This window comes from Chiloscyllium plagiosum, unplaced genomic scaffold (assembly GCF_037043375.1).
Source record: "Chiloscyllium plagiosum isolate Xiang-an unplaced genomic scaffold, Cpla_swu_hap1 HiC_scaffold_20, whole genome shotgun sequence".
NCBI classification, from domain to species: Eukaryota; Metazoa; Chordata; class Chondrichthyes; order Orectolobiformes; family Hemiscylliidae; genus Chiloscyllium; species Chiloscyllium plagiosum.
Window position 1 is genome coordinate 28,531,228 of NW_028270158.1, and position 108,783 is coordinate 28,640,010.

The 108,783-nt window shown below is 40.6% G+C and overlaps 3 protein-coding genes across 17 annotated transcripts; 1 reads left to right on the forward strand and 2 right to left on the reverse strand.

The window, feature by feature from the left end:
- Positions 1-3,998: 3,998 nt before the first annotated feature.
- Positions 3,999-60,287, reverse strand: LOC122560743 (hexosaminidase D-like). Of its 6 annotated transcripts, none has more exons than XM_087997747.1 (15): positions 56,528-56,762; positions 54,547-54,649; positions 47,715-47,817; positions 43,503-43,740; positions 38,249-38,358; positions 37,222-37,309; positions 35,099-35,263; positions 32,001-32,184; positions 29,900-29,971; positions 29,457-29,661; positions 27,756-27,838; positions 19,696-19,774; positions 17,916-18,017; positions 16,409-16,498; positions 3,999-4,371 (listed from the first exon to the last, which is right to left on the reverse strand). In XM_087997747.1, exons 1-15 carry the CDS (start codon positions 56,555-56,557, stop codon positions 4,215-4,217), a joined length of 1,809 nt encoding a protein of 602 aa, XP_087853873.1. In that variant the 5' UTR covers positions 56,558-56,762; the 3' UTR covers positions 3,999-4,214. The 6 variants fall into 6 exon arrangements, with proteins under 6 accessions (XP_087853873.1, XP_087853874.1, XP_087853872.1 ...); XM_087997748.1 differs by lacking the exons at positions 3,999-4,371; positions 54,547-54,649; positions 56,528-56,762 and adding exons at positions 7,475-12,621; positions 57,645-57,725; positions 60,149-60,287; XM_087997746.1 differs by lacking the exon at positions 3,999-4,371 and adding an exon at positions 7,475-12,621 and having other exon boundaries at positions 56,528-56,757.
- On the forward strand, positions 6,809-86,887 carry mlst8 (MTOR associated protein, LST8 homolog (S. cerevisiae)). Of its 10 annotated transcripts, none has more exons than XM_087997753.1 (10): positions 6,809-6,827; positions 63,550-63,723; positions 66,688-66,750; positions 67,851-67,909; positions 68,437-68,599; positions 76,859-76,934; positions 79,250-79,402; positions 80,093-80,217; positions 82,757-82,920; positions 85,329-86,887. In XM_087997753.1, the coding sequence occupies exons 2-10, from the start codon at positions 63,572-63,574 to the stop codon at positions 85,445-85,447; spliced, it is 1,074 nt and encodes a 357-aa protein (XP_087853879.1). In that variant the 5' UTR covers positions 6,809-6,827; positions 63,550-63,571; the 3' UTR covers positions 85,448-86,887. The 10 variants fall into 10 exon arrangements, with proteins under 10 accessions (XP_087853879.1, XP_087853875.1, XP_087853880.1 ...); XM_087997749.1 differs by lacking the exon at positions 6,809-6,827 and adding an exon at positions 61,365-61,439; XM_087997754.1 differs by lacking the exon at positions 6,809-6,827 and adding an exon at positions 61,365-61,439 and having other exon boundaries at positions 63,550-63,720.
- bricd5 (BRICHOS domain containing 5) lies at positions 86,881-105,180 on the reverse strand. Its single transcript, XM_043711764.2, has 6 exons — positions 104,996-105,180; positions 104,329-104,469; positions 102,338-102,475; positions 97,944-98,051; positions 87,881-88,025; positions 86,881-87,440 (listed from the first exon to the last, which is right to left on the reverse strand). The coding sequence occupies exons 1-6, from the start codon at positions 105,044-105,046 to the stop codon at positions 87,346-87,348; spliced, it is 678 nt and encodes a 225-aa protein (XP_043567699.2). The 5' UTR covers positions 105,047-105,180; the 3' UTR covers positions 86,881-87,345.
- Between the last annotated feature and the right edge of the window lie 3,603 nt (positions 105,181-108,783).

Below are 108,783 nucleotides of genomic sequence, written 5' to 3' on the forward strand. Positions count from 1 at the left end.
TAGTGAGCCTTATCAAAGGAGAAGTTTTTTCTTTTTTTAAAAAAAAAGGTGTTTTATAATTGAATTTTTAGGTATTTGGACTATAACCTTTCTCCATGTTATTGAAGTTTGACTGATATTTCTATGTTTTTGCCTTTTTAAGTATTTCTTCATCCTATTCTCTTCACCAGCCTCCAACTTTATTTCATTGGTCGAGTGAGGTTATGAATTTAGTGCACAAATGAAAAGTGTTTGAGAAGAGCCAACACAATCGGGTGAAACAATTATATTTTTTTAAAAAGATTTTTATTAAAAAGAAGAAAAATGTTTTTCCTCTTGAATATTACAACAAATACAAAACCAAACAATTCAAACCAATATTAAAAAAAACTGCTAATTACATAAATAAATACCAACTAATAACTAAGCTAAAAAGGAAAATCTTAATAATAATAATAATAATAATAATAACTGCAACACAGCTCAGTAAAACAAAGCAATAGCCCTCGATCATCAAGTGCATATGTTTATACTTATTCATATGTTCGTAGTTCCTCCCCTCGGGGTACCAAACCCATGACTTAGAATTGCCATGGCTATATAAAGGCTCTTATTAGGATGGCGGACAAATCTGTACCCAGATAATCCAAAAAGGGCCGCGACGTTTTATAGAAATTCTCAGTTTTATGGTGTACCATACACGTCAGAAAGTCCAAGGGGATATGCTCCATGACTAGCTTACGCCAGCCCAACAGCCCTGGGGGATTGTCCAACACCCACCCTAATAGAATGTTCTTTCTGGCATAAAAAGTGAGGATGCTGAAAAGCTTTTTTTTTGTGTGCATCTAATGAAAGAGAATTAACAAAGCCAAGAAGAAGAGATACTGGGTCCACCTCCGTCCCCAAGACCTTCTCTATTTTGCCTACCACAGCACTCCAGTAAGTCCGCAGTCTGTACTCAAAGAAAATGAGTAAGCATGCCCATGCTCACTTTATATTTAGGACACATTGAAAATGTTCCCACTTTAAATTTAGCAAGGTGGTCTGGGGCCAGGTGGATCCTGTGGAGAATATTCAATTGCCAGGTAGGATCCTGTTTCAAATCTAGATCCTTCTTGTATTTTCCCAGATATCCTCCCATATTTCAGAAGAGATCTCAACGTCCAACTCCCTCTCCTATATCCTACAGAGCTGTTCGGTCTCGTCTGAGGAACCCTCTCCCAGTAGATGATAAGCTTTGCTCACAGATAATGTACCCTCAGCACTCAACACTCTCTTCTCCATGCCAGACCTATAAGCATCGGTTAGAAGTGTGGTCTGTTTTTGTGTGAAGTTTCTAATTTGAAAGAAACGAAAGAGGTCCCTATTGGGCAGTTCATATTTCTGAGTCAACTGGTCAAAAGACATCAGTATGTCCCCTTCAAGTAAATCACCCAGACAAGACACACCCCTAGCTGCCCATAGTTTAAACCCAGAGTCCATCTTCCCTGGCATACTAACTATGGGTGTCAAAAATGATGTTTTGGCAATATTGCCCTCACCCTGACACATTGCCCTTCACGGCTTGACAGTATTGATGACTGTTGGGCTATGGCAATATTCCTTAACTGTTCTCATTTTTTCTAAGCACTGCAGGCTAACAGGGGGGCATCTTGCGTGAGATGCTTCGATGTCCAACCAATGTGAGTGAGGGTCCCCCTCCGATCCCAATCATTCACGTAAGATAACAACAAGCTTAATTGATAAGTTTTTGATATCGGGGAGGGCTACTCCTCCCAGTCTGTTAGGTAACTGCAATTTAGTCAATTTAGTTAGGGGCTGCTTACTATACCAGACAAAAGAACTAAAATCGGCCGTTCAGTCTTCTAAATATTTCATATAAAGCAGAGGAACACTTGCATTGAATACAACAGATGGGGCAGAATGTTCATTTTAATGAGGGCTATCCAACTTAACCAAGAGATCGGAAGTGCCTCCCATCTATGAAGGTCCTGCTTGATTCTGTCGAATAAATGGACAAAATTGGCTTTAAATGGCTGATCAAAAATGGGAGTAGTAAATATGCCTAGGTAGAGAAAGCCGTCCTGCGATCATCTAAAGGGGAACCAAGATCAGGATCAGGCACTCTCAGGAGACCACCCATGGGCATGGCCTCTGACTTCGCAACATTAATCTTATAAACCGAGAAGCCACCAAATAGGTTAATGGATTGTATCAGATGTGGCACTGAAACTGCTGGGTTTGATAAGAACATCATCCGCATATGGCGTGATCTTACATAACTTCGTCCCTACTTCTGGAGTGGTTATATTGGGATCCCTGCATATTGCCTCCACCAGCGGTTCAATCGCCAATGTGAAAAGTAATGGTGACAAGGGATAGCCTAGTCTACTGCCCCTACAAATATAAATTACTTGCCCGTGCACCAATGGTGAGGACCGCAGCAAGAGGATCACTATACAAAACTTGCACCCACCCGATGAAAGTCTCTCCCAGGCCAAACCGCTTCAAAGTATGAAAAAAAATGGCCACTCGACCCTGTCAAATACCTTTTCTGCATCTAAGGAGATCACTTATCCCTGTATCGATTGCTGTTGACATACTTGGATCATGTTAGGTAATTCCTCACATTATCTGATGATATGCGACCTTTTATGAGCCCTGTCTGGTCCTCCTTCATGATGGAGGGCAGTACAGTTTCTAGCCTTAATGCCAGAGTCTTGGATAGAATTTTGAAGTCAACATTCAGGAGTGAAATGGGTCTATAGGAATCAGAATCCTCCGGGGCCTTCCCTTTTTTAAGAATGAGAGAGATGTTCGCCTCTCTTAGATATGGTGGGTGAAGGCCACGACTATGTGAGTCATTAAACATACTAAGTATCAGCCCTAACAACATACTTACTTATAAATTCTTTATAGAACTCACTGGGGAGCCTGTCCGGACCCGGTGCCTGCCCATTCTGGAGCTGCCTCACAGCTTCCTGCACCTCTTGTTCTGACAACAGGGCATTGAGGAGAGACTGTTGTTCAGGGTCACTCCTGGAAGGTCTAAATGCTTAAAAAAAGACTCCATGCTAACCCGTCCATTCTCACAGCTTTCAGAATGGTATAATTCAGAGTAAAATTTCCGGAATGCTGCATTAATCCTTTTAGAGTCGTGGGTCAAATTTCCAGTCTCCTCTCTGATCGAGGTAATGGCTTGTGGGATGGGGGGGTTGGGGCACTCCTTTTCCTAGCAAGGTACAAAAAAGACTTACCTGGCTTATCCCCATGCTCAAACAGTCTTTGACTTGCTCACTCTTGGCTGTCCATGTGAGCATAGAGTTCAGCGTAGACTGGAGCACCATGATCCTCTACAGCTTAACCAGCCTGTCAAACTATGCCTTTTCAGCTACTTTCAGATGCATCTCGAGCAAGCATTGCTGCCCACCCATCTGTCACTTCTTATTGGCTGAATAGGAGATAATCAACCTCCTAGCATAGGCTTTAGCTATTTCCCAAAGAATGGATGGGCTACTGGCCCAGCCTGAATTAATATCTAAGAAAGCCCTGAACTCCGTCAAAAAGAATTCAGTAAACTTGCTATCCTTAAGGATGAAGGGGTCCAGTTGCCAGTGCCTCGAGTCGACCACAGTATTCTCACTTTTAATCATTCAATACACTGGGGTGTGATCAGAAGTAGTGATATTGCCAATTGTACATGACGCTACCAAGCCCAGATGTGCTGCGGGTGGTCAGAAAAAGATCAATCCTGATATGGCATTTATGTGGGTTTGAGAAGAACATGAAATTCCTGCCAGTAGATTACAGGTGCCTCCAAACATCTACCAAGCCCAATTCAGCACACAAATCCCTTAATTGTTTAGATCGCAAAGAAGATATCGGCAGGCCTTTGGGCAATTTGTCTACCATAAGGTCTATGAGACAATTGAAGTCCCCTCCTATGATGATATGTTGAGATGCCAGATTAATCAGTCGAGCAAGTGCGTCTGTCAAGAATTTAAGGGGGTGCACCAGGGGACAGTAAATATTTAAGATCCCGTGTTCTTCCCCATGTATCAAAGCTTTAAGGATTACAAATCTCCCGTGTGTTTCTTTAATGCACTCTTTTAACTTAAATGGGAGATTCTTTCTAACTAAAATGGCCATCTCTCTACACCTCATATTGAAAAATGAAAAATAAACCCATTCTGTTGCAACTTCAAATGCTCTGCATCATCCAAGTGTGCTTCTTGTTATACAGCAACATCCATTCTCTCCCTTTCAAGGCTGGAAAGATGAGTGACTCCCCTTAATATTCCAGGTGCACCGCTGAAACACATCCTTAGCCATAACCTTCCACAGGACCATCTAGACTCCAGAGAGGAGGAACCGAAACTACAGATTGCTGAGCTTTAATGCAAAAGAATCCACAAAACACAAAAATTACACAGACTAAAATAACTAGATCCAACAGATCTACAAAACTTATAAAAACTATATACAGCAAAAACAGAAAAACAAAAAATCTCGAAAGACACTGATCAGAGGAATTTACTCTCCATTCGAAGGGGAGAGGTGCAGTTAGTAAATTTGCAGATGACACCAAAATTGGAGGTATAGTGGACAGCGAAGAAGGTTACCTAAGACTGCATGAAGATCTTGGCCAGATGGGCCAGTGGGCTGAGAAGTGGCAGATGGCGTTTAATTCAGTTAAATGTGAGGTCCTGCATTTTGGGAAAGCAAATCTTAGCAGGACTTATACACTTAATGGTAAGGTCCTAGGGAGTGTTGCTGAACAAAATACCTCTTTTATCTTAAATGGGAGATTCTTTCTAACTAAAATGGCCATCTCTCTACACCTCATATTGAAAAATGAAAAATAAACCCATTCTGTTGCAACTTCAAATGCTCTGCATCATCGACAAACATGACCCTGGAGAAGGAGAAAGTGAGGACTGCAGATGCTGGCATCATAGCTCCTTGAAAGTGGAGTCACAGGTAGATAGGATAGTGAAGAAGGCTTTCCTTTATTGGTCAGAGTATTGAGTACAGGAGTTGGGAGGTCATGTTGCGGCTGTACAGGACATTGGTTAGGCCACTGTTGGAAAGTTGTGTGCAATTCTGGTATCGGAAGGATGTTGTGACACTTGAGAGGGTTCAGAAAAGATTTACAAGGATGTTGCCAGGGTTGGAGGATTTGAGCTATAGGGATAGGCTGAACTGGCTGGGGCGGTTTTCCCCGGAGCGTCGGAGGCCGAGGGGTGACCTTATAGAGATTTACAAAATTATGAGGGGCATGGATATGGTAAATATGCAAAGTCTTTTCCCTGGGGTTGGGAAGTCCAGAACTAGAGGGCATAGTTTTAGGGTGAGAGGGGAAAGATATAAAAGAGACCTGGGGCAACGTTTTCACACAGAAGGTGGTACGCGTATGGAATGAGCTGACAGAGGAAGTGGTGCAGGCTGGTACAATTGCAACATTTAAGAGGCATTTGGATGGATATAGGAATAGGAAGGGTTTGGAGGGATATGACCGGGTGCTGTCAGGTGGGACTAGATTGTGTTGGGACATCTGGTCGGCATGGACGGGTTGGACCGAAGGGTCTGTTTCCATGTTGTACATCTCTATGACATCCTACAACCCTACTAACCATCACAACCGTGCTCTCAACCCCTACCAGCTAGGGTCACACCACATACACCGACCACCTAGTAGAGGAAAAAAACACCTGAGAGCAATGTTAGTACTATAAACAAGTAAACTAAAAAAGCCTCACTCATCCCTTAACATAACTTGGAAATTAAAAATAAATACTCTATTCATCCTGGACGTCATTTTACGCAACTTATTACAGAGAGGATACTCCACCAAGTTGTCTTTAAAAAAGAGCAAACCTGAACAGTTCTGTCCTTTATGTCTATTTGGCCGTTCAACTTAAGTCAACATGTCCACAAAGTTCTTTGTTTTCCCTGGCAAGTCGAACAAATGTATGGATCCATTATGATTGATCCAAAGCACCGCTGAATATCTTAAAGAATATTGGATCCCAGGTTCCCTCAATCTCCTCTTGACTCCATTGTGGGATTTCCTTTTCTGGACCACTGCTGTCGAGAAGGTGTGACAAACATGACCCTGGAGAAGGAGAAAGTGAGGACTGCAGATGCTGGGATCAGAGCTTAAAAATGTGTTGCTGGAAAAGTGCAGCAGGTCAGGCAGCATCAAAGGAGCAGGAGAATCGACGTTTCGGGCATAAGCCCTTCTTCAGGACCCTGGAGAAGCCATGTACCAACACTGTCGGGTCTCTCCCCTGAGTTCTAGTGGCTTCCATGACCTTTTACTTGTCTTTATAATTATTGACCCTTAACAGAACACAGGTGGACACAGATCAGCACCTGGTTTTTGTGCCACGATCAGGTGGGCTCTTTCAATTGTTATCCATCACTTCTCAGCCTCCAAACCAAGGAACTTTGGGAACCATTTCTCCAAGAACTCCACCGGCCACTCACCTTCCATCCCCTCTGGTATGTCAACAATGTGCAGGTTCTTTCTTCTGCCCCTGTTTTTGAGATCGAGATCCAACAGATCCAAGACCTGTGTTTCCAGGGCTTCAATGTGGCTCTTGGAAGAGTCAGTCTCTGCCTCTACCACTGCAGCCTGGTGCTCAAGCTCATCGGTCCTTTTTCCCAGGTCTTGTAGCATAGCCAACTTCTCTTCAATTTTTTCCTAGATCTGCCTCCCCAAGATCTCATGAGATTTGGCTAGGTCTTCAACCAGGATCTGGTGAGGAAGCAAGCCTGCTAATTCAGTGGGTTGGACCGGGTGAGCTTCCTCCTTTCTTTGGCATTCTGCAGCTGCAGGGACAAAGGTAAGTAAGAATTTTCGGGTTTCCAGCTCCTTTACTGTGATCCTAAACACAGTTAAGTGTCTTGGAATGGGTTCGGGCTCTGTTGGCCAGTGTTACAGCACGGAGCCCAGCAAACATGATCCTACCAGGACACTGCTATCTTGGATCGCCCACAATTATATTTCTTATATACATAGTTCCTCAGGGACCTACAACTGGATATGTAAATTGAATTCTTGTCTTATCTATCTCTGCTTTAGAAAACATGCTGTTCAGTTGTATTCTGTTGCTGAATGTGGACATGTTTGGATCTCCTTATATGGGATTATAAATCATTACAGCATGAAGCTTCATGCCACTATTGTTCCAAGTCACTCACGGTGACATCTCCCATATCAGACTCCAGTGCAATTGACTTAGAAGTGCATTCACTGTCATTAAGCAGACATAAAGCCACTGTGCCTCAGGGAAAGTCTTGCAATCAGCACAAATTACCAATTTATCTGTTTCTGTAACATTGTAGGTCAAAGGTGAAATGCATTGGCCTTTTCATAAAGAGAGTTCCTTAGGAATGAGCTAAACATTACAATGTAAGTAATCTCCCACATGAAAGAAAACCTAATTGACGACCTAATTTCAAGCAGTCTATTACAGAAGCTATTACACAATTCAGTTTTGTGAAATTATTTATTGAGAACAAGAATTACAGCAAAAAGATTAAAATCACAGCAGCATTACAGGTCATAAATTACAAGAAGATACATGAACGAATCATGCACTGAAAACACAGGATCACATCAGTATAACTGAAAACAGAGGATACTCCATGTGCTATAGAAAAAAAGTAAATATTTTTATCAAGTAAGGTATAATTACATGTATTGGTGGATTGATGTAAAATGCAAACTCTTTCCTGCACAGTACCAGAAGCATTCATTAACAGACCTATTAATTTCAAAATCATATCAAGTAAACTAACCAAGCTATGTGCATATTCAAAGCAATCACCTTCCTCTTTTTTGTGTTTAGTGTCAGAATTCATACCATTTAACTTTGTTTGACTTTCTATCTCCATTTCTGGAGATAGTTGCAAACATTCAAGTTTTATACAAACAAACCATGCTGGCTAAAGCTACAGCTATTTGGTGTTAACAGAAAAAGAAAATACTTCTAATAATAAACCTCCAGACATAATCTCAGCATCTCACACATTTTATGGTCAGTTAAGTACCAATGGAAATGTTATTACTCTCATACTATTGTAAATAACTTAGCTAATTTGATCACAGTAAGATCCCTCAAGCAGCAATATGATAATGACTGGATATTCCATTTTTGTGATAATTGATGGATACACTTTGACCAGAACACCAGAAAGAACTCCTTTGCCATTCTCTTAAATAGTTTTTTTTAGATTAGATTAGATTAGATTACAGTGTAGAAACAGGCCCTTCGGCCCAACAAGTCCACACCGACCCGCCAAAGCGAAACCCACCCATACCCCTACATTTACCCTTTACCTAACACTGCGGGCCATTTAGTATGGCCAATTCACCTGACCCTGCACATCTTTGTGATGTGGGAGGAAACCGGAGCACCCGGAGGAAACCCACGCAGACACGGGGAGAAAGTGCAAACTCCACACAGTCAGTCGCCTGAGGCGGGAATTGAACCCGGGTCTCTGGCGCTGTGAGGCAGCAGTGCTAACCACTGTGCCACCGTGCCGCCCACATGTGTCATGTATATTTTCACATTGGATCTTAGTTTAACGTTTCATGGAAAAAAATTATGCCCTTAATGGCGTAGTGCTACCTGAGTATCAGGCTGGATTATATATGGAATAGGTCTTGAATCCATAGCTACCTGACTGAGGTGAGAGTACTGACGCTGAGTCATACCTGAAACCAGGTGTGACGAGTCACTCAAGTTACTTCTTAATTGACGATGGGCTGAGGTAATATTTTTGTTCACATTTGTTAGTCTGTTTGTAACTTATATTTCTCAAAAACATATGGATGGATTTCAGTGAAAATTTCTGCATAGCCAAAGTATATCTTGAGAAAGAATGTATTAATTTTTGGCAATGTTGCAGATCCAGAACCTGTAACTTTTTTAAGGATTTTTAACATTGCAAAATAGGGCAATTTGACATTCCCAACCATACTATAGCTTGGTTAATTTTGAAACATCGTGAATTTATTTCAGCTGATATAATGGAATTTCTCATCTATCAAAATGTAAACACAACTTTGAGTGGGTTTTAGCATAATGGATTAATCTGACACTTTCTTTTGAAAAGAAAGCTTTTAATAAAAAAATATCAGTTTTGTAGTTACAGGGTTGCAAGCAGGTAGGGAAAGGCCTCAGGAAAAGCTGTGTAATTGTAATAAGTTTGAATTAACACACCAAGCCAGAGGTATGTGCTCTATTTGTCTGATCCACGTATGTTGGTGTGAGGAACTGATTTGAAATTATGATGCACTATTAGAAGAAGGTGCCTACATTGGCTTATTATTAATAGAGGATGTTTAAATGGAGATATTAATTTTCATTGTGCCATTAATACAATTTAGCTAGTGTTAGTGGAAGTGTAAAATAAAAGACTAAATGATTCCCCACTGGGAAATTAGATCATTTCAAATGTAGCCTACCGAGAGCCATTCTTGTGTATCAGTGATTGCATTACACAGGAGAGGTTTCAACCCATCATGTTGAAATTAGTTCCAGTGCACCATCGTTTCCCCATTGCCCTGCAATTTTCTTCCCTTTCAAGTATAATTCCTATTCCTTTTCACTAAAATTCCATCCAGATACCATTCACCTATTGTACTTTTTGCTACCTTCTCCCCAGCAGCCCCCTCCCAATCTCTCCACTCTGGAATCTCTCTGCCTCCAATCCTGATGAAGGGCTTTTGTCCGAAGCATCGATTTTCCTGCTCCTCGGATGCTGCCTGACCTGCTGTGCTTTTCCAGCACCACTCTAATCTCTACTCTGGTTTCCAGCATTTGTAGTCCTTGTTTTTACCCAGTACTCATCCAAAACGTAATCTGAAATAACTCCACGAAGGCCAATATCCTGTCACCAAGTCACCCTTTATGTCCAAGTGCACAGGAGATGAAACTGACCCTGCTAGGAACCGGCTCTGAGCTAGCCGAATCAATGTCATATATTATGAACATGCAAATGATACGAAGATTGGTGGAGTTGTGGATAGCGAGGAGGGCTCTTGTCGGCTGCAAAGGGACTTGGATATGATGCAGAGCTGGCTGAGGAGTGGCAGATGGAGTTCAACCCTGCCAAGTGTGAGGTTGTCCATTTTGGAAAGATAAATAAGAATGCGGAATACAGGGTTAACGGTAGGGTTCTTAGTGAGGTGGAGGAACAGAGGGATCTTGGGGTCTATGTTCATAGGTCTTTTAAAGTTGCCACTCAGGTGGATAGAGCTTGTAAGAAGGCCTATGGTGTATTAGCGTTCATTAGCAGAGGGATTGAATTCAAGAGTCGTGAAGTGATGTTGCAACTGTACAGGACTTTGGTTAGGCCACATTTGGAGTACGTGTGCAGTTCTGGTCGCCTCACTTTAGGAAAGATGTGGAAGCTTTGGAGAGGGTGCAGAGAAGATTTACCAGGATGGTGCCTGGAATGGAGAATGGGTCGTACGAGGATAGGTTGAGAGTGCTAGGCCTTTTCTCATTGGAACGGCGAAGGATGAGGGGTGACTTGATAGAGGTTTATAAGATGATCAGAGGAATAGATAGAGTAGACAGTCAGAAACTTTTTCCCCGGGTATAACATAGTGTTACAAGGGGACATAAATTTAAGGTGAAGGGTGGAAGGTATAGGGGAGATGTCAGGGGTGGGTTCTTTACCCAGAGAGTGGTGGGGGCATGGAATGCGCTGCCTGTGGGAGTGGTAGAGTCAGAATCTTTGGTGACCTTTAAGTGGCAATTGGATAGGTACATGGATGGGTGCTTAAGCTGGGACAAATGTTCGGCACAACATCGTGGGCCGAAGGGCCTGTTCTGTGCTGTATTGTTCTATGTTCTATGTTCTAAATAAAGGGTGACTTGGTCATGGGATATCAGCCTCCGTGGAGTTATTTCATATTCCATTGGCAATATTCAGAGTTGATTTTCAACCATTGCCTACTTTATATTAGGTGGCCATTTAGCTTATAGTACCTGAGCTATCCAATTAGTCTCACTTTCTTTCCCGTAAACTTTTACAAATTTATTTTTCCAAGAATGAATCCACTTTATTTTTAAAAGTTTATTGAATATGTTTCCACCTCATCTCACTTTTTTTGTCTACTTGATTGTTTCTGCTCTTTGCAGCCCACGGTGATTTTTAAGGGCAAGAGCTTTTAAAGCAATTTTTTTAAAAAAGTGACTAGTAGTGTGGCCTGAAACTACAACTTCATAAGTTGTGAGTTGGAATTTGGGTGAAGTGTAGAAGAGTCAAAACAACATATGTTTCCACCAACATCTTACAAAGTGCCATGAGTATTCAGTGCAAATGGCAGTACCAATTCTACAAGGTCACTTACGTATATTTGAAAGAAACAGTCTCTTGAAACCTGGACTCTTGACCTGCTTGTTCTAATCAAACTTTGCCTACATTCCCGAAATAAGAATCCTTTGTATTGTTCATTATTTGCATCTGTTCTTTTGCAGATGATCCCTCTCTGACAACAGCTACCAAGCTACATTAATATTCTAGAGAACAGCTCAATTTATTTTGTTTTGAACTTTAGCCTCAGTTTAATGGAATATCCTTCTCAGACCATATTACCTATTCTTCATTCTTGTATATTAAATTAATTAACTAAATGTAAATAAGCAACCTATTCTCAAATAGTGATTTACCCCAGACAAAAGCAGCAATTGGAGAACTCAATTAAAATCAACAGATCTCTCACTGTACATTTGCTAAAAAAAATCAACGTAGATTGATTTATTACAATCCCTTGTGTCAAATGGAATGAAGAGATTGATGTGAAAATTAAATAACTTTATTAAAAAAAACTAAATCAAAGTTCATCTAATATGTTGGTAAATCCCCTGCAAACAAATCAACTTCCCTATTGTGTAGTCTTTAAAAGTCCAAGTCCTCTTGCATTGCTCATACATCCTCAGAAAGGATGACAACAAACATGTCTCCGCACAACAGGATTACCGATTCATTTTGAATTCTCTAAACAAGTACAGTACCTTAACTAGAGTGAGTTACTTGCTTCTGCAATTCTGAAGTCACCTGCTGAGCTTGCAGCAGTGGTTGGTCATAATGATACTTGGTAATCATTTTTTGCCACAAGGTTTGAGGGTGAGATTGAATAGACAGAGTGAGATACAGGTATATAGCTTCCTGCAGTTGTAAACATTTAAATTCTGGAGTATGCACACAATCAGATCCAGATTGGTAAAAGCAAGAAGCCATATAGAATCAACAGCTCAGATTCTTTCCAAAGTTGAAATAAAATGCAATGAAATAGGACCTTGTTCCTGTGCTTTGTTGAGTTTTGATCCTAGATCTCTTGTTAAAATATGTCATTCTGAATATAGTTTAGATTGATGGCTTCCAGTTTTTGCACCAATGGCAGTGCATTCCTGAATTTGTTTTTTGTTGATTTTCTAATTTTGTTTTGGCGCAGCCATTAGTGCCATAATTTCCTTATAGTCCTTCACAAGTTCTCTAAGCGGGTCCATGTACAGGTTTACATTCACTTCCATCCATTCCTCCACCGTGTCGGGAAAGTAAATGTTTTCCATCTGTGCACGAAAGTTTCCCAAGTACTCTTCCCACTTTTTGTGAACTCTGAACACATATTATAGTTGAATTAACAATGTTGCATAATAAAAAAATCATTCTACAAGCACCAGCAGACCCTGTATTAATATAGATTTCCCTAGCAAACTGAGGGTTATCGGATTGTAGTGATAAATTATGATCCAGCAAATTGAACAAGTATACTTGATACAGATGAATCCTCAAAAAAATACAAAAACTGCCAACAATGACCCAATAACCCTTGGAACGCCATGCATTTCAGTCACACTAACCAAAATATTCTGACAACAAGATAATATAAGACTGCACTTAGAAAATAATTGATTCGTTACAACACAGAAGAAGACCATTTGACCTCTTGTGTCTGTGCCAGCTCCATACAGAAGCAATTCATTTAGTCTCACTGTCCATCTTTTACCTATAACACTGGAAATTTTTGTCTTTAGATAATTATCCAAATCTCTTGAAAGCCATGGTTCAATCTGCCTCCATTGACTCCTCTCTAAGGCTGTGCATTCTAAATCCAGAGGACTCACTGCATAAAGAGGTGTTTCATCACAATATTATTTCTTCTTTGCCTATCACCCTAAATTGTTACTGTTTCCCCCATCTGCTTTGTGCAGACCCCTTATGATTTTCAACACCCCTATCAAATTTATTCTTAATCTTGCCTTATAGAGGGACAATAGCCCAACGGACCGCAAAGGAATATAGGTAGATTAAGTGAGTGGGTGAAGGTTAGACCAATGGAGTATAATTGGGCAAAATGTGAACCTGTCCTCTTTGGCAAGAAGAATCAAAGAGTATCATATTTTCAAATAGAGAGAAAATGTAGAACTTTGTAGGACAGAGGGATCTGGGTGTTCTGGTACATGAATCACAGATGCAGCTTATGATAAGGAAGACAAATATAATGTTGTTCATTACAAATGGCACAGAATATAAAGCAGGAATGTTTTGCTGAAGTTACACAGGCGAGATCACATCTGGAGTATTGTGTACAATTTTGGTCCTAATATTTTAAAAGGGATGTACATGTATTAGAAATACTTCAGAGATGGTTCATGCAACTGACAACTAGAATGGGTTGGGGCTTATCTTGTGAGGAAAGGTGAGAGATAGGCTGGGCCTGTATCCATTGGAGTTTAGATAATAAGTGGTCATCTTAATATGAACAAGCTCCTGAAAAGACTTGGATGCTGAAAGAATGTTTTCCTAGAACTAGGGGATAAAGATTAGAAGTAACATGTCTTTAATTTAAAATGGAGGTAAGCATTTTTTTCTCCCAAGTCATGAGCCTTTGGTATTCTCTACCAATAGACACAGTGTCATTAAATATTTTAAAAGTGGAGGTGAACAGATTCTTCACTAAGAAGACATGAAGAAAGACTGGATTGTACTCACTGGAATTTAGAAGAATGAGGGGGAATCTCATAGAAACATATCAAATCCTGATGGGACTAACAAACCAGATGCAGAAAGAATATTTCTAATGTTGGAGAAGTCCAGCAGTAAAGCTCACAGTCTAAGAATAAGGGGTAAGCCATTCAGGACAGAGATGATGAATAATTTCTTCACTCAAGTGTTGTGAACCTGTAGAATTCTCTATCACAGATAGCCGTTGGGGCTAGTTTGTTAGATTCAAGAGGCAGGTGGATGTGGCCCTTGTGGCCAAAGAGATTAAGCAGTATGGAGAGAAAGTGAGAGTGGTATATTGAAATTGCATGGTCAGCCATGATAATATTGAACATTAATGCAGGCTCGAAAGACCAAGTGGCCTACTCCTGCACCTATTTTCGATGTCTCTATTTAAGAGAATTGATGGTAATTGAGGATAAGCAGGAATGTGGAGTTGAGACCACCATGAGATCAGTCAGCAGCTGAAGGGCTCAAACTTCATGCACTTCATGAGCCAGAACACTCAAATCCCTTCATGCCTCAATTCTGCAATCTCTTTCCAGTTAGGTTACATGTTGCTTTTCTAATATTGTTGCCAAAGTGGACAAATTCACATTTTCCTTTATCATACTCCACCTGCCAAATTTATTCCCACTCACCTAACCTCTCTGTATCCCTTTTGCAGAATTCACATAGCTTCTTCATAATTTATGTTCTTACCTATCTTAGTGTAATAAGCAATTTGGAACCAAATATTGGTTATTTCATCCAAATAATTTACAGGCAATTTCCAGGTTGCAAACAGATTCTGTTCTTCCATCAGTTTGCAAGTCAATTTGTGTTCAAGTCAGAACACAATAGAGGAAATATATAAAATAGCCATTGTAATGTTCATATATCTGTTCTTTAAAATGAATATTAATATATGCCTGTGTGGGATCTTGTTTATGAATATGAGTGTTTGTAAACTGGGGACCACCTATATATAAATTGTGAATAGTTGAGGGCCCAGCACAGATCACTATGGTAGTCCACTAGTAATAGCTTGCCAACCCAAAAGTAACCTATTTATGCCCGTTGTACATTTCCTACTGACTAATTAGTCCTCTATTCTCACTACTATCTTACCCCATATATCAAGCACTCTTATTTTGCACAGTAACCTCAGAGCCTATCCATACACAAATTAAGCCAATCTCTTGCATTAACACAGATTGCCCTAACAAACATAATACACTTTGTCTTTTAATCAATAGAGATTACCCTGGCACAGAATACTCTGTTAGTTACTCCTCCCTAGTTCTAGTTAAAAAGACATCTGACTTTTAAGGCCAGGATGAGGAGAATTGTTTTCTCTGCAGGTTGGTAGTTTGTGAAATTTCCTTCCTCAGAAAACAGTGCAGGTTAAATCATTAAATTTATCCAGGTTGAGTTAGATTTTTGATAGACAAGGGAGTCAAGGGTTATTAGGGGCACACATTAAAATGGAGTTGAGACCTTAACCAGATTAACCATGATCTTACTGAATGGTGGAGGCTACTCCTGCTGTCAAGTGCAATGTCCCTATGTCCTTTGTATAAAGCGAATTATCCCATTTTCATACCATCTTATGACCACCTAGGGATATACTCATCATCTGCATTGCCAAATTCAAATTTTAACATTATGTGCTGTTGTCTGTATGACCAGCGGAAGTAGTTTCATTTTAAATTGTGGCATGGTGAGTCAGTGGTTAGTACTACTGCCTCACAGCACCAGGGACCCAGGTTCGATTCCAGCCTTGGCCAACTGTGTAGAGTTTGCACATTCTTCTCATGTCTGCATGGGTTTCCTCTGGGTGCTCTAGTTTCCACCCACAGTCCAAAGATGTATAGGTTATGGATGCTTAGACTAGTTGGATTAGCTATGAGAAATGCAGGGCTACAGGGATAGGATTGGGTATGAGTATGAGTGGGATGGTCTTTGGAGGGGTGGTGTGGCCTCGTTGGGGTGAATGGCCTTCTTCACATTGTAGGGATTCTTTGATTCTTCTAAGAACAGCATCTTTCTGTGGTTGTAGTGGTCTGGTCACCATAATTGATGCAGCTTTTTTTGCTCTAACATTTAATACAGTTTATATTCAACAGCTGTAGTGATGGGTAATCCTATCATCTGGATTACCAGTCCAGTAAGACATTCCTGATGAAGAGTTTACACTCGAAATGTCAACCCTGCTGCTCCTTGGATGCTGCCTGACCGACTGTGCTTTTCCAACACCACATTTTTGAACTCTGATCTCCAGCATCTGCAGTCCTCACTTTCTCCCAGTTAAATAACCACCAAGTTAATATTCCTTAGCCTGAAAAACTGTCTAGTTCCAGGAGACATCAGGACAAACCAAGGATTAAGGAAGTTATTAATCTCAAGTTGAACTCACCTGTGTAACTCACTGTCAAAACGCTCCATGTTCCGAGGATTTGCAAACTGGTGCTTCCTGTTATAGCGATTGAACCAGCCTTTGATTTCTCTGTTTAGATGGAGTATACATTCAAATAAATACATTGTCAATATTTACTGAGGACAGAAAAATGTAGTCTCAATATGTCACTGGAGATTAGGACACCCTAGAATGTAATTATGAACATCTGGGTAAAGTTTTGACCTCACTTTCAGAGTAGATTGAGAGTTGCATGAAAATATGGGAGTGGTAGAAGATCAAAACACCTCCACAATTACTGCATTCCAAAAGTTAATATGTAGATGTAATTGCCTGGTAACACAGAAGTTAAATTTTGTTAATAAGAGACATGAAGCTTTTCATTTTGTATTCATCTTGACTGAAATGCATTGCTGAATAAAAGACACATTTCGTCAAAAGCTTTTTGTCTTGCACTCATCAGAACAATTAATGATGATGTACTGTTAACTGCTGGGCTATGTTCAAATTTTAAACCAGGTAGGTTGACACTGATTGCCCTGAGAAATTAACCAATTAGTGTCAACCTACCTGGTTTAAACTTTAAACAAAGTTTGGAAGTTTATTGTTGGTAATCAATGACAATGTCTCTACTAATCAAAAGGTCCATATGCCAACCAGTCAGCACTCTCCTCATACAGTATAATTTTTTTTCCCTTAAATTGGTATTCTTGCAATTTGTCCTCATCAGGACAAGACAAGAAACTTTAACAAATTTGTCTTTTTTCAGCAATACTCAAGTTCTGTACTACTAAACAATTTCGATTTTAAAGTTGGTTTTCTTGTGCTTCAGTCCTGAATAGTGTAAGAACAAAAGGCTTTGACTTTATGTCTCTCCTTAGCAATATATTACAGAAAGAGACAGAGATGGCAACAAAGGGAGGCAAATAAAGAAGGGGAGAAGTGCAAATTCGAAACCAAAGAACATTTGTGATCAATAGGTAATAAGCATCAAACCTTTTAAATCAAAAAAGAGCTTGTTGCAGTAGGGAAATTCAGCATATTATGAGGGAAATTAGGATGATTAATTTCACTTGAGCTATTTAAAAATAGAGAGTTAGAACAGAGTATGTAAAAATAACTATTTCCATTGATTAAAGGATCTTGAATTAAGATAAAATGCCAGATGAAATGGGGAAAATAGTATTTCAAAAAATAGAAAAAGTTGTGAGGTTATTCATGATCAATATCATTCAGGTGGGTAGTTCAAGAAATAGGCAACAAAACAAATATATGGGATTAAAACTACTGTTCTTGTGGAGGTTAAGTTCCAAAGCAATATATTACCACAAAGATCTAATGAAACTGAGCTAATCAGTATTTGTGCAAACTACATGGATGGTAGAAGCAAATTGTAAAATTAGAGTGAAGTGAAAGAACAGGAAGTTTGGATTAATAAGAACTTCCGCAATCACAACAGACCAGTTAACTCCCATAATGAAATTGTCTCTGCATCTGTACACCTCACCTGTTATTTTCAAGAACAGAAATTACTTCAGATTTCAGATTTTGAGTAATCCAACGAACCATTTGATAAATCTCAGCTCCTGCAAATGTGCCTTCACCTTCACTATAAAAGGAATGTAGTCATCATGGAGTTAAAAATACCAGAGCAATTCAAAGTGTTTCAATAGCATTCTTAAAAACAATAAAGGTAAACAATAATACAACCATCGGGTTGCTTTCTCATTAAAGAAATGGCAGTGGTGGTCTGACCTCAGTGTCATCATGCCTCAGGCAAGAGGAAAAGTTGAAATGGAAAGTCCTCGCTGGTAATCGCAGTGGGAATTGAACCAACGCTTTTGGCTTCACTGTGCCTTGTAAACTAGCCATCCATCCAGCCAGCTGAGCTGATTTGTCCAAGCTGTCAACCAGGAAGACTCACTGGCAGAGGGAAATCTAACAGGACTTTTAAAAAATTCATTCACTGGATGAGGGCTAGGCCAGCATTTATTGCCCATCCCCCAATTTCCCAGAGGGCAGTTAAAATTCAACCATATTGTTATGGGTCTGGAATCATATGTAGGTCAGACCAGGTAAGGAAGGTAGTTTCCTTCCCTGAAGAACATTAATGAACCAGATGGATTTTTACAACAATTGACAATGATTTCATGGTCATCATTAGTGTCTAAGAGTCTGAGAGATGTACAGCATGGAAATAGACCCTTTGGTCTATTATGTCCATGCCGACCAGACATGCCAACCCAATTTAGTCCCACCTGCCAGCACCCAGCCCATATCCCTCCAAACCTAATTCCAGATTTTTATTGAATTCAAATTCCACCATTTGCCATGGCAGGATTTGAACCTGGGTCCCCAGAACATTATCCTGGGTCTCTGTATTAACAACCCAGCAATAATACCACCAATCCATTGTCTGCTTTGGGTGATAGTGACATTGTTATTGATATTAATTATTTATTGATTTTATTATCAAGCTATTTGGGTGTCACTGTCTCAGCCAGTATTTATTGCTCATCCCTAGTTGCCCTTGGAATTCCAAATCTAATGGTTTTTTATTGGATAGTTTATTATGTTTTTTCCACCATCTGTCGTGGTGGGATTCACACCCAGGTCCACAGATCCTTACCTGGGTCTCTGGATTTCTAATCCAGTCACAATACCACTAGGCCATCGCCTCCTCACAGGGAAGAACTTGTACATGATGGAGAATTTTGAAGTTGTTCTTGAGATGAGGAACCAATGCTTTTAACATGGACAATCTAGTTAAGCAGGTCTAGTGGTATAGAATGCAGACAGTGGTGCTCAGGTTCACTTGGAGTGGATGTGGTTGATCCTGAAGGCATGGATGAGAGTTTTAGTCATAATGGGAAGAAGTAGGATTGGAGACAGAAAACAGAAATAAGCCAGTGGTGATGCTTGGAAATGGGACTTGGTCAGTTATCAATGTTGAGTGCAGTATTTAAATACCAGTTTTCTTTTAAGTTTCGAATTAAGCTCAGGATTAAGCATAAGGTGTATTGTTGGACTGTACTGGAAGTGGCCACCCAATAGTGAAGAGGGTTAAATCAAGAGTTTTGGTAAAATGGAGAAAGGTAGCATCAGTATTGTCAGTGTTGACACCCAAAGTTCTGATTCATCCAGGATGCTAATCTAAAACAATTGTCTTCCATATGCCTAACTTTAATTGCCACATACCCTCCATTGCCTTATGTCACAAGCTTTCTGTAATTGCCAGAGCTCACCTCCCTTCAGGTACACCCTAAAAACATTTTTTTTAAAATTACCTTGAATTATTTTCTGGGTTAATATTTTTAAATCCCAAAAGCTGCTGTGATTTGGTTTTCGCCTTCTCTGTGAAAGAACCTGAGGAAGTGAATAGAAAAAAAACAGAGAAATATTTCGCTGAAAGGGCTCAATTTCATTTCAAGAAACACATTCAAGTGTAGAGGGAACTTTGCATCTAGCCTTTTTAAAAAATTCACTCATGGGATAAAGGTTTTACTAGCTTGGCCAGCATTTATTGCCCAGAGCGCAGTTAAGAGTCAACCGCATTGCTGTGAGTCTAGAATCACATGTGGGCCCAACCAGGTAAGGGTGGCACTCTCCTTCCCTAAAAGATACTAGTGAACAAGATGGGTTTTTACTACAATAGACAATGGTTGCATGGTCTTAATTCCAGATTTTTATTGAATTAAAATTCTACCACCTATAAGACCATAAGGCATAGCAGCAGAAATTAGGCCATTCAGCCCATTGAGTCTGCACCATCATTCAATCATGACTGATAGGTTTCTCAACCCCATTCTCCCGCTTTCTCCTCCTAACCCTTCATCTCCCTGATACTCAAGAACCTATCTATATCAGTCTTAAGTATACTCAATGACCTGGCCTCCACAGTCTTTTGTGGCAATGAATTCCATAGATTCACCACTCTTTGGCTGAAGAAGTTTCTCCTTATCACCGTTCTAGAAGGTCTTCCCATTTTTCTAAAGCTGTGCCCTCGGGTCCTAGTCTCTCCTAACATCTTTCCAACATCTACTCTGTCCAGACCATTCAGTATTCAGTATGTTTCAATTAGATCCCCCCTTATCCTTCTACACTCCAAGTATAAACCCAATCCTCAAATGTTCCTCATATGTTAAGCTTTTCATTCCTGGGACCATTCACCTGAACCTCCTCCAAATACACTCCAAATGAAAAGTTGTGGGCCCAACATTGAGCTTTGTGGAACACCTCTAGTCACTGGCTGCCATCCTGAGAAGGATTCTTTTACCCCCACTCTCTGCTTTCTGCCAGACAGCCAAACATCTTGCCTCTAACACCAAAGGCCCTTATCTTAGTCAGTAGCCTTCTGTGCGGCACCTTGTCAAAAGTCTTCTTGAAGTAAAGGAAGATCACATCCATTGACTCTCCTTTCTCATTAATTAACCTGCTCATTACTTCCTCAAAGAATTCTAGAAGATTTGTCAAGCATGATCTCCCCTTGATGAAACCATGCTAACTTTGCTCTACCATACACTTCCAAGTATTCAGAGATGTCATCCATCACAATGGATTCTAGGATCTTACCCACGACCAAGGTTAAGCTAATCGGTCTGTAATTTTCTGTCATTTGCCTTAATCCCTTTTTAAACAGAAGTGTCACGTTAGTGATTTTCCAGTCGTCTGGAATCCTCACTGATTCTAGTGATTCCTGAAAGATCACTACTAACGCCTCCACTATCTCTTCAGTTATCTCACTTAAAACTCTAGGGTGTAGTCCATCTGGTCCAGGTGATTTATTCAGGCCATTCAGTTTTTCTAGCACCTTATCGCCTTAGTGGGTGGCGTGGTGGCACAGTGGTTAGCACTGCTGCCTCACAGCGCCAGAGACCCGGGTTCAATTCCCGCCTCAGGCGACTGACTGTGTGGAGTTTGCACATTCTCCCACTGCGTGGGTTTCCTCCGGGTGCTCCGGTTTCCTCCCATAGTCCAAAGATGTGCAAGTTAGGTGAATTGGCCATGCTAAATTGCCCGTAGTGTTAGGTAAGGGGTAAATGTAGGGGTATGGGTGGGTTGCGCTTCGGCGGGTCGATGTGGACTTGTTGGGCCGAAGGGCCTGTTTCCACACTGTAATGTAATGTAATCTAATCTTATCCTTAGTGATGACCACCATACTGAGCTCTGCCCCTTCACTCTCTTGAATTTTTGGGATATTGCTCATGTCCTCCACTATGATGACTGACATGAAGTAATTATTCAGTTCCTCAGCCATTTCCTTGTACCCACTACTATCTCTCCAATGTCATTTTCCAACTGCCCAATGTCCACTTTTGCCTCTCTTTTGCCCTTTTTTCATCTAAAGAAACTCATACAGTATTCCTTTATATTACTGGCTCGTTTACCCACATATTTAATGTTCTCCTTCCTTTTGTTTTGTTGCCCTTTGTTGGTCTTTGTAAGCTTCCCAATCCTCTAGTTTCCCACTGCCCACATTATATGCTTTATCTTTGCTTTTATGCTATCCCTGACTTCTCTAGTCAGCCTTGGTTGTCTCATCCTCCCTGTACCATGCTTTTCTTTCACCAGGATGAATCTCTGCTGTGTCTCCTAAATTACTCCCAGAAACTCCTGCCATTGATGTCCACTGTCTTTCCTGCTAGGCTCCTCTCCCAGTCAATCCTACCCAGCTCCTTCTTCATGCTTCTGTAGTTGCCTTTCTTCAACTGTAATACCATTGCCTCTGATTCTATTTTCTCCCTCTCAAATTGCAGAGTAAATTCGATCATATTATGATCACTGCCTCCTAAGAGTGCTTCCACCTTAAGTTCCCTTATCAAGTCTGCCTCATTGCACAACACTAAATCCAGTATTGTCTGTTCCCTGGTGGGCTACATGACAAGCTGCTCAGTCTTGTAGGTATCCCACAAATTCCTTTTTTTGCAATGCACTACTAACCTGATTTTCCTAGTCCACCAACATTTTGAAATTCCCCATGGTCACTGTAACATTGTCGTTGCTGCATATATTTTCTATCTCATGGCGTATCTTGCTCCCCAGTTCCTGACTATTGTTTGGAGGTCTGTACATTACTGCAACTATGTTTTGTTTTACCTTTGTGGTTCCTCAATTCTACCCACACAGATTCTACACCATCTGATCCTACTTCACTTGATTTAACTTCATTTCTTACTAATAAGGCAACCCCACCCTCTCTGCCCACCTGCCTATCTTTTCAATAGGATGCACATCCTTGAATATTCAGCTCCCAATCCTGATCCCCTTGCAGCCACGTCTCCATGATAACTACCACGTTATACCTGCCAATTTCGATCTGCATCACAAGCTCATTTACCTTATTCCTTATACTGCATGTTTTGAGATATGACACCTTCAGTCCTGTATTAACTGTCCCTCTTCTCATTGTCATTTGTTTGTTCAGCGTGCTTGAAGTTTAATTGTTAAGCCTTTCCATACACTCTGTCCTATTTGTATCTGCGCTGGAGATTTTAATAACCTCTCCTGAGTTCTGCACTGTTACTTCCTTTTTTAATTAGGGTTTTCTAATTTCACTATAACTGAATTCCACCCCCTCCAATTTAGTTAAAAGCCCTGTCTACAACCCTAGTTATGCAATTCGCTAGGACTCTGGTCCCAGCACGGTTTAGATGAAGATCATCCCATCAGAACAGGTCCCTTCTTCCCTAGTACTGGTGCCATAGTCCTATGAATTCAAGCCCATTTCTCCCACACCAATTTTTGAGCCATGCATTAACCCTATGCCACTTAGCTCATGGCTCAGGTAGTTATCTAGACTACCTTTTTGGTTGTGCTTCCTAAAAAATTTTTTTATTGAAAAAATAAAATTTTAAAGATTTTTTTTCCAAAATTACAAAAATAATACAAACAAGAGTATTCCACTTTACAATATGATAACAGCACCAATATAAATTTTAATAAATAATAAAAAAGGAAAAAACCCAACTAACTACTAATCTATTCTACAAACAACTAAAACATAAAATAGGATATCAAACATTACTAACAATAAACAACAAAGTAATTAAATAACTAGATACATGCTCAAAATAGATATACATCAAGTCATAATAGAACCCGTATTTATACGGGATTCCTCCTCCCGGGGAGCCCTGAACCAGCCAGAACCATTACCACAGCTAAACAAAAGCCCTGGACAATATGGCTGAAATATCTGTGTCGATATAGTTCAAAAAAGGGCTGCCATGTTTTATAAAATAATTCAGTTTTTCTGCTGCACCATATTCGTGAGGAAGTCAAGGGGGATATATTCCATGATTATCCTTTGCCAGTCTGAAAGTCCTGGGGGGCCTTCTGATATCCAATTCACTAAAATATTTTTCCTTGCACAAAAGAAGAGGATAGAAAATTATTTCCTCCCGTATACTTCCAGGGAGGGAAAATTTGGAGAGCCCAAAAGTAGGGACATTGGATCTGATTAATCTCTGTACCCAAAATCTCTGTCAAGGCATTTGTTACTCTATCCCAAGACCTACAGATCTTATGGCACGTCCATAGACAATGTGTGAGAGTGCCAACTTCTATTTTACATTTAGGACACATTGGGCATGCCTCTGCCTTGAATTTTGTGAGTCATTCAGGTGCCATGTGAGCCCTGTGAAGTATCTTTAATTGAATAGCCTGAGTTCTATTACAGATAGAGATCTTCCTGGCATTTTCCCAGACTTCCTCCCACATTTCTAGAGATTTCCAACCCTAATTCTTGATTATATAGTCGTTCCATGTCCTTTGAGACCTTTCTGTATAGTGAGTGATAAAGAGTACTGACCGAGGGCGGCCCCATCGGTCATAGCACTCTCCTTTCCCTGTCCCGATTTGTAAGGATTGACTATCAGTGTGGTTTTCTTTTGTATAAAGTCTTGTATTTGAAAATACCGAAAGAGGTCCTTGTTAGGCAGTCCAAACTTCTGGTGCAGCTGCTCAAAGGACATCATAACCTCCCAAGCAGGAGATACCTCTGGACTCCCAAGTTTTAAATGTAGCATCTGTCAACCCAGGCTGAAATCCTGGTGCTCCCACTGTACGGTATAAGGGGAGGTTTTTTGCAGATTACCCTCATCTTGTCGCATTGTCCTCCAGGCTTTAATTGTATTTAGTACAATAGGATTTTTACAATACTCCATAATACCTCTCATCTTGTCCATAAATAATAGATTGATGAGGGGACATTTTGCTTGGGAAGTCTCAATATCTAACCAGATTGATTGTGGGTCACTAGAGACCCAATCAGCTACATAAGATAATAAGGATCTCAATTGGTGCATCCTGAAATCTGGAAAGTCCAGTCCTCCCCTTGTGGGTGTTGCAGTTTTTCTAATTTGATAAGGGGCCTCCAATGATTCCAGATAAAGGAGCCGAGCCAGCTGTAAAGCTTACACATGCCTGTCTCGGCAGCATCAAGGGAAGCATTCTCATCGGATATAGAATACAAGGTAGGATATTCATCTTAACTAAGGCCACTCTGCCAGGATATTGGCAATCTCCCCAGCGGTGAAGGTCCTCCCTTATTTTCTCAAGTGTACGTAATTGGCTTTATATAGCTGACCAAATACTGGAGTGATAAAAATATCTAAGTACAGAAAACCTTCTGGTGACCACCAAAAGGGAAAGCAAGATCTGTCTGGTAAATTAGATATATTGCAAGGCCTCCCACCGGCATGGCCTCTTGATTTCATAAAATTGAATTTGTAACCTGATGACAGCCCCTGCCAACGCTAAAGCTATCCGAACTTAAACCATTGGTGATCACCGCTGCTTTGGGATCATTACATAATACTGAAACCCATTTGGTAAAGACCTCTCCAACACTGAACTTTCCAACGCATAAAAAAGATATGGCGCTCAAATACCTTCTCTGCGTCTAGGGAGCCAACTAAACCCGGTATTGTTGCCTGTTGACAGACTTGTATCATATTTAAGACCCTTCTAATGTTATTAGTTGACCTGTGACCCTTTATAAACCCCTTGTGGTCCTCTTTTATAATGGATGGTAAAACCCTCTCCAGTCTTAATGCTAACATTTTTGAAAGAATTTTAAAATCCAAATTTAACAAAGATATGGGTCTATATGAAGAGCAATCTTTTGGGGCCTTTCCCTTCTTAAGAATGAGAGAAATATTTGCTTCTCTCAACGAAGGCGGGAGGCAGCCCTGACTGTGTGAGTAATTGTACATATTTATGAGTGGCCCGGCCAGTTCCCCTATAAATTCTTTATAGAACTCAACCTGGAATCCATCTGGCCCAGGTGCTTTGCCACTCTGAAGCTGCCTAACCACATCCAGTACTTCCTTGTCGAGGGGGCATTCAAGATCAACACCTGCTCTGAGGTTAGGCCCGGAAGGGCCACACTTTTAAAGAAGGACTCCATCTTCCCAGTTCTATCCTCACATTCCTGCGACTTATACAATTCAGAATAGAACTTTCTAAACGCTGTTTTGATCTTTTTACGATCACAATTCAGGGTACCAACACTTTCTCTAATAGACGTAATGGCTTGGGGAGTCTTTTTCTTTTTGGCAAGATATGCTAGATATCTGCCAGGCTTGTTGTCATATTCAAATAATCTCTGCTTTGTGAATAATATTTCCCTCTCTGCTGTTTGGGTAAGTGCGGTATTCAAGGCTGCCCTATGGGCTGTGATCCTTTGTAGCTTAGTAATGGAGGGCCTATCAACATACACAATTTCAGCTGCCTTCAAGCGAGTCTCCCTTTTGACTTTTCCGGGTCGCAGAATATGAGATGACCAAGCCTCGAGCATATGCCTTAGTGGTCTCCCTCATCATCGAAGGGTTCCTAGCCGTACCTGAATTAATAGCCCAGAAGGCTCTGAATTCCTGCGAAAAATACTATATAAATTTGCTATCCTTCAATAAGAAAGGATTCATACGGTAATGTTGGGGGTTTTGCTTTTTAATTTAGCTTCTAGCTGTTCATACTCCCTTAGCTGAACCTTTGCCCTAATTTTATCTATTTCATTGGTACCGACATGGACCACGACCACTGGATCTTTACCCTTCTGCTACAAGTTCCTCTGCACCCCAGATGAGATATCCCAAACCTGAGCACCAGGCAGGCTACACAATCTTTGGGACACTTGATCCTGGTCACAGAGAACAATGTCTATGCATCTAACTATAATATCCCAATTACAACAACATTTCTCTTCTCTCCCCCCAACTTGAATGGCTCCCTGCACCACGGTGCTGTGGTCAATTGGCTCATCCTCCCTGAAGTCCCCATTCCTGTCCACACAGAGAAAAACTCTTGAACCTGTTGGACAAGGACTGTGGCTCCTCCACTTCCTACGTTGGGATTCAAACCTGGGTCCCCAGTACGTTACCTGAGTGTGTAGATTAACAGTCCACTAGGTCATCGCTAGCCCTCGCCTTTGCTGTACCTTCACTGCAAATGTTTGATGGGACAGTTAAAAGGACTTTAAATCTACATATAACCTTTGGTGTATGTGTTCTAGGTGTATTTATTGTGGATTCTTGGTGTAATTCTCCAGTTCCAACAGTCTTTATATTAATGTGCATTAAAGATAGAAAAAAGACAAAGTGAGCTTCCAGTTAGACTGGCTTGTGTTAAGTACATTGTGGGGTTCTTGCTTCAACAGCAGCATCAAACTTCTCATGTCAGAGACTTCAGGTTTCAGATAGTGCACCAAAATACACAACAAACAGCTGTGTTTCTCTATAGCAGAACATTAAGTTATACAAGTGAATATTACACTATAGTATTACTATTATAATAGCACAGATATGAGAACATAATCTGTATTAGTTCAGGGCAATGCAGAAAGGGAGAAAGTACTAGGCAAAATATTTACAGTACAGTGGCTGTGAAGGAGAACACTTATTACAGTACACCTGACAGGAGGAGCCTGTGGAAGATATACATCAAATCAGCATGTTACATCAAGTGGTGCTGAACATGAGAACCAAATACTGTTGAGTGTTAGAAATCTAAGCAAAAACAAAAGTACTAGAAATACTCTAGGTCTAGCTACATCAGTGGGGAGAAAAACCTTGAATGTTTCAGGTCAATAACCTTTCATTAGAATTGACAGAAATTAATATAACAAGTCTTAAACATTTGGAGTCAGTGAGAGGGAGGAAAGGGTTAGAGAAAGAACAAAAAAAGATTTTTTGAGCAATGAAATGACAAAACGTTTGATGGTGCAAGGCAAAAACAGAGTGGTGAAGCAATAAGTAAAACAAAAAGAGGAAATAAAAAGTATCCAAAGAAAATGTGAATGGCAACCAAAACAAAATAACTGCAACTTATTTTACTAAAAGAAACTCACCATGTGTCACAGTTTGCATGCAGACCACCAGGGATGGGATTGCAACTGGCAGCAGCTCACAAAGAGTTGAGAAATGATCGTACCTGAAGAATGGATATAGAAACAGCATAAAATTGTCTGATATGTCTTTCTAATTGACATCATTTTAAAAGAAATTTTGAACAAGATCATAATCTTCTGAAACCATCACAATGTCCACTATCTCTCATATCCAGAAAGGGCTTCCTATTAACTGACGAAGCACCTAAAGTAAGGGTTGGGATGACTCAGGATTGTATAAACAATTACAATTTCTAATCATTGGTTTGGTGGACTTGATGGTACATTCAACACTAGAGCCTTTCTGATCCCATTCCTACTGAACTGACCTAAAGCCACAGAGTTGCACATTAATTCCTTCAAGATTGTCCACCCCAGCAATAAATGCTGCCTTACAAATTTCTCAGTGTTCATAAATCTGCAAGTTCTTGAGGAAATACTGAAATCTCTGTCAAGAAACCATTACACAGTATTTAAAATTAAAACAAGTTGACATGAAAAGCCTCTGCCAATCAAACTAAACTTGCAAATCAATTAGCACTTTTTTTTAAATGTAATGAAATTGGAGTTTGTTCCCAAAATCAATGGTAGCTCTCCTGGGGCCCATATAGCAGAGATGGGCACCAAGACATCAGTCAGTCATTTTCTGCCAGTATATGTCTGCACATGTGCTAATGACCAGTTCAGACATATCAGTGAGAATATGGTCAGAGTTACTGGAGAACATGAAATAAAAATTGTCCCACTATGATTCTGTTTCACAACACCTATAGCTACTTCGATCATCTGCTAATGTTGAAAATTGAAGCTTTTAAAACTGTGACTTGTTAAAATAATTCTTTGACTCTGCTTGAAGCAGCAATTTATTTTTAATGCATTAAACTTTAACAAAATAGAAGCTTTGCAGTTCAATTTTCCATTGACCCACTAGTCAAAATAACCTTATGACCTGGCTGCTTTAATGCTTTCATGTATTTGGAATACATAAGAACCCCGCAAGTAAAAAATTCAACTTGTCCTCTGTACCTCCAGGACCATCAGATATTGTGAGATTGTGACTGAATGCTAGTATGGTTTCTTGGGATTCCATGGTCTGAACAAGAATGAAATTGTGAATTGCAACCAAACTATTTGTCAATGATGCTACTATAATTGTCAAACTAAAAATAAAAGACAATTATCGGAAAACCATGAATTATTCTGTATTAGTAAAGCATTATTTTAAATCGATATGTTCCTTTCATCAAATGAAAACGAATAAAAATTTAATACCCATTTGCACATGTGAGGGACATCTCATGATTTTGAATTATTGTACCTGCTGGAAATACAGGGATGATTAATTAATTTTGGTTGCCCTTTCCTGTGAACATTTGGGCAGTACCATCTTTGAGAGGCAGTTGACATTTTGTTGTGCTGCAGTGATGTAGTATTTCAGTGGTGTGTTTCTACACATATTGGTTGTTTCACCATCACTGGTAGCATTTAAGATAAATTGTTGTGATTGGTTGAAATTTTGGCATTCTTGTCTTTGTCCTGATGAGTGCAAGATGAAAAACTTTAACAACGTGAATTTCTTTCAAGTACTGTTCTACCCAAGTGACTGTTTCTATTTTCAATTTTGACATTGTTGAGAATAAATAAGTGCAGGAAGTGTCTTACCTTTGCCAGCCTGTTAATGCCAAGCCTTGAAAGCGGAGAGTTGAGAACTTTGAGATGGATTTCATCACCTGCAGCCATCGGAGGTGATTTTCCAGATGGAACTTAATGGGGGTCCAATTCTGGCTAACACCCGTTGCCCCTTTGAAGGCACTTGCAAACCAGACATTCTTGAATCCACTGTCCATGTACTTGGTAAGGAATGTCTCTAAATACCAAATGGTTATTTTAATACAAAAGAATACAACCAAAACCCTGATATTCATCTTAAAATGATGATTAACTACAAATACAGGTCAATGGGTTTAGTGTAGTTTGAGGCTTGTTGGTCAGCATAGACATGGTGGGCCAAAGGGCCTTTTCTATGCTGTATGATTCTATGATTCCATAAAGAAACAGTCAAAAGAGGGAAGATAATGATAGCACTGAGGATTGTTTCTACTTACCTACTTGGTCAATTCTAAAGTCTGGATGATAGAACCACACCATCGGGGTAATGTGTTCGGTTATACCAGATTCTGGGAAGAGATCATTCAAGTACGTTACATGTATAAAATATATATCTGCATGTATAATATATACATGGTATAATAAAAACATACATTTATGTAACACCTTTGATGGCTTTCGGATGTCCCAAAGGTCTTTCTGCCGATTAAGTACTTATGGTGTGGTCACTGCTGTATGAAATTCAGCAACCAACAGGCACGCACCAAGGTTCCACAAACAGCAATAATAACCAGGTGTTCTGTTTTAGTGAGACTGGTTTAGGAATAAATGTTAGCCAGAGCACCAAGAAGAACTTCTCTGATCTTCTTCAAAATGTGCTATGACATTTTTAAGCCAAGCACAAAAAAAGGGACTTGGAGCAGAATCTTGCGACCTCCCCCATCCCCACCACTACCATGAGTGACCATCCCAGCTGCCAACTGTACCCTTACGTGATCAATTAATGTCCACTTTAAAAAAAAAAGGACTCATCCCACTAGCACTACTATTAACTGCATAGTTGGCAGGAGCTTGCCATATTTCATGCATTTGCTCATTAGCCACTTGAAATGAGGCCCCTCATTTAAAGGCACTCACTGCCTGATGAAAAGGACCTGGCAACAAGAGTGGGACCATCTGAATGCCTCTCTCCTGTCCCTTCTGCTAATTCCCCTAAACCTCGACCTGTGAACTGCCAAGCACCAAACCTGTGAACCACCTCCCACCATCACTCACTTGTGGCATGTATTGTGGGCTTTGGGTGATTTTGACCTCTGATTTCAGTGAAAACTTCACCGATAGCCTGTTAATTGCCTAACTGGCATGTACACCAGTGGGCCATTCCAAAACAAAAATGAAGTGAAGTGATGGGGAAGTGGTTTTCATTGGTTTTCAAGCTGATGACCAAGACCCCCACTGTTAGTACAAAATTCTGTTCATGGTTTTAAGTGAGTATCATCTGAAAAGTCGTTCCTCCCATTACAGCACTCTGCGAACTGTCAGCCTAGACTTTGTGCTCAAGTCTTCAGACTGGAAATTAAACTTACAAACTAATGTCTTAGGAAGCGAGAGTGTTCCCTGTAAGCCAAAGCTAATATAGGTAATGTGTTAATACATTAATTACAAGTGTCATGGCTAGACTTCAGGAATGGCATCAAAAGACATGAGATGATATGAAAACATCAAAACACAGGTAGATTCACTTCCACATTTTTATATTGCTTACAAACCAAAATGATTAGAGTCTTGATTTATTTATAAATTGGGGCTCATGACATTTTTAATATACAAAGTATTTGCTAAATTCATAGCAACAGCAGGGGGAATTAGAAACAATTCCAAGACACCCAGAATGGTTTTCCAACAATGATTAATGTCCAATCTCTAAAACATTGAGTGGGACCAAACATACCATAGTGTCGCTTTTTGTAAGGGAATGTTGGTTACCACAGATGGATTCCAGCTATGGAAGAGATCTATTTTCAACAGAAATATTATGAAGCTGCTGGTTGTAGAAATCACTCAATACTGGCCTTCCAGAATATTTTCATCATGGCCCTGTAGAGGGGTACCAACTCTTCTGGGGTTTCTTCGAGGAGAGCAATTCGAATCAAGCCACGTTAGCGATGTCATCCCAAAACTGACTAATCACTACCTTGTGTCCTATTCAAATATTTATCCCTCAAATAGTATCACAAAAAATAATTGTATTTGCTGTTCTGTGGAAATTTGATACTACATTTCCTACATTGTAGCAGTGATTGCACTTCAAAAACTTGTAAGTAGCTTAAAGCACTTTGGGGTGTCTGGAGATCCTGAAATAAACTGAATGGAAGCATTGTATTTATATAGAATGCACCTAATTCTCACCCTAATGTAGCATTAAGCAAGAGGGATATCTTTTCAAATTCCATTTTATCTTTAGAGCTTCTTTCAGTACAAAGAAGAGACTGCAGATCTTTGAATTTGCCACCAAACTTGCATGACATGTCATAGAATAAACAAATCATAAAATCTTATTACTTACCTTTCTAAAACAAAAAAATTAAAAAGACTCACCAATGATCCTTTCTTTACTAATCTTTCGCATCATGTCATCCCACATGATGAGCTTAATTCCAGGATATCTTTTGACCACGAAACTCCCAACTTGCTTTATGTGGTCCAAATACATCTTTCCAATGTCTCCTCGTTGTTCGTTGATCCACTGTTTGGATTCAGTACCTTCTCCAAGATTAAAAACCTCAAAAAAAAAAGTAAATTCTTTATAAAATCCCTGTAATTTCAGCCCTCCAACCCTCCAAGGTATTCATACTCCTTTAATTAGAATCCTGGAATTAACTGCTTCACAATGGTGAGTCTGCCTTTAGTTGTCTAGGCCTTAGATTCTGGCACAGCCCCCCTATCTATACCCTTCTGCCTCTCTCCCTTGGTTTTAAAAGTTAAACATACTGCATAAATACAAGTTTGGTATAAACTACATAATAACACATGCTATTCAAGTACTCTAGTATCTAACCACAGTGTTCATACAGCAAATGGTAAACTAACCCCAACCCCCACCATAGGGGATTCTCAATAGAATTCATTGCAACTGTCTAAATCTGAGGGAAAGAGAAGATTTTATTAGTTAATAGCAATAAAAACAATTATGAATTTCTGCTTCATTGTTGAATTTTCAACATTATAGAAATTCTCCAAATAATGCAACTGCTTCTACTGGATAAAAAGCTTTAATGTGATAGATGCCAGTTCGCAAAACCATTTTCATGTATCTTCCAATCTTATAGTTCAGTCAACCATATAGACTTCACTTGGACAGCACGTTGAATTTCTTTGAAAGCAATTTTTCCAAGAGACCTGGGAGAACAAAACCCCTGCTAAAGGAACTGCAAGCCTTGCACTAATAAGTGTTCACTTGTCAAGAAACTGAATCTATCTCCATTGTCAGAGTTAAACTAAGCAAAAACAGATTCATTAGTCCTCTGACTGATTACTAAGCACAGCATTAGAAATGAAAAATGGAGATAGCATGACTGCTGTAAATATCCCATTCATCACAAAGTGATTCCTCCATCATGTAAGATAATGATTGATGTGATGGCCAACACAGTCTGATACCTCAGCAATTCTGCTCCAAGTCAACAGTCTCTGCCACATTTGCTGCAGAGGAAGACAATCGGTTGAGAATGTGCACGATTCACAGCCCTTGGTTTTCTTTTGGCCTGCTAAGATTTTCATTTCTGCTTGCCTCTTCTGTTGACCTTCCAAACAATCAGCCTCCAGAGATCCTAACTGTCAGCAAATCTCTCCTAGTTGTCAGTGTGAATATCTGCCATCTTGATATTGTCTCTCCAGGTATATTTAGAAGAGGTCATGACCAAGTGGTCCATATCAAAGGTCTTCATGTCTGCAACTGTCATCCGTCTGATGAATGAGGCCAAGTCAACACTGATATAATTGACTTAATAAGGGGTGAATGCAGACAGGATCTGCATGCTCCAGAATTGGTGATCATGTCCTGCCAAGAGAAATTTGTCAGCATTTCTTTTGCTTAGCATGTTGTTTTGGTCTCACTGACTGAAGACACAGGCTTGATAGATTCACATTTTGATGTTTTCACTCAGGTTGCTGTTGTTCCACACTGTTATGATCTTGGACAGATTACCTTCAACTTGGTGACCTGTGTGTATTCATTTCAGCTTCAAGTGACATTGCTGGTGATTTGGAGCCTAGACATGTAAAGCATTACATTGTCAGTGCTAATAGATAATGACTACATACTGGACTATAACATTTGTCTTCCTGACGTTGATTTAAACAAAGTTCATAGGCATGATAGAGTCCGCCATGTGCTGCTGAAGCAGCTCTTTCTATAGGATGCTAGTACAGGTATCATTAGCACAGAGCAGCTCACTGATGAGAACTTCATACATCTTTGCCTTGCAACCCAGAGAAGTAACATTGAACAGTTTCCTTCAGGTCTGGTATATGATGCTCTGACAGCAGCAAAGAGAGGAATTTGCCAAAAAAAGTCAGTGCTAGAACACATTGCAGATCTCAAAGGGTTTCAATGTTACCCAATCATAACAGACTTTATCTGTCATATGGTCAAGTGGGGATTACATTAAGCAAATTTAGCAGGCAGCTTGTTTTCTCCAGCAGCTGAAATGGACCACCTCTCTTCACAGTGAGATCAATGAGGCCAATATGTAGTAATCTTATATTTTTGCTGCATTTCTCTTTCTACTGCCAGAGTGGAAAAATAATGTCAATTGTAGACCGTGCAGTTTTGAAACCACACTGGGATTGGAGGTTGATACATCCAGCTAGTATCTGCAGAATGAGTAGCACTTTTCCAATTCTCCCCCAGTCAATTTCACTCTCTGCTATAATTCATTTCTCACTATTATTATACTTAGTTGCTCCAATTACATAATATACAAGATCAATAACCTACAATGCAACATCATGAAAATTCCCACTGAGCAGCAAGTTGGGCAACATCCACCCTCCACCTTACAAAACACCAACTCTTCTGGAGCACAGCTACTCCTATTCCACGATCCTATTGCACTCTCTCCGTGTTGACCAACTATACACCATCTTGCTATTCCCCACTCACCCCCAATACATTTAATTTTATTTTAAGTTCTTACACCACCCATCTCCCAGCTTTGAGAAGCTCCATCTAAAGGCCATTACTATATATTAATGTGAATTGTTGCATGAGGCTTGATGTGTAAACTGCACAAGTACAAAGATTATAAGGGCAGCATGATGGCTGAGTGGTTAGCACTGCTGCCTCACAGTGCAGGGACCCAGGTTTGATTCCACACTCAGGTGACTATCTGTGTGGAGTTTGCACATTCTCCATGTTTGCATGGATTTTCTCCAGGTGCTCCTGTTTCCTCCCACAATCCAAAGATCTGCAGGCTAGGTGGATTAGCCATAGGATACACAGGTTTATAGGGATAGGTGGGTTTGAGTGGGATGCTCTTTGAAAGGTCATTGTGGACGCGATGGGCTGAATGGCCTTCTTCCATACTGTAGGGGTTCTATGAAATACTACAAACAATAAACTGTATGATGGGTTATCACCACAATATTGCTATCCTATACCCTACAATTAATGAGCATCTCTGCATATTACTTACCTCATCAGCTCCTATGTGGATATAGCCAGATTTGCTGTGTTTATCGAGTACTTGAGACAGCATCTCCTTCACCAGATTCAAAGATCCAGCCAAATGGGGATTCAGGCTATTGGGATATTTCTTTACCTCTCTGAGGTTCCAATATTTATCATGCTTGAGAACAAACTGTCAAGAAAACAATCTACAATTAAACAATAAAACAACTCACCAGTTTTCAGTTATTAGGACAAGGGTGAATAAAGAGAGAAAGTGAGGACTGCAGATGCTGGAGGATCAGAGTAGAAAAATGTGACAATGGAAAAGCATCAGGAACTCCTAATGAAAGGCTAATGCCTGAAACGTCGACTCTCCTGCTCCTTGGATGGTGCCTGACCTGTGCTTTTCCAACGCTACAGGTTTTGACGATGTTGAATAAAGTCATTACTTGATCCTATTCAAGAAATCTCAATAATGATTTGAGACCTGGAAACTAACAGCAGTTTAAAAGTCAACAGTTAACCAAGTTCATGAGTGATAGACCATCATTAATTTCCTTAACTAAAAAATTTGTTGGCAAGTGCTTAAGATTCTATTGCACAAAGCAGCAAATGGGCTTCCCCTCAACATTCTAAGATTCTTTCAGGCAAGATTGAGGTTTGTAAATTTCATGTCTTATTAGAATGAAAGATAAATCACAGGAATAACCTAATTTTCAAAAGGAACATTCATGAGGAACATTCAGAACCTATTTAATGCCCTGAGCCCCTTTATGTCTGTGTTTCATATCGATGGATCTAAAGGGAGCAACTCAGCACAGAGCTTTCCCTCATGATTAGAAATGATCTGAAATCAACACTAATCCCAATTACAACCCTCAATTTACTGACAGTTCACTTTGTCCAAGTGTTAAATCACATTTGGTTGTATAATTTGCATTGTTCAATTCATTGATCGTTCATTTTTAAAAATAGAAAATAACTTTACAATAGATGTTTTATTAAATATTTGTATGTCACTTGTTTTCTGCCTAGTGCAAGCTAAATGCAGCACTGAGACAGATAGGCCAGACATCTAAGGTACAGTATGGAGTCTGTACCCTCATGAAGGGCGGTTGCAGAAGATCTAATATTTGAAAAGAAAAGAGTTGCTATGTTAAATACCAGACCTGCGTCCCAGGCACTCACCTTCCAATTCCCCAATGTCTGTCTGCTATCTCCAAAAGAGAAACAAAGAGCACTTGCCAGGATGGAGGACAAAGTTGATCACTTAATCTGCGCCCCAACTATCACTTTAAACATTCACTCCCTCAACCACCGTTACACAATGGCAGCAATATGTACCACCTATAAGAGGCACTGCAGCAAATCAACAAAGCTCCTTTTGACAACAACTTACAAAGCTGCAATCTCTACCATCTGGAAGAACAAAGCCAGTAACTGCAAGTTCCTAATGCCATATAACATCCTGATTTGGAAATACAATCACTATCACTGTGTCAAAATCTTGGAACTTTCTTTCGGTGTACCTACACCACATGAACTTTAGTGATTCACGAAGATGTCTCACCACATCTCCTCATCGGCAATTGGGTATTGGCAATAAACATTGGCTTTGCTGGCAAAGATCATATCGTGATTGAATTTTTTTAAAAGTACCGCACTGCCATATAGTTAAAAATCTAAAATGTCTTCCCATATTCAACTGCTTGACAACAGTCCACTGATATTGTCAGAAATTCAACCAGGCTCCTCATGTTGGATCCTAGAGACTAATTAATGGAACCACATCCATAAGCATGGAAGAGCAACTTCAATATCACAATAAATTCCATGTCTGTCATTCAGTAAATGGGTTTAAAACAGCAAAAAAAATGTAGAATTAAAAATAGGAAAAAACTGAAAAGGTTCAGCAGTTTTGTGAATAAGTACGTTCTTGACTTTGGTTGAAACCAAATCCAAGCAGCATTTTCAGGAAGGGTCTCACTGGAAACATTGATTTGTTTTAATTATCAGAACGCCTCAGACCTGTCTGATACCTGCAGCAGACTTTGTTACTGGTGTTACAAACCTAGTTACAAGGAAACCCATTCAATAGTAAAATTACCTGTCCACTCAGTCCCTCCCACACTCAGCCATTGACCTTACCTCCATGTGCCCAAAGGTTTGAATTAGGGGAATAATCTCCAGATTATTGCTCTCAGCTAACTGTTGGATCTTGTCAATGTCAGCAGAACTGTACAAAGAAAATAAATGGAATTAATGCAAGTGTATAACAACGACACTCTTTACAGAGACACTCCAGAGGTAAAAGAATACTGAATTCCACATAGATCGCTGTTAAGTCTTCATTAGTGTATAAATAAACTATTCAAATCCTTCCATTAGATTTCAGCCTGCAATTCTCTCCCACATATCTAACATTCTTTCAACCTGTAACTTTTAGATTTCTTGTTATTCTACAACTTCTAGACTCATTGATAACAGTCAGCCAGAAATGAACCCCTTAATGTCCATTATTGGCTGCAGCATCATCCTAGGCTATGGAACCATGGGATGGAGGAAAGAAAAGGAACAGAGGTAACGACTAATGTTCCCATCTATACATGCTCATTGCCAGGTCACAGCCCTCACGGCACCATGGCTCAGTGGTTAGCACTGCTGCCTCACAGTACCAGGGACCCGGGTTCGATTTCGGGCTTGGGCGACTGTGTGGAGTTTACACATTCTCCCCATGTCTGCCTGGGTTTCCTCCGGGTGCTCTGGTTTCCTAGATGTGCAGGTGAGGTGAATTGACTATGCCAAATTGCCCTGTAGTGTTCAGGAATGTGTTGGCTAGGTGCATTAGTCAGTGGAAATGTAGAGTCATAGGGTAGGGGAACGGATCTGGTTGGGATACTCTTTGGAAGGTCAGTATGAACTTGTTGGGCCAAATGGCCTGTTTTACCACTGTAGGGATTCTATGATTCTGTGCTCACATCCAACACAGGGAAAATTTGCAAACTCCACACAGACATTCACACAAGGCTAGAATCAAACTTGTGTCCCTGGTGCAGTTATGCAGCAGTTCTAACCACTGTGACACCATGCCACTCCAACATCCATGCCTCGTCTCTGGGTGGACATGAACCACCAATCTTCTAGTTAACAGCTGAACGTGCTGACCAATCCCTACCTGAATGCATAGGTGGATTTCAGAATTTCAAGGTCGTCATGGTAAGGAAAGGTATCCTCATACTCCATTAGTATACCGTTGACCCCAGTGCTGGCCAGAAGGGGGAAAATCTACAAAATAGAGACATTTACTCCCAGGCTGTGTTTGTAGAATTCTTCTCTCAGTTATGCTTTCTTAGAAAGAGTTCAAATAAATACTAGATTCACTTTTGTATCCCCTACATAAACCAAAAATTCCAAGGTTTAAAGTGATTAGCAAAAGAACCAAAAGTAACATAAGAAAGAACATTGTAATGTAATGTGTTAACATGATTGTGGGCGGCATGGTGGCACAGTGGTTAGCACGCTGCTGCCTCACAGTGCCAGAGACCCGGGTTCAATTCCCGCCTCAGACGACTGACTGTGTGGAGCACATTCTCCCCGTGTCTGCGTGGGTTTCCTCCGGGTGCTCCGGTTTTCTCCCACAGTCCAAAGATGTGCAGGTCAGGTGAATTAGCCATGCTAAATTGTCCGTAGTGTTAGGTAAGGGGTAAATGTAGGGGTATGGGTGGTTTGCGCTTCGGTGGGTCGGTGTGGACTTGTTGGGCCGAAGGGCCTGTTTCCACACTGTAAAGTAATCTAATCTAATGATTATAGTGCACTGAAAATGTAGCGGTAGTGGAAATAGATTCAACAGTTGCTTTCAGAAGGGAATTGGATAAACATGTGAAGAAAACAAAAATTGCAACAATATGGGGAAAGAATGGATGACTGATATCTGAAAAATTCAGGACAGACACAATGGACCAAACGTCTCAGAATAATTAGTGGTCATCAGTTCCCTATAGTGGTAGGATTAAAAATGATAGCTTCAAACTAGAACATTAAGGGTTAACTGGACATGACAATGAGCAGTTGAAGATCAAGTGGAAAATTACTTGTTTAAATGCAAGAATATTGTTTCGGCTGTCAGTGAACCATGTGAAATAGCCACCTGGAGAATGGTTTTCTACGCAGTGGAATGTCTGGGAAAGTACTGAAAGCACCCAGAATAAAATTAATATCAGGGACTCTGCAACAATCGTTTGACTCCACCTCAGACTGAGATTGCAACCGGTGGCAGGAAACCCTAGTTCTCCAGACCAGCAATCATAAAGCGGGGTCCCCGATGGGCAGAAAGCAGTGACACTGGTTGAATATGTCTAAAGTAGTTTAAACTAACATTCCACTCATTAGCTTGCCTATGTTTCTAAAGTCCCAAACAGTATCCACACAGCAGGATGGAGAAGAGATAACGGGGATTTGTCAAATAGTGTGAATCATGAGAGTTCCTGAGTAGCCTTTACGAGTAGCTCTGAGAATGATTTTGGGGATAGGTTCTTAGCAAATCATGTTCTGGAATGGACCAGAAAGCAGGCTATACTAGACTTAGTATTGTGTAACAAGGTATGATCAAGTAATAATCTAATTGAAATTGCACATGGATAATGGTGACCATACAATTGGAATTTAACATTAAGTCAGAGGGAGAGGAGTGGTTGAGAGATTAGTTTTAAAAATTTAAAGAAGTAAAATTATGAGGGCATGAAAACAGAGCTAGCAAAATTGAATTCACAATTTAAGTTAGAGCCGGACTTGCAGATATTTAAGGGGTTATTTCAGTGTATGTAGAAGAGAGTACGTTGACACCGTCATTATTTTTCTTCTGTTTTCTCAATTTTGGTTTGGAACTGTGAGTTGCAGTGAGAATTGAACTTTGAATAATAGCTTGTTTTTAAAAGAGAGAAATCAAAAGGCTGGTGCTTGCTGTTGTGAACTGGCCTGGAAAGATAATTACAGGGTTTGAAGGAAGCTGGAAAGAACTTAAACAAGAAATGAGGAGTGCTAAAAGGAGCCATGAAATCTCCTTGGAAAGTAGGATTAAAAAGAATCAAAGACATTTTATACATGGCTAGGCATGTTGCAGCTATATACAACTTTAGTTAAGGTACATTTTAGAGTGTTGTGTGCAGTTATGGTTATCACATGATAGGAAGGATGTGGAGTCTTTGGAGAGGGTGCAAAAGAGGTTTGGCACAACGTTGCCTGGATTGGAGTGCATTAGGTATAAGGAGAAGTTGGACAAACATAGATTGGTTTTGCTACAGTATTGGAGGCTGAGGGGCAACCTGATAGAAGTATATAAAATTATGACAGTCATGAATCAGCAAGATAGTCAGAGTCTTTTTCCCAAGCTGGAAATGTCAAATATTCAGAGCTTTGATCTAAAGTGGGACGGGTGAAATTTAAAGGAGATGTGTGAGGCAAGGTTTTCACGCAGAGGGTGAGAGATGGCTGGAATGTGCTAGGCAAAAGTGAGGACTGCAGATGCTGGAAACCAGAGTTTAGATTAGAGTGGTGCTGGAAAAGCACAGCAGGTCAGGCAGCATCTGAGGAGCAGGAAAATCGACGTTTTGGGCAAAAGCCCTTCATCAGGATTGGAGCTGGAATGTGCTGCCAGGGGAGGTGGTAAAGATATGATAGTTAAGAGGCATTTAGACAAACATGAACAGGTAGAGCATAGAGGGATATGGACCATGTGCAGGCAGAATGCATTAGGTGATAATGGCATCATTGTCAGGTAAGATATGGTGGGTCGAAGGGGCTATTCCTATGCTAGTCTATTCTATGTTCATATCCCATATAACTTAAATGCAAGTTGTGTTAATGTGTTAGTAGCTTCCGCTCAGACACCAGTCAGCATGTAGATATCAGCCTGTGGGCGGCACGGTGGCACAGTGGTTTGCACTGCTGCCTCACAGCGCCTGAGACCCGGGTTCAATTCCCAACTCAGGCGACTGACTGTGTGGAGTTTGCACGTTCTCCCCGTGTCTGCATGGGTTTCCTCCGGGTGCTCCGGTTTCCTCCCACAGTCCAAAGATGTGCAGGGTCAGGTGAATTGGCCATACTAAATTGCCCGTAGTGCTAGGTAAGGGGTAAATGTAGGGGTATCGATGGGTTTCGCTTCGGCGGGTCGGTGTGGACTTGTTGGGCCGCAGGGCCTGTTTCCACACTGTAATGTAATCTAATCTAATCTAAAGAAATTGAGGGTTTAAGAAAAAAACGCAACATTTGTAAGGTATAGACAGGATAGATCGAGTGAATCCTTAGAAGAGTATAAAGGCAGTAGGAGTATACTTAAGAGGGAAATCAGGAGGGCAAAAAGGGGACATGAGATAGATTTGGCAAATAGAATTAAGGAGAAACCAAAGAGTTTTTACAAATACATTAAAGAAAAAGGGTAACTAGAGAGAGAATAAGACCCCTCAAAGATCAGCAAGGCGGCCTTTGCGTGGAGCTGCAGAAAATGGCGGAGATACTAAACGAGTATTTTGCATCAGTATTTACTGTGGAAAATGATATTGAATATATAGACTGTAGGGAAATAGATGGTGACACCTTGCAAAATGTCCATATTACAGAGGAGGAAGTGCTGGATGTCTTGAAACTCATAAACATGGATAATTCCCCAGGATCTGATCAGGTGTACCCGAGAACTCTGTGGGAAGCTAGAGAAGTGATTGCTGGGCCTCTTGCTGAGATATTTGTGTCATCGATAGTCACAGGTGAGGTGCCGGAAGACTGGAGGTTGGCAAACATGGTGCCACTGTTTGAGAAGGGCGGTAAGAACAAGCCAGGGAACTGTAGACCAGTGAGCCTGACCTCGGTGGTGGGCAAGTTGTTGGAGGGAATCCTGAGGGACAGGATGTACATGTATTTGGAAAGGCAAGGACTGATTCGGGATAGTCAACATGGCTTTGTGTGTGGGAAATCATGTCTCACAAACTTGATTGAGTTTTTTGAAGAAGTAACAAAGAGGATTAATGAAGGCAGAGAGGTAGATGTGATCTACATGGACTTCAGTAAGGCGTTCGACAAGGTTCCCCATGGGAGACTGCTTAGCAAGGTTAGATCTCATGGAATACAGGGAGAACTAGCCATTTGGATACAGAACTGGCTCAAAGGTAGAAGACAGAGGGTGGTGGTGGAGGGTTGTTTTTCAGACTGGAGACCTGTGACCAGTGGAGTGCCACAAGGATCGGTGCTGGGCCCTCTACTTTTTGTCATTTACATAAATGATTTGGATGTGAGCATAAGAGGTACAGTTACTAAGTTTGCAGATGACACCAAAATTGGAGCTGTAGTGGACAGCGAAGAGGGTTACCTCAAATTACAACAGGACCTTGACCAGATGGGCCAATGGGCTGAGAAGTGGCAGATGGAGTTTAATTCAGACAAATGCGAGGTGCTAAGGTCAAGCCTTAGAATCAAGCCTCAGAGTAAAGCCAAGTATTGTGATTCTGTTTATTTCCCAGTGAATCAAGTCTACTAGAAAGATAGGAACAGCAGTTCCTGTTATTTCAGCTTCTTAGGATTGCTCCACCAGTCACTTAGGTCATGGCTGATTTCTACTTCACGTATCTCCCTTCGTATCATATACTGTACATTAGTACTGTAACTCAGCAAAAAAATCCATCTATCTCTGAGTTGAAATTAAAATGTTGCTGCAAGTATCTGCAGCCTTCTGGGAAAAATGTCAAAAGTCTATTCCCTTTCTTAAAAATCCAATGTATTTGACATTACTCAAAAGATTCAATCGGGCCTGATACCTTACAAAAGTAAAATAGTGTGGATACTGAAATCTGTAAACCAAAAATACTGGAAATGTTCAACAGGACAGACAGCATTTCTGCAGGAAGAAGCAGAATCAGTGTTTCAAATTGATGACCCTTTATGAGAAGTTATGGTGAAAAATCATCAATCTGAAATTTTAACTGTGTTTCTATCATTCAACATTACCAGGTCCGCTGAGCATTATTTCATTACTATTTGGCCTAACTTTAATTTTATTATGTCCCCTTGTCCTCAATTCCTGCTAAAAAAAATTCTCTTTCTCTCTACCTAACTGTCTGATATTTTTAACATGTAAAATACTTAAATCAGATTATCCCTCAATTGCTATTCTCAAAGGAAGGAAAGTGAGTTGGTTAGATCTTATGGCGCTATCTTACAACTTATTCTAACATAAATATTATATCGTATTTACAGGCCTTTTGTCCTAACAAGTCCAAGCTAGTGTTTATGCTAAAGCTAAACATTTTGTACTTCACTCATTTAGCCTTATCAACAGAATATTCTATTTTTTTCCAACTACATGTGCTTCTACATAGTTCATTTAAATACATTCAAAAGTATACATAAAGAGTAGCTTCAACTACTGAAATGACATGTCCTACCTGTTGCAAGTATGAAAGTTTTGGTGCAGCTCCTTTGAGGTCCAAGTGTACAATTCTCATCCCTGAAATGCCATAATCCTTCTGTTTCCGAGTCTTTGGTTTCACCTCTGTCTTTATGATTTCCTTTACCTGCTGTGTGGTTTGGATTACTTCATGCTCCATTTTTTGGTTATTTGCAATTGCTCCTCCACGCTTACTCCAAAAGCTATCTTTTGCAATAGTGTCCAATTGCTTTGTTCTAAAATAGACAACCAATTACTTTAAATTAGCAAATTCTCTTAAGCAGAAACCCATAACGGGTTCTCCAACCGAGGACACTGGTGAGATTAAATTTGGTGAAAGCGGATTAATCATTAAAATGTAAATCTTGAAGTTCAAAATTAAAGTAGAAATGACTTTATTTAATTAAACTCGTGTGAAAGCAGAAGAAGATTAGCAGTTATGGGGATGAGGAAAGACAAGCTAGAGAAGGAGAAAGAAGTAATAATAGTAAAATGATAGGGATTTCTTCAAGACATCACAAACATTCATTAATGTACGCGTTTAAATTATTAAAAGATTTTGTAAAACAGTAATGGGGATACAGAGGCCAGAGAAGATGGAGGTAACAACGCACAATGAAAATTGAGAACAAGCCGAGATAGTTGATCAGTGTTTGGGAAAGACTTGGCAGAGTATCAAAACATGAGGTAGCTACTGAAAATGGAAGCTATTTAGGAAAGTTAATAACATCTTGGGAATGTAATAAACGAAAGATTGTCATGAAAGACAAAATTCACTTGGAAAAGATTCAATACTCTACATCACATCAGTGACTGCATTCAAAAGTGTTTCATTGGTTGTAAAATGGTTTATGAGTCTGATGGTCATGAAGAACACTATATAAATGCAAGCCTCTTTTTCATTGGAAGAAGGGCTGGAAGCCCAACTTAGTAATGGTGGGAAGGCAGAGTACATAAAAGAGATAGACAGCTTAATGCCATGATGTAAAGGCAACAATCTCTCCCTCAATGTCAGAAAAACAATGTCATTGACTTCAGGAAGCAGAGTGGAGAGCACACCCATGTCTGTATCAATGATGCTGAGGTGGACGTGATTGAGCTTCAGGTTTCCAGGAGTAAATATCACCAACAAACTGTCCTGGTCCATTCACATCAACACTACAGTCAAGACAGCACACCAACGCCTCTACTTCCTCAGAAGTCTAAGGAAATTCAGCATGTCCACAATAACTGTTAGCAATTTTATACATACAACATAAAAAGCATCCTATCTGGATTCATCATAGCTTGGTTTAGCAACTGCTCTGCCCAAGACCACAATAAATTACAGAGTTGTGAACATAGCCCAGTTCATCATGCAAACCAGCCTTCCTTCCATTGATACTTCCCACTGCCTTGGGAAAGCAGCCAATATAATCAATAATTCCTCCCACTCCGATTATACCCTCTTCCATCTTCTGCTATTAGACAGAAGATATGGAAGTTTGAAAATACGGACCAGCGCATTCAAGAACAGCTTTTGCTAGATTGTTGTCAGACTTATGAACATATCTCTCATATATTACAGTTGATCTTTTTTCTGCACCTTCTCTGTAGCTGTAACGCCATATTTTGCATTCTGTTCTATTACCCTGATGTACAGAGGAACCTCGATTGTCTGAATATCAATTATCTGAATATCGGATTACCTGAAGGGCATTTCAATGTCCTGATAGAAACTTTACTTCAAAGACCTGTTTCAACCCTGATCTTTTGTTTACAGGCACAATGATTAAAAATGAACTCGGCTCACTGAAATGCTGCCAAGAACAGTCCTGGACTGTCCAGGCACCGTCTCTAAATGACTGACCTCCTGCCCTCTCTCTCTCTCCCCTTACACTTTCCCTGAAGTTCTATACAGGGGTGTACCCTAAACCCCCCTTCCCAGATAATCTCTCCAACATTGTCCTGTACAGGTCTATTTGGAGATTTACTCCACAAAGGCAGCAGCAGTCTTATTGTTGGTGTAAAGTACGGCTGCCCCAGAGAGGGGGTGTGCGCGGATGGGGGTCAGACGGTGGGTGGGGATGGACAAGGGTGTGGGGTTGGGGGGTGCGGGGTGGGAGCGGACTGGTTGGGGGGGGGGGGGGGGCGAGGGGCAGGGTGGGATCAGGCGGGGTTGGGGAGCGGGCAGAGGGCGGTGTTGGACGGGGTTAGGGCCGGGCTGGGGGGCAGGGTTGGATGGGGTTGGGGGTGGGGTTGCAGCAGATGGGGTTGGGTGGACCGGGAGGGTAGGATCTCGTGCACAGTGTGCTTTTGCCAAGTCTCCTGAACGGGGAGCAGACTTCACAGAAAACTCCGAGCCCCAGAGGAAATCAATTAACCGAATAATCAATTATCTGAACAAAATAGTGCCCGCCCATCTTGTTTGGATAATCGAGATACCTCTATCCTTATATAAGCTATGATTTGTCTGGATAGCACACTAAACAAAACAGAACAAATCTACCAGCTCAGCGAGCAAATTTACAACCTGATCCACAAATGTTCTCCCAAATCTCAAACAATACTTTTCACTCTATCTTAGTACATGTAACAATAATAAATCAAATTTTAAAAAGCGCAAATCTGTGTATCCCAAGCAGAAAATTGTCTGTAATTTCATACTGGGCAGTGATACTGACCCTAGTACAGGAAAACAGAGCCACTGATTAACTGACACTTATCTTACCTCGGTAATACTTTTCTAGAGATTCCTACTATCGTATCTTCCAGTTACAATTGTCATGAATAGATCATAAGACCTAAGAGCCAAAGTAGGCCATTCTGATAATCCTTAACTCCACATTCCTGTCCTTTCCCCATAAGCCTTGATTAACTTACCAATTAAAAAGCTGTCTCTGTCAGACTTGAATATACTTAATCATCCAGCCTCTACAGTACTCTGCAGTAAAGAATTCCACATATTCACTACCCACTGCGAGAAGAAATACCTCCCCAACTCTGTCATAAATGTACGACCCCTTCTTCTGAGATTTTGCCCATTGGTCCTAGACTTACCCACAAGGGGAAAGATGCTTTCCACATTTACCCGACCAACTAAGAATCTCACCTGATGCCTGTTGGCAAGAACCTTCAACCAAACATAAATTACCATCACAACCTACAATTAACCCACAGCTAGAACCTAGTGGGATCATGGCAAAGGCAAGCTGAATCTTCATCACACTTTGAGTTACTTTCTTCAAGAAAACATTCTCAAACCTGTAACCTCAATAAGGTTGAATATCAAGTGCAGCTGGAGTTGAGGGACAACATAATCTTCAGGTTTCCCTTGAGTTCACATAATATCCTGATATCAAGATAGATTGGCTGTTCTCACATTTATGCTAGGTCAATGTCTAAGATGTTCTTACCTGAAAGAACTGTGGGGACATTTTTATCACAGACTATAGCAATTATACAAGACTCACCACTAAGTTCTCAAGGACAATTAGGGATGAACTATAAATGTTGGCTGTCGGAGAAATTTTGCCCAATAGGTTAGAGAGCACAAAACATAGTTCAAAGTGAAATTGCTAAACAGTTATTGCAAGTGATGTAGGTGGAAGAGAAATTGATTAGGCTGACACAGGATTGACAGTCTGTACAGGTGGATTATATTTCTCTTCCCAGAGCTGATGATGAGACCAGTTTTATAGTAATGCGCACAATGAAGCTGATTAAAAAATGGGAAACTACAGTGTATCTGGAAATGGACATTACAAGGACATTAATTGGAAAACAGTTATCGGATGAATGTCCTGTTCCTTCACACAATGCAACATCCTGACAGTATTGATGGTTCCATTCCTTTTCACAGGTAGATGTTAATGTCTCCTCTGAAGTGGTGAGGTGCTTCCATTGTCCTGCTCCTGGAGCATGTCCTTGCTGATGCCTCTCTGTCTGACCTGCTCTTTATGTGGCTTTGGTATTGCTGGGTTGTGAAACTGCCCTTGGGGCTTTGAAATATCTGTGGTGCTCTGTCACTGATATCGAGCTTAAAGTGCATCCTCTTGTCTGCATGGGCTGTCTGATTTGGCTTGTGGGCCTGCTTGGGAATTCTGGGTGTTTTTGGTAGAGTTTGGCCAATTTTGCTTTTGTGGGCCAATTGTGAGTTAGCAGATCTTTTCCCACATTGGCCTTGCCACTGACACCCACATGCTGAAAATAAATTTGAAAGATAACTTACTTGAATATTGGATACATCTTCAAACCCATTATTACTACAATCAACAAAACTAGGAAACGCAGCACAGTCATGCAGTTTATCCGTGCCATGGCCAACTGTAATCCTACAGGGAAGAGAAAACAAGATCAGTAATGTTAATTTTTAAAACCATCTTAGAACTTAGGTTCATATGGTGTTCTTGCATAGCTTTAGGGCACTAAAGATCAAATAAATACTTATGCAAAATGTGGTCATTTGGGAAAACAACAATTTGCTCAAATTAAGGTCCAAAAAACTGCCAAAGGATGAGTGATCAGTTATCCAATTGGGGTAATACAATCTTTATCACTTCAAACAAGTCTTCATTTGCACTATCATCAGTTTCAAAATTGCCATTGATAGTGTTTTAAGTTTAGTTTCCATGGAATCCCTAAATGTGGAAGCAGGCCATTTGACCGAACAAGTCCACACTGATTCTCAGAATAGCATCCCACCCAGACTTACCCCTCTAGCTTATCTCTATAACCCTGCATTTTCCCCATCACTAATCCAACTAATCGACACATCCCTGGACACTATGGGCAATTTTTGTATGGCCAATTCACCTAGCATGCACATCTTTGATCTGTGGGAGGAAACCAGAGCACCTGGTGGAAATCTGTGCAGACAAAGGGAGAACGTGCAAACTCCACACCCTGGCATTGTGAGGCAGCAGTGTTAACCACTGAGTCACCGAGCCACCCTTTGGGTAGAAACAACTGGGATTACTAATTATTTCATAGCTCATTAAAGGTGCAAGCAATGCAAGTACAAACTTCTCCAAATAGCATTTAGTTAATGTTCAATTAGGTTTTAAGTATTTATAATTTCCAAAGTGGTGTGAGGTTGCAGTTTCTAAATGTAATTTAAATCAAGCTGCAGGTCATAATGACACTACATGGAAGATGCATTTCCTGTTACTTAACTAAAGTAATTCCACATGCTGTACAATAGCAGACAAACCATATTCATACAAAGCCACCCATGATAAGTGGTAGGGACTATTATTTGCCAGAATCTAAATACTTGCACTGAAAAGATGCCTTGAGATCTTTCAAGTCCAGCTGAGGACCTTTGTTTAATGTCTCATCCAAAAGGTGACATCAAACTGCCAAGATGTGAGAGACATTTCAGTCCCTTCTGCAGAATATAATCAGCCATCTACTTTCTCTAATGTTGCCTTGAAATGGCACCTGGAAGCATTGCAAGATTAGCTTAAAAGGAAAATGTATCTATGGCAGCACAGCTTGAAGTAGGTGAATTGCTTGCTCTTGGAATTTACAGTAGTAAAATGAAATGCACACCAACATCGAGCCATTCAAATTGATGGCAATGTACGGGTGAAGTGCTACTGTGTTGCAAAATGTTAGGACAATTCGTTCTATAAGGAACTGTTCCACTCCTGGAGGGTAAGGGGATTTAGAAACAAAAGCAAGGCTGCAACAAGATAGACTTTATTCTGCAATTGAGATGATTTCAATGATGTGGTTCCGTTTGATTTTAGCTGGAAATGCTACTCAAGTCTACATGCTGTGCTGCAGCATGTGCATGCTAATAGTAAACAAGAGTGGTGCCATACTGAATGCAGTCCCTACTCCCAAGAAGATCTGATGGTGGGAATTGGAGGGACCAAGTGGACCTGCAAATCTTCCAGTAGAGTCAGAGTCATACAGCACAGAAATAGAACCTTCAGCCTACCAGCTGTATGCTAACAAACCAATACCAAACTACATTCATCTCACTTACCTGCATTTGGTCCCTGGCATTTTTAAATGCTCATGCATATGCTTCTTAAATGTTGCAAAAGTACCTTCCTCCACTAAGCAGACAGCACATTCCATATTTCTACCATCCTTGGGATGAAAAATATTTTTCTCAAATTTCCTCTAATAACAGAGTTATAAAGTCACACAGCATGGAAACAGATCCTTCAGTCCAACCAGTCTATGCTGATGATAATTTCAAACTAAACTAGTCCCACCTGCCTGTTCCTGGTCCAAATTCCCCCCCCCAAACATTTCTTACTCATGTGCTTATCGAAATGTCTTTAAAACATTATAATTGTACCTGCATCCTGCTTTCTCTGGAAGTTCATTCCACACACACACACCATTGTGTGTAAAAAGGTTTCCCCTACATGTCTTTTTAAAATCTTGCTCCTCTCACCTTAAAAACATGCCTCCTAGTCTTGAGATTCTCCCACCCTAGGGAAAAAACATCTACCATTCACCTTATCTATCTTCTCATGATTTTATAAACCTCTGTAAGGTCACCCATCAGCCTCTGACACTCCAGTGGAAAAAGTCTCCGCCTATCTAGCCCCTCATAATTCAAATCCTCCATTTCTAGCAACATCCTGGTAAATCTCTTCTGAATCCTCTCCAACTCAATAATACACTTCCTGTAACAGGGTGACTAGAACAGTACAAGCCACTTAATCCTCACCTTAAACTTACAGCTCTGGTCTTAGAAATGTCTGCCATGTGGAACAGATTCTCACATTAACTGTCGGTGCCCCTCATCATTTTGTATATCTCAGTCAGATCTCCCCTCAGCCTCCAATGAAAACAAATCCAGTCTCTCCTGATAACTGAGACTTCTTATCCCAGGCAATATCCTGTTGAAATTCCTTTGCATCCTGTCCCATGCAATCACATCTTTTCGATAGTGTGGCAACCAGAAATGCACATAATATTCCATCTGTGGCCTAACCAGTATTTTATAAAGTTGTAATAAGACTTCCTTGCTCCTATATTCTATGCTCTGACTAATATAGACAAGCATCCATTGTACCTTCTTCTCACTCTGCCTACCTGTGCTGACACCTTCAGGGACCTATGGACTTGTACACCATGGTCTCTTTGTCCTTCAGTACTCCCATGGGAGTTACCTTTCATTGTATGTATCCTTCCCATACTGGACCTCCCAAAGGCATCACCTCATACTTACCAGGATTAAATTTGATTTGTCATTGTCCCATTTACCAACTGATCAATATCAGACTGCAGCCTCAGACTATCCTCCTTACTATCAACACTCATCAATTTCCATGTCATCTGCAAACTTACTAATTATACCTTCTGTATTCACATCTGACTTGTTAATATTCATAACAAACAGCAAAGGTCCCTGTGGTATACCGCTGGTCACGAGCTTTCAATCATAAAAACATCCCTCCACCATCACCTTTTCCTAATGTTTTTAAGCCAGTTTTGGATCCAGTCGCCAACTTGCCTTGGATCCCATCTTATCTTTTGGACCAGCCTTCCATGTGGAATCTTGTTAAAGGCCTTACTGAAACCCATGTGAACCACACTGATTTGCTACATATTTAGCCATCTTAACAAAAAAACTCAATTAAATTAGTCAGATATTATCTCCCTTTAACAAATCCGTGCTGAATATCCACGATCAATCTTTGCCTTTCCAAGTATTGATTAATCCTGTTCCCCAGATTTTTACCAATAGTTCCCCCACCACTGACATCAAACTGACTTTCCTTGTTCTTTCCAATACATTTTCTCTCTCCAACACTCTCCATTCCCAGATACTTAATTTAAAATAAAATTCCTGGAAAGTGGAACTATTTGAAGCATTTTTGAGCATACTTTAGGTTTAATTCTTATAAAGTAACAGAAAATGATTTACTTTACATTAAAATATTATCTTCTAATACAGGGAGCAAAATACCAAAATTCAACAGAAATATCAGTTCCCTAAAATACCATTTTCTACTGGAATAGTAGAATATTTTATTTTAGAAAATTTCAACATAAATACTTTGATCAAAAGATAAGTGGAGGAACAAAGCAAAACACAAGTCTGATCCAGTGAGGAGCAGCTGTTTGTAAGCAGAATCCAAACTCTGGAATTCCTTCTGAAAACATCTCTTTACCTTTAAGATGCAGTTTAAAACCTTCATCTTTGACCAGATGTTTGATTCGCTGCAATCACAGGATCGCAGAATTGTTAGGGTACAGAAGAAGACCATTCAGACTATTGTGTCTGCACTGGCCCTCTAAACATTTTAAGTTGGTGCCAATTGCATGTCTTTTCCCCATAGCCCTGCACGCTGTTTCTAATTGAACAACCATGCAATGCCCTCTTGACCGATCCAAGTGAACCTGCCACCATCACACTTCCAGACAGTTCTTTCCAGACTCTACTTGCTGTGTGAGAAAGATTTTCTCACCTTCCATTGCTTCTTTTGCTCTGGTTCTTGATCTTTTCATGAATCGGAACAGATTCTCACAATCTACTAGGTCTAGACTCCTCTTGATTGTGAAAACATCTGTCAAATCTCCTCTCAGTCTTCTTTTTGCCAAGTAAAACTTCTTCAATTTTCCTCATAACTGAAATGCCTCATCCCTCCAACCAATCTCTTCTGCATTCTTTCCATTCTATCCGTCCTACAGTGTGGCAACCAGAACTGTACATAACACTGAAATCTAACCCTTGTCTGATATGAAATTATAAAAAACTCTTTGCTCTTCTATTCTTTGTATGTTGACACTACTATATCCTTTATTAATAGCTCTATGTACTTGTCCTACCATCTTTAATGACTTATGTACATACACACCTAGGTCTCTCAGCTCCTCCACACCCTTTGGAATAGTACTTTTTATGTTATACTATGTCTCCATGTTCTTTGTATTAAAATGCATCACCTCACACTTCCCTGCTCCAGAAATGTGTCACAATCTTTTTGAAGTTCTATAGCCATTGAATAGGAAATAAAAAACTTCAGCCTCAGATTTCAGAGATCAAATTAAAAATGATGAAACATAGAAAACAAACAAACGTGGTCATATCTATAATTTTACACGGTGGTGCAACAAATAATATTTCTGTCTGCTACTGTTGGGAAGGTTAAATAAACCACAGAGTTCAACATCAACTGAATCAGACATGTTGCAACAAGGCTGAGCTCCTGACTTGGAAAAACAATAACCACCTACTACTTCTAAGGTTCACTAGGACCTTATAAAATCCTGCTCAATCACAGATGGGTGGGTTGGCCTAAGGTAGGAGCTGTTTCACTTCTTTCATGGGATGTGGGTGTCACCAGCATAGCTAGCACATGTTTCCCAATTCTAATTGCCATTGAACTGAGAGCTCACTCAGCCATTTAATAGAGTGGTTAAGAGTCAATGGTGTTGTTGTAGGTCTGAAGTCACATGTAGGCCAGACCGGGTAATGATGGCAGTGAATAACAATAAACAACGAGTTTCAATGTCACTGTTTTGTGACATGGTGATGCTGTGGTGAGATTTGATCCCAAACCTCCAGTGCATGGGGACATCACCATCACACCAGTGACTTTCCTGATTCTCTGGGGACATTTCCAAATCCTGAGGAACTCCAGTCCCTAAACTCCATGCTAACGCTTTATAATCTCATTCACGAAGAAATATTGGTGTGAGTCATAGTCATACAGCATGGAGACAGACCCTTCAGTCCAACTAGTGTATGGTGACCGTATTCCCAAACTAAACTAGTCCCATTTGCCTGCACTTGGTCCACATCCCTCCAAACCTTTCCTAATCATGTACTTATCCAAATGTCTTTTAAATGTTGTAACTGTACCTGGTACAGTTCCTTTGGTAATTCATTCCACAAACAAACCACTCTGTGTAAAAAAAATTATCCCCCCCATGTTATTTTTAAAACTTTCTCCTGTCCCCATGGTTTTGAAATCCCCATCCTAAGGAAAAGACCCTTGTTATTCATCTTATCTATACCCCTCATGATTTTATAAACTGCTTTAAGGTCACCTCTAAACCTCCTACATTCCAGTGAAAAGAAATCCCAACCTATTTTCATAGCACAAACCCACCATTCCCGGCAACATCCTCGTCATCATCCTAGTACCAAAGAAAACACTGCAACGTGTTTCAATGATTGCCACTCAGTAGCTCTGACCTCCATAATCATGAAGTGCTTCAAGAGGCTGGTTGTGGCTCACATCAACTCTGCTTCCCAGCCTGCCTCGATCCCCTGCAATTTGCCAACAGGCGAAACAAGTCAATAGTGAATGCCTTTTGTCTAGCCCTGCACACATCCCTGAAACATCTGGATAACAGGCTGCTACTCATTGACTACAGCTCCACCTTCAACAGCTTAATCCCTACCAGACTAATCTCAAAACTCCAAGATCTAGGTGTCAGGTCCACCCTCTGCAACTAGATCCTCAGCTTTCTGACCCACTGACCGCAATCAGTGAAGACAGATAACAGCATCTTCCTCTGTGATAAGCCTCAACACTGGCAACCCGCAAGGATGTACAGCACCCTACTGTACTCCCTGTACATCCAGGACCGTGTTTCCAAATTCCATATGAATGCCATCTACAGGTTTGCTGATGACATTATCATGGTAGGATGGATATCAAACAACGATGAGTTAGAATACAGAAAGGAGATAGAGTGCTTGGTGTCATGGTGCAATAATAACAACCTGTCTCTCAATGTCGGCAAAACAAAGAACTGATCATTGGCTTCTGGAAGAAAGAAGGAGGACATACTCCTAAATACATCAACGGAGCTGAGGTGGAGAGGGTCAGGTTTCTAGGAATGATGATTACTGACAATCTGTCCTAGATCTCTCATGTGGATGTAACGGTTAAGAAAGCACAATAATGTCTCTTCTTCCTCAGGCAAGTTAGGAAGTTTGGCATGTCCATAAGGACCCTCACCTACCTTTACAGATTCACCATGCAAAGCATTCTATCTGGATGCATAATGGCCTGGTGCAGCAACTGCTCTGCCCAAGACCATAAGAGACTACAGAAAGTTGTGTGCACAGCCCATACCATTACCGAAGCCAACCTCCATGGACTCCATTTGCACCTCTTGTTGCTGCAGAAAGGCTGCCAACATCATCAAAGACCCCTCCCATCTCTCTTCCAACTTCTTCTGTCAGACAAAAGATACAGAAACTTGAGAACACACACACACACATACACCAATAGATTCAAGAACAACTTCTTCCCAGCTGTTATTAGATTCCTTATTGAACCTGGAGGAGAAAGTGAGGTCTGCAGATGCTGGAGATCAAAGCTGAAACTTTATTGCTGGAACAGCACAGCAGGTCAGGCAGCATCCAGGGAACAGGAGATTCGACGTTTCGGGCACAGGCCCTTCTTCATCCTTATTGAACCTCTCTTACTTCAAATGATGTTGATCTTGCTAATGTTGATCTTGCTTTGTGCACCTCCTGTGCAGCCGTAACCTTGAATGCCTCACTCACCCCGTGATCTGTATGGCCTTGTTTGCTATGATATGCCTGTACTGCTGTCAAAACAAAGCTTTTCATAGAACCTAGGTACATGTGACTACAATAAATCAAATCAAACTTTTCTCAACCCTCTCCACTTTAATAATACCTTTCCTATACCTGAGCAACCAGAACTGCACACAGTACCCCAGAAGAGGCCTCACCAATACAACCTCAACATGACATGCGAACTCCTAAACTCAAAGGTCTGAGCAATGAGGGCAAGTGTGCTAAATGCCTTCTCGACCACCCAGTCTACTTGTGATGTATATTTCAAAGAATTATGTACCTGAATCCCTAAGTTTTTCTGTTCTACAACACTACCCATGGCCCTACCATTAATTGTATAAGTCCTGCCCTTATTTGTTTTACCAAAATGCAACACCTCACATTCATCTAACCATATGGGAATCATCTAATAATTATTTAGCAAAATTGTTGTTTTAACGCACTATTTAGTATTGAGATATTTAGAATCGAATTGCTGCCAACTGATTGTTACTATTGTTTCTCAGAGGATCTGTAATCAGTTCCATAAAAAAATTGTTCATACCAGACGAAACAATCAATCATATCTTTGCTTGTTACGTACTGTGTACGTTCAAGAAGTAAAACAGTTACAGACATGTTGTGTACTGTATCTACCAAGTGCAACAGTTCAAGAAAATACATTATCTCAAGGGCAGCTAGAATTATACAATAATGTTGGCCTTTCCAGCATCACACACCCCAAGAATGAATTTTGTAAAAGCATTAACCTTACAACATCAAACAGAACCAAGAAAGTACATTTTTAGTTTGTGATTTTGCATTGCATATAGGTAATCCATTATTTACAAAAAAAACTTCCATTCCAATTTGCATAAGTATTGACCAAGGTAGCAGGGAGAACTACCCTTCACCTCAGATGGTGTCAAGGAATTTGTATATCCACCAAACCAACTCAATGTAATGTTTCATTTGAAACACAGTACTTCCAACAATGCAGCATTCCTTCAATGGAGTGGCAGAACGCTGATCACATACCCAGCCTCGAAGCATCATCTGCCAGTAAGCTGAATTGTTACGCCTATAAGCAGCAAGAACATCACAACTTTTCCCAACTCCCATTTTCTCCTAACGCATTAAACACAAGCGTGCAATAAAATACACGTCAAAGTGGACCAGTAGCGTGTAAATAAAGACGATATTTCTTTTAAAATAAACCTTTCGTTTGAACTTGGCTGGGGTTTTGCTATATTGCAGCCTCCAGCATAGAATCTATGAACCCAGGGGTTAATCCAGCCCGCTAAAAATCCATATCTCAGTAAAGTACGCATTCATCATAGCACAACCTACCTGAGCCAACTTAGAATGTGCTACGCTGAATATTCAATTGTAATAGTGCACATAAACAGGTCTATCAAATGAACATACATTTTGGAGATAACATTATTTGACGTTCCATTCTCCCACCACTCGCTACCCATTTACAATACAGTAATAACGAATACAATTAGAAGAATATTAAACGCAACTATGTCCCCAGCAGCTTCCCGGAGATTCATTTTCAAATCCTAGGAGATTCTAGGACATTCCTGGAGGGTTTGGCAACCTCTATCATTCTCGGGGCTGGTTCCAACCTTAATGCTAAATCTTAAATCAGATGTAATCAAAAAATTGTAATTCTGCAGTAATTGCAATCCAATCTTGTAATGTGTCAGGAATCCTCAGAACGTGGTTCTGGGATATTCCGCATGAAGACGGGGAGTGCTTAAATGGAGATGGACAGTCTCCTCCCACCGCCAAGTCCTTGAGTGTGCGAGAACAGCTTTGATCCACTAGAATCTTCAGCTCGTACTGATGTGATCAATTCTCCGTCTCCAATCCTGAATACTCACCTCGTCCCCGTCGTCCAAACATCTTCACTCGTCCGTTCCGTGTCTATGCCAATGCTATTCTCCCTTTTCCGCTTCCCGCAGCCTATTTAAAGCAAGTCACCCACTTGTCGCTCTTTCACTTTAGCATTTATCGTCTCAGGACCTAAATACCTCTCACCTGCGACGGTCAGTTACAAGTATATATTGGACACAATGGTCAATGCACAAAATAATAATATACAGTATACGACAATATCTCTAGTATATTTTACGTAAGATAAATAATCCACAAAATAACCTCTAAATTCAAACACAGTGTTGGATGGGCAAAATACTCACCCTGCTGTCATGAAATGGAAATCACTCAATTCCAGATTCGACCTTGAAATAGTTGTGTATGTGTTCGTGTGGAGAGTCTGATTTATGGAACGCACTGATTTAAAGCGGTGAAATGCCGTTTCCCATGGACTGGCCAGGAACAATTGAAGTATTCAGTATTTATTTTTTATACCTTTCTAACCTTTCGCACGCAGTGATTTTACTCCTGGAGCTATCACACAAAATATCCCAAAGTGCTTCATGGCTAATTAATTATATTTCAATTGTTGTTTTTATCGCAACATAAAATAAGCTAATTTGTACATGAGCTGACATTGAGCTTTGAGAGAAATGACTACGAGATAACCTGTTTATGAAACTGACTGAACAATACCATCAAAACAGGAGAATTCCCCTGCTGTTCTTTGCAAAGTGCAGTGGGATATTTTGCACTTACCTAAATGGGCAGACAGGGTCTTCATTTAACATGGTCATCCAACATAGTAGCACTTTCTCAGTATTGTACTGAAGTGTCAACCTAAATTACATGGAAGGAGAAAGTGAGGACTGCAGACGCTGGAGATCAGAGTCGAGAGTGTGGTGCTGGAAAAGCACAGCAGATCAGGCAGCGTCCGTGGAACAGGAAAATCGACGTTTCGGGCATAAGCCCTTCATTAGGAATGAAGTTTCCTGATGAGGGCTTATGCCCGAAATGTCTGTTCTCCTGCTCCTCGGATGCTGCCTGACCTACTGTACTTTTCCAGCACTACGTTCTCGACTTTGGGAGTCATGAAATGATTTACCCCCTCCCCCGCAGAGTTCGTAATTTCACAAGCCAAATTACTTGTATTACTAGGAGAAAGTGAGGTCTGCAGATGCTGGAGATCAGAGCTGGAAATGTGTTGCTGGAAAAGCGCAGCAGGTCAGGCAGCATCCAGGGAACAGGAGAATCGACGTTTCGGGCATAAGCCCTTCTTCAGGAACGCACACTCAAGGACTTGGCGGTGGGAGGAGACTGTCCATCTCCATTTAAGCACTCCCCGTCTTCATGCGGAATATCCCAGAACCACGTTCTGAGGATTCCTGACACATTACAAGATTGGATTGCAATTACTGCAGAATTACAATTTTTTGATTACATCTGATTTAAGATTTAGCATTAAGGTTGGAACCAGCCCCGAGAATGATAGAGGTTGCCAAACCCTCCAGGAATGTCCTAGAATCTCCTAGGATTTGAAAATGAATCTCCGGGAAGCTGCTGGGGACATAGTTGCGTTTAATATTCTTCTAATTGTATTCGTTATTACTGTATTGTAAATGGGTAGCCCCTCCCCTATCAGCATTCCGTAAAGACCACTCCCTCCGTGACTCCCTCGTCAGATCCACACCCCCCCACCAACCCAACCTCCACTCCCGGCACCTTCCCCTGCAACCGCAGGAGGTGCAAGACTTGCACCCACACCTTCCCCCTCACCTCCCTCCAAGGCCCCAAAGGAAACTTCCATATCTGCCACAGATTCACCTGCACCTCCACACACATCATCTATTGCATCCTCTGCACCCGATGTGGCCTCCTCTATATTGGGGAGACAGGCCGGCTACTTGCGGAGCGTTTCAGAGAACACTGGGACACCCGGACCAACCAACCCAACCACCCTGTAGCTCAACATTTCAATTCCCCCTCCCACTCCACCAAGGATATGCAGGTCTTTGGACTCCTCCATCGTCAGACCACAACAAAACGACGGTTGGAGGAAGAACGCCTCATCTTCCGCCTAGGAACCCTCCAACCACAAGGGATGAACTCGGATTTCACCAGTTTCCTCATTTCCCCTCCCCCCACCCTGTCTCAGTCAAATCCATCGAATTCAGCACCGCCTTCCTAACCTGCAAGCTTCTTCCAGACCTCTCCGCCCCCACCCCAGTCTGACCTATCACCCTCACCTTGACCTCTTTCCACCTATCACATTTCCGATGCCCCTCCCCCAAGTCCCTCCTCCCTACCTTTTATCTTAGCCTGCTGGACAAACTTTCCTCATTCCTGAAGAAGGGCTTATGCCCGAAACGTCGATTCTCCTGTTCCCTGGATGCTGCATGACCTGCTGCGCTTTTCCAGCAACACATTTCCAGCTACTTGTATTACTAGTCCAGTTATGTTTCTTGCTTTAACTGCTAAGAATGCCAAGGGGAGGCTGGACTGAAAGAGCCATGGCACCTTACCAAGGTGTAATACTGCCCTTCAGGAGATTCTGTCCTCACTGTCCGAGATCCTAAAAACAAGTAAAGCAGTTTTTCTTTCAATCTAGTCCATGTATTCACTGCTCACAATGTTATATCAATGAGACCAAATACAAACTGAGTGACCGCTTTGCAGAACACTCCCACTCATCCTATAAGAATAACCTGAACCTTCCACTTCCTTGTCATTTCAATAGACCATCTTGCTGCAATGCCCAACATTTCCATTCTATGATAAACAAAGATCTGTGGGTGCTAGAAATCTAGAAAAATACAAAAATATGCTTCAGAAACGCAGCAGGTCTGACAGCATCTGTGAAAAGAAATGCTTTTTTTGTGTGTGCTCCGGGGACCCTTCTTCAGGGCCTGTTGTAATTTTCCAGCAAAGTTTAATGCAAGCTGGAGGAATATAGCACTTTCCATTTAGATACTTTACACTCTTCAGAACTCAACATTAAATTCACAATTTTAGAGCATGAATACTGTCCTCTATGTTTATTTTGATTTTGACGCCCCCCCCCCAGCATGTCTTGCTTGTTTCTTGGTGCTTCGCTGCCAACAGAACAGACCTATTTTTCTTTAATTCCAACCAACCACTCATGTTCATTCTTCATATCAAACTCTCCCTTATTACCAGTAGGACGCCCTGTGTGTTTGGCTCTGGACTCACCCACCATCTGTCCCACATACTCCTTCCCTCGTCGTCAACAGTATAAAACAAACCTTACTTTGCCGCTCCCTTCAAATTCAAAGTTGCTCTCGAAAAGTTAACTCTTTCCTCACATCACAGAAACTGTCAGACCTGCTGAGATTCCCTAGCATTTTCTAATGCTTTTAAAAATTCATTATTTTGGATATTTCACTTCACTTCTCCATTTTTCACCCATCTGCAAGTGTGTCTGCATCTTGCTGTGTTTGTTGCAGCCCTTCACGTCATGATCTAAACCCACTTCCGTATGATGTCAACTGATGTAAAATTTTGATACAATTCCTCCAATTTCTAGGTCTAAATTATGTGACCAATAATGCACTCTGTACGACGCCATCACTTCTATCCGTCCAAGAACCTTTAGCTTAGAATCTATTTAACAATACATTCTAGTACTTCTCCCCACAAAACAACTTCTTTGACCATTGTTAAAAATCACACAACACCAGGTTATAGTCCAACAGGTTAATTGGAAGCACACTAGCTTTCGGAGCGATGCTCTTTCATCACCTGATGAAGGAACATCGCTCCGAAAGCTAGTGTGCTTCCAATTAAACCTGTTGGACTATAACCTGGTGTTGTGTGATTTTTAACTTTGTACACCCCAATCCAACACCGGCATCTCCAAATCTTTGACCATTGTTTTCGCTTTGTCTAATTGTCTATACCTTTTGCTCTACTTTCATTATTTATGTACTTGCTAATTACTGACATCCGAATGTTGAGTTATTTGAGTTGGATGTCAGTTTGGGAAAATTTGATGTCACGTTGGCTGAGGGGAGGCACGAGGCAAATATTAACATTGTTTACAAAGAACCACAGCGTGCTCTGAAAACATAAATGTTAGGAGTGGTACAACAGCAACATAGATGGCAAACAGATCCAAAATTACGATTCTGGATTTACAGCTCAGAGTCAAAGAGATTAAAACATTCCACTCTTTATCAAATGGAAATGGGTGATTTCTGTTTCTGATCTCTGCTACAAGGTTGTGTCTCCATTGTCATGTACTGATCGGGGTGATGCTTCCCTGCTATTGATAATTTTAGTTTAATTTAGGATACTAGAAGTCACAAACACTAGGATTATAAATATGGATGATGTGGCACATGAAAGTAATGAGCGTCTCAAGAGTTCAAAGTCTATCAGTAATCACTCTGACAGGAGGAATACTCTATGATCAACTCGCTCACTGAAGGGAAGAACAACTCGGGCGGACCGTTTGTTAGTGGGTGGTGCGGCAGGCCGGCGCATTTAGATGAATGAACCAGCGGACATATGTAGAGACGAAGTAGACTCCTGCTTGTGAGTAGAATTTGTAGAATGAAACAAAGCAGGGGCTGTGTTGAGGAAAGGTGGGTCTGCGGATTGAATGATGGTGAACAAAACCCGGCTAGAGGAGTGGATTGAGTCCGGGGAGGGTAGGATTGACTGACGAGTCTAGGTTTTATAATTAATGGACTACCATATCGGTGAGGTTCTGTTCAACAACAATTCGGTAACTCATTCATTGCCAGATCTTGTTGCAGTTTGCCTTGCGAACATATGAGTTGGAAGCAAGAGTAGGCTTATTAGACCCTGAAGTCTGCTCCGCAATTCCATAAAATCATGGCTTATCTGACTACTCCAGATTCCAGGTATTCCCCCCAAAACTTTTCACCCCTCCCGCTTCCAAAGATTCCACCTATCTAAGCCTTAAATTATTGACAAAAATCTCTACCTGTACCACCTTTGAGGAAGAGATTTCCAAAGACTCATGAGGAAATAAAATCTCCTAATTTGTGTATTAAATAGGTTTCTTCTTATTTTAAACAGTGACCCAGAGTTTTGGATTTTCCAACAAAAGGAAATATCCTTTACGACCTATCAAGATCTCTCAGGGTCTTGTCTGTTTCAAAGAAGTCACATGTTGCTCATCCAAACTCCCCTGGATACCAGCTGAGCTTGACCATTTTTTCTTAAAAAGCCAATCTGTCCATTTTAAGAATTAGTCAGTTAAAGCTCAGAACTGCTTCTCATGCATTTATGTATTTTCTTTAATAAGGATACAAATTCTGTACACCACTCTAGATATGGTTTTGTCAGTGCCTATAACAACTGAAGCATGACCTCCATACCTTTATGTTCAATATTTCTTGCAATAAGTGAAAACATTCTGTTACCTTTGTTAATTACTTGCTGTTTCTGTGTATTAACTTTTGTGATTCATGCACTAGGACACCCACAAAATGGACAATTTCACTTATTCTCCTCTACTTGTCAGATCCCCCTTTTTCACTTATATTGAATCTTATATATATGTTGCCATCATATTTCATGTTTGCACCTTGCTTTCCTACATATCTTTGTGTCATCAGCAAATTTAGCAAACACAATTTCAATCCCTATATCTAAATAACATATAAATTGTAAAAAGTTAAAAACTCAGTACTGATCCCTGTGGCACACTACTTGTTGCATCTTGTCAAACAGAAAATGACCTATTTATGCCTACTCTGTTTTTCCTGTCAGCTGCTAAATCTACTGTCCTTGCCAGTGTATTATCCTGTATGCCATGAACCTTTATTTTCTGTAATAACCTTTGGTGTGGACTTATTATGCTCCTTCTGGAAATCTAAATTTGGCACATCCATTTTTATCCAAAACAGTGCATTTCATTTCCTCAAAGAATCAATTGGTCTTTTACAAAATATGTTGAATTTTCCTGATTACCTTAAACGTTTTGAGATGACCTGCTATAATGTCTTTAATAATAGCTTGTACTGTCTTCCCCATGAAAAATGTTAAGCCAACTGAACTGTCATTTCCTACTTTCTGTCTCCCTTCTTGTGTAAAGGAATTGCATTTATATTTTCCAATCAAATGGAGCCTTCCTTGAATTTTGGAAAACTAAAACTATCTATCCAATTAGCCATTTCTTTTCAGATCTGAGGATGAAGTGTCTCAGGATAGGGACCTGTCATCCCACAGCTCTGACAATTTATTTAGTACCATTTCCCTGGTGATTGTAATTTTTTTAAGTTCTTCCATATCCTTTGCTAATTTAGTTATTTCTGGCATGTTACTGCTATCCTGTATCGTAGATACTGATGCAAAATACCAGTTTAATTCATCTGCTTTCTTCTTATTTTCCATTATTAATTCTCCAGATTCTATTAGTGAAGGACCAATGTTTACTTTATTAACTATTTTATTTCATAAATATCTTTAGAAACTCTTAATGTCTGATTTTATATATCTAGCTAGAGTTTTCTTGCTCTCTAACTTTTTCATCTTTATTAATTTGGGTTAAATTGATTTGAAGGTACAATCTTCAGGGTTCTAATCCAGGCCTGTAGCCACTATACTACTACATTGACAAATGTTGGTATAACAATGATAAGCAGTGAAGCTGATACTCTTTTTTTTGTTACAGGTGACCGTTCAAGGCTGATACAATGAATACAAGTCCGGGCACAGTGGGCAGTGACCCTGTCATTCTGGCCACCGCTGGTTATGATCACACCGTCCGCTTTTGGCAAGCACACAGCGGTATCTGCACTAGAACAGTGCAACATCAGGACTCTGTATCTGTGCCAGTTTATATGTGGTTATACCTGATTATTTCTGTAGTTCATGTACATAGACACCCACATCACTCTGTAGACAGAAAAAAATTACACATTCACCTTTCCAAAAATAATCTGCTTCTTTCATTTTTCCAATTAAGCTTTTCTTACCACATTGTATTCAATCTGTCATATTCTTGCTAACTCATTCAACCTGTCTGCATCCCTCTATGGCTTTTTATGTCTTCCTCACTGCTAACTTTCCACTTAACTTGTACCATATCCAGACCAGGATACTTTACACTCAGTACCCACCTTTAAATTATTAATATAACTTGTAACTCAGGCCTAGGCATTGACCATATCTTTTTTACTTTTTGGCATTTATATAAACGATTTGGATATGAGCATAAGAGGTATAGTTAGTAAGTTTGCAGATGACACCAAAATTGGAGGTGTAGTAGACAGCAAAGAAGGTTACCTCAGATTACAACAGGATCTTGATCAGTTGGGCCAATGGGCTGAGGAATGGCAGATGGAGTTCAATTTAGATAATGTGAGGTGTTGCATTTTGGAAAGCAAATCTTAGCAGGACTTATACACTTAATAGTCAGGTCCTAGGGAGTGTTGCTGAACGAAGAGACCTTGGAGTGCAGGTTCATAGCTCCTTGAAAGTGGGGTCACAGGTAGCTAGGATAGTGAAGAAGGCGTTTGGTTATTTTCCTTTATTGGTCAGAGCATTGAGTACAGGGGATGGGAGGTCATGTTGCAGCTGTACAGGACATTGGTAAGGCCACTTTTGGAATACTGTGTGCAGTTCTGGTCTCCTTCCTATCAGAAGGATGTTGTGAAATGTGAAAGAGTTCAGAAAAGATTTGCAAGGGTGTTGCCAGGGTTGGACGATTTGAGCTATAGGGAGAGGTTGAATAAGCTGGGGCTGTTTTCCCTGGAGCGTCAGGGGCTGAGGGGTGACCTTATAGAGGTTTATAAAATCATGAGGGGCATGGATAGGATAAATGGACAAAGTCTTTTTGTCTGGGGTGGGGGAGTCCAAAACTAGAGGGCTTGGTTTAGGGTGAGAGGGGAAAGATATGAAAGAGACCTAAGGGGCAACGTTTTTACGTAGAGGGTGGTACATGTATGGAATGAGCTGCCAGAGGAAGTGGTGGAGGTTAGTACAATTGCAACATTTAAAAGGCGTCTGGATGGGTATATGAATAGGAAGGATTTTGAGGGATTTGGGCTGGGTGCTGGTAAATGGGACTAGGTTAGGTGAGGCTATCTGGTCGGCATGGATGATTTGGACCGAGGGAGTCTACTTCCATGCTGTACATCTCTATGACTAATAATTACTTTTATTCTTGCTTGTTCTTTCCTGTTTTTCAACCAGTTTTCATCCGTGCAATGATTCCCAATCCCATGAGTCCTAAGCTTTTGTTGTATAAGCTTTTGTATGACAGTTTGTCAAATATACCAGTATACTCATTGGAATTTCGAAGAATGAGGGAAACCTATAAAATTATGAAGGGAATTGATAAGATAGAAGCAAGAAGGTTGTTTCCACTGAAGGGTGGATCCAAACTAGGGGGCATAGCCTAAGGGGGACAGATTTAGGACTGAGCTAAGGAGGAACTTCTTCACCCAAAGGTTTGTGAATCTGTGGAATTCCCTTTTGAGGCTACCTGGTTGAATGTTTTTAAGACAAAGATAAATGGATTTTTGAACAGTAAAGGATTACGGGTGATGATGAATGGGCAGGTAAGTGGAACTGAGTCCATGAAAAGGCTCACTGGGCCAGATGGCCTACTCCCGATCCTATTTCTTCTGTTCTTATCCATTAGTTCTCCTTTATCCATCCTACTGGTTTTATCTTCAAAAAATTGCCATCAGATTTATCAAAAGTAAATTTGTATTGACTCTGCTTAACCATACCATAATGTTCCCAGTACCCTCTTACCACATCTGTAATAATAGATTCAATGATTTTATCTATTACTGACATTAGGCTAACTGACCTATCATTCCCCATTTTCTGAATTTCTCCTTTGTTAAACAGCAAGGTTATGTTTGCTCCTGTATAATCAATAGGAATTCTTCTGGAATCTTTGGGGTTGTAGTAGTCCAAATAGTTTTGGAAAACCAAGCATCTAAATTAAATATTTTTTTAAATTCCTCCTGTTTTGAGTAAGAGTGAACTCTTTGTGCCCTGTCCCTAGCAACTGTGGATCTACATAATGATCTTTATTAAAGGGATTGTAAGCATCCTTCCATTCACAATCTCCTTAGTGTGTGAGTTAGTCCTCTCTGCAATCACTGTGGCAGATACATTCCTCACCTAGAGTCATAGAGTCATACAGTACGGAAACCGACTGCTCAGTCAACTCATCTATGTCGACCTAGAATTCCAAATTAAACTAGTGTCTTCACTTCTGTTTAGCCCATAACCCTCTGAGCCTTTCCTATTCATGTACCTGTCTAAATGTCTTTTAAATGTTCTAACTGTACCTGCATCTACCACTTCCTCTGGCAGTTCATTCCACATAAGAACCACCCTCTTTTAAATCTTTCTCCTCTCATCTTGAAAATATGACCTCTATTTTTAACGTCCCCCACCCTCGGGAATAGACGTTTGCTATTCAGCTTATCTATGCCCATTATGATTTTATAAACCTTTATGAAGTCACCCCGCAACCTCCTACACTCCATTGAAAAAAGTTCCAGTCTCTCCTTATAACTCAAACCTTTCGGTCCTGGCAACATCCTTGTAAATCTTTTCTGAGCACTCTCCAATTTAATGATGTCCTTGCTATAGCAGCGTGACCAGAACTGTATACAGTATTCCAAATGTGGCTTCACCAACATTCTGAACAACCTCAACAAGACATTCCAATTCCTATACTCAGTGGTGTGAGCAATGAACTCAAGCGTGCTAAATGCCTTCTTAACCATTCTGTCTATCTGTGACACAACATTCAAAGTATATAACTTAATTATTATTTCTCAAGGTACATAGAACATTCGTGTTATCTTATCCTTGCCATGAGAATGAGCCTAAGCTTCATAATGCTGTAAGTATCCCTTCCTCTTGATTTGCCTTACCAAAATGCATTTATCCAAATTAAACTCCATCTGTCACTCCTAAGCCCATTGGTCCAATTGATCAAGATCCCTATGTTATCTTAGATAACCTTCTTCATTATCTATTATACCACCAATTTAGGTGTCATCCGCAAACTTACTAACCATGTCTCCTAAATTCCCATCCACATCCTACCTCCTGGCTCAACTGCTTCCAGCTGTTGCTCATTCATATGCTGTTCAACTGTATGCACAATTCCTGAAAAATCCAAACATCTCCAGAGGTCAATGGATCCCAATTGTAAATTTAGATAGAAATGTGAATGAACATCTCCTCGTTGAATAAACAGTATGTGTAAAACAGCAATTTAATACAGTTACACAGTCTGTGGCACCTACCTTGCCTATACTATTATACAAGGATATGCAGTGGTTGATGCATCATATCTTGACAGCAGACATTATGTTTGTACTTTGTGAAATATCAGGAATATACAGAATTCAGGACTTGTTACAGAAAGTCCAATAAACATTTATATTATGTAAGGCTTCTTTATGATAAATTATGCTTTTAAGTGAAACTAAGCACGTACAAATATAGGAAGAAAAAACTAAATGGAGTAAAATTTAAATAGAAGCAGGTTTTGTTGCACAGTCCCCATCTAAGCTCAACTGACCTCTAGTCAATTTCCAGCTGTTTTTACTCTATTTCCTGAATTGCAACATTTTTCCCCTCATTCTGTATTTCCTATTTCCTTATTATTTCTCAAAGTACTTAGAACATTCGTGTTATCTTATCCTTGCCATGAGAATGAGCCTAAGCTTCATAATGCTGTAAGTATGCCTTCCCCTTGTGGTTATAGGCCAGGTCCACATACTGTACCAATGTGCAAGTGTTAATCTGTGTCTGAAGCTGAAAGTAATGTCTCTGGCCATTTATTGTGTAGAGTGACTGAGCCTCACTTGCTGCGCATGTATGCCTTGAAAAGCTTCAGTGAAATCTTCAGTGTTTTATTGAGGATCCACTTAGGAACTGAGTTTGTGAATTACTGTAAATTCGTGTGTCATTCATTCTGCTTCCTTAACAAAGTTTCCAGCAAGTGAATGCCTTGGAAATCACCCCAGACCGCAGTATGATTGCAGCAGCTGGTAAGCACAATTTGCAATCTATTCTTCATGTTTTGTTTTATCCAGCCCCATAGTCATTACCCTTGCATACTGGGAAATGTGTGATAATTGCGTCCCTTATTAATGATGAAAATCTAACATTGTTTGACAAACAACTTGTGTAAAGTTGAGATGGCGTTAGTAACTAAGGCAGACATTTACTCCTAACATCTGGGATTCTAACATCCATAGATTTATTTCCTAATGAGGTGAGAGAAGAAAAGGATAAATGTCTTTTTCAATCTCTATTCTTGTTCAAGGCTTGTCAATTATTTACTTATGCCCAAAGTACTTAATTTTCCTGAAAGATGAAAATGAGTGGCATTATTCCACCACCGGACCTGATGCATCTTGTTGCCCACTTTCTTGAAGAACAAGAACTTCATTTTTGACCATGTTGCTGCACAGTCTTATGACATAGAGCATGATTTGAACCAAGTTATCTCATGTAGATGGTGCCACAGTGCATGTGCTGTCTGGTAAAGCTACATCTCTGGTTCACCTTGTAGGGTACCAGCATATCCGAATGTATGACTTGAATTCTAACAACCCGAACCCAGTCATCAACTATGATGGAGTCAGCAAAAACATCACCTCAGTGGGATTCCACGAAGATGGGCGCTGGATGTATACTGGCGGGGAGGACTGCATGGCGCGAATCTGGGACCTGAGGTATTTATTAAGACACCAATAACAAATTGTCAGCTGTGGTCCATTTAGGAGCATGCTCAGATTTTGAGCCAGAAAGTTGTGGATTGAAGTACCACGCCAGAGACATGAGCACATAATCTTGGTTAACAATGTTGTCTTCCTTTAGTACCATTGGAGTTGCTGTCTTTTGAATGCATCATTAAATATATGCCTTGTTTGCCCTCTTGGGTGGGAAAGACCCTGCTGCATTATTCTGAAGATGAACAATACATTTCTTTTTAGTATTCTGTCCAATATTTATCCTTTGTTGATTGTAGGGATTTGTAATCACAGCCTAATGTAGACAATTGATAATTTGTAAACAATTAATAGATAGCTTATTGAGATGATTAAGAAGCAGCAGATTAGATATAATACATTAGCTAATTAGTCAAAGCAAGTATACAACTATAATAATCAGGTTGGTTCACTAATGCCAGAGGGCAAACAGGCAATTGGCACAGATTTGTGAATACAGCATCCTGTTTTCTAGCCAAAATGTTAGGGAACTCTTCTCTAGGTGGTCTTCCTCCTCTTCTGGACCATCTTCCACCTAGAGAAGACAGCTCCCTGATGAGCATTGGTGCCTACAAGGACTGCCTGATGAGGACTGGTGACTGCTCCTAAGCACTTTGCGATATACCCTCCTTCTAGGTGCTTAGCTTACGCGGTGTCAATCAGTTGTATGAATCCTTTTGGCTAATAGCCATGGGCAGCTACTCATGACATTGGATGATTTTGACTCCTTGCTCAACTACATTTGAAAGTTAGCTTTCGTTCCTTCCAAGCACAATTTTCTTTTAAATACTGCTTCCTAATAAGTTACTATGAAACCCAATAAATCTTTTGTTTACACTGATAGAAGGCTATTTACCACTATACCACAGTTAAATGTGTTCTAAAGCTACACAGGAAATATTGGATTAAGAAGAGTAAGAGAATACAGTTTTAAAGGCAACCCCAATTTCCAGCACCTTCAAACCAAACAGAATGTCGCAGAGCTATTTCTAGGATCTTGCAGTGCACAACCTCATTTATCTCCAATGTAGCAGTGACTGCTTTTCCAAAATATTTAGTTTTGAGATTCTTTGGGATGTCAACAGCCAAATCAGTGGCACCACAACTGCCTCTGTTGTACAACAGGGAGGGTTGAAGTGTAGGCAAGCAGTAGTGTTAGAGACTCTGTAATTAGGAGCACAGATAGGCTTTACTGTGGCTGCAAGCAAGACTCCAGGATGGTGTGTTTCCTCCCTGGTATCTGGGTCAAGGAAGACTCTGAGCACACACAGGATATTCTGAAACGAGAGGGTGAGCAGGCAGAGATTGTTTTCCATATTGGTACCAATGATATAAGCAGAAAGAGAGATGAGGACCTTCAAAGGGAGTCCAGGGAGTTAGTTAGGAAGTTGAAAAGCAGTACCTCTAGGGTTCTAATCTCAGGATTACTTCCTGTCTCACATGCCAGTGAGGCTAAGAATAGGGAGATAGCATAATTAAGTATGTACAGATCGCACGTAGACTGAAGAGGCACCAATGTCCTGCCAGGGAAGTTTGCTAGTACCGCTTGGGAGTGTTTAAACTAAGGTGTCAGAGGAACAAGAGGAAGAGAAGTAGATCAGCAAATAAAATGCTGAAGAAGAGTCTGAGATTAAGGCCAGCAAAACTAAGAGGAAGAACAGACAAGAGGAGGTTACTGAACACAGCAGGAGTGGTGGTCTGAAGTTTTAGTTTGTGCAATCTGTTCTTCTTGTACAGGTTCTACCTACCCCAGAAGACATTTATTTTAGTGCAAGGTAAGGCAGATGCGCTTAGAACTTGGATTAGCACGTATACCTAAATTAAAAAGGAGAACCAAAAAGGTAATATTGTCTGGATTACTACCTGTGCCATGAACTAATTGGCACAGGGTCAATAAGATCAAGCAGGTAAATGCATGGTTCAAAGATTAGTGTGGGAGAAATTGTGGGCGGCACGGTGCTTCACAGCACTAGAGACCTGGGTTCAATTCCCGCCTCCGACAACTGTCTGTGTGGAGTTTGCACATTCTCTCCATGTCTGCGTGGGGGTACTCTGGTTTCCTCCCACAGTCCAAAGATGTGTGGGTTAGGTGAATTGGCCATGCTAATTTGCCTGTCAGGTGAAGGGGTAAATGTAGGGGAATGGGTCTGGGTGGGTTGCTCTTCGGAGGGTCGGTGTGGACTTGTTGGGCTGAAGGGCCTGTTTCCACACTGTCAGTAATCTAAATCTAAGTAAATGGTTCAAATTCGTGGAAAATTGGCACCAGTACTGGGGAAGAATGGACTTGTTCTGTTAGGACAGTCTTCATCTGAACTGTTCTGGGACCAGAGTCTTGGCAAATTGCATAACCTAAATGTGGGGGTTTGGTGGGGGCTATCAGTTACAGGGCGAATTAGAAAGTCTGAATTAAAAGAGGAGGTAAGATTAAAATCTTCAGCACAGGCACAAGTAGGACAGAATATCTGGAAAGGGTTAGCAATCAAACTTCAAGTACACTGGATAAATGAATGATAATAAGAAGAGGGAATGAGCAGATCGAATAGGCAATTATGATATGTGGGCATCATAGAGACATGGTTGCAAGGGGATCAGGATTGGGAGCTGAATATTCAAGGATATGCATCCTATTGAAAAGATAGGCAGGAGGGCGGAGGGGATGGGATTACCTTATTACTAAGAAATGAAGTAGGGTCAGATTGTGTAGAATTCTGTGTGGGTAGAATTGAGAACTGTAAAGGTAAAAAAAACATAATTAGTTATGTACAGGCCTCCAAACAGTAGTCAGGAGCTGGGGCATAAGGTACACAATGAGATAGAAAAGATGTGCAGCAAAGGCAATGTTACAATGATCATGGGGAATTTCAATGTAAAGGTGGACTGTAAAAACCAGGTTGGTAGTGGATTGCAAAAAAAGGAATTTGTGGGATATCTACAAGATTGAGCAGCTTGTGATGCAGCCCACGAGGGAACAGACAATACTGGATTTAGTGTTGTGCAATGAGGCAGATTTGATAAGGGAACTTTATGTGAAGGCACCCTTAGGAGGCAGTGATCATAATATGATCGAATTTAGTCTGCAATTTGAGAGGGAGAAAATAGAATCAGAGGTAATGGGATTACAGCTGAATAAAGGCAACTATAGAGGCATGAGAGAGGAGTTGGGTAGGATTGACTGGGAGAGGAGCCTAGCAGGAAAGACAGTGGACATCAATGGCAGGAGTTTCTGGGAGTAATTTAGGAGACACAGCAGAGATTCATCCTGATGAAAAGAAAAGCATGGTACAGGGAGGATGAGACAACCAAGGCTGACTAGAGAAGTCAGGGATAGCATAAAAGCAAAGAGAAAGCATATAATGTGGGCAGTGGGAAACTAGAGGATTGGGAAGCTTACAAAGGGCAACAAAACAAAAGGAGGGAGAAGATTAAATATGAGGGTAAGCGATCCCAGGAATATAAGGAAAACTGTAATAGCTTCTTTCAATGAAAAAAGAGCAAAAGAGAGACAAAAGTGGACATTGGGGGCTGGAAAATGACATTGGAGAGATAGTAGTGCCGAATAAGGAAATGGCTGAGGAACTGAATAATTACTTCACGTCAGTCTTCGCAGTGGAAGACATGAGTAATATCTCAAAAATTCAAGAGAGTGAAGGGGCAGAGCTGGGTATGGTGGCCATCACGAAGGAGAATCCAAGATGGAGGATGGGAAAAATTTCTGGCTGTAACAGCTGCTCCTTTTTTGAGATATTTTAGGTGCTGGAGGTGATTTCCTCGAATTCCAGGAGCAGTAATTACTGTTTTATATGCTGTTGCATTGTTTTGGAACTTTGGGAAAAAAAAGTCAAAACAACAGCAGTTTTAAAAGGGAGAAGAACAGACAAAAGAAGCACATGGTGAGGTCATTGCGGGGGAAAGAGAGAGAGAGAGAACCTGCACAGTTACTGCTTTTGCTGTTTGAATTCATGTATCGTTAGACATCGGAGTGCATCTGGGAAAATTAACAAACAGTGAAATTCACGACTGATCTTAGAGGAACTGTTGGGCAAAGTTCACAGCACAGAATCAGATAAGTTAATTTGTTTTAAATGTGGCCTACAGTGAATCTGCAGTAGTGAGTAGAGTGGGTTCTTTCCTGATTATATGCTTTTAGAGATCTGTTTCTTGATTTAAACTTAAAATATAAGCCATAACTATTAATTTAAGACAGTGTTAATTTCTGGGTCTGTAGATTGTGAAGGAGCAAACATGTGAATTTACTGTCCTATCATGACCATAACAGTTCCACAGAACCAATGATCATTTCAAGGGCCTGGATTGGAGCTTTTTCTAAATACTGAAATATTTGAATTCTGCCGCAGGTCTAGAAAAGTGGAGTATATCACCTGTCCAAACTGTTTGGATAAGGCAGAAGGAGTGCCTTATTCTTACAATCAGTAAGATATGGGTTTGTGGCTATAACTCACACTACTATTTCCATAAGTCACATCATAAGTCGATTGACCTGTTTCATCCTCATGAATTCATTATTTATTTTAAATCTCTTACAATGCCCTGGCAAATAGTACACGATCTTGGTGACATTGGATTGAATTTTAACCTGTAAGGGGATACAGGTGTATATGTATTCTGGGAAGGTGTTTAAGAAGAAGAAATTTCCAGGGACGACATGAACTTACCCACTTCTGTATTTAACTGGTGTGAAATTTGAGGTAAATCTGTAATTTAGATATAGAGAAAGGCAGTTATCTGAAGATTTACTTTTCTCCTGACTTTAACTAGGTTTCTTGGGTTGTGTGAAACTTGTCAGGGTCCACAAGGTTAGAAGCACAATGTAGAGTGATGAACCTGGAAAATTAACAGTTGGAAATCTTTTATGTATTGAACCAAAACAGCGGCTGCTTTTCGAGATTTGGCAGTACCGAACTTGCTGAAAAAAAACTTATTTTGTTGAAGCTTTTCTTCTTGCACTTGTCAGGTTAATTTGTAAGAATACTATTTTAAGGGGAAAACCAACACTTATGCTGAATAAGAAGAGAGTACTTGATTGAATGGCAAGTGAAATTTGACTGATACAGATATAGAGAATATCCCAGTTAATAATCAGGAGGAGCAACACCAGAAATGGCAGCTGTCTTTGTCTCAGCAACCTGACATTTTACAGGGCAGGATGACCCCAGTGCTCCAGACCACAGGACACAATTCCCTGATGGGGTATGCTGTAACTTTCAGGACACAACGTAACTATTATCCTCTAGAAGCAAGAATTTCTTGGCAGAATTTGCTTTTATTCTTTCATGAGATGCAGGTGTTACTGACAAGGCCAGCATTTGTTACCCAGCAGGTGCTGAACTGCCTCGATTAGATTAGATTCACTAGATTTTTCGATTAGGTTCTCTACAGTGTGGAAACAGGCCCTTCGGCCCAACAAGTCCACACTGACCTTCTGAAGAGCAACCAACCCAGACCTAATCCCCTACATTCACCCTGACTAATCTACCTAACACTACGGGCAATTTAGCATGGCCAATTCACCTAATCTGCACATCTTTGGACTGTGGGAAGAAACCAGAGCACCCGGAGAAAACCCACAGGGAGAATGTGCAAACTCCACACAGACATTTGCCCGAAGTAGGAATTGAACCTGGGTCTCTGGCACTGTGAGGCAGCAGTGCTAACCACTGAGACACCGTGCCTCCTCCTTGTACCTCTGCAATCAATTTGATGTCAATAACCCACAGTGCCATTAGGAAGGGAGTCCTTGGTTTTTGATGCAGTGATAGTGAAGGAATAACGATATCAGAATGGTAGACCACTTAGAAGCGGCCCTGTAGTGGTTTTTCCATGCCCTTGCCCTCCTAGAAGTTGAGGCAGCCTGTTTAAAAGAGGATTTGCTGTGCATGTTGCAAATCCATATGAAGATTATGATTGTTGCACACATCTGCAATGTTCTGGAAGATTTACTGTCCACTGAGTCATGTAGGCATATACTTCTAGTTGTGGTCAAGGTGCCAGATTTCTTTGACTTCAACTTCTTCCAGCCATCAGCTGGTAACATTGAAGAATTTCACAATTTGTACTACAACAGTTTATCTTCCAGGCTCCTGTCATGTTTGCAAAGGCTGCCACTTTCAACCATTTTTGCAACTTAGAAAGCCAGTTGTAATGAGAGGGCCCTTGTGTTAGATGCAGTGACTAGATTCCTACAAGTCTAGAAAGTCAGATTGCACCCATCAGGCAACCCAGGCATCTTCAAGGAAACTAGGAGCATTTAGGAGTAAAGAAGGGGGTGCCACGGTGGCTCAATGGTTAGCATTGCAGCCTCACAGCACCAAGGACCCTGATTCGATTCCAGGCTCGGGCAAGTGTCTGTGTAGAGTTTGCACATTCTCCCCATGTCTGCATGAGTTTCCTCTGGGTGCTCCGGTTTCCTCCACAATCCAAAGATGTGCAGGTCAGGTGGATTGACCATGCTAAATTACCCCGTAATGTTGGGTGCATTAGTCAGGGGAAGTGTGGAGGAATAAGGGAATGGATCAGGTTGGGTGCATATCTGTGTAAAATATTTACGAAGCATGCCATGGTACATTTCATTCTGCATCAGTTAGGTCCCTCAAGGATCTTCCAAACTCCAAAACGACTTAACAGAAGGCTCATTTGAGACAAGGAATAACCTCTGCAGATATTGCTAATGATGCCTGTGAGGGGGTCTAATTGTGCATTAGTGTACAGGAAAGATATAACAGAAGCCACATGAACAAGGATGGTTATTGTGTAAACATTTAGGCTGTTGAAGTGTGATTGAGTTACCTGGACAGATAGTAACCACCTTTCAGTATGCACAATATGTATCAAATTATAGTGAACTAATATACTTTGAAAAACATGGCAGAGCAGAAAGGATTGGAGCTGCAGGAGACAAATGTGATGATCACGCTTATCTTTAGATGAAGAGGATTAGCACCAAGAGGAAGAGAAGTCTGATTTTGCCAGGCTGCCTGCAGCTGCATACCTAGTTACCAGTGATGTCCAGTTAGGTGTTTTGCAGCTAAGGCTATGTAGACACCTGGCTTGTCAGCTGTTCCCACTGGTCTCTTCTTTCGCCTAGCCCAGTTTGAAGCATTTCTATAGTCAATAATCCTTCCATTTCACTGGCACTTGCTGCTCATTTGCTACTCCTGTCATTTAGAATGAGAATTAGATTTTATTGTCACATATACAAATGTGTAAGTACAGTGAAAAGATGTACAGGGTCACCATTTTCTGGCACCATCTTGGTCACGTAATCATGCTGGTCATGTACTCTCTATTCCAAGCCAACATTTAGCCTCTCTCTCAGAGCTTAAAGTGTCCCACACCTCTGACAGAGATTTGCCTTGCCACTACTGTCCCTGTCTCCAGCACTTGCTCACTAGTGATGTGTGGCTCAGCCTAGCCAATTACCTGAGAGAAATCCTGATGGGGTGGAGGGTGTGCATGAGTCAAACCATTGAATCTATTTTTATTTCTATTATGAATCTTCAGATTTATTTACCATGATTTTTCAAGTTCATGCAATCTTTCATAGTCTTTGCATTGCTTATTTATGCAACTTTCTCCAGGTCCACAGTATACCAATGTTTCTGCATTTCTGTAATTCTAATCTTCTTGTGTAGTTCAAGGGCAATTAGGGACAGGCAATAAATACAGGTCTAGCCAAAGACCACCATGTTTCTGAATGCATAAATAAAAAAATTCACCTCACCATTGATGGATATCCCTTTAGTTGTCCGAGCCCTAAGGTTTGAGGTCTCTCTCTAAACATCTTAGCCTCCCTTTGCTCCTTTAAGGTCCACTTTTTAAAACCTACCTCTTCAGTTAAACTTTTAAGTTAGTGAGTTAATCAGCCTAATAATGGGAGGGAAGAAGCTGTTCTTGAACCTGTTGGTGTGTGTGTGTGTGTGTTTTCAAGCTTCTGTATCCTCTGCCCAATGGAAGAGGTTGTAGGGGAGCATGACCGGGGTGGGAGGGGTCTTTGATAATGTTGGCACCCTTTCCATAGCAATGGCAAGTGTAAATAGAGTCCATGGATGGGAGGTTGGCTTCTGTGATGCTCTGGGCTATGCAAATAACTTTGTTTTGTTTTATAATGCTGCTTCACAGTGCCTTAGGAAGTTATATTAAAGATGCTAGATAAGTACAAGTTGTTTTTCATCTCAAACTTGGATTGAAATCTTTCCCCCTCAACAGGTCACGTAACCTGCAGTGTCAGAGAATCTTCCAGGTCAATGCTCCTATTAATTGTGTCTGCCTGCATCCCAATCAGGTAAGGGGAAACATTGCATGCCCAAAACTGCAAACAGACTTTGCCTGTCACCTCACCCTGAGAAGCTAAATTTGTGTTGTTTCCAATGGAGACATGCAAATCGTTAAAGCTGGAAATCTTATCTTTCAATTTTGCCACAGTAAACATTTCCTGCCAGTGTGTGGCGCTGCTGTCCTCTGCAAAGTCTCTTAATAATTTGTTGGTACTGATTGGATCGTTGGTCTGATCCAGCCTGACTTAAACTGTTTTGTTTCAGTAGCTCCTGACCTACAAATTCAGTCTAAGCATTGAAAGTTTATCTTATGAAAATCAAGAATTTAGATATGATTCAATGCCCTGGTGATAATTATAATGTTAGAGCAAAGTTTTTTTAGTGCTGGACACTGTACATGTGTTGAAGAAAGTAATAACTACTTCAAATCAGCAAAAATGACCAATATATACAACCTAAATTGAAGTCAGTCTTTAAATTTGAGCAAATGAAACAAAAGGACGGAGATTGTTATGACCTCTGACAAGACCACCAAATTTATGTTACAAGTTGGCTAGAAAAGAATAAGGTTTTTTTGAAGTAGATGAAAAGTGATTTCCAAGTACTTCTGAAGAGAATAAAGCCACCAGTTTCAATGATTTTGAATAAATGAAATGAACTTTACTATACAAAACTAGAATGGTGGAACACTTGATTTTTAAATATGCAATTTATATTCTCAAATCGTTCAGAAATAAAAAGATAATTATGGATTTTAGACAAACCATGGTTGAATTACCCCATAGAGCACGTCAAGATACAAACTTTTCAAGAGACATCCCTATCTTCTCTGAAATCCTCCCAAATGTCAATGTCACCGTACCTCTCTTTATAAAGGATTCTAGTTCTTCACTTCCAAAAACTCAGCCTCGAATTCCCTCTGAAGTAATTTCTTTATGGGCAGCCTCGATGATTGTTCACATCCTGGCACCTTAAACTCCTCTTCTGACATTGTCTCCCCTGGATTCTTGAGACTGCATTCCAGCACCTACATAAAGATACAATTTTAACTTTTTCACTGGCTGCTAGTTTCTGGAAGCGAGCACTGTCCCTGGGTTTCTCTGAGCTCCAGTCTTTCTCAGCTGTTGCGAACAAATACTGCTCGTGGGCTTCCATCACACCTGTCACAGCTTCTCTAAACAAGGTAGTGACCTTCGGGGTTCTTTCAAGCTCTTGTGACTCCTGCACTTTTCCTGAGCCTTACCCCAACACTTAACTACATCTTCTGGCTCCCTTGACTTCTCTGAACCCTAACTGCTTAGAATCTGTTAAAAGATAACTTTTCAGGATAGGTCTCATTCTCCCAGTTGCTGTTCATTTGCTCTTTATCATTGTCCTGGGTTTTGTGCCATGGATTTGCACCAGTCCATATCTCATGCCCAGTTCTGCGTCCTCTGCAATCCTATAGGTGCACTTCTGACACCCTGATGGTCAAGCCCTTTAAATGTAAAACGGAAAGACAGAAAGCAAATGTATCCTGCCGCATTACTCTTCCGAGTATGTGCTCGGACTTCAGGGCCTGCTGAGAAATAAAGTCTTTGCCAGAAATCAGATAAGTTCAGGTTTTGTAACAGGTTGAAGAAGATAACAATGTGAAAAATCATATGATGGCTGGATAGTAATAGTTAGGGTGTAGCAGGGCAACTGAAGGTCTGAATTTCAATGCTGATGTATGCTTCAGTTACTAACTATATCTTCATATAATGGGATATAGAATAAGTAGAATATTCGTTTAGAGATTGGATTAGTGATAAACTCTCTCATTACAATGGGAAGCCATTCTCCTGTGCTAGCTCTTTGAAAGAGCTCTCCACCCCGCTCCACTCCATCCATAAAGCTGTGCTAAATTTTCCTGGGGAAATATAAATCTAATTCCTTTTTGAAAAATATTATTGAATCTGCTTCCTCTATCTTTATGGGCGTGCATTCCAAATCACTATAATGTGCTGTCCCCTCATCTTCCCTGATACTTTTGCCAAAGATGTTTAAATCTGTATTTTCTTATCTAATCTATCAAAATGGCCTTAGAATTTTGAATACCTCTCATTATATTTCTCTGCTTTAAGGAGAACAACCACTGAATTGCTTATAAGTGAAATGTTTAATTCCTACGAATGTCTGAGTGTCATAGCAAAAGTTGTTCTATTCAAGAATGTTAATAGCATCAGTTCCTGGTGTCTTTATTTGCTCACCATCTTATCCCTATTGTAGAACATAAAACTCTGTTTTGGACTCTGGACCATATGGATAATGTTCATGGGATGTTGCCACCATTGTTTTACAGGCAGAACTGATAGTTGGTGATCAGAGTGGTGCCATTCACATCTGGGATCTGAAAACTGACCACAACGAGCAGCTGATTCCAGAGCCAGATGTTTCAGTCAATGCAGTACACATCGATCCAGATGCGAGTTACATGGCAGCTATCAATAGTTCAGTAAGTAAACCATGAGTAGAACATATCTTCATTTGTGTCAAAACCAGATTGAGGCATAGAGTTATAAGAGTCATACAGCATGGGAACAGACCCTTCAGTTGACCATGTTCCCAAACCAAACTTAGTCCTACTTGCCTGCATTTGGCCCAATCCCCTTCAAACCTTTCCAATTCCTGTACTTATCCAAATGTATCTTAAATATTGTAACTCTACTTGCATCCACTACTTCCTCTGGCAGTTCATTCCATGTATGAATTGCTCTCTGTGTACAACCATTACCCCTAGAGTCCTTTTTAAATTTTGCTCCTCACACCTTAAAAATATGTCCCCTAGTTTTGAACTGCCCCCATGCTAGGAAAAGACCCTTGCTATTCATCTTATCTATAAATTAGAAAATCATAGATGAATGATGGGGTGTTATGCAACCAATTGTCGACCTGGTGTTTTTTCCTGCTTCACACTTGTTTCACTACAATTTCAGTACACAGTGGCACTGAGCTCTTCTACCTTATCTATAAAACTTTATGGTGGAAGTCAATAGTATTTTTTTTTGTTCGTCACATTGATGTTCGGCCTCCTTGTGCTTCTGCTAATCTTATTCTCTTTGGAGAGGTTGGTTTCCTCCCTAGGTCAATACTATCCATAAAAGCTTAACAGATGAATTGATTTCTGTTTTTTCTTTATCTCCAGGGTAATTGTTATGTGTGGAACCTGACAGGTGGAATTGGTGATGATGTCACTCAGCTCATTCCCAAGACCAAGATCCCAGCTCACAAACGATATGCTCTCCGCTGCAAATTCAGCCCTGATTCCACGTAGGTCCTTCTGTTTCTGTGTTTTCCTAACCTGCTGTCAAACTCTGCTCAGTGTCATAAGTGGGTCTGAAATGTATTGGGGACGATAGTTCATCTTATTCCTACTGCAAAGTACTTTGTTTCCTGAGACCCAAAACATGACTGACTGCATTACTTGGCTGGATGGCTGGTTTGTGATGCAGAATGATGCTAACAACATGGGTTTAATTCCCATACCAGCTAAGGTCCCCATGAAAGTCCCACCTTCTTGACCTTGCTCCTCACCTGAGGAACGGTGACCCTCAAATTAAATCACCACCAGTCGTATCTCTCTAATAAGAACGCAGCCATATGGTCCCCTGGGTCTGTTGCAGCTTTATGTATGTTTTTAGATTAATCTGCAAGCAAGTATAGTTTAGATTAGATTCATTACGCTATGGAAACAGGCCCTTTGGCCCAACAGGTCCACACCGACCCTCTGAAGAGTAACCCACCCAGACCCAATCCCCTACCCCAAGTGCACCTAACACTATGGGCAATTTAACATGGCCGATTCACCTGACCTGCACATCTTTTTGGACTGTGGAGGAAACCGGAGCACCTGGAGGAAACCCATGCAGACAAGGGGAGAATGTGCAAACTTCACACAGACAGTTGCCCAAGGTGGGAATCGAACCTGGGTCCCTGATGTGAGGCAGCAGTGTTAACCACTGAGCCACCGTGCTGCCCATAGGCGACCATCAATGACCCTACTCTCTTTGAAAGTGTGCAGTAGGAATAATAAATCGATGCATGTGTAAGTTGTACCCAAATAGGCCAACAACACACTTCAGATTAACTGTTTCAAGTAATAAATGTCTGAAAAGTTTGCAATTTTCTTCATCCCTCTATTTTACTTAATATAAAGTCTAGTAAAAGACTGGACATAGAGTCATAGAATCAAAGAGATGTACAGCATGGAAACAGACCCTTCGGTCCAACCTGTCCACGCCGACCAGACATCCTAACCCAATCTAGTCCCACCTGCCAGCACCCGGCCCATATCCTTCCAAACCTTTCCCATTCATATACCCATCCAAATGCCTCTTAAATGTTGCAATTGTACCAGCCTCCACCACATCCTCTGGCAGCTCATTCCATACATGTACCACCCTCTGCGTGAAAAAGTTGCCCCTTAGGTCTCTTTTATATCTTTCCCCTCCCACCCTAAACCTATGCCCTCTAGTTCTGGACTCCCCAGCCCCAGGGAAAAGACTTTGTCTATTTATCCTGTCCATGCCCCTCATAATTTTGTAAACCTCTATAAGGTCACCCCTCGGCCTCCGACGCTCCAGGGAAAACAGCCCCAGCCTGTTCAGCCTCTTCCTATAGCTCAAATCCTCCAACCCTGGCAACATCCTTGTAAATCTTTTCTGAACCGTTTCAAGTTTCACAACATCTGACATGATGAAATAATTCTGCCCCAAACTTTGTACTGAATCAGTAGACACTCTCCTACGGTATTTGTTACCGGTACTTGCCTTGTTTCACTACTTCAAGTACTCAACGACATTGATGCTTCCTTCCTTCCATCAAACTTTATATCGGGAAGTCAGTGGTGCTTCTCTGTGGTCACACTGATGTTCACTCCTCCTTCTTTGGAGGAGGTGGTTTACTCCCTTAGTCAATACTATCAGAAAAGTTAGCAGAGTTCATTTATGGCACCTAAGGAAGCCATTCAGCTTCATCACTGGCTCTCTGTGGAGAAATCCAGACAGTTCCATATTGCTTCTCCATCTGCATAGTCCTGCAAGGTACAGGTCTCTCCAGTATTACAGATGTCTGTCCTCAGCCAATTTGCATCAATCCATCTGATATCAAGAAACATTTGGAGGTACTGGGTAATACAAAGGTTATAGGTCCTGACAACATTCCAGGAATAGTACAGAAGACTTATGCTGTAGAACTTGACATGCCCCTCGTCAAGCTATTCCAGTACAGTTCCAACATTGATATCTACCCACTAATGTGGAAAGTTTCCCAGGTATGCCTTATACCCAAAAAACAGGACAAATCTAGTTCAACCAATTGTTGCCCCATCAGTCTCCTTTTGTTCATCAGTAAACTGATGGAAGAGATCGTCAACAGTGCTGTCAAGTAGTATCTGCTCAGCAGTAACCTGCTCAATGATGCCCAGTTTGGGTTCTGCCAGTGCCACTCAGCTCCTGACCTTCTTACAGCCTGCGTTCAGATATCTGGACAAGCACAAGCAATTGAAGGAAGAACTAATCAGAACCAAATGACTTGTGCTGTCCTTTCTGGCGATACATCATTGATATTAAAACCACCTGACTATGTCAGATAAGCTGCCACAGAGAAGGCTCAGGCTAACAAAGCTTTGAGTATTTTAGAACAAACCCTCTCGTACTCTCTATTGTTGCATATTATAAGTTGATTCCACTTTAATCACACTGTTAATAATGTGTTTTATAATAAGCCTGCTTGAAATCATCCTGTTAATATGTATTCTTGTTTACTATATTATGATCCCATTACAAGTCCAGTTACTATTTCCTGTTAGACTTCTTGCTACATGCTCAGCTGACCAGACCTGTAAAATATGGAGGACTTCAAATTTTTCGCTGATGACAGAGCTTAGCATCAAGAGCAACAATCCAGGAGAGACATCACGAGGCTGGATGTGGGACTGTGCATTCTCTGGGGATTCACAATATATTGTCACAGGTAAGAAGAGTACCATACAAGGAAGGAAATGGTTCCATTTTTAGCTCTGCCTAGAACTGTTCTGGTATTATCATCAGGTTTGTGAAAATGAATGATTCACTCCAACTTAAAATTGATTTCATGGAAACATTTGTGATTTGGACCTCTTTAAAAAAAATCTTGATTCATTGCTCTTAATTATGATGTCAAAATGAGATCTTACAGATTAGTATTGTGGAAGTGTCAGATAGCAGAGCAGTTTCGAGGAGTTTGAAATAAAACTCTATTTGTGCCTTAAAGACCTAAACATACTCTGCTTTTCAAACCAAGCTTTGCTCAATAGCCTTGAATTGGAAGGTTGTAAAGTCAAGTCCTGCTCCAAGACTTGAGCACATAATCTAAGGTGACGCACCAGATTAGTACTGACAGATGACCACACTGTTAGAGTTGTTGACTTTCAGGTGAGACATTAAGATGAAGCCCCAGCTGACCTCACCTGGGCACAAAGGATTCTGGAGTAAACTTTGAGAACTAGCAGGGATGTTCTTCCACAGTACAGCTGAGTATTTGTCTCTTAAACAACATTGCTGAAATAGATAGACTAGTCATGTATGACATTGCTGTTTGTGAGACCACCCCTGTCAAAAAGTTGACTGCTGTATTTATTTGGATAAATAATTATTACACTTCAAAATACTTGATTGGCTTTAAAACATATTGAAACCTGTTTGAGATTGTGAAAGATGCTGTGTAAATGCAAATCATATCTTTTAAAAGTACACTGACTTGGCAAAACCATTTAGGTAAAAGTGGTGCTGGAAAAGCACAGCAGGTCAGACAGCATCCGAGAAGCAGGAAAATCGACGATTCAGGCAAAAGCCCTTCATCGGGTTTTGCCCAGACTGTCAATTTTCCTGCTCCTCAGATGCTGCCTGACCTGCTGTGCTTTTCCAGCACCACTCTAATCTTGACTCTGATCTCCAGCATCTGATTTGATTTCTGATAGTCAACATGGTCTTGTCAAGGGCAGGTCGTGTCTTACAAACTTCGTTGAGTTTTTTGAGAAGGTGACCAAGAATGTAGATGAGGGTAGGGCAGTAGACGTGGTATACATAGACTTCAGTAAAGCCTTTGATAAGGTTCCACATGGTAGGCTGTTGGAGAAAATGCAGAGGCATGGGATCAGGGTGATTTAACAGTTTGGATAAGAAATTGGCTTCCTGAAAGAAGGCAGCGAGTGGTGGTTGATGGAAAATATTCAGCCTGGAGTCCAGTTACTAGTGGGTGTGCCACAAGGATCTGTTTTGGGACCACTGCTGTTTGTCATTTTTATAAATGACTGAGACGCAGGCATAGGTGGATGGATTAGTAAATTTGCAGATGACACTAAAGTTGGTGGAGTAGTCAACAGTTTGGAAGAAAGTTATAGGTTGCAGGGGGACTTGGATAAACTGCAGAATTGGGCTGAGAGGTGGCAAATGGAGTTCAATGCAGCTAAATGTGAGGTGATGCACTTTGGGAAGAATAACAGGAAGGCAGAGTACTGGGTCAATGGAAAGATTGTTGGAAGTGTGGACGTGCAGAGGGATCTTGGAGTCCATGTGCATAGATCCCTGAAAGTTGCCACCCAGGTGGATAGTGCTGTTAAGAAGGCGTATGGTGTGTTGGGTCTCATTCGTAGAGGGATTGAGGTCCAGAGCCGCAATATCATGCTGCAACGGAACAAAACGCTGGTGTGGCCGCACTTGGAATATTGTGTACAGTTCTGGTCGCCATATTTTGGGAAGGATGTGGAAGCATTTGAAAAGGTGCAGAGGAGATTTACCAGGATGTTGCCTGGTCTGAAAGGAAGGTCTTACGAGGAAAGGCTGAGAGACTTGAGTCTATTCTCATTGGAAAGAAGAAGGCTAAGAGGGGATTTGATAGAGACATACAAGATGATCAGAGGGTAGACAGTGAAAGTCTTTTTCCTAGGATGAGGACGTCAGCTTGTACGAGGGGGCATAACTACAAATTGAGGGGTGATAGATTTAAGACAGATGTCAGAGGCAGGTTATTTACTCAGACAATGGTAAGGGCATGGAATGCCCTGCCTGCCAATGTAGTTAACTCAGCCACATTAGGGAGATTTAAACAGTCCTTGGATCAGCACATGGATGATTTTGGGATAGTGTAGGGGGACGAGCTGAGAATAGTTCACAGGTCAGCTCAACATTGAGGGCTGAAGGGCCTGTTCTGTGCTGTATTGTTCTATGTTCTATCTACCGTACCCACTTCTGCATAAATCCATTGAGGTAACAGACTTTATCCAGCAGTGAGCTCAAGACCTTTATAGAGTATGTTATAATGTTTTAATCCAGAAGACTAAATTGATGGCCGATGAGCATTCTATGCGTACTGAAGAATAATGTTATTTTTCTCGCTCACAGCCTCTTCAGATAACCTTGCGCGCCTGTGGTGTGTGGAGACAGGTGAAATTAAACGAGAGTACAGTGGCCATCAGAAGGCAGTCGTGTGCCTGGCCTTTAATGACAGCGTTCTGGGCTGAAGATTTCCAAAAAAAAGCTTATTTCCCAGCTCACCTCCATCCCTGTCTTTGCCCAATTCCCTTTTCCATTCCAAGCTATTTTTTAAATGAACTCCCAGTTGAAGTTTTTCATTGGAAGTCTCTGTGAGATCAGTCTAAGTTGCTGAATGCTGGAACATTTGTGGTTGCATCTTTGGCAGGCTCACCATCACATGACCTGTGAGGCAGTTATTAATAGCCCAAGAAGCATCAGTTCTGACACCAAGGTTTCAATAAAGTTAGCGACGGATGAGTGAACCCTTCACACAGTATCTACCTGAATGGTGAAGAAGTGTCCAGCAGCACAATTCTAGATACTATTCTTCCAAACCTAGACAGTCAGATGTATATTGTGAATTTTCTAATACTGGAAGTATTGGTAAGTACAAGTCTATTATTGGTGACAACAGTGTGAGTATTTTTGAAGGTACAAATTAAGGATATCTTGTGCAATGTTAAAGCATAAGTTCTCTGTTGTTACTTCCTTCTGTGTAGTAGTTCTGATAGAAGCTGATCAAAAATTCTAGAACTCCAGCATGAACAGGTTTGCTTTTACTCCTACTTGTTGTGGGAGCCTGAATGGAAGCTGTTTGATTTGCAGGAAGTGGGCATACCTGGTGCCAGTAGCATAATCATTGAACATTTTGTGCACTGAGACAATATAGGCCAATGAGTTTACAGTGCAATCATTGAATGCCCTAAACATTAACCTGATGCTGAGTAAGATCATTAAAATTATAGACAAATAAAAATTATTTCTACACCTGACTGTATGCTGCTTTCCTTTTTTGAGAGAGAGGAGAAAGAATCTATAATATCCTATCATTAAACTGTTATGTTTGGAATGGCCTGTGGAGACATGGCACTCTATAAGTGCAAATCTTATTTCTTTTTTGTCTCTGAATAACTGTATGGTTTTAAAACCACGTAAAGTTTCAGCACATACACATAAGTAAATTACTGAAGACACTGGAAATCTGAAATAAAAACAGAGAATGTTAGAAATACTCCACTAGTCAGATTACATCTATGGAGGAACAGATTTAACATTTTTGCAATATACACTGTGTACAAAAGCAAATTTGATGCTTTTTTCTCTAAACTAAAATAGTGGCTATACCCAAAAGTCCTTTGGGTGTAAAACACTCTAGAAAGATCCAGGATCAAGAAAAGCATTGAGGAAGTGCACATGCGTTTTTCAGTCTCACTTTTTTTGAGCACATATATTTTTGGTATTCTGCATGTATGGTTCAGATTAAGGACCTCTTCCATATCAGTACTGAGTTTGCAATGAGTGGCCTTATTCTACCCTCCCACTTCCCTTGTTCTGTGAATGGGTGCAGTTTAGAGACTTTGACAATGAAGTGATCCCATGTCTGGATGTTATAAACTATGCCAATAAAGATGTATCCATGATGAGTTCATCAGTTTTATTGTTTCTCTGGAAACCTCAAAAACATATAAATTGATGAGGTACATTGGGTAACAAATAGGCAATGGCATTAAGCACTATAAAGAAACTAGTTCTCTGATGTCATCGTAAAATCTTGAATTTTGTTGATTTTTAACCACTACTACTTCAATATCAAAATAGTTTAATTCTGAAATAGGGAAGAAGTGACATTTTGTATTCAACAGACTAACCAGGCTAACAAAAATAACTTCCCCCCCCTTCAACAACAACCCCCCCGGCATACATAGGTTGTTATCTATTCTTGCATTGAAGCTTATTAATTAATAGTTGGAGCTTTGAATAAGAATTGGGAAAGAAAGAAATCAGAATTGTAAGAGTAAGGGAAAAGCAATTAAGTCACTGTTTTTAAAACAAATCAGCTATGTTCATCGTAAAGGTTAATGTAAGGAAATAATGCAGGAAATGTTTAATCTGGCAGATAGTAAAAACACACAGAGACACAGACATTGTTTGGAAAACAGATATCGATGCAGAAGTAGATCAGCCGTTGCTGTGCAGGCCCTGTGGAAGCAGAAGGATAGCATTATGAGAAAAATCAGCAGCCAAATGGAGCGCAGTTCTTAGGATCACTAATGTACCTTTAATTATTCACTGAATATACAGCATAGCCGCACCTTTTCAGAGCTGATTCAGTACCACAAGGTCATGACACAGTATTGTAAAATTTATGAAACACCTCCCTTCAGTGGCACTTGAACAAGTTACAAGTAAAATTATGTTACTTGTTGAGCTAGAGCGTCTTTAAATGGATTATCTGCATCATGTTCTTCTCCAAGAACAATATTGAATAGAGTTTAATGTAAAGGAGCAAAAGGAAAGTTACACAACTGACATTCTGAGTTCGTCAGAAATAAGTAAAAGGAGCTAATCCAACCCTGATACTTAGTGTTTTATAAAATAACACTGCAATTGTTAAAGCCCTTTAAAAATACAACACTTACTGTTACTTTTCTGCAGCCAATAAATAGAGGTGTGATTGCAGAGCCTGTCAATATGATCGCCCAAAGTCAGTGGGTCCACTTTCTTTCTACTCAGAATTCCAAGATATTCCCTGGAGAATTGGGTTTCATTTCTTGGCAGCAACAGCTGGTTAAGTTAAAAGGAAATCAATGTTTTCTCTGTATAACTGTTCAGGTTTTCCACATTATAAATTGGTTACTTATACTTTGTCCTTATTGTTGAAATCCTCACACAGCATTTGCCTTCCCTTTTTCTGTCTCTAACCTCCTCCACCCGAAAACCCTCGTGAGATAACTGTGCAGCTCTCAACTGGCCATTTATAGTCATAGAGATATACAACGGGGAAGCAGATCCTTTGGTCCAACTCGTCCATGCCGACCAGATATCCTAAATAAATGGCCCATATCCCTCTAACTCTTCCTATTCATGTACTCATCCAGATGCCTTTTAAATACTGTAATCGTAACAGCCTCCACTACTTCCTCTGGTAGCTCCATTCCATATGCGCACTACCCTCTGTATGAAAATGTTGCCTCTTAGTTCTCTTTTATATCTTTCCCCTCTCACCCTAATTCTATGCCCCCTAGATTTGGACTTTGCCCATCCCAGGGAAAATACCTTATCTATTTACCCTATCTATGCTCCTCGTGGTTTTATAACTCTTTCAGGTCACCCCTCAGGTCTTTCAGGTCACCCCTCAGCCTCCAATGTTCCAGGAAAATAGCCCCAGCCTATTCAACCCCTCATCATAGCTTAAACCCTCCAACCCTGGCAATATCTTCGTAGATCTTTTCTGAACCCTTTCAAGTTTCAATGCATCCTTTCTATATGTATCCCATTAGTATCTTTACCTTGGCTGCCTAAGCTCTAAGCTATAGAATTCTTTCCTATTATCTCTCCACCTTTCTCTCCTCCTCTATTATTGTCAAGACATTGTTCACTGTCCATGACCCTAAACCCTCCATCCAGAAGAAAGGACATTACTTTTGCTTCTTTCAGTTTAGAACGCTGTATTTGCTATTCACAATGCAGTCTTCTCTACACTGGGGAGACAAAATACAAACTGGGTGACCACTTTGCTTGCCACTTTAGTTCACCACTTTGTTCTCATACTCACATCTCTGTCGTCCTGCTGCAGTGTTTCAGTGAAGCCCAGCACAAGCTTGAGGAACAACAATCCATCTCCCATTTAGGAACTCTACGACTCTCTAGATTCAACATTCAACTAAACTTCAGACCGTGAACTCTGGCCTCTACTTTGTTTCTTTATGTTAGTGCTAGTCTGTGCCCTGTTTTCGTGATTTTTCTTTCTGATAGAGTTTGCTTCCTTCTGCTACTAACACTTAGCCCCAAATCTTCATTACAACTACTTCTACTCCCTTTGCCTTTTGTTCCATTTGTAGTTATCTTGCCTGCTCTCTAACCAATTCCTTACCATCTTCCTTTCCCAATCATGTCTAAATCTTTTCAGTTCTGAGGACCAGTCATATTGAACTCTGTTAGCTCAGTTTCAATCTTCACAGTTGCTACCGCACCTGCTGAGTTTACCAGCATTTTCTGAGTTTACGTCACATTTCCAGCATGACAGAATTTTGCTCCAACACTCTTCCTCAATTTCCTTCTTTAAGTCACTCATGAAAATCTATTTCACTTCTGAAGTTTCTGACTTAATATCACCTTAAGTGGCTTATTGTCATAGTTTGTTCTGTAATGCACCTTTTCATTGCACCAAAGGTCAATTGTCTTTTCATTAAATTCATACGTTTATATAAATTGTTGTTATTTAAATACTGTAACCCTATCGGCCTTAACTTCACAAACCTCAAGTGGTTCCTTCCTCTGCGTATATTCATTGTAAAATCTCTTCGCAACCTCACCTTACCATTTTTTCAATGCAACCAACTCCCACCCAATTGTCCCATCTAGCTCTCTGTTTTCTTTGACCCTGAATTGCATTGTCAGAACTGCACTATTCATTGTCAATGTGAGCCTTCACCCTCTACATGGAAATGGTGTGGAATATTTTCATAAATTTCTATTGTTTCAGCAGTATAAATCTAATATTGAAGTTCAGCCTGTTGATGCATGTGCTCCCATTGAAATCTCTGTCTCTTGTGCATCAGCACTCTCTGAAGAAAATCCTTTTTATCAATTCAGTTAAGTTCAGCTCTTACTGCTTGTTAACTCTGTTTTTGAAGTTCATTCCTCAGTTATATTAACTTGGTCACTGAGAGACAATTATATCTCAAATAACTTCTGTGTTCTTGCCTCTAATATCATGCTTGTGATTATTCAAAATATTTATTATCCTTTTGAGGGGAAAGAAAAGATATGTCTTTCTGAGTTTGTGGCTATAACTACACCACACCAATGTTCCCTTGTTCAGTATAATGTGTGCAATTCCACTCTGGTCACAATTACATTGTTGTGTAAAATTAACATATATTTGTACTATTGTACATTTTAAAGACTTGTAAAGAATATTAAATTGAAGCCTTAACCTAGTTGAGCAAAATCCAACAATGTCATTCCACAACCATCTTCCATTAAACCACTAAAAGGCTGGAACCAAGTCATATGTTTAATTGTCAGAGTTAAGAATGATCCCATGGAATAGTGAAATCTGAATGTTGCCCTGCTAAACTTCATTATCAGAAACAAAAACAAAAGTTGTTGAAAAACGCTCAGCAGGGTTTGTGAAGAGAAAGCATAGTTAATGTTTTGGGTCTGGTGACCCTTCCAGCAACTTCTGTTTTTGTTTCTGATTTACAGAATCCACAGTTCTTTCTGTTTTTAAACTTCATTATCAGTCTGGTTTATGTCATTTATCATTAATCTTCTATTGCTACTGCAACTTGATTACTACATCTCAATGGAAACAGTTATTTTCCTCTGCCAGGATTGTTGTGTTTATCTTAAACTGAATTTTAACAACAGTAACTGATACTCAGTGTATACACAAGTATTTGCTGACAATTAGGAATTATCAAATCTGAGGTGAAGTATAAAAGATTTTAAGAAAATACAGATTAATATTTGGATAGTTAGGTGATAGTTTCTAATGGCTTTCTTGGTAATTCTCAATTCTATTCTACAGCTATTTAACCATGGATATGGGTACAGTTATTATACTTAAAAAAAATCTGGTTAAGTACATGAATAAGAAATGTTTAGAGGGAAATGGGCCAAGTGCATGCAGGTGGAACTAGTTTAGATTGGGATTATGGTTGGCATGGACCAGAGTCTGTTTCTGTGCTGTGTAACTCTATGTATTTTCTCTGTAAGAGAAAAACAGAATGTTACTATTCAAAATGATGAGAATTTGTGAAACATTATTGTCCAGGGGGGGGGTTGGGGTGATGTTGTACACAAATATCAGAAAGTTAACATGATGTTAGAGACAACAGTTAGGAGGACAAATGATACATTGCCAGTTATTGCCAAGAGATGTTTGGAAAGTGAAGAAGTCTTGCTGTGAATCTCTAGGTCAGATTTTCCCTTTCATTGAAGATATCAATATCCCTTTGGAGTTCCTTTTTCACAGACACTAACTCAGTCTCTCTCTCTCTCTCTCTCTCTCTCACTCTCTCACTCTCTCACTCTCTCACTCTCTCACTCTCTCACTCTCACACACACACACACACACACACTCACACACACACTGGAACTCAAAATCTCTTGCACAGACACATGTTCACACATAAACATTCTATAGTGCACTTGCAGACTTTCAGTCATACACATGTCCACACGCACTCACACAGACTCACATGTAGAGAATTACACATTCAGCATCTCTCAGAATCACACAATTTCACACATACCTCTCTTGCGCACTCAAATACAATCTACATTCAAATAAACTCAACCACAAATTCTCGCCCCCCCCCCCCCCACAGTCACTCTCACTCCCCCTCAATCACTATCACTCCCTCACATGCACTCTCACTTCACAGTCAAACAGACTCCCTCACTGTCACACATATTTCCTCACAAGTATGTACAAACAACACACATGTATCTAAGGGTTCAGAAGATTTGTTTAATTGCAAATCCACATTTAAAAAAATTTTTAGACAGCACACAATTTGAAGCCTAAGTCCAACAGTGTGGCATTTGATAAATTCCTGTTTTTCGGATGAAACATGTCTGACTCCAGGTTCAAACTCTGTGACAGGTTCTGAACAAGGCCTAACACCTACAATTCAGCAGTGGCTGACCAGATATGTTATCTTTCGTATACTCCAATTATATTTTCCTGTTTGAAATTTGGAAAATTAGACAGACAGCGCTGACACTTTCTCTGGATACTGACTCTAAACAGATCCTGGAATTTGCAACTTCATCCAATTAAATGTACGCATTCTTTGTAACAGAGTTCTCAACATCAATGCTAATTAACATTTCTATAGTGCAGGAATGTATAAATGATCCAAGGTTCAGCAGGAGTCGGTCAGTCGGCCATTTAAGGTTTGTTCATGGCAGCCATTTCATTGATAGCACAGATCTGATATTGACTTTATAAATAGGGAAAGACAAGGAAGAGTAGGGACTTGGGAGTCTGTCCATTCGAGCGCAGCACAGATTCACCAGAATGATAGTTGGGCAGCACAGATTCAATGGCGAGGGAGTGAAATGTCACAAATCCAGGGTTATATTCCTGAAATGATCAGAGATTATTGAAGTTTTCAAGTGAATAATGGAAACTGCTGGGCTACAGAGAAAGGCTTCTGCTTCTGGATTTAGGACTACGATCATCATCTAAAAAAATCCAAGAATAGACTGAAACACTTTCAAGTCTAAAAGAAGGAACAAGCTGCCCATTTCTCTATATGATGTTGCAAAGTCTATTTCCTGCTTACTTACTCACTGAACCTGTCCAATCCCCTCCCCAGCCTTTCCCTGCCACCCTCCTATTTTACTGCCTGACATAACTTTGTGTGATCAGCAAACTTCAAACATGATCCCGTCATCTCAGATAGACATTATAAAGAATTGTGTCTGGAGTAATACCTTGTGATACCCACTAATACCAGCCTGATAACCTGAAAAATGACCTCCTTGTTCCCACTATCCATTTTCTGTCCTTTATCATTCCTCACACCAAGGCTCACTGACACATTAGCTCTTGGTTCAATAATACGTGCGTTTGATTATTAGTCATCCTTGTGTATGCAAATTCCTACCTCCCCCCACCATGGGGTTCATCTCCCTATTTCCATTCAAACTGTTCCATCCCTTTATCAGTTAGCTTTTTAAAGTTTCTTCACTGTATATGTCCAGTACACTGTATAGCTTGTGTATGTTCTGTTCCTGGCCATGTTTTTTTATCCCATGAGCATCAGTTTATCTTATTGTTCAGTTGTGAGACTTTATCTTCTATGGGAATCCAAAACTAGAGGGCATCGGTTTAAGGTGATGGGGGGAAGATTTAAAAGGGATCTAAGGGGCAACTTTCTCACACAGAGGGTGGAGTGTGTATGGAATAAGCTGCCAGAGCAAGTCATGGAGGCAGGTTCAATTACAACATTTACAAGTTAAAAATCACAACACCAGGTTATAGTCCAACAGGTTTATTTGGAGGCACTAGCTTTTGCAGCCCTGCGTGTTCATCACCTTGGGAAGAAACAGCACTGCGAAAGCTAGTGCTTCCAAATAAACCCGTTGGATTATAACCTGGTGTTGTGTGATTTTTAATTTTGTCCAACCCAGCCAATACTGGCTCCTCCAAATCATAATATTTGTAAGGCAACTGAATGGGTAAATAAATAGGCAGGGTTTAGAGGGATATGGGCTAAATACTGACAAATGGGACTAGATTAATTTAGGATACAAGGTCAGCATGGACGTGTTGGACTAAAGGATCTGTTTCCGTGCTGTACAGCTCTATGACTAATCAATTTGTGGTTTCTGAATGACCTGTGCATGACTGAAAGATGATGAGTGTGTAGTCCTGTACATGTGTGTGTGTGTGTGTATACACACGTGTGTATGACTGAAAATACTGTGCTGCAAATAGTACATAATTTAAGATGTATAAAATTTCACAATCTTAATTTCACTCTTTGATCTTGCCTGCGCTGACCACCTCTTTCACTAGTGCAAGACAGACGTCTTGAACATAAACCATGTTCTCCATTTGACCATTCAACAGACTGAGATGGAATGTATAAGATCATTGGAGAAAGGAATTCCCAACAAAGAAAGAGAGAAATAAAAGAAATTATTTTTTAAAGGAAATGAACTGCAGAAGAAATGCAATTTACACAGGATGAATGATTGCAAACTCTGAACATGTGAGCATATAATTTTACAAAACTCATGAGTAACTAACAAACACTTCATAGTAAGTGAAATGCTTTAAGCAGAACTATAGAAGGTTTGATTCCTTATTGGTGCTAAATTAACTCTACTCAGATGGAGAACGGTTGTGCACAATGGCTTTAGTGACTTTAAATTAGACAGGAAGAAAATGAATGTACATGGTCATCTGCTGGAGTGGAAATCAGGCAATGCTCTGATCACGCATGCTGTGACTCCTCATCATAATTCACCAGCTCAGTCTGGGGTCACTAATGAAAAATAGTTGCTTAGGCAAGTTTACTGGAACCTGTGGAACTGTATTCCAGAAATGGTCAGTACTGACAGAAGAGGATAGGAGAATATTTAATGACTCCTCCAGATACAAGTGAGTAATCTGCACTTTATTGGAACCTAATTTTCCTCGATGATGGGAAGTCTGTGTAAAAGCATGACTAGAATCAACTTGGAGATGTGAACTGAGATGATGTTTCAGCGCAGCATTCCACATTAGTCCTACAACTTTTACAGAAAGAGTGGAACAAAGCAGGTTTTGTGTTAAATCCAAGGCCACTCATGAAGGGATGCATTTCATTCTGGGCCTTAGCCCACCACCAGAAATACTCAGGGCAAATTCTGCTTACTGGCTGCAATGATCTGTTTTAATGGGCAACAATTTTCAACTTTTAATGAATTTGATGTCCAGGTCTATAAGAATATTAATATATTTCTTAAGTATTCATTGTCCTATTTCTTATAAGAAGTGTCTTTTAGCACTTGTGCACATTCTGCAACTGCGCTGTCCATGTAAATTCTGTATGTTGCAGATGTCTAAGTAGAAACTCCTGTGAGCCTGCTCAGTCCTCATTTATGGTTTCACTTCAAACTACAGATGGATTTCAAAGATATTATTGACTTGTATTGAGTTACTTGGGCTTCTTGCCAGCGACCCCAAATTAAATACAGTACGTATCGCTGACATTAAAGAAAACCGGAAGGCTATGGATCAGTGTTCCTGCTTCCGACTAATAATTTTTTAAAATCCCCTGTAAGGATAAATTGTCAATCATACACTTTTAATAACTTCAGAATCTGATTTTCACAGCACATGAAATAAAAGTAAGAGTTGGCCTTTCAATTCTTGAGCCTATTCTGCAACAATTCTGAAGCTGTCATTTGTTGTGGACAAACCCAAAAGGAAAAACATTTTCTCAGTACCCTGTTAAGACCTCTCAGAATCTTAATATGTTTAATTAAGATCATTTCTTATTCTTCCAAATTCCAATGAGTAAAGGTTCAACTTCAGCATTTACTCATAGCAGTGATCAACCAAGCAAACCAACTCAAAGTCAAGTATATATTCCCCTAAATAAGGAGACCAAAACTGCACACAGTATTCAAGGTGTGTTCTCACCAGTTCCCTGTACAAGTTGGTGAAATGTCTCTGTTTTTATACTTCAGTCTTTTGCAAGAAAGGCCACATTCAATTTGTCTTCCTAATCACTTGCTGTACCTGCATGCTAACTTTATGATTTAGATATGAGCGACTCAGATGTAGAGACTCTTCATTTAAGTAATATTCTGCCATTTTGTTTGCTTTCAAAGTTGACCACCTCTCGTTTTCCCACAATATTTTTCGTCTGTCAATTTTACCCACTCACTTCTCTCACCATTTGTACACTCTTCATGTTCTCCTGACGACTTGCTTTCCTATCTATCTTTAAATCATCAGCAAATTTGCCTAAAATACACCTTCACATTGATTGTGGATGGTTGAGGCTTATTCCCTAATACCTGTGACACCATACAAGTTATGTCAATATTTTATCAATCTGAAAATCACACATTTATCCTGATTCTTTGCAATCAGTTAACCAATAAACTATCCATGCTAACATATTACCCACATCACCATGAGTTCTTAGCTTCTGTATTTTCTTTTATGTGATATGTTATTGAATGCTTTTTGGAATCCCAAAGAAACTACATGTGCTTGTTTCTCTTTATAAACCTGTGTAATAGCTTCAAAGATTTCAATAAATTTCTCAAATATGATTTCCCCTTCATAAAACCCTGATGATCCTGCTTGGTTATCTAAATTCCTGCTGCTTCTTACATAATCAAGAATTCCAGCATTTTTCCCAATAGGAGATGTTAGGGTAACTGCTTTTTGTATCACTCCTTTCCTGCAGAGGAGTGCTACATTTGCAGTTTTCCATTTGCAATCTACTGGAGCCGTTCCAGATTAAGGAAATTTTGGAAGATTATAACCAATGCATTCACTACTACAATAACCATTTCTTTAAGATGTTAGGATGAAGGCGATCAGGATTGGGGACATGTCAGCCTTCAGACTTGCAGTTTTACTAATACTTCATCTCTTTGTGACAGAGATTGTTTTAGATTCCTCCCTCCCTTTTACTCCTTGATTTTCTATTATAGGTTGATGCTTTTATTGCCTTCAGTTATGAAAACAGATATAAACAACAGTTGCTCAAAATCTCTGCCATTTCCTTATTGGCTGTTATTAATTTTCAAGTCTCATTTACGAACTTTACCTACTCTCCTCCTTTTTGTACACTTTTGGAAACTCCTACTGTCTGTTCTAATATTTCTTGCTAGTTTAATCTTATTCTAATTTATCTCTCTATTTCATTTGTCATCCTTTGCCGAGTTCTAAATTTTTTCCTTTTATTCTGTCATACCATTTAGATTGCAGCATTGCACCATTCTTTTCTTTCCATTTGGTACCATTGTTAATTTTTTTAGTCAACCATTGAGCATCTTTGTCAGTTTTTGTTGATGGACTATGTCTTTTTTAGTTATTTCCCTTTTGTCATATTTGCTGCTCACAATTTTGTCACAATTCCTGTTTCTCAGTCAGCTATGGAAAAGTATGCTCAGTATCTTTGCTGTTACATCGTTTTTTTTCCCAACTGTTCTGCAAAATTAAGGGGTGACCTTATAAAGGTTTATAAAATCATGAGGGACATGGATAGGGTAAATAGACAAGGTCTTTTCCCTGGGTTAGGGGAGTCCAGAATAAGAGGGCTTAAGTTTAGGGTGAGGGGGAAAGATTTAAAAGGGACCTAAAGGGCAAATTTTTCATGCAAAAGGTGGTGCTTGTATGAAATGAGTTGTATGAGAGATATGGGCCAAGTGCTGGCAGATGGGACTAGATTAATTTAGGCTATCTGGTTGGCATGGATGAGTTGGACTGAAGAGTCTGTTTCCGTGCTGTTCATCTCTATGACTATACCTCTAAGGTTGATAAGTCCTCAGCTGATCAAAGCTAAACAGTTTATTTGCTCTTTTTGTCCAGACAATGTTATTATCACAGCACATGGACACATCTGAGAACTATTTGGAACATGTTGTTTCTGTTGCTCCACGAAGCTGTTCTGATTTGGGCTATGTTTTGGGAGATGTAAATATTGCTTTCATAGAATCCCTACAGTGTGGAAGCAGGCCATTTGGCCCATCGAGTTTACACCAAACTTCTGAGCAGCATCCCTCCCAGACCTACCCCCCCCCCCCCCCCATCCTATCCTCATAACCACTCGTTTACCAATGCTAATCCACTTAGCCTGCACATCTTTGGACAGCGGGAGGAAATTGGAGCACCTGGAGGACACCCACACAAACACGGGGAGAATGTGTAAACTCCACACAGACAGTCGCCCAAAGATGGAATTGAAGCTGAGACCTTGGTGTCAACTGTTGAGTCTCCATACCGCGTTATACCTTATGCTTCTGGGCAGTGATGACAGTGTGAATATTCTTTTGGTCAGCAGCCAACATTTTTCGAACTAGACAGATGTTTCCCCCTCCGGGCTGATAACAAACTAAACCCTGCCAAGGAAGCAAAGAATCAGTTAGTCTATGTCAGAAGCCTAATAATTTATTTCAGCACTGTGCAGTTAAAGAAAGAGTATCATGTATTTCTTTAGGCTCAATCTATGTGTAGGTTTGGTAGGGAAACTAACATTTCATGATTGATTTGGTTTAGTTACAATCAAAGTATATTCGTTCATTTATCTATTATTCTGCTTAAGTGTTACAGGTGTGAAACAGACTGACATGCTCGAACAGGATGATGTTAGGAAGGCGGATATGCTGAAAACTTTGAAAAATGTAAGGATAGATAAGTCCCCTAAGCATGACGGGATATACCCAAGGTTACTATGGGAAATGATTGCTGTGCCTTTGGTGATGATCTTTGCATCCTCACTGTCCACTGGAGTTGTGCCAAATGATTGGAGGGTGGCAAATGTTATTCCCTTGTTCAAGAAAGGAAATAGGAATAATCCTGGGAATTACAAACCCGTCAGTCTTACATCTGTAGTTGGCAAATTATTGGAGAGGATTCTGAGAGACAGGATTTATGATTACTTGGAAAACCATAGTCAGGTTAGCTTTGTGAGGGGCAGGTCATGCCTCACAAGCCTTACTGAATTTTTTGAGGATGTGACAAACACATTGATCAAGTAAAGCAGTGGATATGGTGTACATGAATTTTAGCAAGGCATTTGATAAGGTTCCCCATGGTAAAGAGGCATGGGATACAGGGAAATTTGGCTGTCTGGATATAGAATTGGCTGGCCCATAGAAGACGGAGAATGGTAGTTGATGGAAAGTATTCAGCCTGGAGCTTGGTGGCCAGTGGTGTTCCGCAGCGATCTTGGTGACTTTTATAAATAATTTGGATGAGGAAGTGGAAAGATGGGTTAGGAAGTTTGCCGATGACACAAAGGTTGGTGGAGTGGTGGATAGTGTGGAGGACTGATGTAGGTTGCAAAGGGACATTCATAGGATGCAAAAATGGGTTGACAGGTGGCAGATGGAGTTCAACTTGATTCATTTTAGAATGTTGAATTTGAATGCAGATTACAGGGTTAAAGGCAAGATTCTTGGCAGTGTGAAGGAACAGAGAAATCTTGGGGTCCATGTCCATAGATCCCTCAAAGTTGCCAGCCAAATTGATAGGGTTGTTAAGAAGATGCATGGTATATTGGCTTTCATTAGCAGGGGGATTGAATTTAAAAGCCACGAGGTTATGCTGCAGCCGTATAGAGCCCTGGTTAGACCACACTTGTGTTCAGTTCTGGTTGCCTCATTCTAGGAAGAATGTGGAAGCTTTAGAGAGGGTGCAGAGGAGATTTAGCAGCATGCTGCCTGTACAGAGAGCATGTCTTATGAAGAAAGGTTGAGGCAGCTAGGGCTTTTCTCATTGGAGCAAAGAAGGATGCGAGGTGACTTAATAGAGGTGTACAAGATGACGAGAGGCAGAGATAGAATGAATAATCAGATACGTTTTCCCGTGGCAGAAATGGCTATCACAAGGGGGCATAATTTTAAGGTGATTAGAAGAAAGTTTAGGGGAGATGTCAGTTCTTTACACAGAGAGTGGTGGGTGCGTGGAATGCACTACCAACAGTGGGAGTAGAGTCAGATACGTTAGGGATATTTAAGCGACTCTTGGATAGGCACATGGAAGATGGTAAAATGAAGGGTATGTAGGTTACTTTGATCTTTAGAGTAGGATAAAAGGTTGGTGCGACATTGAGGGCCGAAGGGCCTGTACTATGCTATACTGTTCTATGTTCTATAGCCAATGCAGATCTTTGGTACTGTAATATCATGTGATTTTGCTTAGCTTCATTTGACAAAAAAAAGCGCTATGGGATTATGAACAGAGTAAAGACCATTAATGTTTTAGAGTTACATCTGCAATGCTGAGACCTCTGTCGAGCTTATTCCCATCTCAAGACTGTAAAAACCTGTATCTTTATATTACTACTTTCTGATTGTCTGTATTGGTTTTACTTCAAAGTAAAATCACAAAGCAGAGAGCTCTCAGGAAAGGTAAATGATCAGTGATTTAATGGGAACTTTTCCATACTCCTAAGTAAGAATTGAGAAATGAGCTCGAGAATATTAATCTTTAGATTCTGACTGCATAAACCTCCCTTTTTCTTTAACAAAGAGGTACAGAACATTTAAAATTATCCTCTTAGTAAAATGTCATAAAATGATGATGATAATCTTAATAAAGACACTGGACCCATGGATAATTGACAACATAAGGAACCAGGAGAAAGTGAGACAACATTGACTTCACCAGTTTCCAAATCTTCCCTCCCCCACCTCATCCCAGATCCAACCCTCCAACTCAGCACTGCCCTCTTGACCTGTCCTGCCTGTCCATCTTCCTTCCCACCTATCTGCTCCATCCTCCCCATCGACCTATCACAATTATTCCCCACCTGCATCCACCTATTGCCTTCCCAGGTTGCACATTAACTAGTGCAATAGTTCTGCATCACATATGAGAGGTCAAACTCACCAGCAAAAATCAAGGTTTGGATATTCTGTTGCTGCTCAGAGGTGCAGCAGCAACCCAATTGGTAAGTTATAGATCTTATTACTTAAAGTCAAATTTCCATATTAATTTGCTCATTTGAGACTTCAACCATATTGAAGTAACATGAGTAAGTCTAGTGCTGTAACTCAGGAAATTTTACATAATACCTATTAAAGCAGGACACCAACTTTATGGGCACACTGTAGCTGTTCCTTGCTGGTTCAAGTTAGAGTTCAAGTCAACATGGTATCTGGTTTCTCTCCAATGCCCCTGTTGGCCAGCAGGATAACTTCGAACTTCTTGCATGCCTCGGTGACTGAAAGTTGTTGAGTGTTAACTCTTTCCAAACCACAATCCACAGCATGGTTAATTTCATCATTGCATACTTATTGATTTTGGGTTGGGTGAGTGTAATAGGTAGTACATCTCTATGACTCTAAGTGCAAGATCAGTCTCTAATTAGCTCTCAAGGGTGATGGGCATTGACTGATGTTACCTCCTACTAATTTCTGACTGGTTCCTTATGTTGAAAAGTGTAGCACTGGAAAAGCACAGCAGGTTAGGCAACATCTGAGGAGCAGGAGAGTTGAAGTTTTAGGCATATGATCTTCTTCAGGAATGTGGAGGGGAAAAGGGGCTGAGAGATAAATAGGGATGTGGGGGGAGGGGGAAGATACCTGGGAAGGCAATAGGTGGATGCAGGTGGGGAATAATTGTGATAGGTCGATGGGGAGGATGGAGCAGATAGGTGGGAAGGAAGATGGACAGGCAGGACAGGTCAAGAGGGCAGTGCTGAGTTGGAGGGTTGGATCTGGGATGAGGTGGGGGAGGGAAGATTTGGAAACTGGTGAAGTCAATGTTGTCTCACTTTCTCCTGGTTCCTTATGTTGTCAATTATCCATGGGTCCAGTGTCTTTATTAAGATTATCATCATCATTTTATGACATTTTACTAAGAGGATAATTTTAAATGTTTTGTAATATTTGCAGTTGTCTCATGATGTATCAGAAGTTACAAAAGTATGAAGTTGTGGGATATGTTTTAGGACCCAAATGTTAATGGGATCGGCTTGGGGAGATAGTAACATTTTTAAAATCTTAAACCTAACAATTTTCAGGTTTAACAGATATAAGATAAAGGATGGGGAGACAATCTACTTTGATGAGGGACGGTTTGCTGAGGTAGGGACAATATTGGGGGAGATGTTAAGTATATGGAAGCTGGATGGAGCAGGAGTACCTCCCAAGCTCTCCCCCTCCCCACATGTAATCCAGCGGTTGTTTGCCCTAAGAAGCTCTCCACGAGGGGACAGGTGAAATCTTACTGAGAAAAGTAGCAGTCTGTGGGACTAAAATGCCACAGAATGGAGGAAACCCACAGGTTTCCAAGTTTTCCATCCCAAAGGGGGTCAGTAATTATGTAACAGTCACTAATAAAAAAAATCCAATAATGTGTTCAGATGAAACTTCTTTATCTGGAGAGTGGTCAATATGCCACATGGAGTGGTTGGATTGAAATAGTAGTGAAGCATATAATACAAGGGGCAACTAGCTAAGTACATGATGGAAACAAGGGAAGGATATGCTGATGAGATTACAAGAATTTAAATGAAAAGCAGGTTAAGTGAAACATAATCCATAAACACATAATAAATGCAATTGTATTGAGATGAAGCCACTACAAATGCAACCTGAGATTTGGCTGAGAGAGACCTCAGCAGCAACTCATAATTAATTTAGAAAACATACTGGAGCCATACCAGCCCCTTACTTACATTCTTACTGTCAAACAGCACTACTGCTGTGTGGTTCCTGTCCATTATATGGAACGTTACCAGATCCTCTTCCTTGTTTACAACCGCTGACTGACTGACCATAGCACCCTGCACATCATGAAATGTAATCTGAACAACCTAAGGAGAGGCAGAAATGTGTATATTAAAACCAGCGACAACCTGTAGTGACTACGATCTCCTCTTGGTTTCACTGAATTTCAGCAGACATGACAACATAGAAATTTTATTGGACAGAGGAAGAGAGGTTGACTTGGATAATGCAAATGTACACAGGAAGAAACAGTTTATCCGAGTGTATGTACTGTACATGAATGTTTACATTACTATGTGTTTGCCACATGAACAGGACAATTGTAGGTGAATACTAAGCATGACGAATCCAGCTGATTGGCTTACCTATAAAACCAAGGTGCCAGTTGTGGTACATTGGCTAGAACACTTGCCTGTCACGGAGTAGGCTGTGTGTCTAAGCCTCATTGTAGAGATTTCATTGTTAAATGTTGGCTAACATTCCAGTTCACTGTCAGGTGAATACTGCACTGTTGGAGCTGCAAATTTGAATGGGATTTTAAAGCAAAAAACCAGCACTGGACACATACTAAACAAAAGATTGTTAAATTTGAAAGAGTTCAGGAAAGATTTACAAGGACTTTGCCAGGATTGAAAGGTTGGAGTGATAGGGATAGGATAAACAGGCTGACGGTTTTTTCCATGGAGTGTTGGAGACTGAAGAGCGACCTTACAGAGATTTATAAAATCACGAGGGGCATGGTAGGATGAGTAGCCAAGGTCTATTCCTAAGGTAGGGGGATCCAAACTAGAGGGCATAGGTTTAACGTGGAGAAAGATTTAAAAGGGACTTGAAGGGCAACTTCTTCACGCAGCAGGTGGTGCGTGTACAGACTAAATTACCAGAGGAGGTGGTGGAGGCATATACAATTACAGCATTTAAAAGGCATCTGGATGTGTACATGAATAAAAAGAGATCAGAGGGATAAGGGCCAAGTGCTGGCAAATGGGACTATGTCATGTTAGGCTATCTGGTCGGTGCAGGCGAGCTGGACCGAAGGGTCTGTTTCCATGCTGTATAAGTTTACGACTCTACAACCTCATCTGTTCTCTTGGGTCAACGTAAAACACTGCACCACAGTAATTCAAATGGTAGAATTTTCCTGGTGGTCCAGTCTTCACCAGGATAATTAAAAACAGACTACCTGGACATTAACTTCATTGTTGTTTATGAGAGCTTGCTACTGGCAAATTTGCAGTAGAATTTCCAACGTTGGATATTTTATTGGATGTAGGGTATTTTGGATTGTAATAGCTTTTTATCAAAGAAAGTTCTTTCTTTGCTGCACTCATAATTCAGAGACTGGGACCAACCCAGGGAATCCATCAAACTTTGACATTTTGAATTCAATTTAAACACCTTGAAATATTAACAACATCTTTATTTAGCAGAGCTAATGCTAGAAATACATGAAACGGCCCACAAATGTTAGAAAAAACAAAAGTATAATCTAAAAGAATTACAGTTAAAAGCAATATCTATAAGTCCTCTTAGTGTTGTCTCCTGTATGACTTGAATCAACTTTAACCATTAACTAAAATGGAAATGCATTTTTATTTTTGCTGGGGTCAGGTGACCTTGGTTTATGAAATGTTATGTCAGAGTGAAAAGACTAGGCTGGAGATAAAACCACAGATTCCAAAATACACAGCAGATAGGTCAGAATTTGAGATGTGTTCTGGCTGCTTGTAAGTACACATTTTAAAGTTTTGGGTTGTTCAGTCTTATGCTCTTTCCAAAATTCCCAGTTTGTTGCAAAAATCCTGAACTTCAGTATCTGAAATTTACCTCCAAACTGGCCAATTCCCATTTGGTTTCAAACTTCTTTCCACTTTTCAAACTTGCTTATTGACCTGAGATTTGGGGTCAGGCAGTGAGTGAGGATGAGCGTTTAGCTTACCTGTTGGTTGCTTCCTCTCAGACTCAGGATGCCCACAGCTGAGACCCCAATAACTGCAGCCACAACCAGCAAGACGAAAGCTCCCGATAAGATGCGCAGTCTCATCCTGGCTTGAGTTCCTATGGAATCTGCTTGTATTTGCTGAGGGAACAATGTAAAGAGGGAAGAGCTTGAATGTTGGATCTGCAGACTGGCACAACTTGCACTCACGTTCAATTGAATCAGGTAGAATTATTTTCTGAATTGCATGAATGGAAAGGAAATGGAGTTTCTCTGAGGTCTCTGACCTATTCAGAAAGGAATTCTTCTTTTGATGCTGGACAAACTCGAGTCTCAGTCAGAATTAAAATTCGAAAGTGAATGAGGACCCAGCCCATTGTAGAGTATCAGCTTCTGCAAAACTTGCTACAGTCCCTTGTGATTGAACATTCAATCTAAACCTTGATATTAAAGTCCAAGGGTTCTGAAATAATAAAACTGGCAGCTATGAAAGAAACTACTCACTGGAGTTTCTCTTCAGCTCAGCCAACCTATGATGTTGCTTGTCACGTATTGCATGTTGTACTTGAAGAAAATCTCTCCTTCCTGTGCCCCACCGCCACCCCCCTTCTACAACCAATTTAAAGCAACAGCATATCTTAGAACGTCACTGATACTTAATACTTACAAATGGGAATACACCTTTCAGGGTATTCACAATTCTGCTGCTTCTCTCCATACTTTGAGAATGCTGCCTGCAATTGCCCTCTCCTTTCTGGCTCCTGCTGCTGCAGTGGACATCGACACTTTGTGATGGAGCCGAAACCTCTGTGGCTGAATTCCCTTCCCTTTCCCGAGCCTCAGCTTGTTTGAGCCAAGGACTGCAACCTGATGCCAGGTCTGATGGAGCAACAATAAGGAGAGCACTGAAGAATGCCAGTATCACGACAGGAGCCAGAGAGCAGTAGGTGCCAGAGAGTCTCTGAGATACAAGAGCATGTTCAAGAATGTGAGGGGTGTTCAGGTCTGTTCAGGTGGACAATGACACAGTCACTGATAGCAGTTAGAATAAGTTCAGATGTAAAAGGAGTTTAAATCGAAGGGAGAGAATGTTTGGTGTATCTGAAAGGGGTTGGAACATGTGCAGGTATATCTAAGAGAACCTTTATTATGCTTCCTTGAGTTTCTGTATCTGAACAGTATTGCAATATGTGTCTCCAGGAGAGGAGGAATAGAAACAAAACTGAAAAGGCTAACAATTTGCAAAGCAGTAGGAATACAACAAATAGCAGTAACAGAATGTGGAAAGAAATCGAGGAGAAGATTGATATCAAGTAACAGAGAAACAGAAAGAAGTTGCAAGTGAGAGCCAAGACACAATTTGTGTAAAGGTCAGTTCAATGTCATATAAATTCTGATAACTAATTTCCTCATATTCAATTTCACATGTCAGAATTCTTATTTTCTGGTTGGTTTGTCTGATGATACTGTAGGAATGTTTAGCCTTGTGTTTAACATCTGTTGCTCCCTAAACCCTTCTTGGGTCCTTTTATATCTTTTTGCTATTCTATTATCTGTTTCAGTAAAATCTGTTTCACTTCTTCCAGAAATGTGTTCTTTTATCTTACTCACCTTGAAGCTTATTTTTCTTGTGCATTCTTTTTCTAATTAACTTCGGTAGTGCGATTTTCACAGAGAAAATCATAGACTCCATTTTTAAAACACAGGTCTAATTCCTAGAGAAAAATTAAGAAATGATATGTATGTTAAACATTATGATTAAGACAAAATACACAGAAAGGAAAAGAACCCAGTTTATGTGAAAGGCACTGGATGTTTATTCCTACATTACAATGGTGGCTACCCTTCAAAAATACTCCATTGGCTATAAAGCACCTTGAGAATTCCTAATGATAGTGAAAGATACAAGTTATTTTTCTATGACTGCGTAGATCTAAAACCAAATTAGCATCCTGGCTTTCTCCATGCCTTTGTTTTAAAGTTGTAAGCATTCTAATGCTCTTCTAGTTGACTTCCCAATTCTGTGCCTTCCATTCACTTAATGTTGTTTAAAACTCTGTTGTTTCTATCCTTATCCTTCATATTTCTGCATGAGCCTCACAATTCATCCCCTCCAATCCCCTGCCCCATTCCCAGAATGCTGGAACTCTGTGTTCTTGACCCTGCAATGATCCTTTAACCTTCTACTACAAATGTCTCTGCTCTAGAATTCCCTTCTTAAATCTTGTGGTTAGCCTTTGTTAATGTCTTCCTTAAAATCAACCTCTGACCAAACCAATGGTAATCACTCCTTTTGTACCTCAACATTCACTTTTGTGTGATTGTAATTCTATGAGGTGCATTTGTACTGTTTTTTCCTACTAGTAAAAATATTATTAAATGTAAATTGTTGCTGATGTTGTCTGTTATTGGTGTGACTAATGTAACTGGCCTCAAAATGTTGGGCCAGAAAGTGAAGTGTCATGCAGATTCAAATTCCTTGCATAGGGTGTGCTGAAGGCACCAGTGGGTGATATACTTGGCTTTGTTGCTATTATATTTCTGTTCACTGACCAGAAGCATGCAATAGACAATGGAGGACGTCCAGTACTTGGCAACAGCTACCCACTATGGTATTGGTACCTTTGGACTGGGCAGGTCAGTCGAGAGGAAATTGAATAACTGTGACAAAAAGATGTTTGCTTCAGCAATCTGCAGACTTATTAGAATGGGGCATGATAGCAACTGGAGAACATGTGTCCCAAAGGGTGAAATAGAGAATAACACCAAGCATAGAGAGTGAAAAAGAGGAAGCAAATGAGAAACATGATGAACTGAAATTTCATGGGCCACTGGAGGCATGATTCAGGCAACTGAAGTGGGGAAATTGCAGAAAATGACATTGGTTTGAGATTTTTTTTAATTTCAAAAATATACTTTATTTGTAAAATATTTTGATGATCTGTACAATTGGTCATGCCATACATACGTAAACATTCCATTTCTTTGCATACAGAGACAGAGTAATCATTCATATATACAGGTCTGTACGATTACTATCCACATATTTAGCTGGAGGGTCAGCGGAGCCCCCTTACTGTGTCAGCCCCCTGTGCTTAGGCAGACAGACATTACACGGTGGTCTTTCCCCAGCGCGCCTTAGCGGCAGCTGCACCAGACTTCAGCACGTCCCTCAACACGTAGTCCTGGACCTTGGAATGTGTCAGTCTGCAACATTCAGTCGGGGTCAGCTCCTTCAGCTGGAAGATCAACAGGTTTCGGACCTCCCAGAGAGCGTCCTTCACCGAGTTGATGATCCTCCAGGCACAGTTGATGTTCGTCTCGGTGTGCGTCCCAGGGAACAGACTGTAGAGCATGGAGTCCCACGTCATGGCGCTGCTCGGGACGAACCTCGACAAACACCACTGCATTCCTCTCCAGACTTCTTCTGCATAGGCACATTCCAGAAGGAGGTGTGTGACAGTCTCGTCTCCCCCGCAGTCGCTTCGAGGGCAGCGTATGGTGCGGCAGAGAGTCCGGGCGTGCATAAAGGATCTCACAGGCGGAGCCCTTCTCACCACCAGCCAAGCCATGTCTTGGTGCTTGTTGGAAAGTTCTGGCGATGAGGCATTCTGCCAAATGACTTTGACAGCCTGCTCAGGGAACCGCTCGATAGGATCCGCCCTCTCCTTTTCCCGAAGGGTCCCAAGGACATTACGTGCTGACCACTTCCTGATGGACTTGTGGTCAAAGGTGTTTTTCTTCATAAACTTCTCCACGAAGGACAGGTGATACGGAACGGTCCAACTACTTGGAGCGTTCCGCTGCAGCGAAGCCAGGCCCATCCTTCGCAACACCGTGGACAGGTAGAACCTCAATGCGTAGTGACACTTGGTGTTTGCGTACCGGGGGTCCACGCACAGCTTGATGCAGCCACACACAAAGGTGGCCATCAGGGTGAGGGTGGCATTGGGTGTATTTTTCCCCCATTGCCCAGATCTTTATACATCGAGTCCCTTTAGACCCGTCCATCTTTGATCTCCATATAAATTGGAAAATGGCCCAGGTGACTGCAGCAGCACAGGTTCTGGGAATAGGGCAGACCTGTGCCACGTTTAACAGCAGTGACAGTGCCTCACACCTGATGACCAGATTTTTCCCCGCGATGGAGAGCAACCGTAGCTTCCATCTGCCCAGTTTCTGCCTCACTTTGCTGATATGCTCCTCTCAAGACTTGGTGCACGCCCAGCCCCCCCAAACCAAATACCCAGCACCTTCAGGTGGTCGGTCCTGACAGTGAAGGGGGTCGAGGATTGGTCGGCCCAGTTCCTGAAGAGCATGGCCTCGCTCTTGCCTCAGTTTATCTTGGCCCCCGAGGCCCATTCAAACTGGTCACATGAGTCTGTGCATGGACAGTGGATCCAAGCAGAAAATGGCGACATCATCCATGTACAGGGAGGCCTTAATCTGCAGGCC

What these genes read in the sequence shown, in the direction of transcription:
- bricd5 (XM_043711764.2), bottom strand. Translation starts at nt 105,046, where the DNA reads ATGGAGAGAAGCAGCAGAATTGTGAATACCCTGAAAGGTGTATTCCCA. An exon ending in TGAAAGGTGTATTCCCATTT is followed by an intron (nt 104,470 to 104,995) that starts GTAAGTATTAAG and finishes TTGTTCCCTCAG; the next exon opens with CAAATACAAGCAGATTCCAT. An exon ending in TCACTGCCCAGAAGCATAAG is followed by an intron (nt 88,026 to 97,943) that starts GTATAACGCGGT and finishes TAACTTAACCAG; the next exon opens with CTGTTGCTGCCAAGAAATGA.
- mlst8 (XM_087997753.1), top strand. Translation starts at nt 63,572, where the DNA reads ATGAATACAAGTCCGGGCACAGTGGGCAGTGACCCTGTCATTCTGGCC. An exon ending in GCGCGAATCTGGGACCTGAG is followed by an intron (nt 68,600 to 76,858) that starts GTATTTATTAAG and finishes CCCCCTCAACAG; the next exon opens with GTCACGTAACCTGCAGTGTC. An exon ending in TCTGCCTGCATCCCAATCAG is followed by an intron (nt 76,935 to 79,249) that starts GTAAGGGGAAAC and finishes ATTGTTTTACAG; the next exon opens with GCAGAACTGATAGTTGGTGA.
- LOC122560743 (XM_087997746.1), bottom strand. Translation starts at nt 56,557, where the DNA reads ATGAATCTCCGGGAAGCTGCTGGGGACATA. An exon ending in CTTTAGAATTGACCAAGTAG is followed by an intron (nt 29,662 to 29,899) that starts GTAAGTAGAAAC and finishes TTTGGTATTTAG; the next exon opens with AGACATTCCTTACCAAGTAC. An exon ending in CATGCAAACTGTGACACATG is followed by an intron (nt 19,775 to 27,755) that starts GTGAGTTTCTTT and finishes TCACTTCCTCAG; the next exon opens with GTTCTTTCACAGAGAAGGCG.